Here is a 144,179-nt window from a genome sequence, read left to right on the forward strand (position 1 = left end):
AATGACAAAATCGCTACATACAAGTCTGTGATCGGCTATGCTAATCGCTGCAAACTTTCATGCCATTTAAATATAATGCCATAAAATCAGGCTAGGAAAAATGCCTTTTATTTCTAAATTATGACAATTTCGAATCAAAAATCATACTAACATTAAGTGCACCAAAAGAAACATTATGAAACAATAAACCAAAGCAGTTCATGACCCCATTAATGGTGTTTATTCTAGTTTGTGTGTTGATGGGGGTTAACCAACATCCATTTGATACATATTAGAACCTCTTTGTGTAAGCAACATGGGGGCAACAGAGTCTGACGGGAGACAAACCAGCTGTTGGAATCCGTTTCCCCACTCCCATTTTGAGAGGTGTTGATGTAGTGGCTAAAAAAAAGGTAGATGTAGTGGCTTCTATTTCGGATTCTACTGACTGCCAGAGGCAGTACTTTCCACTGAATATAATCTCTCTTCCTCATGCACAGGTCGAGTCTAATAACAACAAAGTCATCACATGACCAGGTACGTCATGGGGATACCCTCTATTTAACCTCGTGACATCCTGCAAATTGTCCCTATAATCTTCTCGCAAATATGCAAAGATTGCAGGTCGAAGGCCTCGACCCACTGCCCCCTGTGGTTCTCCTGGACAGAGAAGTCCAGCCCGTTGGGTCAGGATGCGCTAGCACATGCCTGGCCAGATCTTCTACTCTATGTCTTTCCCCTGAACCCCTTAATTCTGCCAAATCCCCACAGAATTCTTCAAGGGCACCACAGGATGCTCCTAGTGGCACGAACTGGCCCGGCAGACCTTGGTTCCCAATGTTATGCAGGCTTTTCAATGGGGAGCCCTGGAGCCTACCCAGGAGACAGGATCTGCTCCTTCAGTTGCAGGGGCAGATTTGGCTCCCAAGCCCAGATTGGCTACGGCTCTTATTCTGGCTCCTCAGTGGCCAGACACACTGTTGAAGTCTTGTGATGTTAAGGTGCAAAACACAATACTGAATTCTCGAGCACCTTCCCCCAGGAATATCTATGCTTGTTGGTGGAAGCTTTTCACTGATTGGTGTACACTGCCCAGTGCCAATGGTGTTATGTTTTCTGCAGTCCTTGCTAGACAATAACAGGGCTCCCACTACCCTAAAGGTATATGTGGCCACAATTTCTGCCCAGCATGTAAAGGTAAATGATCAATCCACATATTCACATATTCTAATCACCCGCTTTCTGAAAGGTGCTCAGTGATTGCACCCTGCTCCAACTGTTAGTGTGCCCTCATGAGACCTCAGTCTGGTTTTAAGAACACGTACACAACACCCCTTTGAGCCAATGGAGCATTGTGATCTGAAGTGGCTTTTTAATAAAGTCTGCATTCCTTTTGGCAATAACCTCAGCCAAACGTGTTGGTGAGCTCCACGCATTGTCAAACAATACATCCTGTATGCGTTTGAATGCGGATGTAACAATGGTGACATTGTGGCCTACCCCCTCATTCCTACCCAAAAGGCTCTCAACATCATTTAGGAATTGAGTTGGTACCACTTAATTGTTCTGTGTCTGACACACAAGATGGCAATCCAACAATTATGCCAAGTGCGAGCCCTTCGGGACTACCTGAGTGCCACAGAAAACCTGTGACAGTCAGAGCAACTCTTTCTCTGTTACGGCGGGCCAAGAAAAGGACACACGTACATTGCCATTGACACGGGCACCTTAACCGACACGGACACGCTGACATGGACACGGGCATGGGCTCAGACACCGGCACGGACACCATCATGAACACGGACACTGGCACGAGCACCGACACGGACACACCGACACTGGAATGGATACCGTCATAGACACGGACACTGGCATGGACACGTACTATGACGCTGGCATTGATTCCGGCAAATCTTATTGACGCCAAAGCTTTGAACGGTGGTGTAGATCTAATACCCGCACAGACACACCGGCACGGATACCGTCATTGACACGATCACTGGCACGGACTCCGGCACGGACACCGACATGGACACTGATGCTGGCACGTTCTCCGACAAATCTTATTGACCCCAAACTTTTGAACGATGGTGTAAATCTAATACCGGCACGGACACAGGCACACAGGCATGGATACCGTCACGTACTCCGACAAATCTTTTTGACCACAAACCTTTGACCACTGAACCCCAAGTACCGACACGGGCACGGATATCGACACTGATTCCGGTACGGACACCAGCACAGGCACAAGGGCACACGGACACGCTGTCACGGACACCGACATGGACTCAGACACTGACACGGGCTCGGGCATGGACATATCGACACGGCACATATTTTTTTAGGAAAATTACAATTCACGATCTTTTCACGATTCTATTTGTTGGTTTTACCATTTTGCAAGTGACTCAGTATTACAGCCAAACGAATGTCCCTATTTTAAAAACAAAGCATTACAAGGTAAAAAAATATAAAATAAAAAAGAATGGCAGACATTCCAAAGTGGCGAAGGTAAAAATCTTTGTCATTATTTTCTTCAAAGAAACACATTACATATACACAACATACATACCGTTAAAAAAAGGAAATAAACAGTGCTTTATTTTTTCAGCTAAAGTACAGGTGTATTGAACAGAAGCATTCAAGAAAGAAATTAAATGAAAGAATATGAAAATAAAACACTATATAGACTTCAGTGTATAATTAACACATTGATACTTATAAAAGCTTTATAAAAGCTACGATTAATGTTCTCAGAGCGGTTAGTGATTTTCTCTTTGTTTTTTGTTGTTTTATTTCAGTTTTTGTGAATTGCTAAAACACATTTCTTAAAACCATCACTCATTTTCTCAAAACCTAAAACACAAAAACAATTTTCAAACTAAATTCACAAAACACTTGACTCTTTTGGCAAAATCAAACAATTGCTTCAAAACCATTTCACCTGAATTCAAAATCAAACAATGCTTTCAGATCATAGACACATCAGTCAGTTATATACGCACTACAGATCATTCATTAAACACTACAGAGAAAAATGGAGAACAAAGTGGCCAGGGCATGTAGTTACAAAAAAAAATATGTAAATAAAGAAGAAGAAAAAACACAAACAATACTAAAGAAATCACACCTATGATGAATACTGAAAATCATGGTGCTATCAAAAAAGAAAGAAAATAAAAATCAAGATGTTTGATGTTTGACAAAAGACACAACCAATGGATACATTGGCACATATTTTTATCCCTTGATGTACTGTGCAGTACAATACACCAAAAAAAAAAAAACTCTGCCCCAGCATCCTGTCTTTGGTCTGGGAAAGGCCCGAGAATCTTGTCAGCATCGCTGGCTATAATGGCCCTAGCCAGGCAGCGGGGTTAAAATCCGCTTGCATGCCTGTTCCCTGCTGGCATGCATCAACTGAAATATTTGACAGGCTTCTTCCATTTCATCGTCTCTCTGTCCTAGAAAAATAGAAGTACTGATTACTGTAACTATAACACATTCTTTTTACAAAATGAAAGCATTCAGAAAACTCTATCTGTATGTGAGGCAATTTGATGCATTTCTTTTTATTACAGTAGCAGTATACAGTATACATGTGTTGTACCATCACAGTGTACTGCACTCAAAAGTTACAGTAGTGAGGAGTCTGAAGTACATCTACTGTACCTGTTTTTCTCCATAAAGGTTCTTATGATCAAGGCGACGGTGAAGCGACTCAAGTTTGGCTGTACTTGTTGCGCATCCTCCCTCATAGTCATACCATGGACAAACACTTGGGCAACTAGAGTGGCAATGCTTGTCTCTTTGTCTCACGTAATCGTGCTGCTCGTATGAGGAGGTTTGCAAGGTACCAGCTGAAGTGCAGCAAGGACTTTGCAGCTTTGATTACGGACTACAGTTCCCGTACATCACGCGTCCTGTTCCGTGCTCCAGCACGGTTAGCGCTCACACTGCATGCGAACCGCGCCCGAGTCCAACTGAACCGTGCTCTGGCCCACCTCTTCCAAGCGGGCCAGGGCCGGCCAATCGAGCCGCGCCCGGGCACGGTCCGGAGCACTCACACTAGTCAAACTAACCGCGCTTTGGTGGTCAAACGCACTCGGGCACGGTTCAAACTGGCTAGTGTGAGTACACCCTTAGTGTTTGTACTTGGGTAATTGTGTGCTAACTGAGCTAAAGCTGTGGTGACTTGAGTGAACAATATTGAATGCTCGTGCTTTCTAAATGACAACATGGTGTAGGCAAGGAGAAATTAAGAGATTTGTGTGTAGAGTTTTGCAGTGACAGTTCAACAAATCTGACTTATGTGTCAAAACAGGGGAATCGTGTTTATAGTTTTGGGAAATGGGTGTGCTTTTTTATAAATGGCATTATGGTTTTGAAATTTTAGTTGAAAAGCCTGGTAATAGTGTTTAAGCAATAAAAATAAACTGCAGTCTACGTTGCAAGCAATGTTTTCCCTTGTCAGGCAACGGGCAAAAAAACCTCTGGTGTGGCGGATCCAGCTTTGACAAGACTGCTCGTCTATGTCACCACAGGCCAGATCCATTGTATATTTTCCCTTGTATATCGGTTTCGGTCATAGACTTTCCACTGCCATGCAGAGAAAAAGTCTTCAGTTAGTTTGAGGAAAGGGCTGTATGGTGGAAGGAACACATTTATGAATTGCTGATTGTTGGTGAACCATTCAGGTATTCGGACACTACGGTGAAAGCTGACATTGTCACGGTTCATAGATTCACTGTCTCTCTCATCCACGTGCTGTTGTTAATTGTTGTCTGTGGGCGTGGTCTCTAATCACCGCTGATTACAGCAACAGCTGTCACTACTTGTTTGTCCCTATATATTGTGCAGTAATCAGTATCTCTTTTGTCAGATCGTTGTGGTTCTCCCCGTGTGTGTTCCTGTGCCGTGCCTGCAATTCCTGGACTGTGGATTTGTTTCGTTCATCGTCGTTTGTTCTCCGTTGTGGAGACCTGCACTATCATCAGTTTCACCATGCACTGAGGATTCACGGGATCACCGAGCACCACCACCTTGTTGCCTACCTGAGTCCCTGCGTCACATTCTAGCGAGTTTGTGTCCGTCTGACCTACACCTGTTATCTTGCCTTTCTAATAATTGAGTTAACTTGCTTTTGCATCCTGCTTCATTACTGTTACAGACATTGTCCCAAACCACGACATAGACCGGGTGCAGTGCCTGCTGTTGAGCCTGCTGCTCTCGCTCAAACAAAACATTTCTTAGACCATCCAGAAATGTGAGAAAATGTTCAGTATTGTATGGCCCCAGGCTTGCATTTGCATGGAGAACCCCATGATTACCAATGGCTGCACAAAGGGTGACATTGCCTCCACGCTGGCCAGGGACTTCCACTATTGCATGTTGGCCAATAATGTTTCTGCCTCTCCTTCTCTTTGCTAGATTGAACGCTGCATCATCTACAAAAATCCATGCATGGGGCCTTTCCATGGATTCCAATTCAAACACTCTCTGTAAATAAAAATAAAGTCATTTACTGTACTTAGTGATACTGAAAAACAGACTTTTACAATAGTGTCTTTGTATATACTCCTGATTTACATACACTGCAACATAACGCACTTTACAGTGACTGTAGGCTAGAAGCTCAGAATTGTACTGTAAGCATCAGCGCTGAAAATCTCTGAGTGTTTCTTACTTGCACATACTGATGTCGATGATCTTTGACCCTTTCAGAGTTGCGCTCAAAGGCTTACACTGTTGATTCCTTCAAAATTTAAATTGTCCTCAATAACTCTTTGCCGAATTTCACGGAGTCGGATGGCATTGTTTTGATGGACCATATCAACAATAAGAACCTCTTGCTGTCGGGAGAACATAGCTGTTCTTCCACTTACTTACAGTAAAATACATTAAATGTTGTATGTTAGGAAAGCTTTTTTTATTTCCCCAGTCCACTTTACAGTATATTGACATGGCAAATTACTCATTGAAATGGTGAAAAGACAGTGTAAAAAAAAAAAAAACAATTTTGGTGGCCACAGAGAATCCGCTCAAATTACGTAGGTTGAACTCTTTGTCCTGCCTCCCTCATTGTCATTCCATGGACAAGAACATGGTCTATCACAATAGCTCTAATTTCATCTGGAATTACTATTCTTGGCCTTGCTCTTCCCCTTCCTCATCCTCTTCGTCCACCACCTCGTATACGCACTCTTCCTCTACCTCTCATATTGTTATCCATTGTTGATGGATGCACCCATGCCATTTGTTCACCTTGAACTGGCTTATATTTTTTCCCTTCTGATCACATAATTAGAAAAAAGTGTGAACAATTTTTAATTGTTGTGTGTAAACGATGACAGCTGTGTTTCAGTTGAGCTTAACTTTTGCTTTCCTGTGTTTAGTGTTTTGCTAAACAAGTTCATCACACTTTCATTTGTGTTTTAGTGAGTGAGAATGTGTTGTGTTTAGAGTTTTGCAAAAAGAGTGCATGAGATTTGCAAATAGTGTCTAACTGCCTGATCTTGTTAAGGTTTTGCAGAAAGAGTGATTTATTCGACAGATTGGTTTAGGCTATTGAGAATTTGGTTCAGAGAATGGGGTTTAGTGTTTTAGCAATTAAGAAAAACTGTAACTTTAAATGGATAGTTCCCACAAAAATGAAAATTGAAATTTTGAATCATTTACTCCCTCATGTTGTTTAAAACCCAAATAAGTTTCTTTCATCTGTTGAAAATAAAAGTTATTTTTAAGAATGTTTCCATATGTGTTAACCTTATTTTTCTATTAGGCTACTGTCATTGTAAGATTGTCACACATCTAATATACACGCATATGACACGCACCAGATTTACTCAAATGTTTGCTTTCGCTTTAGACATAACCACCTGTGTTTATGTACACATTGTGTGTATTTGCCAGTATTAACTCAATAAGTCTCGAAAGATAACTTAGACCAGTAACCAGGCGCTGTTTGACAGTCTTTAAAGGGATGTGCATGTGTGCTTCGGGTGTATGAAAAGCATATGTTAGTGTAACCCCCCACCCAGGTCCTAGAGCGCCTATTGAGATCAGAGGAGTGAGGTTTACTCGCACAGCGACTACTAACTGGCCTCCGTTACATTAGAACAGCGCATCAACACGCGAATAAAATGTTTAACAGGCAAAGCTTTAAAGCACATATAAATAATGAACTTTTGTGAATTGCAGTATCCCGTGAGTGTAACTCGACCGCTGCGTTAACATGTGATGTGAATGTACATCGCATTGTACAGTATGTTGGGACAGAGGCACCAGAACTGCAACTGATGGAATGCACTCTGCCGTGCAAAGGCAAAAGACCGTAACTTCGTTTTAGGTCGAAAATGAGTTATTGATATTTTTGGCAAATTCAAGACCCCCTTTATCATGTGGATAAGTATCTTGCGTCAATTCTGTTGTTTTTTCTAAAAATGATGGGTTGTCTTAACAGTGTGGCAGTTTGCTCTCTTAAGCGCAATACCATACCAATTATGGCACCAAATAGACTACGCCACCCCGGAACATGGGCCGGGGACCCGCTTGTACTTCAAGTGCAAAGCACACAGATACGTGGTGACAGGGTCAGATAACAGACAACCAGGAAACGTTTCCAATCATTTATTAAATACAAATAAGACAAATACCAAAAGGCAGAATACAAACACACACTAGAATAGATATGTCAACCATAACACTTGTCCATTTCAGAATTGGGGATTCAGTTCACCTGCCCGGTAAACACTGCAACTAGTGCTCTCACCACATAGCACCCAATCACCCTCTGTGAACACAGCAAGCGAAAAGCACACCACCACACCAGAGGACGTGGGCGTTGAGCTGGCACCCCAACTCTGGGTAATAGAAAAGAGGACAAATTGGGACATAAGCAACCATATACACACACACACGCACTCCACGTAATAGTCTTTTGGTTGAACACTTATCACATGTGGACAATTGGAATCAGTTGTTTACACAAAAAAATAAAAGCAACCACTCACTGGCCAACGCTCATTACTAGCTTTCCAACGCTGCGTCGCCTGATGATTACAGTATTTTAAAAGTACACCCTTCTCAGGTCGGATTTAGAAATACATGTCAGACATTCAAAAACAGACAATAACAATTTTACAAACGTCAATACTTTAAATGACAATGTTTCTGCTAAAAGAGCAAAATAGAGATGACAACCCAGTTATTCGCCGCTGTACGCCAGCCCAAAGATCAGCACTGAATTTGCTAGGTTTGGAAAGCGCCACTACGGCCGACAATGCGCTATTTTTCCGGCCGTCTCAAGACGGATGGGAGATAAGAGAAAGTATTAGTCAGACGATCACAACAAATGCGCTGTTCCAGTAAGAGTTACTGAGAAATGGTCGAGGATTTTCTGGCAAGGGGAAACACAATCCAATCGGTCGTCACTAAGCCCAGCTACTCCCGCCAAGCCTGCTGTAACACCACCCCTGTATTACTAAAAAAAATATATATAACACACGGTAATTGTAATTTACACATTTATTATCTCATGAACTTAACATTGACCCGAGTATGACTTACCGGTAAATAGTGAATAACACCGCTCAGTGCACTCAATAGGGTGGGAATTATAGGATCAGTCACTAAAAACAATATATCACATCGTTTATAATTTGTGAATTCTAGGTCGTGTGAACCTGATATTAAAATGAGTATGACTTACCGGTAAATGATGAATCACATCGCTCAATGTACTCAATAGGGTGCAAATTACGGGCTTGCCATAACGGATATGTTATCAATGAGTTTACAATCCTCCTCCGTCGCACTGTGAATTGAACGAGTCTTAAATTATCTTTTCTAACGCACGTTCAAAATTAAGCAGCCACCAACATTTCTTACCTCCCAAACGTAAACACTGTGTGCCAGGATGACGTCACTTCCAGAACGAGAATGACGCGCTCGCTTAGGCGTCACTCCTGTCCCCTTTTTTATATCTGCCGCGCATACCCGGTCCGCCCCTAATCATTGTCATGGAGCGCATCACCACAACAGTAACTTCCAAAAAGCAAAGGAGAAACCAAGGCAGAAGACCGTAACACCAGTTACCGCTGTTTGGCTTTGTTTTGGAATGCTCAAATTGAGTTACGGCACTCTGCCTTTGTATCGCCGCGCGTCAATATGAAGTTACTGTGCCGGCCAGGAGTTACGGTATTCTGCCTTTGTTTTACTGTCCATTAAAGTTTGCCGCGTTTAAGTTACGGTGTAGCCTGTGTTACTGTCATACTGTCATTGAAGCACTTCTGACACACACAATACCTGAATAAAAGAGTAGGTAAAACAATATTGTTGAGTGGTTGTTTTATTATAGCGTAAGGATGGCCCATTACTCTCGAGGGAATATGGTTGAGATGGCTTTGAAACGCAGACATCATTGTGAAGGTAAGAAATTGTGAAACACAAAATGTGCATTAGACAAACTTAAGATCGCGATTTACTTAATTTAACTAGCTAACAGCAGCCTAGCATAAGGCTAAAGTTAGTCAGTTATGAATAGGCTACCAAACTGCTCCATATAAGCACTGTAAACAAGCAGAGACTAAATAACTTACCAGCAATAAGTAATTTAAGCGTATATAATCTCAAATAAATGTTTTTTTTTCATAATGGTAATTCACTCAGAGCCAGCTAGCCTGTCAGTGACACGTACTGTCACGTTAGACAACAGACTAGTTGCACGACACGAGTGCGAGTCGAATGCAGTTAACGTTAGTGTATGATCACACATAAAAACAGTATAGAAACAGCTCGCAAATCCATATCCTACCTTTTCTTGTAACATGATAAAATCCATGGCAATGAACGTCATCAAAGATGTTCCACAAGCATTCTGAGCATTATTCCATAGCTGGCGTTCACATCAATCCACAAGTCAGGCGATTAACATTCAATTAGATGTAAAGGCAATTCCTTTTACGTTGCAATAAATAATAATTGGTTGCAAAACTGTATCCACCCGCATGTACGGGCTATAGCTTTTTTGTCTGGTAGTCAGTTACGTCAGAAAAACAATATTCAAATCACTCCACGCATTTGAGATTAATCCACCAGTCAGCGAGCCAAACTTAACCCTTGATTAACCAGTTGCACTAACTTGTAGGCCTATGCCTGATACTTTGTTAAAGTAGACATTGATTAATCAAATAGCCTATTGGTAAAAACAAATGTTTGCTGGACCTACGTGTATTGAATATAAAATATTATTTCCTATTCAAATTTCCCTCCATGCCTTATTATTATTTAATTATTATCATTATTGTTATTATTATTTTTTTAGTATTATTAAATTTGCTCTATTCCTTTCAGTTCCTTGTGGTGATATTCCTTGTGGTCCGGATGCACCACAAACAAAAAAAATGATCGTTCTGGACAGTGGTAGGCATTTTCATAACATTGACATTAATTAATCAAATATTCTTCAAATATTTCATGTTCATGTTCCATATTTTTCCATGCATGTCTCCATTGTAAATTTGTTCTGTTCATTTCAGTTACTTATGGCGATATTGATTGTGATCCAGCACCCAAATCAAAAACATGGACAGTTCTTGATAGTTGTTTGGATATTAGTTTCCCAGAGTTTGGTTCTGATGAGCTGTTCTGCAGCACACCTGACACCACGCTTGATGCTCTTATGGAGTTTCCCCTAGCTCCAGCCACAGCTTTACTGCCAGAGCCGACCCTCGCTCCACTGCCAGCACCAGAGCCCACCCTAGCTCCAGCCACAGCTCTACTGCCAGAGCCGACCCTCGCTCCACTGCCAGCATCAGAGCCCACCCTAGCTCCAGCCACAGCTCTACTGCCAGAGCCGACCCTCGCTCCACTGCCAGCACCAGAGCCCACCCTAGCTCCAGCCACAGCTCTACTGCCAGAGCCGACCCTCGCTCCACTGCCAGCACCAGAGCCCACCCTAGCTCCAGCCACAGCTCTACTGCCAGAGCCGACCCTCGCTCCACTGCCAGCACCAGAGCCCACCCTAGCTCCAGCCACAGCTCTACTGCCAGAGCCCACACTCGCTCCACTGCCAGCACCAGAGCCCACCCTAGCTCCAGCCACAGCTCTACTGCCAGAGCCCACACTCGCTCCACTGCCAGAACCAGAGCCCACCCTCGCTCCAGCCAAAGCCCCACCAATGGGAGATCCGTGTAAATGCAGAAGAAAATGCACAGACAAATTTAGTGAGGAGAGGCGTAAGGTAGAGGTCTGCACTCCCGCGGGAGTCCCACGGGACCCGCGGGTCCCGACGCAAAACAGTGCGGCGCGGGACAAATTTTTAAAGGTCATTGCGGGAGCGGGCGGGATGATGAGGTGCACTTGCGGGTGCGGGCGGGAGGGATGATACGCTGCACTCCCGCAAATTAAATATGAGTATAAAGTAAAATATATAAATGATTAAAGTAGCGTACATAATTTGTAGTTGTGAGGGAGATTCTGATTGGCAGCAATAAAAACGTTTTAAGCAGCCTAAACTTGTGAATGTTGTCGGGTAGGGCGGGGCCTAATCTCACGCACACTTGTTTAGAGACAATTCCTTTCCCGCTGCTCCGAGTTCGAATTCGAAAGCTAGTTCAAGTTCAAAATAGACAGCATGGACGAGGAACAGAGCGCCTCTAGTGCTTCAGATAAAGTACTGTTGTGAATATTATGCTGTTCGTAATATGGGACCAATAAATATGTTACCAAGTATTGGTAAGGAATTTTGTGTGCACGCATTTTTTCCCCAAGACCTTTCGTCAGACAGAAAGTGCGGGCGGGAGCGGGACATTATATCACAGATGCGGGCGGGAGCGGTACTAAAAATGACAAATCTTTGCGGGAGCAGGCGGGAGCGGGACTGAACACTGCGGGAGCGGGCAGGAGCGGGTCTGAAAATTGTGTCCCGGCGCAGACCTCTAGCGTAAGGAGATCTGGAAGAAGTACTGGGACATCAACTACACAGACAGACGTGCATTCATGTTCCACAGTGTCAGCCAGCTACCAACAGCAGCAGTTTGTGTGGATGGAAAAACAAGTCGACGGTGCAGGTCCTTTGTTTACGGGCTAAATAATGCAGATCAGGTCCCACAGCAGGTCTGTAAAACTTTTTTCTTGGCCACTTTGGGGTACCACCCAGCGAATGACAGCCTGGTCCTCTCTGTGATGGGGAATGGGAATGAGGTGATCACACGAGACCAAAGAGGAAGACATACCCCATCCAACAAGCTGGACATGCAGCCTTTTTACGACCACATTGAATCATTCCACCCATCAGTGAGCCACTACCGAAGAGAGCATGCCCCACATCGTCGCTATCTCCCTAGCGACGTTAACATCAAGCTCATGTATGCTGATTATTTGGAAAAAGGCAACAGCTGCTCCTATGAAAGCTACCGCAAAGCTGTAAAACATAAGAAGATCAGCTTTGCAAAGCTTGGAGAGGAGGAATGTGAGGAGTGCGTACTGCAGGATCAGCACATGAAAACTGACCATGATTGGGATGGCCATGATATGGACTGCTTGCAGTGCCAGAGGTGGCTTGGACATAAAGAGTCTGCCGTGCAGAGCAGAATAATGTACCAGGCTGATGCAGAGAAGGACTGGCCAGAGGACACATTGGTGAAGAGTGTGGACCTTCAAAAAGTCATCATGTTGCCTCGTATGCCTGGTTTAAAAACATCAATCTTCACAAAACGCATCGTGGCATTCCATGAGACCTTTGCCTCTGTAGGCAAGAAAAAAGACCAAAAAAACACCATCTCTGTGGTCTGGCATGAGGGCACGGCAGGGCGAAGAGCAGCAGAGATCACCTCGGCCTATGTGACTGCACTAAAAAAAGAAAGGGACATAGGCCACTGCATCTTTTGGGTGGACAACTGTTCAGCCCAAAATAAGAATTGGTGCTTGCTATCCTCCCTAGTCTGCCTTGTAAATGGTGATACCACCTCCATGGAGGATATAACTCTGAAATACTTCGAAAAGGGACACACATTCATGAGTGCTGACAGTTTTCATCATGGTGTCCAGCTGGAGATGAAAAAGCGACCTGGAGGTGTGCTGTATGACTTTGAGGATTTTGTGAATGTTGAGACAACCTCAAACTCCAGGAAGGTGGAAGTGGTTGAAATGAGGAATGAAGATGTGCTGAATTGGAAGGATGGGCACTCCTGTGTTAAGACCAAGAAGGCATCAAAGTTGGGCGAGATGTCAGTGATCCAGCTGCGACGTGGTTCAAGGAGCTTGTTCTTCAAACTAAACCATGTAGATGCTGACTTTACCGAGTTGGACTTCCTCCGGGCTAAGTTCGAGCTGAAGGTTCCCTCTCTCCTGAGACCACATGACCGGGGGATTGAAGAGGCTAAAAAGAATGACATAATCGGAAAATTATGTCCTTTTATGCCCCAAAACAGGAGGGCTTTCTGGTGTTCACTGCCTGTAAGCGAAGTTGTGGAGGATGAGGAGTGAGAACACCCTGAAACAACATTAAATGGATGCAGGATTCCAAGTTCACTTACTTGTAAATGATTTACTCTTATTCCCTTATTCCCATTCCATGTGTTTTAAATTTGTACATGATCCGTTGTTCTATCTGCTCTATCTTTGTTTTATATCTTGTTATATCTTTGCATTTTTCAATTATTAATTAAATGAATATGTTTACTTATTACAAATATGCTTATTTTGTATGTATTCATATAATTCAGTGTCACCTATCTGCAGTCAACCTGTTAGTTTTACTGCCCACAAGATACTCTTTACTGATATGGAGATATTGTGTCATGTCTAATTAATTAATAATGCCATCAGGATGCAACCAAATCAGATGATAGCAATAATGGCTAAGAGTAATTGTAAATCATCCAAAATTATCAATCAATCAATCGTTTTATTTCTAAAGCACATTTTAAAACAAAAAAAGTTGATCAAAGTGCTTTACAGAACCAACCTTACACAACATATACACAAACAAACCATAAAACACAATACTGGTGTTACTATAAAGATTTTGTTAATGGTGATCAGCAACCAAATATTGATAATGTGTAAGTTACTGCCCTTTGCCTTGGCATGACTTCTCACGTTTTGCAGACAATACAAAGGCAGAGTACAGTAACTTCAAAATTGGTGTCAAAGGTCAAGTTTGAGATCAATATTTTTTTATGTAGATAATTTTCATTACTAAAACATTAAATTGCCAGATTTTCAGATTCCTACCAATTCATTTGGCTGGACAACTAAAAAACTTTAAAGTCATTTTTCTCAGTTCCACACTCTAGCGACTTAAGGTCTTTTGCCTTTGTAGGGCAGCACTGTAGCACGACACTATATTTCTTCATAATAAAATTGTGGAGACATTTTTATTGTCCACGATCAAAAGTCGTTATATCACACACCCCTAGCTTGACTGCTCCTGACTAGCTGCTAGTGGGTCATAGATCTTAAGACACTGTCTTAACATAATGGATATGTTTATGCAACCGGCCTCTGGTTTCACAGACAGGGCTTAGACTAACCCAGGGTTAGGGTTAGGGTTAGCCCATTGGGACATTAAAGTAACTCTTATAAATGTGCCTTAGAAAAAAACATTACTGATGTGCATATTTTAAGATATGTCAGTGCAAGTTACTTTAAAACAGATGCATTTTAGTCTGGAACTATGCTTAATCCTTGTTTTTGAAACCGGGGGACAAAGCATTTAGACATGACAGGTGATCCTCTATGTAGCACACAGAAATCTAACAGGAAATATCTTGATTATTTTTTTCAAACACAACCTATCAAAATGCCACACTAATTCATCAGTGCAACACACAAACTCCTCACATGTGCAAACACTCATTGCTTTACTTAACACCAACCAATCATAGCTTTCAAATAGGCCTATAAATAGGCCAAAGGTCAAGTTATAGGTTTTTCGGATTATGTAATACTGTATTCACAACCACAAACGCTTACAGTAAACAAATTAATAGTTTGGTTTCAATCTTGCTTTCGTGTTTACCGTGAATGTTTTAACATTTCTCTGCCAATTACTTTCAATCTTGTACAGAAATGTTCATAAAAGCTTGTTAAACAAGAGCTTTAGGTTTTGAATAACTGTGTATGATATATCCAAAATATAATATTTTGTCAAAGGTGTTTGCAACGTAAGACAAGTGTTTGCTTTTGAGGTGTGTTTGTGCTATTTTGAATGCAGTGCTTCATTTTGCAAGAGATGTGAGGCAATTTGCATTTTGTGTGTGCAATTCTTGGATTTGTGCATAAAGTTTTAAAAACTGCAATGGTTTTTACCATTTGGTAGGCTTCCATTCGAATAACATTCTTATACGTTACTTTTTCAAGAACACTGTGAATCCTGTGATGGAGCAGGATTGAGAACTGAGAAAATCTCTCTGACTTGACTTTCTGTCAACGTATACCCGAGAATGAACAATTATAATGTTAACAAACCAGACTTACATTAACCTGACATGATTAGCCCTGGTTAAAAAGTATTTGCCAGTGGTTTAAATGGGAGTTTATGTTGATTCTGAAACAGTGAATTTGAGTTGAGGGTGTAAGGTGTTCTAAATAGTTCCGTACAACATGAGATATCGGTAATAATGCCGGTTCATCCACTCAACATAAAAAAGTAATAATACAGAAAAAAATAAATCCCTCGAGGCAGATATTTTGGACTGTATAGTGTCATACCTGCTGTTAAGTCTAGTGGAAAAAGCTTAACTTTTGGAACTTTTGAGAAGCTCAATGAAAGATTAATGTTGTACTTAATTAATGCCAAGCAGGGAACAGTGAAAATATTTTTGTCAACCCCAAAACAAAGAAGCATTAGCTGTCATTGATGTTAACCTTTAGCAGGCAGTTTGACAGGACTCTGAAAAAATTAAATTGTAAGAAACCAGACAGTATTGCTTCTTTGTGCTCTTAGTATTGAAACTGTTATGAATGTTAGTATATCGTTACATATAGACTCATTTGTTGGATGATACACTTTAAGGAACATAAATCAGACACCTTTTTTTAAACGGATGCAGTGTGCAATATTATGTCGAATGCAGTGTTATTTACTCTTCATTCAGAATTTGTAATTAATTCCAAACAACACTTACAGATCTTGGTTACTCTGTAAATAAACTTGTTAAGTAAAAGGGATGATGGCATTTGCAAAATGTAACAATAAATAAATAAATAAATAAATAAATAAAACGTAAAGAGAAGCAAAAAACACACTATTATACAATGTGAAATAAATCACTTGAAATTAAATATTTGTGTTAAAAGACCTTATAGGCTTTCAAAATGCTATAATACAAAACATAGTTCTGCTAAAACATTTTCTTTCTACAGTGTGCAGCAGTAGAGAGTGGGTGTAGACCATGTACCAGCATGAGGGTCCATCAGGCAGAAATTGTATCATGCTGGGTGTGGATGTAGATTTGGCCCAAAGCAGGATAAGAACAAATGACCCCTAAAGCGCTTTACTGACCACTGAACAGCTGGAGGCCCTGAGACTTATTAACAACTGTTTAAAAGTTTAGGGTCTTAGGGGTTTCTCCTGAGCGAGCTTGTTTAATAACTGAGTAACTTCTGATGTTAATGATCTATGACAAATTTATTTCTAAGCGCCTCCTCCGGCACAACTTTAATATGAATCTTTCTGCTCATTACTATTTCAGCATCAGTTATACTCGTCTCATGCAAATATAGTTTTAGGCCAAATTTGAAAGTTTCAAAACAAGATATCATGTAGATAAATCACATTGGGTATAATATAATAAAAGTGAACCACTTTGATTATGATAACAGTATTAATTAGAGACAGATTTAACTTTAAAAACAACTTGGGTTACGACTGTAACCCTTGTTCCCTGAGAAGGGAATGAGACACTCCGTCGATACGACACTTTGGGGAACGCCCTTAGCGTAATGCATCTGAAGTATGAATGAAACTAATCCAATTCTGATTGGTGCTGCATCATGGCGTAACATGTGATGGCATACACGGAAGCTACAAAGGGACGCGGGCACACAACAGAGTTAGCTTCTGAGATGAAGCAAGTCGCTCCCAGACAGGGGAAGGCGTGGGGAGGGACGCAGTGTCTCGTTCCCTTCTCAGGGAACAAGGGTTACAGTTGAAACACGAGACGTTCCATTTTGAGGGAACTCGAACTGCGTCAATACAACATTTTGGGAAACGAGTACCGACTACCCACAACGAGCCCTGCCTGTGAGGCGGTGAGACGCTGTAGTCGCAGGACAAAACACAGCTCTTCCGTTCCGATTACAACATCAAACAGATTCTCCCCACTCAGTGAAACACCCACTGAGAATCCTATTGAATGTGCCCTAGTTATTGGTGATTCTATTACACGGAATGTGAAAATAGCGACACAAGCCACCATAGTCAAATGTTTGCCGGGAGCCAGAGCGCCTGACATCAAAGCAAATTTAAAAGTGCTGGCTAATGCTAATCGTAAATTTTCTAAGATTATTATTCACGTCGGCACTAATGATGTTCGACTTCGCCAGTCGGAGATCACTAAAATTAATGTTAAAGAGGTGTGTGAACTCGCAAGTACGATGTCAGGCACTGTAATTTGCTCTGGCCCCCTTCCTGTTTGCAGAAGTGATGAGATAGTTAGCAGATTGTCATCACTCAATGGCTGGTTGTCTAAGTGGTGTCCACAAAATAATATAGAATTCATAGACAATTGGAAAAGTTTTTGGGGCAGACCTGACCTGTTGAAAAGAGATGCTATTCATTCCTCCTGGGATGGTGCTGCTCTTCTCTCTAGTAATATGGCACATAGTCTTAGAGCTCAAACATGACAATCTGGGGCTCGGGTCAGGAATCAGACAGACTGGCTAAACCGACCGTCTGCCAGCTGTCTCATGTCACCAAGGTCAGATAAATCCCATCACATAGAGGCTCTTTCACCTAGATATCAACATATAGAGACTATGTCTGTTTCCCAAATTAGGAAATACAATAAACTTCCAAACCCATCTAAGGGTAAAAATGTAATTGATTTTCAACAAATAAAAAACAGAAATAATACAAATGAACAAATGATAAAGCTTGGGTTGCTGAATATTCGATCCTTTACTTCAAAAGCACTTATTGTTAATGATATGATTACAGACTATAACCTAGATGTGCTGTCTATGACAGAAATCTGGCTAAAACCAAACGATTACATTACTTTAAATGAGTGCACACCGCAAGATTACTGTTATAAACATGAACCTCGTCTGAAAGACAAAAGGGGGAGGTGTTACTGTAATTTATAGTAATATTTTCAAAATTACTAAGAAGTCTAGTTTCAAATATAATTATTTTGAAGTGCTGGTGCTTAATGTAACAATATATAGTGCAAATGATAAATCACGTTTAAAATTTGTGCTGGCTACTGTATACAGGCCACCAGGGCACCATATAGACTTTATCAAAGAATTTGCTGACTTTCTATCAGAGTTAGTACTGGCTGCAGATAAAGTCCTAATTGTTGGTGATTTTAATATACATGTAGATAATGAAAAAGATGCATTGGGATTGGCATTTAAAGACATTCTTAACTCTATTGGAGTTAGACAACACGGGTCAGGACCTACTCATTGTCGTAATCATACTCTAGATCTAATATTATCACATGGAATCAATGTTGATGCTGTTGAAATTCTGCAGCAGAGCGATGACATCTCAGATCATTATCTAGTCTCGTGTAAACTTCATTTAGCCAAGGCTGCAAAGCCAACTCTGTGTTACAAATATGTTAGACCTATCACCTATGCCACTAAAAATTACTTCATTAATAATCTTTCTGGTCAGTTTCATCATCTCAGCATCCCAGATAGCTTAGAAGAACTCGATATTGTGACAGAAAATTTTAACTCTCTCTTTTCCAGCACTTTAGACACAGTTGTTCCGTTGCGCTTAAAGAAGATCAAAGAAAATAGTCCAATGCCGTGGTACAACGAGCACACTCAGGCCCTTAAGAGAGCAGCCAGAAAAATGGAGTGAAACTGGAAGAAAACAAAACTAGAAGTATTTCGCATTTCATGGAAGGAGAGCTCGATTGCATACAGAGAGGCCTTAAAAACTGCTAGATCTGCCTATTTTTCAACCCTCTTAGAAGAATATAAACAAAACCCTAGTTATTTATTTGAAACAGTTGCTAAACTGAAGAAAAATAAAGTTCCAAGCCCAGAAGTTTGCAAGCAGCACAGCAGTAATGACTTTATGACCTTCTTCACTTATACGATTGATAATATCAGGGAGAAAATTATAACTATGCAACCTTCTACTACAGTATCGCATCAGACAGTGCATTGTAGTCTCACTGACGAAAATTTGATTCATTCATTGCTATAGGAGAGGAAGAATTTTCTTAATTCGTTAAATCATCTAAATCGACAACATGTATGTTAGACCCTATACCGACTAAACTATTGAAAGATATGCTTCCATTAGTGGAATTGCATTAGCATGGTTTAAATCATACTTATCTGACCATTATCAGTTTGTAGCAGTAAATGAAGAGATGTCTTATCGATCAAAAGCTCAGTATGGCGTACCACAAGGCCCAGTACTAGGACCATTGCTGTTCACTCTGTACATGCTACCCTTAGGAGATATTATTAGGAAGCATGGCATTAGCATTAGTTTTCACTGTTATGCTGATGATACCCAGCTCTATATTTCTTCACGCCCTGACGAAACTTACCAATTCACCAAATTAACGGAATGCATAGCTGATATAAAAAATTGGATGACTAGTAATTTCCTACTACTAAATTTTAAAAATAACAGAGATTCTAATTATTGGACAAAAAACTTCCTCACGTAATAACCAAGAATACTGTCTAACATGTGATGGCTGCTCTCGGGAAGGAACTTGGGTGTGCTCTTTAATAGCAATCTTTGATTTGAAAATCACGTGAATAGTATCTGTAAAACAGCATTTTTCCAAATAAAAAATATATCTAAATTACGTCATATGCTCTCGATGACAAATGCAGAACAATTAGTTAATGCGTTTATGACATCAAGGCTGGATTATTGTAATGCTCTTATGGCTGGTTGCCCTGCACGCTTAATAAACAAACTACAGTTGGTCAAAAATGCTGCCGCTAGAGTTCTTACCAGAACCAGGAAGTATGACCATATTACCCCTGTTCTGTCAATACTGCATTGGCTCCCTATTAAACATTGTATAAATTTTAAAATATTGGTGATTACTTACAAAGCACTAAATGGTTTAGCTCCCCAGTACTTGAGTGAGCTCTTAATGCATTATAGTCCTTCACGTCTATTGCGATCTTTGAAACAGTCCATATTGTTAAATGCGCTATATAAATGAAGGTGACTTGACTTGACTTGACCTGTCCAAGTGTGAAGCTGCGCACAGGCACACTTAGGACGAGAGCCTGATGTAGAATGAATGTACAGGCTAAAATAATCTGATAAAGGTATGAGGGGTGGGCCATAGATATTGCCTGAACGATCCAGTTGCTGATGCTCTGTTTAGATGCGGGAAGCCCCTTCTTGGGCAGCCCGAAACACTCTGACTTCTGCCATGAAGAGGACCTTTGAATATATATCTTGAGAGCTCTGACAGGGCAGAGCAAATGAAGTCTCTCTTCATCTGCCGTCACATGAGGTGGGGGATGAAAAGCCTGCAGAACCGTAGGCCATGCCACATTAGAAGGCACTTTAGGCACATAGTCTGGCCTGGGATGCAAGATAGCCTTAATGTCGCCTGGAGCAAACTCCAGGCACCCATGAGATATCGAGAGGGCCTCAACCAGCCCTTCGAGAACCACTACCCGGTCCTATGTGGTAACCCTGGTACGAGCAGCAGATCTCATCCTCCAAGCCCCACAGAGGAAACGTACGACCAGCTGATGTCTCCACAGAGGCCCATCACCCAGAGGAGCGTGTAAAGCCGCAATGGCAGCCACGTACACCTTGAGTGTGGACAGGGTAAGACAAGCCGAGAAGCGATCTTGGAGGAACTCCAGCACTAAAGCCACCAGGCAGCTAACATGGTTCACATCACGCTCTCTACACTAAGTGGAAACACATTCCACTTTAGGCTGTACAATCTCCTCGTGGAAGGAGCTCTGGAACTAAGTATGGTCTCAACCACTTCAGCCGACAGGCCAACCTCTAGGTACTGAGTGAGCCCCCTCAGGGGCCAGGCCCAAAGTTTCCACAGGTCTGGTTGAGGGTGAATATTGTGCCGGCCGGTACAGGGACTACTAGAAGTAGGCTGATCCCGTCTCCACGGACCCTCTCCAGAACTCCCGGGAGCAGAGCGATCGGGGGAAAGGCATACAGGCTTAGACTTGGACATTTCTGTACCATGGCATCCAACCCCAATGGGGCTGGATGGGTGAGAGATAATCCAAAGTGGACAGTGGGACGTCCCTCGAGACACGAACAAATCCACTTCCACCGGGCCAAACCTCTAGCCTCGGTGTGAAGTCTCCATTTCCCAGGCCTCAGCCCCTGTCTCGACAGGATGCCTGCTCTCTGATTCTGGTTGCCAAGGACATGCATTGCTCTGAGAGATAACAGTTTCCCCTGGGACCACAGGAGGATGTGCCAATCTGGATCGATCTCAGAACCCCCTGATGAATCAAGTTGGAGACCACCGACACATTGTCTGCGTGGTGACCCCTGAGGTCTGGGAGGAAGCTCCCCAGAGCCCTGCCATACATAACCGTGCCCCAGTCCGTGAGGGAGGCGACTGTCGAAACAGCTTTCCGGCGACATGATGCTCCCAGCACAGAAACCAAGCTTTTTTTCCACATAGATAGGGAACGAAGGTATCTGCGCGGTTTTCAACCACCACTGCTGGGCCCTCATGTGCAGCAGTCCGAATGGAATGACGTTAGATGCTGCTGCCATGAGCCCTAATACTCTCTGAAAATGTTATACAGTGATGGCTTGGCCTAGCTTTATCCTGGTCACCATGGCCAGGGTAGACTTGATCCGTGCAGGAGACAATTGTGCCTGTATTGTGACCGAGTCCCACACTATTCCCAGGAACGTGGTTCTCTGTGCTGTTGCCAACACTTTTTTGTGTGTGTGTTGAGTCTCAACCCCAGGCTCTGGATGATCTCGATGCAGAACTGCCAGCTCTTGTGACTGGGTCATAATAAGCCAGTCGTTGATATAATTTAGCACGCTGATACCCTGAAGCCTCAGCGGAGCTAAAGCTGCATCCATGCATTTGGTAAACGTGTGAGGGGAGAGAGCTAGGTTGAACAGAAGAACCCAATATTGGAATGCTTCACCCCCGAAAGCGAACCTCAGGAACTACCTGTGAGATGGAAGGATGGATATGTGGAAGTATACGTCCCTTAGATCTATCGTGACAAACCAATCCTCAGATTTTATCTGACTCACGAGGATGGGAATGGCGAGCATCTCTAACCTGAATCTCCTCAGAGACTGATTCAAGTGCCTAAATTTTAAATTGGCGCAACCCCCCATCCTTCTTGGGAACTATGGAGTAGTGGCTGTAGAACCCCGACTCCCTGTCCGCTGGAGGAACATGCTCTATGGCCTCCTTTACCAGCAGGGAGTTTACTTCCTGTTACAATACCCGACCCTGAACTGGGTCAACTGCAGTCCACACCACCCTGCTCTATTTCAGTGTGCGGAATCGAACTGCACCCTGTAAGCCTTCTCTATTGTGCGCAGGACCCAAGGAGAAATATTTGGCAGGTCTTGCCATGCTTTGAAATATTCTACTAAGGAAACCAGCCTCTCGAGACTGATTTCAGGTATTATTCAGTTTCGTCTCGACAGCCTGAAGCGGAGGACCGGCAGGGTCTTCTTAAAGTCAGACAATATTCCATCATTTTTTATTTCTTAGAATTAAATGCTGCCATAATCACCAGACAATACTGTTTTAATATTTATTTATATGGTCTTTTAATCTACACGATACCTCAGCAAACGCGAGATTTGAGCCATTACAATATATTTGGCTTTCATCCCTCAATAAGAAAGTCAACTGGTGCGAGGCTGAAACATCCGACAGCGCACGGATGTACGTGTCGAGATATTTCTCAATGAACACAGCCTGCACCCTCAGGAGCTGACTGTGCATGCCTCGCACCCAGACAGAATATTTATTGCAGAGTAGACCCGTAATCTACGGACTGCCTCGACAAACGCGAGATCCGAGCCACTATAGATTCTGTATTGCAATGCAGACCTTTAATCTACGCGCTGCCTCAGCAAACGCAAGATCCGAGCCACTAGATTATATATTGCAATGCAGACCTTTATTTAAAGTTTTTATGGGACATCACCAAATAGGACAGACAGTTTGACACAGAGTGCTTGCTGAAGAGCAAAAAGCTAACTCTGTTGTGTGCCGGTGTTGTGCCGAATTTCGACCCCCGCCAAATTATTACCCCCCTAACACTAGTAGGTTAAGGATTGGTTGTGGGGGAGGGGTTAGGATTAGGGGTGGTTTTAGGATTAGGCAATCAGGTACTGATTTTACTGGGGGTAATAATTTGGCAGGGGGTCGAAATTCGGCACAACACCTGCGTCCCTTTGTAGCTTCCGTGTATGCCGTCACATGTTACATCATGATGCCGCACCAATCAGGATTGGATTAGTTTCATTAGTACTTCAGATGCGTTACGCTAAGGGCATTCCCCAAATTGTTGTATCGATGCAGTTCGAGTTCCCTCGAAAGGGAACTTTGAAATGTGTGACACGATCATTCAAATATTGGGAAAATTTTGATTTAACTTGATTTTAAAAGACAGTAAAGAAATTTATAATGTTACAAAAGACTATATTACGAAGCACAACTGTTTTTAACATTGATAATATTCAGAAATGTTTCAAAACAGCAATTCAGCATATTAAAATGATTTCTGAAGGATCATGTGACACTGAAAATAAAGCTTTGCCATCACAGGAATAAATTACTTTTTAAAAATATATTAAAATAGAAAATAGTCATTTGTATTTTGAAATATTTCACATTTGTCACAGTCATCGTCTGCAACAGTCTGTCTTCGTCTGCACTACACTTCCCAGAATCTGTCTCCACACCTGAACTCACTCGCTCAATTGTGTTCATTCATCATCCGTGTCACCTGTGATCACCTTGTTATGTTTGATTTGTGCTTGTATTTAGTTTGCTTCAGTTCAGTCAGTCCTCCTCGGTTCTTGATAATGTGTCTTATGTGTGAGTTAACCTTCTGCCCGTCAACCCATCTTCCTGTCTGTACCTGTTTGGAAGAATATATTAGTAAATGTTTGAATTGGAGCCTTTTGACTCTGCCTCTTCTTCAACCCGTACCATACCCGTGACAACATTATTACTTTTTTTTTTTTTAACTGTATTATTGATCAAATAAATGCAGCATTGGTGAGCACAAGAGAGTTCTTTCAAATATATAAAAAAAAAAATTTACTGACCTCAAAGTTTGGAATGATAGTATCTTTACCTCTAAGTGCATGTAATGGTTGTTTAGACAAGATGCAGATGTAGACGAGCATATGAGTTCTATTTAGCTAAGCCTAGAAGAATGTAGCATATTTATGGAAAATCACAGAACAACTCATTCAAGTAATTTTAAAACCATTTTATGCAAACGCATATGAACAATATGTCTTGATTGTAGATCTAAAACTATAATTATAGATAATACTTGCTTTCATGTTTTCACTCCAAATCAGTTTACTCAACCCCTTCCTTATAGACTCAAAGACAAGCCCAGACATCTGCACCACTGATATTCTGTTTTGACCTCTGTTTGCCGACCTGAACTCGTCTGCCATAAAATTGCCTTGACATGTTTTTACAACAAGCTACCCTCTTCCGGATGGAAAGCATGTCCAATTAAAGACATAGTCCAGTAGTGAACTAAAATAGCAGTAATGAGAAACAACCGAGTGCATTTCGAGCAAAAAATAGACCCGATAAGCTCAGCAATTGTTGCAGTGGAAAGGCAGAATGACAACTGTGAGGCTAGACAGCTATGAACGTTGAATTCCAAATGGAAAATCAACAGCATCCAAGAGCACAGCATGTTTTCTGTGATGATTCATATGATGTCATAGCTATTCAAGTCTCCTGTGTAATTATAGGCTAATGATTTCAAATGTAAGACAAGAAGTTTCTGCTTTAATTCTTCAACATTTGATGCCAATACCCAGTTATGAATAATGCAAAGTAATGTTTGTGTGTCATAATTTGTGATAGAAGCCCACTAGGTTACATCAACAAGACAGAACCTGATACAGAAATATTATAGTATTTTCAAACATAAATGTCTTTACGCTCGCTTTTGATCAATTTAATGCATCATTGCTGAATAAAAAAATTTTTTTCATAAAGAAAACAAAAATTCTGAACCCAATCTTTTGAACATTATATTCTATGTGGCCAAAATGTAATGTGCGTTCTGAGTCAGATTGCAGTAAAATTGATCTAAACGCATGAAGTGACCATGTAAGTACACCCTCAGGGAACAAATTCCCTGACCAACATGTCAAGTCTGGGCACACAACCACGTGATGTTCTGGAAAAACTATGCATCAAAAAGAAGACGAACCGCTGTACTGTCTGGTTTCAAAAGTGCGTTTACTCATAATAGCAAGGAAGGATATTTGCTTAAATCAAGCCTAGAAGAGAACATACAATCCTAAATGGAAAGTCCCCTAGAGGAAGTGCTTTAGAAAATAAATGGATTTGAATTGAAACCCAGGTAATACTGGGTTTATACTCTATCAATAGAGATGTAGAGAGCTCATGCTGTAATTGTCGAGCAGGATCAGACTGGGGTAATGACAATAATCTGGGCTCATGCGAGAGGATGTAGGAGGTTTCAAAGTCTCTTACACGTTATTTTTATGTAACATGACTTTATAACCATGTAAAAGCTAAAGATTTAAAAGATTAAAACGGCATTTAATGAAAAATGATAAAATCTGTTTTAAATGCACATGAAAATATAGGCTGACTAACGCTCAAACTGCTGACTGTTTCACTGCTGCCTTTCATCTTTTGTGAACATCTGCAGCTTCCTACACATCCAAAAGACCAAAATAACCATTATGTTAAATACATGGCAGCAGCCAGAGAATGATAAACACTCATAGAGCTTTCACTTTGACCATTTCCCTGAAGTCAAGAGTTGGGAAAACCTTTTTCATTCTTCATGCAAGACTCATATGAGAAAACACTATGCCAGATTAAGTCTGGTAAAAGAATGCGTCACACAATTAAGACCCTTTAAGTTCTTCTGATTGTGCATTAGAAATAGAAAATTGCAAATAGCTAAAAAAATGGGAAATAGGTCCATAAATCAGCACTAGGCACCTCTAATCTGATCTGTCTGATTCACACTGGGGGTGTTGACAGGGCTGAATTCCTCTGTGATAATTTGAAGCCTTTCTGGAAACATCCAAACAGCAGGATGCCAGAATAGTTGGCTGTGTGATTTTGTGTGACTTTATGTGTAGATGGAGGTTTATTTGTGCATTATGGCAGGGATGTTTATAAATATAATTAATTAAAATTGGTTTCATGGTATCATTTATGCTGAATATGGATGATTTTGCATAAGTCCTGGTTGGATAAATTGTAAAAGTGTATATCATATAAAATGTATGTAGACATTTTATATAACCCTGTTTATGTCCGCTAAAGAAACCATCTTCACCCTTAAACAATACCTCATGTCTTTAGTGACGCGGGACGTCATTTACTAACCTCCTCCTCATTCATTTTTTTTAATGTTAGACATCAACCTTCTAACCATTCCTCAAACAATTCATTATGAGCAATATTACAAGAAAAAAATAATGAAAGAGAATGCATGTTTTCTCTTTAATTTTCTTTATAAATTGTTTAGTGTCAGTAGAGTTTTTCCTAATGACCCCAGGTGTGTAACAGTGTAAGTATATTTTTTCTGCACAACAATAATTTAATCTTTGATGCCAGAGTAAGTGCAATTCACTCTTTGTCCCACAAGGTGGCGATGTCTGATACACAATGATGAAGTGACATTTCACTTATAGTCACCACAGGCAGAAAACAAAAGAATATGAAATATCATCAGCAAGAAATGGCTGAGCGATTAACTGCAGAACAAGTACTGAACGAAATCAAAAGTTTTTTTATATTATATTATCGCGACAGGTAGTAATCCATCCATCCTTGTTAGATATCGAACCGAGTAGACCAGGATATGTAATAATGATTGGCGAAACATTCATGCATTTAGGGGTTGAATGTAAGCACTTCAAATGGTGAGTATGTCTTTATTATTTACCATGCAAGCATTACTGTATTAACTGTATTGCATTTATTGAATAAAATAAAATGCTATGACCTAAGACCACTGTTGAGTGTATTATGTTCTCTTCTCTTCCTCTCTCCCTAACACCTGCTCTGTTCTCTCACATCCTTTGGCAGCTGCACAGAAAGATGTGCACGCCTTATCAGTCAATAAAACCCATCGCATGTGTGAAATACAGCTACAGTCCCAAAAGGAAAATTTGACCTAAATAACTGACATGCCTGATTTAGAGTCTTATTTAGAGGGTATCATAGCTGGAATAGAACAATGCAATATTTGAATGACAGAATATATTCCTTAAATGTAAGAGACCCCATTCTTAAAATATAACAGCAGCTGAATATTTTAATAAATTCAGACCCATTTGTGAAGTGTGAGAAACGGCAAGCATTCTATAGTTTTGTAAAGAGGATATTTTAAAGTCAACATGTTGTTTTCAAGGTTACGGAATGGTAAAAATATTTCAGTTGGCCAAAATATATTGAAATAATATGTGGAAAATATTTATTTTGTATTAAATACATAGGGTGTCTTTTTTCTTTCTCATATTAGAGAAATGTTAGAATAAAACTCACCTCAACTGAATATATTGCAAAGAACAGAAAAATTGTTGCAATAAGTGTAGTGGTACTCAGCTCAAAAGATCTACTGCACAATTAAGTTCATGATTTTATTTTTCACCACCAGAGAGAGCTGACACAATGCACAGCAGATGTAATTCATGTTAGAGCATTATAGAAATGAAAAAATCTTTAAATCATCTTACATAATTTGTTTTATGCTTTCTGACTATTTTTCACTTTATTTGTCATAGCTGTCAAAGCAAACTGCAATGCCTCAAAATGAAGAACACCAGGTTTTTATCCATCTATCCCTTTCAATTGTTCCAGAATTAAAATGTTATGATAACACTAACTAAGGTCGCATTTAACATTAGTTAATGTATTAACTACCATGAATTAACAGTATGAAATATTTTTCTTAACATGCGTTAATCTTTGTTAGTGTTAGTTAATAAAAATTGTTGTTCATTGTTTTCTATGTTAGTTCAGTGCAAACTTATGTTAACAAATACAACTTTTGATTTTAATAATGTATTAATAAATGTTGAAATGAACATCAACTAAGATTAGTAAATGCATTTTAGTTCATGTTAACTAACGTAATATGAAACCTTATTGTAAAGTATTACCACTGTGATTTGGTCATAAGAATGTTATTGTTTAATGTCTGATTATTTCATAGAACCAAATAATAAATAATTTCAGAATTATGGAATACATCACCATTGATTGTCTGCACACTCTTATGATGGGAATTATTGGTTACCTGTTCCGTACAAATGGTGATGACTGTGCCAAATTCTGTCAAGAAGGCTACACTGTGGTAAGATGTGTTACTGTAGGCTATTGGTTGTTTTTTTTGTAGGAAAAAAAATTAGTCATGCATAAATAACATTTTAGATTACAATTATAGGCTATTACAATTAAAATAGCCTAAAGAAGAAGTTCAGAAGTGCTGGATTTCATGTCATTGTTATTTCATTTCAAAGCTTATAGTACTGGTTCAAAACTATACATTAAAAATCAGCTTATTATTAAACGCTGTTCGGACACGTTTTCATTTCGACAGGAGGTCGTGAATTAGAAAAGAAGAAAAAAACACCGTTTTTGCTCAAACTTTACACAGATGAAAAACTTAAAGTTGGCTACAATAATAATAGATAGTAGTTAGTTTAAAGGAAGGAATGCTAATATGGCTTGCCATAATACGCCACAACAAGTCATTCTTTCTGACTACATGCCGATCTGTCCCCGCTTGCCTTTGTGTGACAGTACGTGCGGCCAATCAGAGCTCTCCGAACGAATTCCGACGTAAAGTTCAGCCAATAGCGTGAGAGCGGGGAGTGGTTTCCCTCTTACGGCTACGCGAGGCATGAAGTTTATTCAGAGTGCGAGCTGTACAGGGAGAATGATGCACCTTTGCGCGGATGCGAATGGGATATTTTTCTGTTGTGCGCTTTAACTTTTCTCACTTTCTCATCTTGCCACAGATTGTGCCGAACGTGAATGAGTAATTCTGGCTCACATTACAAATGGCTTGGAGTATAACAGAGCAGCGGCAACGTAAAGCGTGTCATGTGCACTTGTTTATCTTTATATTGACTTTGATTCGCCATGCATCTACACAAGGATTTGGGAGTTTGGGATTAACCTACGGTTTAAGATCTGAACTTTCAGAGGATGCTATTCTTGTTGCCAATAATGGAATACGGGTTCCCTTCGGCAGATCTGTTTATATTGATCCAATCAATGATCTGGTTATCCAAGTTCAGCCCGGCGACAAGTGCACCATAACAGTTCTGGATAATGACCCACTGTCTCAGAGACCGGGACAGCTGTCCCCGAAAAAGTTTCCTTGTGAATTTGGTCCCAATGATGTAAAGTACTCGCATTTCGGATCCAGGAGCCCGTCAAAAGACAGAGTAAGACTTCAGCTCAGATATGATACTCAGACTGATACAGTCATCATTCCCTTTATGATGGAAGTGGAGGTGATTTTCACTCAGCTTGAGATTCTCACCAAACACATGCCTGTAGTTGTAGAGAAACTGCTTGGAATGAGTAATCCTATTGATAAGAAAATCCTGGAGTTTACTTATGATAGAAATGCTCATTTGTGTAAAGTTACATCTCTGGCCAGTGGCAGCTCATTACCCAGGTATGGAAAGCTGGTTGATAATGGAAAATTAGGCAAACCAGTGAACTGTGATGAATTTGTCAGAATGGACATTCGCTATCAGCACACTTTTGCACTTCGTTCTCCAAACCGAGATTATATTCCCATGTATTTAGAGTTACAAGACAAAGAAGTAAATGTACTTAAACAAGAGTTTTTCCAAATTGTGGTGCTTATAAAAGAGGGTGAGGAAAACACAGCTCCTAAACCGAGTTTTGTAGCAATGATGATGATGGAAGTCGACCAGTTCGTAATGACAGCTATAACCCACGACATGCTTGCCGCTGAGGATGTGGAATCTAATCCTGATGATTTAATCTTTAACATCACTTCTCCGCTGTCCTTTGAGGAGGGCTACATTGTAAGCACAGATGACAGGAATTTGCCCATCACGTCTTTTTATCAAGCAGACCTGAAAGATCTGAAAATCGCCTACAAGCCTCCCTCTGTTGATTCAGATGCAGAGAGAATTTTCCAAATTGAATTTGAAGTTGTAGACACTGAGGGGGCTATATCAGACCCTTTTGCGTTCATGATAGTAGTTAAGCCCATGAACACTCTAGCACCGGTTGTGACCCGTAACACTGGACAGCTGCTTTATGAGGGTCAGTCCAGGCCACTGTCCAGCTCACAAAACCTACAAATTAGCGATGAGGATAATTTAGACAACGTCCAAATCACAGTTATTAATGGGCTCAGCCATGGAGAGCTCACAGTTCTGGGGTCCAGGCGAAAATTTTTCACCCCAGCAGATCTTCATGTAGGTAGCGTTATCTACCAGCATGATGGCAGCGATACATACAGCGATAATATCATTTTCAGAATGACAGATGGCAAAAATGAAGTTGAGTTTCTATTTCCCATTACAGTGGTGCCAACTGATGATGAACCTCCCATAATCAATGCCAACACAGGTTTAGTTTTGTTTAAAAACCAAATGATGCCCATTTCTCCTTTAATGCTTAGTGCGGCAGATATAGACTCTGAGGATTCAACTATCAAATTCATCATTGTGCCTCCCTCCTCTAATATCGGAGAAGTGATACTTCGTCAATCAGATGCACCTGAGGATCCATCCACATGGAGGTTCAATGCTGAGGACGAGATGTATGAGAAAGTAGTGACCGAGTGGTTCCAGTATGACATCACAGAAGGAAAGCTGTTTTACAGGCATGTCGGACCACATAATACAAAAACCATCATGGACCAGTTTGTTTTCCGTGTGCAAGATGACAATGACCCACCGAACCAATCAGGTGAGAACTCTTTCATCATCAAAGTTCTCCCCATTGATGATATCCCCCCAGAGTTGTACCCCGGGACCACCCTGCAAGTGACCGTCCACGAGTACCAGCTCACCCATTTTCGAAAGAAATTCTTGCGCTACACAGACTTGGACTCGGAAGACAGGGACCTGAAGTACACAATAACCCAGCCACCCACTGACACAGATGAGAACAGCCCTGGCAATCTGGGAAGCATCGTTCTAACTGAGAGTCCAAACTCAGAGGTCACCGAGTTCACTCAGGCACAGATAAACCATCACAAGATAGCCTACAAGCCTCCTGATCTAGAGCTCGGAATAACTCCACATGTGGTGCAATTCCATTACAAAGTCGAGGACATGTCGGGAAACAGTGCCAACGGAATTTTCACTATATTTTTACAGCCTGTTGACAACAAGCCTCCCCAGATCACCAACACAGGATTTACCCTGCAAGAACGAGGGTTGCATGTCATCACACGTGCTGAGCTGGACACCACAGATGCAGACACGGACAGCTCACAGATTCTGTTTACAATCACCCAGCCTCCAAAGCATGGTCAGGTTAAGTACACATTCACTGATATGACTAAAGGGAATTCATTCAATTTGGACGATATATCTAATGGCAGAATATCTTACATACATAACGGTGATGAGTCAACCAGTGATTTCTTCCAGCTTGATGTCAGCGACGGTGTCCACGTTGTCACAATCACAGTCAGGATCAATGTGAAGCCTATTGATGACGAAGCACCAACTATCAGTCTTCCAGAGGGCACTATTGGTTCTTACATAGATGTTTTAGAGAACGGAGCGACTGAGATCACCACCAATGTCATTCAGGGTCGAGATGAGGACACTGATGACCTCAGGTTGACCTTTATCGTGGAGGAACCCCCAGTGTTTGGTGAAATATTAGTGAGTGGTGTGCCGTCCAATAGGTTCACTCAAGCAGACATCATTAGTGGATTGGTAATGTATACACATAGTACTGGAGAAATTGGCTTGACAACAAAACTCGACTTCTTTAATTTGACACTCACTGATATGTCTGATGAATGGACAGTTGGGGGAAATAAAATCAAAGGGGTTCGTGTCCAGGTCACCATTCTGCCGTTGGATAGTCAGGCCCCTGAGGTTTTTGTGGGCCCCCGATTCATTGTCGTGGAGGGTGAGAAAAACGTTATCGAAATTTTGCATATTAGTGCTAATGACATTGACACCCCTAATGATGACCTCCTTTGCACAATTATTGTGCAGCCCACCTCAGGATACGTAGAAAACATCTCCCCTGCACCAGGCTCTGAGAAATCCAGATCAGGGATTGCAATTAGTGCTTTCACCATCAAAGACATTCGGGAAAAGCACATTTATTATGTGCAAAGTATTCATAAAGGTGTAGAGCCAGTTGAGGACAGGTTTACTTTCAGGTGTTCAGATGGGATAAATTTTTCAGAAAGACACTTTTTTCCAATCGTGATAATCCCATCCAATGACGAAAAGCCAGAGATCCATATGAGAGAGTTTGTTGTGATGGAAGGCATGAACATTGTGATTGACACTCCAATATTAAATGGTGCTGATGCTGATGCTCCACCGGGTGAGCTCACGTTTATTATTTCAAAACCTCCGAAACATGGATATATCCTCAATCAATTAACCTCAGGCACTATTCCTGTCACAAATTTCACTCTTGATCAGATACGAGAGGCTTCAAGTATTGTCTATGAGCATGATGATTCAGAAAACACAGAGGATAGTTTTGAAGTTCTTCTTACTGATGGCAAATTCACAGTGGAGAAAACCATCATGATTATGGTCATTTTGGTTGACGATGAAACGCCAAGGATGGCGATTAATGATGGCCTTGAAATAGAGATAGGAGAGGTGAAAATAATCAACAATAAAGTTTTAAAAGCAACTGATCTGGATACCGAAGACAGCATTCTGACCTACATCATCCGTTATGGTCCAAATCAAGGGTTTTTACAAAAGCGAACACCATTTGGAACACTTGAAAACATCACCGTTGGAATGAATTTCACACAAAACGATGTTGACCAAGATATGATCATGTACATTCACAACGGACAAGAGGGAGTTCGTGACCTCATCAAATTTGATGTTACTGATGGCATTAACCCCTTGATTGACAGGTACTTCTATGTAACTGTGGGTGGAATAGACATGGTGTTCCCTGATGTGATCAGCAAAGGTGTTTCTCTGAAAGAAGGAGGAAGGGTGACTCTAACCACAGACCTGCTCAGCACCAGTGATCATAACAGCCCTGATGAGCATTTGGTGTTCACCATCACTCGTGCCCCTATACGAGGACACTTAGAGTGCACTGATGTACCAGGGATGCCCATTAGTTTGTTCACTCAGCTTCAACTAGCTGGGAATAAAATATACTACATCCACACTGCCGATGACGAGGTGAAGATGGACAGCTTTGAGTTTGAGGTGACTGATGGTTACAACCCTGTGTTCCGCACCTTTCGTGTGTCCATTACGGATGTTGACAACAAAAAGCCTGTGGTCACCATTCACGGACTGGTTGTTAATGAAGGTGAAAATAAGTTAATCACTCCTTTTGAGCTGACGGTGGAGGACCGTGATACACCCGACCATCTTTTAAAGTTCACAATCACCCAGGTGCCTGTTCATGGCAAGCTGCTGTTTAACAACACCCGACCTGTCACTTTCTTCACCAAGCAGGACCTAAATGAAAACATGATCCGCTACAAACACGATGGAACTGAGTCTTCTTCTGACAGCTTCTCATTTACGGTCACCGACGGAACTCACACAGACTTTTACGTGTTCCCTGACACTGTTTATGCAACTCGCAAACCTCAGATGATGAAAATCACAATTTTTTCGGTGGACAACGGAGTTCCACAGGTTGTGACTAATAAGGGTGGTACAACAATAAGAATTCTCCCTACTGGTCACCTTGGGTTCTTAATCACTAGTAAAACATTAAAGGCAGAGGATAGAGACAGCCCTCAAGGAGCAGTGACTTTTAAAATAACTGTGGGTGCTGAACATGGCTATCTCATTAACTTGGGAAAAGGCAATGCAACTATCATCACATTTTCCCAAGGTAAGTTTTGTGATGTTAATTTAATGCAATAGGTTATATTAATTTAAAACATTTCAATTTATTAATTTGAATGGTAGACAATATATATATATATATATATATATATATATATATATATATATATATATATATATATATATTCTTAAACCAGCCAAAGTTGTTTTGCCAGCTTGTCTCCCTGCTTGACTAGAAGAAAAATGCCCACAACCCCTCTAAAACCAACAGACCAGCATCCCTGGAAGACTGGCAAATCAGCCCAGGTTTTGTTTTTAGTTACAAAGTTACAAAAAGGCACAAAACAATTATCATAAAAATAGTAGAAGCAGACTTAAATTGAATCAGTTTGTCTCTCAAAAATAAAACCTCACTTTGTGAGTAAGTCTATATGGATGAGAAAAATGGTGCATCAGCACTGCTTTGGATTGTCTCATAACCAAACAACATTGACGTCAATGGTTTGAGTTTGATTTGAGAGCTACTGCATATTGCAAAGGACTTTTAGTGAAAAAGTCTGTTCATCACTATGAAACACAGTATAGTTTCACAGTATAGATCCCTTTTATGGTGTTATTTCAATTGTGGAGCTTGACAGCCTCAAGTTTCTTTCATTTGTATTATTTGGAGAAGAGCAGCCTGGATAGGAGGGTTAATAAATGATGACAATTATTCTTTTTGGGTGAACTGTATACTGTCTTACAATGTTCTGAACTGTGTTATGAGGGATGATTGTCCTGAAAAACCTATCTGGAAAAGTGCCCACATTAAAGAATGAATCAGAAGAATGGCATCTATTGTAACATGTGTTTGACATCAATTAAGACCAATAATTGACAAGTCTTTTTTCACTAATAGATAGTAAAAAGCAAACAGTTATACAGCCGTGTTACACAAGTCAAAGAGTTACAATAAAGGGCTTTCTGAGCTTTCAAGCGTATCAGGAAAGCCTTAGTATAGTTGTACAAAGTTGTAAATGTCAAAACTAGCAGGGGACATGCTCAACTTGCCACTGTGCTTCCCCGTTCTAAATAAGCTCCTTTTTGAGGATTCTCTTTGAATATTTCAAGGGAATTTAGCACAGTTGGGGGTGGGGGGTGTTGGTGTGGGCTACTGACAGTAAATAAAGTTGCTGCTCCTTTGTGGGCATTTGAAAATGATGGGTTTACATTTATATGAGCTGACCGCTTTGAAGAGAAATGTTTTGACATCAAATATTGAAGATAGGCTAGTGCTGTGGATGTAACACCCTCTCAGAGAAAACAAATACATGAAATGCACTCTAAAGTTTGAGTACAAGAGAGGGTGATGGAGAAATTAATAGATGGGTGCCAGCTGGAAACCTGCTGCTCTGTGGCTCCTTTCACTCAGAAGGGAATTGATGTACCATGGCTTTTGTGCCATATATACTTTTTCACTTTAAATTAAAAACTGCCAGCTGACGAAGCTCAGACATAATGCAGTCTGGTGCCTGCAACCCTCTGTGCAGGAGCAGATGGACAATATGCCCTTATTTGAAAGCGTTTTTCAACCTGGTTCATAGACCCTGTCCTAAATGGAACCCTGCGCCCTCATGGTCCTTTTCACCTTTTCAAAGTCTATACTTTGACACAAAGTATAGGTTATAGTTCCTGTGGAGTTCACATCATGTGGGACATTTGGGATGGCTATACTTGTAGGAAAAATGTGCAAAGATTGTACATTTAGGAGTTCTTCTTTGTGCCTTTTCTACCCCTAAAGTGTGTGCAGTGTATTAGTACATATTATTACATTGAGACATAAGTAAATGGCAACATATATGGCAATTATTTAGTTTTTAATAACACACATTACTAATATCAGTCTTAAAATATATATATATATATATAGCTGCCTTTATATTTTGGGGATTTCTATATACTTGGGGGTCCTTGGCATTAAAAATGTTGAAAATTCCTGCCTCCTGTACTAATATGTATTTTTTAGGTATAGAAATGATACTTCATGTACAGCTGAAGATATAATTTATATAAAAAAAATTTTCCTTGCAATATAATATAATTTCCTATGCAATATAATACAATTTCTGTATATCATTCTGTATATAGAAATGTTTGCATCTGAGTATGTGATTATTATAAAAATATATTGCTGGAATAGATTCTGAAAAATGTTTGAAATGCATAATACAATGGATCTTAATCTATTTAGTATCTATATAAAGCAATAAAGTGCATCACAACTTAGTTTATTAATATAGTTTAAAAAAAAGTTACTTATCTGTTTGAATGTTTTCTCCTTCAGCTGAGATTGATGACATGCATATATGCTACGTGCTTCGAGACGGAGAAAATGCCACAAGCGACGCATTCCACTTTTCCATTGAAGACAATGGTAAGCCATTTCAACTTGTATTTATTATTTTAAGCCTCAGGATGTTTAAAATATGACTAGTTGAATTAAAGAAGTGCGCATTCCTATCTGCATCCTCCTTCATTGCTTTGTGTGCTCACAAAGTGCTTGTGAAGGTGTGACTGCAATAGCAATAACTAGAATCTGTATGATGCAGTTCTGTCTGGAATGTCTTTTGATTGACACATTGGCATATTGGGCTGGAAAACTTTGGTTGGGTTTTAATAATTTTATTGAAAAACATTTTTCAGTCTCAGACTCTCACTCATGGGTTGAATGAAACTGTCCAATTATAAGCCCACCAAGTGCACTTAGTACCCATTGAGGTAGAAGTCCCAGAATGCAATTAAGGACTTATTGCTTGACTGCCAAATAAAATTAGAGCTCATATGTTAGAAACAAGTGATCCACTTTGAAGATCACTTGTGCGATGAAAGCTTTCGTCTAAATTTAGCCACCATAATATCATTTGAGAAGGATGACTGTCTGTCTTAATGACTGCCATTGTCGGGCTAATTAGGTAATGCTGAGTAAGTAGTATGAAAGTTTTGTTTGAAACTCTGATACATTTTTACAAAGGTAATCCATGCCTTCATTATTCGATTTTCTTGTAAATGTATGGTCCTACCTGTCTTCCCTAATTCGTTTTTGTACACACAGCCCACTTGAAAACATTAAAGGCTTCCACTTTTACATACAAATGCTGATTGTTTGTTTAAGTGTGCTTTTGAGGACGCTTTACATTTCGAGACCCTCCTGACAGCCTGTTCATTGTTCTCCTTCACCATGGCTATAAAGAAACATGCTGTATTATGATGGTGCAATTTCTCTTTTTCCCCATGAATTTGAAGAAATGCTCTCACCTTCAACTCCCAATCTTCTCTAGCCACAGTGGAATCATCTGGTGAAAACCAGCGTCATTTTGCATGGTTCTGTATGGGAAATGTAGATATATGAATATTTAAAGAGGTTGGGAGAAGACTACATTTTCGCATGGTTTACTTCGGATCTACAGAATGAGTTTGAACTCTTCCTGAGTAGGTTAATTTGTTAATCATTTGCTTTGTATCATAAAAGCAAAAAGCATAAAAGATGAAGACTGACTTATTTTTTTATGAATTTGACATTCTCTGCTGCTGTTCTGTGGGCATGCTAATTAGATTACTAATTTGCTGAGTCAATTGACTGGCACAATTAACTGGCACAAAGAGCCTTTGTCTATCAGAAGTTGGCACGAGGTGTGTGTGTCTTCTGAAGTTTGGCAATTGTACAATGGGATTCTGCTGAATGTTGTCATACACTCCTTTCAGAAAGGGCTCAAGATGCCCTCATTTTGTCTTATGGCTGTTTGTTTTCTAAATGAAGAATTCTCCTTTCATTTTACTGCTTGTCAAAAGATTGAGGAATTTTGTGCTTCTTCAGTTATAAGTGCTGAGTTTACAGTATAGGTTTACTATATAAACTCTAAAACATAATTTAATCTCAACAGTGTCTATTCACAAATTGCAGGAGAATTTTGTAACTTTCTGAAACATCACGGTCATTTCCACTGCATCACAACTATGTTTAATTATGTATTTTGTTTAAGTTCCATTCTGTAGTGGAAATGATGTTGATGGAAATTACTCCATTGTCTCCCTGAGGTTAAAGGAGGGGTAGGCAATTTCGGAGTGGCTAGCAATAGCAAGCTATAGGCCTACCTTTGAAAGCATTAGATAACACCCTTCCATCAGAGAGCTCTCTCCAAAGCCATGCCTCCTCCAAAACACATGAACTCTCACAGCCAGAGCAGAGTCTGCAAAGCATCACGAGACATGGCGTTAAATTACCTCAAGTCTTAAATCACATAACATTCCAATAATAGTGGCTGCTGTTTGTTTGCTGCACTCGGTGACTGTCTGTCTACAACTCTGCATAGCCTTACGGGCCACGCTAATAACGTGTGATTTCTGTGCGAGCAGGTGTGCGGAGGTATGGAAATACATTCGCTGACAGGCTGGTAGGACATCCTATCATTGCATTCGGACTGAATGCAATAATTGGACGAACATTTTAAGATTCAAAAGTTTAAGTTAAGATTAGTAAGATTTTTATGAAAGTCTCTTATGCTCATAAAGCCTGCATCTTTTTTTAAAATACAGTAAAAACAGTAATAATTTGAAAATATTGTTGCAATTTAAAATGACCGTTTTCTGTTTCAACATATTTAAAAGTAATGTATGCCTGTTATGGCAAAGCTGAATTTTCAGCATCATTTCTCCAGTCTTCAGTGTCACATAATCCTTCAGCATTCACTCTAATATGCTGATTTGCTGCTCAAGAAACATTTATTATTATTTTAATTAATGTTAAAAATGGTTGTGCTGCTTATTTTTGTGTTAAAACTAATTCATTCATTTCTGGATTATTTGTTAAATAGAAAGTTTAAATGAACAGCATTTATTTGAAATGGATATTATATTTTTTTATATAAATGTATTGAATGTATTAAAAATGTATTAAAGTCACTTTTGATCAATTTAATCCATATGTGCTGTGAGCACCTATAATGGTATACGTAGACCTCCTTAAATGGACAGAATTTGTCTTCACCTTCATGAAACGTCTGGGAAATGGACTTGATAAGATCTAGAGCAGGGATGGGCAACTTCGGTCCTCGATGGCCACTGTCCTGCAGAGTTTAGCTCCAACCCTGACAAAAAATATTTTTTAGTAATCCTGAAAACGTTGATTAGCTTGTTCAGGTGTGTTTAATTAGGGTTGGAGCTAAACTCTGCAGGACAGTGGCCCTCGAGGACCGGAGTTGCCCATCCCTGATCTAGAAGCTCCCCTAAACCCTTGTGCAGTTCAAGTATGCATTAACATTTGCTTATTGGTGAGTTACTTATGTTCCTCCCCTTGAAAGAGAGTGCCTTACATGTTTAAAATTGTACCCAGCAGGTGAACCGATGAGCATAAAGACATGTTGAGGGCTTCAAATCTCCAAACCAGCACAGGGCTTTGCTTCAGTGTGGTCACCTTTTCTCGCCTATGAAATTGCTACCTTAATCATATTGGACTGCTTTCATTAACCATTCATTAGTATTAGTCATTGGATGCATCCCAATTCCCTACTTATTTTACTTATTTTGAGGCCTTTATCATACTGAGTAGCAGTGAAAGTACACATATGCAGATGCAGGGTCAGTTTTGAGAATTTAATTTGCGAATTGTGTGTTTATGACACTCTAATACTGGATCATTGATAGCAAGTCCTCCAGGCTGCTGATGTTATTTGTAGGCATGACAGCCACTGTGGCAGCCAAACTAAATTCCCCAGGTACCCCCTGCGGCTGTTTCACAGGCAGTGTATCAGGCAACCACACTGGATTGTGAGTGCTCAGATACAGCTGTATCCTGTCATGTTCCAGCAGCCAAAATCACTCTGCAGGTTGTGCTTGTATAGTTAGAGGGGGGAAAATGGAGATGAATCCACAATAATGTTTATTCTTTATCTTAATGCAACAGAAGGTGAGTGAGCTGCAGTAAAGCTCATACAGGTTGTAAAACAGGGCATTTTTGTTGCTTGTAGAGATTGCGTTGGGTTTATTTAGGGTTTATTTAGGCTAAGCTGAATAAAGTCGAGAAAATGCTACTAGATGTGTGGTCAGATTTAGCCGTTTGTTTTATGAGGCATTGCTGTGTTTAAAAGTGTATCTGTCTTCTCAGATAAAAATATTTTAATCATAGGCTTGAGCTATTAGGAAATTAAGCCAGTCGTAGTGGGAAAAAAACATCAGTATTCTCAGTCAACTCGTCTGAGGGCTTGCTTTCAGAATCATAATCAGATTTCATGTCTATTAGCCAAATAAGTTGGACATTTGGGAATTTGGCTCAAAAGAACACAGTAAAACATGCCATATCAAGTACTCATAACATGCCATTACATATAGATGTATATACAATACATATGGGGTGTATAAGTGATAAATGCATTATAATGCAATGCATTATACAGCAGATGCATGCAGCTAAGTCTGTTATTCATTGAGTGAACTGAATCAAATGTCTTATATATTAATAATTTTATTTTAATTGTTGTTCAAATGTTTTTGTTGCCAATAACCTATGCTCTTGTCCTATTGTAATGGAGGCCAAATTACATCTATTACAAGTAATTAATTAACATCATTTTATGAGAGGAGTTGACATTGCCCTTCAAAATGATGCTGTTATTTGCCGGCAGATTCTTCAGTTTAGTTGTCCCTCTGGCTCATGTTCCCAATTATTAATATAATTGGTCTTCCAAAGGATGATTAAGTTTGCAAACTTTGACACAAATATCAGCAGGTGGTTACTTAAGGATCCAAAGATGGTTTTTGGATGATTCCAGATTTTAGTGGAAGTGGTTACATTGCCAAAAACATGCCAGATATTGTACGCTAGTAGATGAAGATGCTAGTGTCACAGTTGTGTTCTATTTAGTGTGGTTTCATTGGACTTGTCTGCCTATCTTCATGTCACGTGTCATCATCATTATCAGTTCATCTGTATCACTTAGTTAATCATCATCATCATCTGTTTCACCTGTGTTCTGTCAATCAATGTTCATCTGTGTTTGTATTTAGTTCCCTTCTGGTCAGTCAGTCTTGGTCTGTTCTCCGTTGTACTAAAGGCGGGCATACACTGGGCGATTTTCCGTTCGATTTTGAGCCGAATTCTGACTCGTGTGACTCTTTTTCTGGTCGGGACAATTTTGAGCTTTGCCGTGCGTCGTTTGTCGTGCAGTGTTTGTGCAGGGTACAGGGAGAAACGAGAGGCGATTAACCTCACCCGATCGGCAATCGGATGGTCGGATGAATGTCTGGTATTCCAGAAATTTTGGTCGCTCCTCGTGAATATATGGCCCAGTTGAAGCAGAGCTAAGAACCAATTGCCCTAAACTCAGTTTTTTCCCCCTCTCTGCGCCTGCGCGAAAACAGAATGTTAACCATTTCAATCTGCAGCAACAAAAAAAAAAAAAAAAAATGAAAAGTGGGAGTTTTTAAGTTCTGTAGTTCAAACTAGCTACAAATTACTGTTGCTTACCTCCAGTATGTCAGTTATTACCCATGTTTTCCAAGCCACCTGGGATGTAACACAGTCCCTCTTTTATTAATTTGTTAAACAATATTTTTGTTATAAACCTGAAATAAACCTGTTTTTAACAGTTCGGACATATTTTTATGTGTTCGGACATATTGTAGACTGTTAATATAATTATATGCCTTTAATTCATTCCAATCGACCTAAATGTTTTAGACAATTTTCAATGAGAAGGAGTAAGCTTCTATGTAATATTTTATTATCCTCACAGCGCATTGCGGTGATGTGCTGTGAAATTATTGCGTGGCAAATTAATTATAATCGCAGATCAATTTAATAATAAAATTAGCCTTCCCTAATAATGATAATACAATATATACTAATAATAATACTAATAATTTAGCACATTAATTGAAAATGCTAAATCATCTTGATATTGATAGCTGATGCTTGTTTTGACAATATCTCTGGATACATGATATCGTATGCGCAACCCAGGTTTATCGCACATATTTCACACGTATAGTGTGAGCAGTCAAGTCGCAGCTCGACGTTCGGACCGTATAGTGTGCGCACATAAATCCTGAGCTTTGGCTTTACATCGCATGTGATTTACTCATTCAGTGTGAGTAGGTACCTTGCTGAAATTAATCTCACAGACGTCGCACAGTGTATTTCCGCCTTAAGTGTGTGTGAACCTTCTGCCTGTCTGCACCTGTATATCATTGTACAGGTAAATGTTTGCATTGGAACTTTGGACTCCTCATCTTCTTCTGCCTTCACCACACCGTGACAGCTAGTAGATATTATGCTTTAGATGATGAAACAAGATAAACTGAAAAAAAAAGATTAATATAAAATACAGCAAAATATGATTTTATAGATGTTTTTATGTAATTCCGTCCTTACCACCAGTGGTGCATGGCGTTGGAATATTATAATATAAAAATACACATTTTATTTTATTTGATTTAGATTTGTTTAGATTTTTTTTCTATTTAATAAGTTTTATTCTATTACTTTTTATTGCTATTTAAGTTTAATAAAGCTTTGCGAGTATGAGACTAATACAAAGTTCATGTTCTTGCAATGTGGGAAGTAAATGTTCTTTGTAAAATGACAAAAACCTTTGTAGACAGACTGTCACCGAGCAACACAATCAAACAGCAGACGCCTTTTATAGTTCCTCCAGAACCAAAACAAAAGCTTATGGTGCGTTCATGGCATGTTGTTACCGTAATTACGAGATGGCAACCCGTGACGTTATACCCGGAGCTGTTTACGTCTTCGAACTCCGATGCCTTTCTATGTCAACAATGCTGACATGAGTTGCAGCAGTCAGGTGGTACAAGTAAGAGCTCTGTAAGTTTTTTACGTTCATTATTATTGTAATGTTATGTGCTTTGAGCAGTGGGGATTTCTTTAAGACTGCAAGGGAAGCTCGGCTTCCCCTATAATGTAAAAAAATGAATTGTCAAATATGTACTATTGTGTTAAAATTTTATTGACTAAAAATGCGTTAGAACACGTTCATCTCGAAGACGAGTTTGTCAGAATCAGCTGCATAATAGCAGGTAGTCTGACTCGATTTCCTTCTCATAGTGTACATTCCCGGAGCGTCACAGTGCATTTCCCTGTTGACTTCAATTGGGCTGCTTTGAACAGTTTTTGTTCAGTGCTTCGAAACTAGACGGTCATTGGATAAATCTGCGATTATGTCCCGCCTCTCTGGGGAGAATGGAGGAGTGGGCGGGGCTGGACTCTGGGCTTCTGCGTGATGATTGGAGGGTCTGACGAAAGACTGTATCTCCTTTTGATTGACAACGATTTTGTACTATAAAAAGTCGCTGACGCTGAAGGTATTCGAGCTCTGTCCTATCGTGGATTTTGCAAGTGTAGTCGAAAGACAAACTACTGCAACCTATTTCTTGGTATTTGGTTGGCGAAATTTCTAGGCAAGTTTCATCATACATTTTACACAATTATACACCACATTCCTTGTTTCAGTTTAACCTAATTCCCACATTTCCTCCGAGTTTATATATATTTATATATATAACCAGCAGCCACCACTGGCTTTGAGACATGAGGTAATTTAACTTTCATGACGCTTTGCAGACTCTGCTGTGTACTTTCATGTCTTTTAGAGAAGGCAGGGCTTTGGAGATGCTCTGAAGGGGTGGGATCTTACTCTTTCAAAGCTAGCTTGCTACTGCTAGCCTCTCCGAAATTGCTAACCCTGCCTTCAACTACAGAAATCTCACAGCCCTCAATGCGGAAAAAAATAGAAAGGTGGTTCTGATTTAATCAAAATTACTTCACTTAAAAAGAGAAGCACTGTTCTACCTTGTTCAATTACCTCTGTGTGTATACAGTACTGAACACTGCTCAACAAGAAATAGATGAACATTAGGCTGATATAACAGTTACCTGAAGGCACCTCTTGAAAATCCTCAGCAATGTTTTTTTTTTAATTAAAAAAAATTAAGTCCTCCACTTCACAAACACAATCTAGAGGTTCGTTTTATCTTCTTGAGGTAGACTGCAAAAGCCTAGTTTCCTCCTTTTTGAGAAATAATTCTCTCTTTATCAGATAGGCCTACGACATTCTTTACCACATTTTTTTTTTTTTTTGCATTAGTTTGAATAAAGGCAACTGCTAAGCTTGGAAAATGGTATTAAGGATGAATAAATAGGAGATGAAAGTGGCAATAATTGTTATTTGTGAGACCTGTCAGGTTGCTGAATGGAGATTAACCGAGAGTGGAAACTTGTGCTTTTCTTTGGCTGAACCCAGCAAATTCTCTCACCTTTCAACCTAAAGTTTCCCCTAGGCAGTGGTCAAGACTGTGTAGATGAAGAATGAAGATACATCGTCTGGTTTTTGTTTAGTAGATGACATGGAGCACATTTTGGCATGTTTGGTCACTTAATTGTTCTGTGTAGCCACCTTTACCCCTCCCTTTCATTTTCTCCTCTGCTTCTCCTCCTCTGCTCCTGGAAATTGAGCACACACAAGTTCTAGCACTGCCTGTGGGTTGTTTGTGGAGCTTTAGAGAAGCTGTCTGCCTCCAACCTCTAATCCACTCAGTCAGTCAGTGGAGGAGACGTCCCCACTGACAGATTCCCGCCTGCACCTTGCTCTTTGTTTTCAATTCCTGCCTTTTTTTTCTTTCTCTCTCTCTCTATGCTGTTTGTGTAAGAGGAATATGCCCATAAACTATGAATTAAGACTGCAACTTTGTTGTTTATTTGATTATAAGAGCTGCTGTGCATTGATTTGATTTTTTTTTTTTTTTTTGCCTGTTCTTAATGAAGTTGTATCTATCCGCTCACTAAATTCATGTTATTTTAAATGTGAGCAACCAGTGAAGATGTTTTAATCATTATCTTTCAAGAAAAAGAAGTATGGGTTACAATTCAACAATGCAATGTTTGCTTGGGTGCTTCCTCAATTATTTTATTACTTTACTTTTAACTTTTACAGCAGGAATGGGGAACATCTGGCTACACAAGGCCTTCAAAAAAAATATATATATATATAGGCTATATATATATATTTTTTTTTACAAATTGGCATGACTTTGTGTTCATTCATAATGATTGACATTGAGGGGGTCTCTTTCCAGCTCATCTCTGAAGTATCACCTCACTCTAATCTCAGGTTAGCAAAAGGATTATGTTTCACCACATGCCATGAAGTGCTACGAAGACAACAAGCTCATACATGCACCGGTCAGGTCAGAGAGTCTCTTACAGGCTTTATCCTTCATCTTCACAACGGATGTGCATAGATCAGCATATTTTTTCCACTCTCTCACCTGTTCACATTCCATTATTAATGAAAATACCACCTTTGGCTTTGCAGAATGGGGCTTTAGCAGTGGTACAGATCCTCCAGCGATTAGAGCAAAGTCGTTCATAATTACAGGATAAGCACAATCATAAATCGCTGCAGCCTATTTTGGGCCGTAGACAATAACATGTGCTATTCAGCACATTCGTTGGCGGCAGGTCGTGTAAGTAGTGATTTTGACATTATAGACACAGATTCACATAAACCATCTGGTTGTGGATTATAGACCATATACAGGTAACATCTGCTGCCCACAAGGGTGTCATTATTATATTCCTGGATCGGCACATCGGTGTTTCACAGGAAAATGTGAAGGGGTTTGATTTTAATATCCCTTTCATTTTCATGTCCACTCTTTGGAAATATAGGCTTATAGTTAGAAAGTAAAATAGTTACAGTAAAGAAGTAAAAGGCACTACACTTGTTGATGTAACAAGCGCTCCCTCATCCTCCTCTGCACACTTCTTCTGCACAGCAGTAACTTCAGTACTCTTGAGAGGGAGGTATGTTTCTTAGCAGTGGAGCTTGCTTACAAATTCATGATGTTAGAAGGTCATGAAAGTATTGCTTGAACTCCACTGCCATACTTATTTGTTTAATTTGCCTCTCTGTGAAGCAAAAGAAATCTCAAGTAGGAACCTTGACAAGTAGTGTAACTGTCAATGTAATGTTGATTGTGAATTAGTGCTGGGCGTTATGACCAAAAATCCATATCACGGTATTTTTCAAAATTATTTACGGTATTATACACATTCAAAAAAAAATTCAAGCTTTACTGGGTGTTAACCATATTTCCTACTGGTTGAGAGAGGAAACACTGTAATAGATTGACTTTTTATTTTATTTTATTTTACTATCATGAGTGAATATTGTAGAAAAAATCCACACTAGTATTAATACAGATTTGCAGTGCTTACAAAGAGGTGCCAGCAGGAGATGCTTTAGGAGAGGCAGAAATAGCGGTTTCCCCGGTAATGGCTGTAAATAAAGCAGCGCAGCGCTCATAAACGCTGCTTTATCAGGAAAGATAAAGAAAGATTCAATTGATATAACATTGAACTTTTCTAAAGACATGTCAGTTCACTTCAGATACATTCATATAAAAACACCCGCGCCGCGTTTTGAATTTGAAACGTGCAGTGCTCATGTTTATTCAACGATCTCAATGCCAACCACAAATAGATTTTCCAAAAGGCCGTGTTTATATTGTAAACCAATGTATGGGAAATACTGTAATATAATTTGACAGCTATCAATTATAGTTTAACCTATCCATATTCACCGTCATGCTTAGTACTAACACATACTTATTTATGTGTATCTTGACATTAAGCACTTTGGTCAACAGTGGTTGTTTTTAAATGTGCTATACAAATAAATTTGAACTTGAATTTGAACATACAGCTGTGCCCTCACCACATTGCAACAGGAAAGGGACCCTATCAAACAGTGTTGCGCTGCACTGCGTTCCGAACGTTGTTAAACCGGTATTGCGGTATATTAAAAATTCATATCATAACAAAAAAAACACCGGTATTTGGTATTAAACAGTATACAGCCCAGCACTATTGTGAGTTAGAGGTTTTGCTGCTGACAGCCCTGGTAATGTTAATGACGCAATATACTGGTACCATATCAGGCATTTGCAGTAATTAGAGGATTTTTTTTCTTTTTTGTTTCAAATTAGCAGTTATTGCTGTTATTGGAATACAAAGTTAGGTCATGAAACTCTGGATGGTGCAGGCTGATAGGTCCTTATCTCAATCTTCTTGCAATCACATACTTCTCTATAGGACACAGCTGATTGGTTCCTGCTGTATCAGTAGCCAACAAGCTCGCTGCTTAACGTTCAAAATACTGGACAGCATTTTCTGTAGCAGTTGCAGGGCGTTTTCAGACACCCTCCACCTCCCCCAGCTCCACCTGTATAAATCTGCTACAGGTAGTTCATGTATGGTATAATGTGCAGCAGCAGCATGTCTTACTAGCTCACAGCAGCGTGTCGTGTATGTATTGGCAGTAGCAAGGTTTCTGTCCGGGTTCACGTGCCCGACACATTCTCCCCATTCTGTCCAGGCTTGCCCCGCCGGATTATTTGAGTGGCGTCATTCCCTCCCTCAGGATGTTGCTCTTGCAGTAGAAGATTTGAAGACGAGTTTTTACCAGGCTGCACATTCCATTCCAAAAGTTTACTGAAAACCAGCTATTAAACTGGATCAGTTTTTCCATGCCAGTGCACCTCAAGACCTGTTCTGCCTCAGGAATTGGCTATTGAAGTATGGAGTAGGGCAGTGTTTAAAAAAAATTCAATATCTTTTTATTGTTTATGCACTCTAAAATGTGGTAACCTCTAACCTGCAATTGTTACCTTAAAGTGCAATTTCTACTTGATTCAACCCATAAAAAATTATTTATTATATATTTATATTTATTGCATATTTTTATACAAATATTATTACAATTTAAAATAACTGTTTTCTATTTTAATATTTATTGAAATGTAATTCATTCCTGTGATGCAAAGGTGAATTTTAAGCATCAGTACTCCAGTCTTCAGTGTCACATGATCTTTCAGAAATCATTCTAATATACTGATTTGGCGTTTAAAGGCACACTATGCAGAAATTCTGTTTTTGATAAAACAGCGACCCCTAGAGTCGCTGTGGAATACTTGCACTGTCGTAAATACCCCTACCCCACCCCCCACACTGGTACCTGTTCGGTAGGATAGAAGCGTCAGGCATGCAACAAGCACAGATAGACTCGGAACACACACAGGACAATGGAGGAAATCGAGTGTATACTGTTTTTGATCCTCGGGATGTGGCTATTTCTCACAGCAAGAAGACAGACGTTGTTTCAGGAGAGGATGAGGGCAGCAAAACGAAACACTGCTGAAAAAAATAGCTCCGCCTGGTGCATGCAATGATGACGCAGTGAATAGTGACGATTCTCTCTGACCAATCAGCAGTCTGCAGTGTTTTCATGTCACATTTTAGTATTGCCTCAGCTCGCTTCAGCCCGCTTAGAACCTCGCCGGAGGTGATACGAAAAAAAGTACCCGAAAGCAGGTACAGGTACAACTTTTACACAGTGGAAAACCAAACAAAGGCGAGTCGAGTCGAGTCGAGCTGGTACTGTGTAGTGGAAAAGTGCCATTAGTCTGCTATCAGTGGCTCAAACCTCCATTACTGACTCTAAAAGGACGTTTTGGAATTAGCAAAACTTGACAAACGTCTAGAAATACATCATCTGAACAATGTTTCGAGGTGTGGTAACTGTAGTATAAGTGGAATAATTGACTTGTGGTGGTTGAATTATTAGAAAAATAATGCACACCCGAGGTGTAACGGCCACTCCGCTTCGCGTCATGACCACATTACCACCTCAGGTGTGCATTATATTTCTAATAATTCAACGGCCTGTCGTCAATTATTCCTTACATAATTTAACGACCTGTCATCAATTATTCCAGACTTAATTCCCTGTTTTGGAACAAAACAAACTATCTATAGGTGTGAAAATGCCCTAAAAAAGAGCTTTTTGGCAGCAAACCCACCAGATGAGTTGTGTGCAAACAGGGATAAAAAGTATGCCATTCCCACGTTTAAATATACCACTGGATCTTTAATGCTGTGGGCCTATTTATTTGCTGGAGGTCCTGGACAACTTGTTCAGATACATGGTATTATGGATTCTAGCAAATACCAATAGATTAAAAATCAAAACCTGATGGCCTCTGCTAGAAATCTTATAATGATTGGATCTTCCATCAGGACAACGATCCAAAACAAATGTCAAAATCAACACAAATGTTTCACTGAGCCATCTTTGTTCATATTTACCATGGGTGCCAATAATTCTGACCACAACTTTAAATATATAGTTAAATATCCAAACATAATTGGTAACATTTCCAAACATTTTTAGGCTTTAAGCACTAAAATAAAAATCACAAAATGACAACTGTGACACAGTATATGATACATTGTCAAGTCAGTGATACAGTTTTCATGTTGGCAATGTAAGGATGAATGCTCTTCACGGTAAAGCCAATCTTTCTTCTTATTTTTTGTGGGCCTCAGTCATGGTTTTCAAAGGTAATATCCTGCAAACAAAGATACCTTTTTGTTCGCTGTTCTTTCGGATGCCCCAGTGTTGCAGACACGCTGTCACTCTGCATCTGTAAGCCTGGCACTACCACTCAATAGATCAGGCTGCATATTTCTTCCCTGGCCTTCGCTTTCTCACCGCCTCCTTCCTGCTTCTGTCTTTGAGGATCTGCTGACAGTGAGGGCCAAGCTGCAGCCTCGCAGTCCCTTCCCGCAGGGCCTGTGTGTCTTGACTTGAATCTGACAAGCTTTCCTCCTCCACCTCACGACACCCCACCCCCCGCCCATCTCTCCCTCTATCTTTATTTTTCTCTCTCTCACCCTCCTACTCACTGACACAGTCTGAAATTTGATAGCTCACCTCATCGTAGAGCTCCATCAGAAAAGTGTACCATCTTGAGAGCTTGGAGAGAAATGAGATCCCGTCCAAATTCTTGATATAAAGATTTTGGTATTTTGTGGTGCTGTCTAGTATGGAATAAAGTGTTTAAAATGTTGGTTTTTGACTGCACGATCTTTGACTGTGGTTTAATTTTTATATTATCATTTATTTATTTATTTTATTTTGAAACTCATGGATCCCACTAAAGCCCACACTAATGCATGCAAGCTGCCTTGTTTGTTCTGGCATTGTGCTGATAGTCAGATGCAAGTATCTCAGGGGAGGGAGGTGTGAGCAGCCGGTGCTGTTGAGCATCTCCTCCTGGGAGATAACCTGTGAAGCACTACCCACCTGCCCCCACCTGCACCTACCCTCGGGATAAGGGAATTTTTTAGATCTGTGTAATGACTGGGAGGAAGTGTAGGGGGAGATGAAAGATAGAGAAGTGGCTCAATCCCTTGGAGTGGTTATGAGCAACTTCCTAAAGCCCTGAGCCATGTCACGCCATTCTTTCATTCTGTTGCCTCAAATAAATTCTAATTTCTGACTTCTAGCTATTTACTGTTACGTGGCTCTTCTGAAAAAGTATTCAGTTGAAAAGAAAAGCACAGTTTAGTTTTGTTCTGAATTTTCTTAAAGGAATAGGAAAAAGGAAAAATTCTGTCATTTATTTGCCCTCATGTCGTTGCAAATCTGTATGACTTAATTTTTTTTCCTATTAAACATAATTTTAAAGAATTGTACTGGTTGTTTTTTTTTTAACAATAGTTAAAATAATTCAAATTACTTTATATTCAATGTCTTATGAAGAAACCATACAATACTTTTGTTTGGTCAAGAAACGTCTCAGATTACGCTTTGGGGAACGCCTCAGGCGTGACAGGTGTCTGAAATCACAATCAAATCACGGCAATCAGATTGACTGGCGACAGCCCATGAATCATTAGTGTGCGACCTGGAAGTATAAAAGGGCGACTTACAAACATGATAATTAACTTTTAAAATTGTCTGAAGGAACTGTTAGGCAGGCAGGCCCCAAGGCATGGCGAAAAGACGCAGTGTCTCGTTCCCTGTTCTCAGGGAACATAGGTTACAGTCATAATCTGAGACGTTTCCTTTCGAAAGGGAACTCGCACTGCGTCGAATGAGTGCATACCAAGTGGCAGTGACAACTGTCAGAACCAGCAAATTCAAATGTAACGCTAGAACCACTATCCCTCAGGTCACACTGGGCTGTGTGCATTCCCTACGGTCATAGCCCAAGCTATAAGTCTCACAGGAAAGCCTCCATAAACATAGTTTACCGAGAGGCCTACCTGGGCCTGCTCAAGGGCCTGGAACCACAGCTTCAAATTAGAAGGGGTCCTTTTTATGGAATGTGGCTAGATCACTATTCAGGGGAACATACTCACCCGAAATGCCACCAGGAAGGCCTGACCTGGTGTCACTTACATTGGATACCTCAGCCTGGCCAACTTCCTGTCTGTCTGACGACAGAGCCTCTGGATACTTGTCTTTAGATAAGGCATCCAACTCGAGGGACTGCAAAGCTGACAGTTAAAGGAACACCCCACCGTTTTTTGAAATAGGGGTTATTCACCGTCTTCCTTACATCTAGATAGGTGGGCAAACACATTTTTGTCTCAGTGCATACATTGTCTTAGTTTGGCAGCGTTGACGCTAGCTTAGCTTACCATAATGAATGGAATCCTTCATTGCCAGATAGCATGTCTTGAGTAAAAGTGATCCAAAAACAAAACCTAATTACTTCTTGTGGCCTGCGTATTCACATCGAGTACGAACAGAAATCCAGATTAAGACTAGGCGATTTCCTAGGCAGATATTGACTTGGGACTAATTGGGGTAAAGCACTGCTACTTAGGCACCGTGATATCTTACAACTGAATAAAGACACAGATTCATGTAAGGGAGAGTAATAAAAGACAACAGCACTTTTTTCTGCCTGTGCTTTGAAAATGGATGGGACGGCCGTATCCTTCAGATGTAGTACTGTCTTTCTGGTCCCATATTTCATTTTTTTAACATAGTCCTCCGGTGCAAACTGCTCTTTGCAAACACGATACTGGTTAATTTTGTAGAGAGGTGTTGAAGTTCAGATATCCAGAGCAGCTAGCCATTGATTTCTCTGTTACACATTCGATGGAATTCTGTGAAACATTACATTTGTGTATGTCCTTTGCTTGTTCTCACAACCTTTTGCTATGCAGGCAATTATCATGTTTGCTGTTACTGTAGCTGTAACTTCTCAAACTCAACACAATCCAAAAGCTAAGATACTCGGTGCAGGTCACACCGGTATGTTGACGGAAGTTGGGGGATTTCAGGTGTTGCGTGATATCTCTGCGCCCACGTAGCAGTGCTTCGCCTGTGCTTCCCCCCAATGTAATCCCAAGTCAATATCTACCTAGAAAATTACCTAGTCTTAATCTGCATTGCTATTTGTACAAGTTGTGAATACACAGGCCACAATAAGTAATTAGTTGTTTTTTTAATACTTTTACTCACGACATGCTATCTGGCAACAAAGGATTCCATTCATTGTGCTAAGCTAAGCTAGCGTCGGCGCTGCCAAGCTAAGACAATGCATGCACTGAGACAAGAATGTGTTTGCCCACCTATCTTAATGTAGGAGAGACGGGGAATAACCCCTATTTCAAAAAAACGGTGGCGTCTTTCTTTAACCACTCGGCCCAGATCTCAGAGACGGGGTATCCCGGAGGGCATGACTCAGCATTGCGCTTACAACCCTTGTCAGTGAGGGAAGTTTCTCTGCTTGATTCATGGATCTACCCAGCGTTTGTTTTTCAAAACACTGAGGAGACCTGGCAGGCCTAAGGGCTGATCTAACTGGGAGGCCTCACGAGAGGCCTACGACCATCTGACCAGACTCAGGAGTGTGCGTACTCATAGTGACCCTCAGGGAGGGGAGCACATGGTCCGCCTGGTAGGCAAACCAGGCCTTAGGCAGGATAAAAAGAGGTTCCGGGAGGGAACCAGTAGCAGAGAATGAATACTTTAATCAAGCCAGGGCGCAAACTCACCTTCAGAAGCTGCCTGCTAAGGCCAGCTGAAATGATAGCAAGCAGCCATTAGCTGCCCGAACCCAGCTTTGCTGGGAAATCGCTTACAGGGAGGCATAGTGAGGCCTTTCTATCTGACAACCACCACATGTGAAAACTTTGTCTTCAGGGAGGCCTGGAGAGGCCTACAACCTGGTAACCACCAAATGTGGAAACTCGCCTTCAGGGAGGCCTGGTGAGGCCTACTACCTGGTAACCACCAAATCTGAAAACTCGCCTTCCAGGAGGCCTGGTGAGGCCTAATACCTGATAGCTAGTCAGGCTAGCTGTCCAGTTGCCATCCAGTTGGGACTTAGCCCTCAGGGAGGCCTGGTGAGGCCTACTACCTGATAACCATCATATGTGGGAAATCACCTTCAGGGAGGCCTGGTGAGGCCTATTACCTGATAACCACCCTATGTGAAAACTCGCCTTCAGGGAGGCCTGAAGAGGCCTACTACCTGATAGCAAGCTAAACAACTGGTTGCTATGAATCCTGAATCCGGGTGTCAGTCCCAGGGCGGCTTGCTGAGGCTAGTCAGTCCTGGGGCTCAGTTTTGGAGCGGCCTGTTAAAGCTGGCCTCCTGAAAGTCTTCTTATGTAAGAAACTAACTGCCACGAACCAGAGAGATTGGGGACTACATGGTTGCCTGGTAAGGCCAACCGCCTGACAGTGGTCAAACCTTTTCAGCTGATCATAATCGGGGCTCGCCTCCAGAGAGGCCCACTGAGGCCAATTGTCTGATTGGCAAGTGAAATAACAGTCAAGCACCCCATGATGGGGCTCGGGGTCAGGAAGGTCTGCTAAGGTCAGACTAACTTAGAGGATTAAAGAGGCCTACTAGGTCTGAAGCAACTCAGTGCTGTCAGTTATCTTCAAACTGCTGGGGACTTGCCTATCAGGGAGGCCTGGTCGGGCCTACTAGCTGATAGCAAGTCTATTCTGCTACAAACATACACTATTGGGAACCATACTACACCAACATAAATATTGGGCCCACCCACAGGAGGCCTAATATGGCTAGTTACCTGGTCGCGGCTATAATGTATGTCCCACAATGTTGGGACTCACCTCCGAGGAGGCCTATTAAGGCCTACTACCCATCAGTGAGTCTACTGCCTGAACTAATGAGGCCAACCACCAGAGGTAAGCTGGCTTCAAGAGCACTCTTTGGGCTGCCTGGTCAAGGAGGCCTGCTGAGGCCTACCAGCTACCAGCCTTCGTTGGCAGATAAGCTGTTTATACATCGCCTACAGCATCCTGGTACCTAATCACATTGCCAAAGGCAGTGTACTCAGCCACAAAGCAACACCCTTTAAGCAAGGGACATACGCCACTCTGCCTCAATGGAGGCCCCAGAGTCAGGGGCCTACCATCTGTACGCATTTGCGTCCGTTCATGGCAATGCTCTGGCTTCACGGGAGGGTACTTCGAAACCCAAAAAAGGAAGTGAAGGTTAGAACTTCCCACTCGACCCGAGCCATAGTGGTATGAGGTAGAATAATACAGAACTGAGAGTGGGGTACTCACTACCTACACTGTATCAACAGGGGAGTACCACCACCTAACCCTGAGATATAACAGGGTTCGGGCATACCAGTGGCTCTAAATGTAACAGAACTTTTATCTGCGCCCAGCCTAGGAAAGTGGGGCTTGCCTCGAGCAGGTAGCTCAGCGAGCTGAGTGGAGCCTATTCTGGCGGTCTGGTTCCATATAGTAGTTCTGCACGGCAGGGTCGGGCAAACAACAAACCAGTCTCTTTGTGAGGCGAAAGGTGACCCTGCTCAAAAAAGACCTATTGTACCGGCCTTATTGAAGGCATAACCCTAGGTCTTTACTACTCATGCCTATGCACCAACCTGCATTACATTTCTCACCCCCCCATGCAGAGAATTCTCTTTCTCCCCGATGTCAGCCGGGTTTAACCACAGATGCCTCTCCGTGGCCACCATCACAGCCATCGACCGACCAATCGCGGTGGCAGTATGTTTAGTGGCCCAGAGAGCAAGATCTGTGGTGCGGCGCAGCTCAGCAACCGCCTCAGGGGACATCCCTGCCCCCTGGTCGAGATCACCCAGCAGGTCAGCCTGGTACGCCTGCAAAACCGCCATGGTGTGCAGGGCAGCACCGACCTGACCCGCTGCTGTTTATGCTCTGCCATTCAAACGTGCTGTAGCCTTCATCGGTTTGGATGGCAGGGTTGGAGCTCTCAGTGTCGATGCCCGCCCAGACACAAGATAGTTCGCAAACGTCTCGTCAATAGGCGGTATCGACAAATACCCATGCTCTCCGATCCCCTTAACATCAGCGAAACTAGCCTGCTGATGTAGGTGGATCTGGGCAGAGTATGGGTTCTTCCATGGCCTCTCGATCTCCGTGTGAAGATCAGAAAGGAATGGAAGGCACGTCTGAGCTGGTGGTCTATGGCCGGGGAGAAATCCATAGTCAAGCCTGTCGCGAGTGGTCTCTCCCCTAACGCGCCACCACGGCATCTGCAACTTAGCGATGGAGCGTTCCATAACATCCACCAGCTTAGTATACACGGAGCAGGGTGGCTGAGAGGGTTTAGGATCTACCTGATTATCTCATCATCCATCTCCTGCTCATCCTGAAGAGCACTTGCTGCAGGAACAGTAGGAGAATACTTTTCCCCACCTGCAACTCACCCTCGTCAGCCACTGAATCATCTGAGAGGTTTACACCCCTCTCAAGGCGATCGGCGAGGTCTTTCTGGGAACCCCATGATGCAAGTCGCCGCTCTGCCTCAGCACGAGCAGGACCTGAACCACGAGGTCCAGATGCGGAGCCCTCCTCACTCGAAAAGAGGGCTAGACGAGAGCAGAGTGTTCTCAAAGAAAAATGCTCACAGTTTGCACGGGCAGCTCCCTCGAGAACCGGCATCAAATATCTTGGGCACGGGTCAGCACACTTCTGAAGAGAATCAGCCTGCGTTACGTTTTTAAATTTCTCTTACCGTAATCCTTCAGCATTTACAAACAGAACAGTCCCTGAAGATGAAAAGATGATTAAAATGTTTGCAAGGCGCCCTTTTATACTTTCAGGTATCACCCTAATGATTCATGGGCTGTCGCCGTTCAATCTGATTGCTGTGATTTGATTTCAGACAAGCGTCATTTGACGCAGTGTAAGTTCCCTTTCGAAAGGGAACAGACCAAAATAAATAAATTAGAAATAATACAAAAAAGTAAATAATAATACAAAAGAAAATGTATTTACCTTAGCGCTCTTAACTGTGTGTTAGTAGAGATGTCTGACCCATTCTTTTGAATTGGATCTTTTCAATTAATCAGGTCATTCAATTCAGCAGGTCTGAATGATTTGTTCACGAATCAGATTAATTCTCAAGTTCATCTTTCTGACTCCGTGATCCATTTGGTGAGGCTAACAGCTCACTGCAGAGGAAGATGATCGAAAACTAACCAATATCTGAAAAAGTGTTTAAAAGCATAATTTCTAGTTTTCTAGATGACACAAGTACTCATAACATGAATGAGGAGCACTGTGACTGAACGGCTTTAGGGACCATGAGGGATAAAGCTAATGAAAGGACCAGTAAAGCAGTTTTGCACCAGTAAAGGGAAGCCCCCTTTTTCCTTCATTCAGTCAATTAATTTATTCATTTATTCATGATTAGTCAATAGATGTCACTGCATGCACACTGCATGTCTTTAACACTTTTCTAATCTTCATTCGACGCCTTTGCCCAAGATGTAGCACTTTTCACCGCTGTCCTTGTAACCTTGAGATTTACAAGCAACTAAAGGGGATTTAGCGCATGTTGCAGACTGTGAAAGAGCCATCAACAAGTACAGCCCAATCCCAGGGGATGAAAGTCAATCTGTCCCGGCTGTGAGTGTAACCTTCGTCCTGTAAATCAATGACACGCATGCTGACCGCCTCTTCAAGCCTTAGGACAGCAGCATGAGCACCTTAGTCTGTAAAAGCTGCAATGCATTTCCTATTCACTGCTCTTCATCATAGCACTGTACTTATGCGCAAGCTTCAGCATGCCTTTTTTGCCCTAATAAATAAAGTAAATCAGTTGATTTATGTGTTTTTAGATGTCTTTGGGACTTTAGTCTGTTTGGGAACTCGTCCAGGGGCCTGAAAATGGCCAGCGTTTAGCAATGTATGTTAACAATAGCCATAAGATTTATTCACAATCAGATTCCAGCGACTTGGATTTTTGGTGCATTCAAGTCACCTCGTATAGATCGTAATTACGAGTTGAATGCACTTGAACACCACCACAATGTCGTAAATACCAGTGGGGAGCTCGGGATTTTCTTTAAGCCCCGATCTGTATGAGTTGGGGGCATGGTTTACATTTGCTTCATAAGTTAATTAAAAACATAAAAAGAAAAACACACCTTATGTGCATTCTTTGTTCTTCATTTTCTATAAGCAGAGTTAACAAACCTTGCTGTATTTTCATGTAATTAATTAAAAGAAGGTACACCGCAATCTTGCTCCGACGAAACTGACTTGAACGCTCTCACGTCGTAAACACGTCTTCCCACCTCGTACGTACAAACTTCCCGGGAGGACTTGAACGCACCATTTTCTTTACTCCAAAGCATTGAGTTGCAAATACAGTTGTAGGGAAATGTATGTGAACCCTTTGGTCTCATTAATTGTCATTTCTGTCAATCTGTGAGTGTTTTTATAGGTCAGAGCCAAACACCTCCCATCTTGTCTCATTGTTTGACCTGCTGGTTAACTGACCCCTGACTTTAGTAGCTTTTGCAGTCATTGGCTCAGAGATTTGTATACTTTTACATGGTGTGTTCATTGAAGACATGAAATTGTTTGTTATTTATTTGGAGCACACTGTTTTTGTCTGTTATAGTGACTAAGGAGGCACTGATATTACAATTTTTTTACCGTTATTAAAGCAGATAATTTTCATGTTGATGCGATGCATACATTTCCATATATGTGACCCTGGAACACAGAACGAGTCACAAGTAGCACGGGTATATTTTTGGTATAAGGGTATATACAAAAATACATTGTAGCTATGGGTCAAAGTAATACATTTTTCTTTTATGCCAAAAATCATTAGGATATTAAGTAAAGATCATGTTCCATGAAGATATTTTGTAAATTTCATACCGTAAATATATAAAACATTTATTTTTGTGAGTGAATGCAGCACAATCGCGAACACAAATGGACAACTTTAAAGGCGTTTTTCTCAATGTTTCAATTTTTTTGCATCCTCAGATTCCAGATTTTTAAATAGTTGTATCTCGGCCAAATATTCCTTCTTAGTCCTATCCTAACAAACCATACATCAATGGAAAGCTTATTTATTCAGCTTTCAGATTATGTATAAATCTCAATTTAAAAAAATTGACCCATATGACTGGTTTTGTGTATACAAAGTATATAAAATTTTAATTATTTATTAATTTTCATGGCTGATAACAATAAATTGTCTACATAAATCAAAAACAAAACACTGAAAACTAATTTCAGTTGTTTTTAATGCTGCATCACAATATTATAATTTACAGTGTGAGAAATGGATATTCATTGTAAGATTTGCTAGATTACTTGTGTTACAGATTATATATTAGAACTTTTAAAGATTAACTTGTGTGTTAGGTGAGAGTTTGGTTATGGCAAATGTAATCTAAATGTAAAAATAGCCTAGGTACTATGACATCTCTAATATAGGCTCATATTTATTTTGTGTCTCTAATTGGGATTTATTTGAATTTCATGGTTGATTTATCCATGTAAATCAACTTTTTCCTGTATCTGATTCTGAAGTGTCTTCCTCTTATTCGCAGCACATTTGATTGTCAGTTCTTCCTTTCAGCTGTGTTGTTATTCTGCTTTGCACTGCCTCTTAAGAGAAGATCTCTTAGAAATGGCACTCTAAATACCACTTTCAGTGAAAAGGTCACTGACTGTCGAGAATACATTAGCACGCCACTCCAGAACATGGTAGTGGCCTTTCATGCTTGTGCACTGAAAAAGTTAAGGGCAATGTTCATTTTTAGGCACTCATCGGGTCTGTGTATGTCACATCTGTCAGACTACTCAGGTATGATGCTCACTATGTCATATTTTGTTACTTCAAACCAGTGTTCAATTTTATAATAATTGTCATTGCTGATTTGATAGTTTTCTACCTGTCTCTATATTTATTGTATTTATTTATTTATTTATTTATTTTTGCTTCTTTTTTTATTATGAACCATAATGAAACTCCTACACATCCAGGGATGTTATCTTATACTTTTTTTTAATTGTATAGCCACTAGGCTTTTAGACTTCAGTCTAGTCTAGAAACAAAAGTCGTTGGACATCAGACATGAATGGGGTAGAGTTTCAGGGCAGACAGGGAACTAGGGTTATACTGGATTAACTCGGACTTTGTCAGACCTATTAAAAAGTTTTTCTTAGCCTCTGGAGTAAGACTGAAAAGGACATGTTGGGCATTTGGGAACCGTGATTAGAGCACTTAGTTTAGAGGTTTTTGTGGTGTGCTTGAACACCAAACAGGCTCATTTAAAGTAAAGCCTCTGTTTGCTGCTCACTACTCAAAATTCATGTCTTTGCTGATAAGCAGTGATACGCAATGGTTGCATTTAATTAACTGTGATGAAAGAACAGTGTATAAAAGCATAAATATGTGTTGAAATAATGTTTTAACTGCAAAAATAACGTTTTGACTGCAGACTGCATTAACAGATTAGTGCTAGTCAATAACACTAATGAAACATTGCATTGCATATACCAATTGACTGTTATAAATAAAGCAGTGTTGACCAAAGGAACATGTCTGTATACATTACGTTTTAAGCTAATAATTTTTATATGACTCTCATGCAATGCTGATTGCTTTAATAATGCCCGATAAGCACGTCTTCCCTTAAAATCTCATAGAAAATTAAGCATCACGGTTTATGTGTGTACAAGTAAAATAAATATATATAGTGTATAAATAAAAATATTTTTATATCATTTTTTTATATCATTTTTTAATATAAATATGGATTAATCTATGTGTCCATGGCAATACCGTCCAGATGTGTTGGCTATGTTAGAGCTTGGTACGTTTTTGAAGGTTTCTATTGCTGCATTTATTTGATCAAAAATACAGTAAAACAGTAATATTGTGAAATATTATTACAATTTAAAATAACTGTTTTCTATATATTCTAAAATGCCAAAGCTGAATTTTCAGCATCATTACTCCAGTCTTCAGTGACAAATGATACTTCAGAAATCTTTCTAATATACTGATTTGCTGATCAAGACACATTTATTATCAATATTGAAAAAAATAATTTCATCTTGCTTAATTTTTTTGGGCATTTATTAGAAAATGGAAATGTAATAGAAATTGTAACATGTCTTTACTCTCCCTTTTGATCAATTTAATGCATCCGTGCTGAATTCAAGATTCTTAAAAATAAAAAAATCGTATTGATTTGGAACATTAACGTTTTATTGTTCAAACAACCTTTTAAACAATAGTGTGCATTATCTTGTGCTCATGTTTCCCCACTTGTGAAAAGCACTATTCCACCACCCAGTTGATTTAAGGCAGAACCTCTTACCAGCTATGCACCCTTATTTTTCATCTTTTTCATCTCCTACATGTTATGCAAAGGAATCTTGAATCAAATGTTTCTCCTTTTAATCACTCCCACAACATAGAATCTCCCTTTACAGAGAACTTCAAAATATTTGGGTTTTTGAAGTTTTCTGTGTTTTTATCTTCCCTAAATGTATTCTTATCATATGCTGCTTTTCAGTAGCTATAAGTTTCGAAACATCACCATTTTACACTAACTCCCCATGTTACCTTTTTGACAGTTCGAAAGCAATTGTTTCAGGCAGTGTAAATTGCCATTCTCTCTCTGCTTGAATTTGCAGAAGAGATCCCTATTTTTGAGAAAAGATGTGGCAAGCCACTCAAAAAAAAGTTACTAGTGACTAATACTGTTCAAACATGTCCTTCCAAAAGAGGCAGCTCAGTTGGAAACTCTCCCAGAGGGGAGAATAGGCTCGCCACAAACAACCTGAGAGCTATTAGCATGAAGCTCGACAGTCAGGGGGCCCAGCTTTTACTCACCGTGTCCTTGCGCTGAAGCCATTCAGCAAACAAGCTGCCATTATTCAGCCTGATGAGCCAGCAAACACTGGGGATTGAGGGGTCAAGAAAAACCACAGTCCCTCTCTCATTGTCACGTCCCTCTCGTCCTGAATCATTATATGCCTGTGTTGTTTTTTTCCTTTCTGCTTCCAGTGTTTTCACTCTGGCCCTTTCCCAGCCTCCTCTTCAAGTCATTGAGGTTTTCACTGGTCCAACAGTAAGGAGAAACGCACTACTGCTTTTCGAAGTTTGGTATATAATGCTCCTTTCACCCAGTTGACATGTTAGTCTAGACTTTGCCAAACTTGTCCACTTGAAATCACATGCTACCATGCATGACTTAAGTAATAACAAATCTTTTACTTTAGGGGAAAGTTGTCAGTGGCATTGCAACTATTTAAATTGGGGTAGCAAACAAGATGCTAAATACCAATTCAGATTTAAAGGAATATAAGTAACAATTAATTGAAATTTAAAGAAAATCATATAACTGTGATTTCTGAAGAAGAAAAACATGTTTAAATGTTTATTTGTCTTACAGGCAGATATATACAGATATTGATTTTCTTAAATTACCACGGTGCTTCTCAATATCCCTCCTCGTCTCCTCGTTCCTCTGTCCTCCATCCTATGACCCGGAAACCGATCGAGCTCAGCCATCTTGAAGGACATCTCAATTCTCTAATTGCACCGCGAGGATCGAGGAGTGAGGAGGCTTCCAGAGGAGTCATGAGCGAGGATACTCTGGGTGCTTATCATTTTTTATTTGTGGATCCTCGTTTCCTTTCCTCGCGTCTCAGCTCCACCCCCTGTAGGATACGAGGGAAGGCTGCAAGGAAAGAAAACGATGACGGAGGAATCAAATGAAAGTTTGTTTATACATTGGAATACTTGATCACTCGAGCGTCACTTCACTGCGTCATGAGCAGCGCTCAAAGGATCTGCCCTTGTTGTTGAAGTTTGTTTATTTAAGAATTTCATAAGAAATAACAATAAAGCAAGATACCTTGTTGAAATATTTGAGATATGTAGTTTATATAAACTGCAAAGGTAAAGAATAAATTAAAATGATTGTGATCCATGTGAAGGTGGAGGAGAATTGACACGTGCGTCACGTTTAGTCGATGAAACTCTTCCGCATAGGATACACCTGTGTATCCTCGCTCATGACTCCTCAGAAAGCCTCCTCACTCCTCGACTCCTCGCGGTGCAATTAGAGAATTGAGATGTCCTTCAAGATGGCTGCGCTCGAATCGGTTTCCGGGTCATAGGATGGAGGACAGAGGAACGAGGAGACGAGGAGGGATATTGAGAAGCACCCACAGGTGTATCCTATGCGGAAGAGTTTTATCGACTAAACGTGACGGGCGTATACATTCTCCTCCCCCTTCACATCGATCACAATCTGTTTTAATTTGTTGTCAAATTAACTGCACTTTACCTTTGCAGTTTATATAAACCACACATTACACATATTTCAACAGGGTATCTTGCTTTATTATTATTTATTATGAATTTCTTAAATAAACAAACTTCAACAACAAGGGCAGATGCTTTGAGCGCTGCTGATGACGCTATGAAGTGACGCTGGAGTGATCAAGTATTCCAATGTATAAAAAAAGCTTTCATTCGATTCCTCCGTCCTCATTTTCTTTCCTTGCGTCCTTCCCTCAAAACCTACAGGGGGTGGAGCTGAGACGCTAGGAAAGGAAACGAGGATGCACAAATAAGAAATGAGAAGCACCCCTGGTAAATTACCATTGCTTAGTTACCAATGATTGCGCGCGCGCACTCGACAGTCGACTACTGTAGACTGAAATCAGGAAGTAAATACAGGTATGTGAGCTGGCTGAATTAACATCACTTTTATTCATATCTTTCACATCTACTGCAGTCAGATTCACGGTGTTCACTCTGAATAAAATCACTCTCATGGCTGCATGTGCACTTGTAATGAAACATCAAGGATGTTAAGAGGCTAAAAGCAGGTTTAAAACTTGCCCCATTTAAGTCAACAGGGTGCAAATTTTAAAAAGAGGATAACACGTTGTAGGCAACACCGATTTTTGTTGTTATTCTCTGTACTGACAGCACTCCAAATTTACAAAAAAAAACAGCTCAATGTTAATCTTGACCGGAGTTCTCCTTTAATTTTCTTCTGATTCCTCATCTGATTCCTCATCTGATTCCGGCTCAAACATATAGGGTTGTATCATTGCAAGAGCCATCGCCTCGCACGCAGCAATCGGCAGCACCCGCTACTAATGTAAACAATTCCGCAGAATCCGCACATGTTCTGTGTCTAGGGGGCATTAATAATTTATGTATAAGCACTGACGTTAGCCAATCATAACAGTGGGCGTTAACACTGAACTCTTAAAGGGGAAACACCCCCAAAACAGACTATGAATCAGAGGATGAGAAACAGGGTGGGAAAAGGTCATAAATCACTCAATTTTAAAAGGTTTTTGTCCAAAAAACTATATTAATACTATAATTGCACCCAAGGGAACATAATAAAACAAAAACCTTGTCATGACCCCTTTAAAATTACTTTTATATTTGAATATATTTTAAAATGTAATTTATTCCTGTGATGGCAAAGCAGAAATCATTCTAAAATGCTGATTTGAAACGTTTATCATTATTATCAATATTGAAAATAGTTGTGTTGCTTAATTCATTTTTTTTTTTAAACCGTGATGCATTATTTTTTTCAGGATAATTTTTTCTTTGATAAATTGACCCCAAACAATATAATATAATATAATATATAATATAATATAAAATAATAATTTAATTACAATTATAATTATAATTATTTTTAATAAATAACTTTTGTACTTAATAACTTTAATAAAAAAAACATTTCCCAAAATGCTTTGTGTTGAATTTTGTATTCCAAGAGGATTACAATTCCTCTTCAGGTCAATGAGAGTTTTTCTTCAAAGAGATTGCATCTATTTTTGTGGTATTACATATCTCATATAAACTCACTATTAAATATGCACGTGAAAAAAAAACAAAAAACAACTGTGGCCTCTCAGTCAGACACTCTCCTCCTTAATCGACTAGAAGGCAATCACAACCTGCTAAAATGTCCATGATAAACAAGTGCATTTGGCATGCCAGCATCAGCTCACACAGTATTTCTGAAACGTTTAATTAATCCCACCTCAGTAGAGATGTCCTTTTTGAGTGCTTAGTGGCTGTGCATAATTGCTACTTCAATATTTAATCGTCAGTGACCTTTATGTGTGCACAGTAGAGATTTTGCCATGCTAAAAGACTTTGTTGTTGCTTCCAGTGCCACCATCAATTCCTGATTTTAACATCACAACAACGGTGGTAATTAAACAACTCAGTGGGTGGAGAGGACTTTCCTATGGATATAATAGCTGACAAGGACATAAATTAGCAAGTCTCTCATCATAAACGCCTTTACTGACTGCTTGATAATTCCCTTGTTCTATTTCTGCTGCAGTTTTCCATTAGCCAATCAGTGGATCCACAGTGGCATTACAGCGACTTATGAATACAATTATGTTCACTTTTCAAAGTCGCTGGGATTGGGAATGTATTTGTGAGATTAATTGCTATTTCTTTCCTTGCCATAGAAAAGGAAAAGGGTTGGATTATCCTGGAGAGGTTATGTTATCTATCCTGAAACTGAAGAAAGCAGGGACTCTCACATTGACTCCATGTAGTTGATTTTTTTTTAGGGGGAGGAGAGTTTACATTAGAACAGGCTCAATATTGTGGATTACATCTACTATCGCTTACTTGTATTCAAACACTTGCTTGATCCTCAAGAAACTGTTTCAGAGAGGCCATTCAATCAAAAAGCAGTGAAAGAAAGCACTGTTAAATAATCTTGTGTCCATCCAAGTCTGCGCTCTAATCCTCTTTTTTTTTAATGAGCAGCGGTCAAGGATAAGACCTGACCTTGGTGCTTTGGAATGACATTCTGCCTTTCTCTGCCTTTAAAGGAGATCACAGAGAAGGGAGTGAGAACGTTTCTTCCACTTAGATTATAGTTTTGTATGAGGAGAACCTTTAAATAGCTTTTAATTTTGTTACATTTGAAATGGTGCGTCAGCTACATGTTTTGAAGGAATAGTTCACTTCAAAATGAAAATTACTGAAGAATGTTGTAACAAAACAGTTGATGGACCCCATTGACGTCCATGGTATTTTTTTTCCTACTATGGAAGTCAATGGGGTACATCAACTGTCTGGTTACCCACATTCTTTAAAGTATCTTCCTTTGTGTTCAGCAGAAGAAAGAATTTAATACAGGTTTGAAACAACTTGAGGGCGAGTTAATGATGACACAATTTTCATTTAGAAGTGACTTAATGTTTAATTAATAAAGCTCGGTCTCATAGATATGCATGCTACCATTCAACAGTTTAAAGTCGGTAAGATGCTTGGTGAGTAATAAAAGAAGTCTCTTCTTTTTCACCAAGGCTGGATTTATTTAATTAAAAATACAGTAAAACAGTAAAATTCTGAAATATTCAGATATCTATTCAAATGTATTTTATTCCTGTGATGGCAAATCCATTACTCCAGTCTTCAGTGTCACATGATCCTTCAGAAATCATTCTAATATGCTGATTTGCTGCTCAGACATTTCTTCATGTTGTTGATGTTCTTCTTCTTATTATTTCAAAATAACTTTTTGAAATTATAATATTGAAATCTAGTTTTGCATATAAATACCTGAGATAGGCACTGGTTTGTACTTTTGGTTCAGAGTTTAGCATTAACTTGTGTGAATGAACTAGTGCTAATAGGATTAGACTCCAAATTACAGGATTTAGTTTCTGTATGCCAGTGTTTTCCAGGCATATAGAGTGACCTTCATAAAATCCCTCTGCCCAGTGTGATAGCAGAGTGCTTGCGCAGCGAGGACCACAATACGAATGCGGTGTGCTGAATGAAAGAAATGCCTATTACACTTGTTCAAAGACATGTTCAAAGAATGTAAAAAAACAAACAAAAAAAAAACCTTGCACAACCAACATCTGCGGAAAGCGGAGAGGTGAGAGAGAACTGCAGAAAGCTTTATGGGTGAGAAGCTTTTACTGACAGGTTTGGTGGAAGGCCATATCATTTTATTGACAACGTGAAGTCCCCGTCATCCTGGACTGTCACAGGATTTGGTGCTCTTAGAAGCTTCTACATCCTCTTAGCTTGTGCTTTTTCCATTTGGAAAAGTGCATAGTGAAAGGCATTTTGCAATAAAAAGACAAGCAATGTATTTTCTGACACTTCTCAGAGTCCTCTGTCGGTATGTGTGTATGGGGGGTTGGGTTGGCAGGGGTCTTAAGCCAGTGTGTGAGGGAACTGACCTCAGCAGTGATTGCAAGTGAAGTCACTAGAGCATGGTGCAACTCCCAAGGTTCAGTTTGACCTTTAGGCGTTAACACACTTTATTTCTCACTCCCAGTCTCCTTGAGACACACGTAAATGAACTGCGCTGACTTCAGTGAATTCCAGGGAGCTCCTCCTCTCAAGAGTGCGTGGGAATCCTGCTTTTGTGACCCAGGAAGTGAGCTTCAGAATGGTTTCAACAAAAACTCTGTGGAATCAAAAAGAAAAAACAATGTTTTCTTTATGCATTTGTAAAAATTGCAAATTAGATCTATTTAATGTCTCATTTGTTTCTCCTACACTGGAATGGGTGTCCTTGAAACATTTGTCTTGTTGGGGTTTTTTCCCCCCTTTGGAGAAAAGTATTTTTTTATTAATACTTTAAGTCATCTTAGATTGATTACATTGATTAATTGGGACAGTATGTAAGTAATGCTGTTCTTTTGAACCATCTCAATTTACAATAACATAATAAGCAGCACAACTGTTTTTAACATTGATAATAATAACAACAGCTTCATGAGCATCAAATCATCATATAATAATTTCTGAAGGATCATGTGACACTGAAGACAGCAGTAATGATGCTGAAAATTCAGCTTTGCATCACAGGAATAAATCACATTTGAAAACATATTCAATCAGAAAATTGTTATTTTAAATTAAAATATAATTAGGCTAAATATAATTATAACAGATTACAAATCTGATTAAATCTTCTTTAAAAACTAAATGTTTTTGTAATCACCTGATAATAGTGAAGAAAGCTTAATTAGTAAAAGTAGTGAAAAAAAACATTAACCCCATGTTTGTAAAAACAAAACAAAAAACCTTGAATATTGGGTCCTTATTTTTTATATCCAATAACTATAGATGCAGACTTTCCATTTTGCTCCAAGCTGGTCTTTATTTAGTCACTGAGAAGTCAGTGTTTAGCAGTGATGCCTAACAGGCGGGTTTGTCTGATGGAGGGAGAATGATGATGGGCACCGTGGGCCCCTCGATCGCTCTCTCAGTGACCAAATATGGGTAGTCTGCAGACTCAGTGCTTATGGAGGAGACATGGGGCACGGAGTTGGCACAGCTCAGGCTAAGCGGAGCCTCCGGTCTCATTCATAACAAATCTGTCCATCAAAAGCCGATGTCATGCTTATTATCTTGTGGTGAGAGACAGGACATGCTATGTTAGGACTGTAGTGACAACTAAATCTATATTAGCTCTGACCAGAGCATTAATCAGTGACATCATCATTTCTGTAATGTATAAAATGATGGGCTGGTTCGTGAAATGGAAATTCACCCTATGCGTCTTATTGATCTTCCATACATAAGTTTCTTTTTTTTTTCTTACATTAAGACTAGTAATTTTTAAATAAAATATTGTAACTCAATCTTCCAGTGAAACAACAGACTTCTGGTGACTTCTCCAATAACTGTGTCCAGTCACATTCAGATCTGCTCACATTCCAATTAACAACCGATAGATGAACCAAGTCTCCTACATTTTTTTTTTCGATAATCCATTTCACTTGCATGTACATCACAATATGAAAGAATCCACTATAATCAGGTTGATTTTTGACTTGAATAAAACCATTAGATAATTGGTTTTATTTTATTCCCCAAAACATGCTGAATAACAGGTAAAAAGATTCAATGGCAGCATGTATTGCCCATGTGTTTTTTAAGAGGTGATGTAGAATGTGCTTGCTTACAAAATTATTTTTTACTATACGAATAATTAATTACATCAATGGTTTGGTTTTCGTAACATATTGCTTGCAGCAAGCAGCATATCATCAAAGAAATGAGAAAATTTCATTTTTGAAGTTGTTTTTCAAAGCATTGTCTTTTCAAAGGGGGTTTTGAAAATGCACTAAACCGTGACCTAAAGCGGGACCTTGAGAAAACATCAGTGTTAACGAAACCGCTGCTCAGCAATCTTAACCTACTGTTATAGATTAACTGTGAAGGTTTCCTTGAACTCTTTGAAGTCGGTTTATTCAGCTGAAACGCAACCTCACCTCTAATACCTGAACTGTGGGCCAGATCTAGAACAATGCTAGGCCTATCATGTGTTAGTTAAACATGACTTATCATATTACATTTAAAATAATGTGCATATATGTGAATTAAAATCAAAGCTTGATGTGGTCTTTCTGTGGGAAACGTGGAAGGATGTTGTAAGGGTTGCCTCTGAAAAATGCTCTTTGAAGGGTTCTTGCAGATAAGGTCAAGTGAATGAACTTGTTGAATTTTCTTCTTTTATCAGAAACTATTGAATGTTTAACTGAATAAACATCCTATAGCATATGAACTTGCTTTTTGATCTCACCCACACACAAAATAAACTCTTATACAGAGGTCATTTTGTGCAATCTACAATTAGAATCGTTTGGAGTTGTTACTTTGACATAGTTACTGTATGTTGTTTTTAGGGCCAAATCTCTAGAAACAGAATGAAATTTCACCTCACATCTTTCCTCAAAAGTAAAGTGGATCATGTTTATTCGCTGTCACAGAGAGCAGGCTTTGTTGAATTCCAAAAATCTTTGTATTCTGCAAATCTCGAATTCTCTTTCATCAAAAGCGGGTTGACAGCCAATTATTCTGCAAAATGTCGGACTTTGAAGATGAGGCAGGTACTTCAGCTCAGATCTGAATCTTCTGTCATTGTTGGTTAATTTCTTCACTCTGACATGGCTTCATCTTGCAGTGTGAAGACGCTTTCTTCGCTTGTTACGTTTCATAAAAGCAGCTCTCACAAATCCTTCAAATGAAACCGAATCATTGGTAGAGTAGTTGTTGATCCATATTTGTCAAGGTTAGTATTTGAATAATCAGAGGTCACACATATAGGTGTGTGTCTGTGCTGTAGTGGTTTAACATTGTGAATCTTCCTCAGTGACCATGCTAGATTTGGATTGATGGGATTTTTTTGAGAATTGTAGGTGTAAAAATACATGTAAAGCTCTTAGAAGGTGCTACTAGCAAGCTTTACACACATGCACATTTACGTAAACTATAAAACATCCAGACTTGTGCGTCTCGCCCTTTGCATGAAAGGGAAACAGAGATAGTTGGATGTGACGGGTTTGCAGAGCGTGACAACTGGACAGAGGAGGAAGGAGAGGAGGAGTGTGCAGGGTGGGTACAGCCTGTGTAGTGTTGCCAAAAGCAAACAAACCACAGTCCACTGATAGCTCAGTACAAAGAAGCCAGAACAGAACAGACCTATGGATTGAAGTCTCTCTCTCTCTCCCTTGCTCACTTCCTCTCTATCTCTTATTCTCTCTTAACATGCCAGCTGGACTGGACTGGACAAAGAATCCCAAATGCTGATTGGATGGGTCTGTCAGACAGATCAATCTTTCTCTTTGTTATACGAAGATTTTTTGTGTGTGTGTGCAGCGTGTGTGTAAGACTCACAATTTTCCATTTCCTGTTGAAACAGGACATTAGGTGGTACTTATCAGGGTTTGTCCTTTTATTAAATAACTTTTGGCACATTTCACAATTATGGTAACTTTGGTCCATCTACGGTGTTTTTCTTATGAGGTCTCTCATATATGTTAGACTAAAATTAAAGTAGTATTAAAAATGTCTAGTTTTAAATGCATCAAATCTAACCCCCCCTTTAAAATAGTAATTTTGGCCAGAATCTGTTGATTTTACATTAAATCTATTTGATCTAATTGATAATTATTATCAGGTTTAATTTGTAATGTAAACAATATTTGATCACTGTTTTAAAACATTTATGTAAAATATTTATGCAATTTTTATGTAAAAATGTATAATAAAAAATATTTATGTTATTTTCTATAATAGCTGTGTCCCAAATTTTAGGCACAAAATGGTTATGAAAACGTTAAGAACAAAAAGAACAAAAAACTCAAAATTCAATTTTTACATTTTATTAAACCATATTGTTTAATTTTGACAATTTTGACAAAAAAATTACATAATTCTATCTGAAGTATGAATATTTAATTTAACATAGATACTGTATATATGTGTGTGTGTGTGTGTGTGTGTGTGTGTGTGTGTGTGTGTGTGTGTGTGTGTGTGTGTGTGTGTGTGTGTGTGTGTGTGTGTGTGTGTGTGTGTGTGTGTGTGTGTGTGTGTGTGGTCATTTTCTATAATATTTGTGTCCTACATTTTGTGCACAAAATGGTAACCAAAGCTTACAGACAAGGTAAAAAAAAAAACCCAAAAATCTATTTTTTATCAAACCATATATAATGTATTCACATAATTGTATTATGAATTATGTATATTTAAATGAATATAGATATACATTTTTCCATTATTTGCATTCCTACATTTGTGTGTGTTTGATGTCTGTGTGTGTGGCTGTCTTTGTGTGCAGATTGTAACTGGTAGGGATGGCCTCCAGGAGCGAGCCCTCACTTTGAATCGCATTTCAAACGCTGACGATAAAACAGCCTAACACAGATAGAAAACAGACAAACCTTTTTTATTTTAATTAGAAACGAAGCAATAAAATCTGGACTTTCCCTCACCGCTGTATCAGAGATTTTGACTGATTTCACACTGTTCTTGTTGAGATGAATAAGGTACCCTTTATGAATTCGAGAATTCAGCTGCATTAAACCTCAGTGGGCCATATTAAAGCTATTACTTCATAGAGAAAGCCTTTGCATGCTTCTAACAAAAATGTATGGATTTAACTTTTGTACGTTTGTACATGGATTGATACAATCAGTGCACAGCAAACAATTCATATACTGTAAGATTGATCCTTTCCAAATCATTACTACACCTTTGATACTAATCTTTAGCTGATTGTATGTTCAATTCTTCTTTTTTTTCTGTAGGGGGCAACACGCTGAAGAACCAACATTTCCGGCTAAACTGGGCATGGATATCCTTGGAGAAAGAGTACTACCAGGTTGATGAAGAGGCTAAGTTTCTGGAGGTGGTCTTGAGACGTAGAGGTTACCTTGGCGAGACCTCATTTGTTAGTAAGTGATGTTAAGAGAGTACTTAATTTCCCATCATGCACTACTGATAATATTTTATGAAGAAAAAAGCCTTTTTGTTGTGTGAAATAACCGTGACCTCTAATTTGCTGATAAGAGTCTCTTTATAACATCACTATTTTGGTTTCTTTGAACCTCTCTAGATGTTGCTCCTTGTGTCCTCAGATTTGGTTACTTGATTTGCATCAAGGCATAGTTACGCTTCCGCCCACATACACAATGATAATACTAGTTTTTCTGACATGGTTTTAAATCAGAAACCCTCACACAGATTCTTCATTGCTGGTCCCCTAAGGGCAAAGTTGAGTTTCTGTAATCAGCAGGAAAAAAAATATTAAATCCCTATAAACAGGAACCTCACATGGTAAAGGTCAAAGATCAGTGTTTAGTTATTGGATTACCATAACTGCAAAAAACAGTTAATTAATGGGAGGAGACCACATAGAGATGCATTTTTGCTGTATTGGTTCGGATATTCTCAATTGATATTAACATTTGCTATGTTATGCAGAAAATAATGGACTACAGCTTTACATTACTGCCGACATTGAACCAAGTATTGGTCATGATAACTTTTGGATTAGGGTTTATTTTATATTAATTTACCAGCTGACTATACAGTCAGTACTAGTGGTCGCCAAGGCCGATATATCTGCCAATATTTGGCATTTTTTAATAAAGTTTTTCTGTTTGGCAGATGTACCTTAATTTCACTAACCATGCAGACTTACTGTAGTCAAATCAGCGGTAAGATCTTCTGATGTGTGTATTTGTAGACTGCAAACATGTTACTCTGTGCCAGACGGTCCGTCCAATGCGAAATGCAGACAGGAGATTTCAGCTGTCATTGAGACACCCAATCGACAAACTTTAAACCCTATAGATTTCAAACTATGCTGCGGTAATTTTCTAATCATTACTATTCAGTACTGTTAAAAAATTTGGGGTCAGTAAGATTTTACTTTTTTTGAAAGAAGATTCACCAAGGACACATTAAATTGATCAAAACATTCAACATTGATAATAATAAGTAATGTATTTTGAGCACCAAATCAGCATATTTGAATGATTTCTGAAGGATCATGTGACACTGAAGAGTGGAGTAATGAAGCTGAAAATTTAGCTTTGCCATTACAGGAATAAATTATGTTTTAAAATATATTCAATTGGAAAATAGTTATTTTAAATTAGTTATATTTTAAAGTATATACAGTTTTTACTATTTTGTTTTTTTGGGTAAAATAAATGCAGCCTTGGTGAACATAAGTGACTACTTTCAAAAGCACTCAAAAAATCTTATTTACCCAAACCTTTGAACAATAATAAGGTTGTCAGATATATGGATCTCAAATTTAAGAATTTTTGAAGAACAGCAAAATTTCATGAATTTGTGAAAGATTGAGCTTGTGTGGGAATCAGGGAAAGAAATGAGCCAAAATGCCGTAGAAACATGACAGCAAAAATGTCCCATAGTATTATATTTCCCCAGGTATTTTTTTTTTGTTATCTTTGATATATTTCATAATATTTAATTCTAATAACTTTAATTCTAAGTCTGAATTATTTGGACAAACGTTTTATATGCTTTGGACAAATCGTTCTTATTAATGTAAAAAAAAAAACAACCTGAAAGTCAGTTCCAAAGGACAAATGTTACTCCTTAACAGAAAATATCAGATTCTGGAATGAATCTTTATCAGATTTTAATCTAAATCTGTTACTGTAGCCCACTGGAAGAGCATGGCGCTAGCAACACCAAGGTCATGGGTCAAGGTCACAATACAGATTGTTTCAAATCAGATTTACAATGATAAACGGGTAAATAATGATCAGTGATGCAAACATAATTCAATTCTGCTGTAAAGCAGCTCTAAAATGAAAAAAGTGTCATTGTTCAGCTGGTCAGTTCAGTGTTGATTCAGTTTTGTTCAATAACTGTGTTAAGTTAATTTCAAGTTCAACTCCGCTATAAAGCAGCTCTGCAGACAACAGTGATGTCATCATCCAGCTCAGTTCAGTTCTCATCCCAACAGTCAGTGTCGGTGCAGTCAAATATATTATATAAACAAACAGTCAATAATACTGCTGAATATTAAGAGTCCCCAACTATGAAGGTCAGAAGTGGCGGCGGCAAGGAACCCAAACTCCATCAGTTGACAGAAATGTTCACCTCTGGCCAAAACAAAACTGGCATGAAAAGACTGTAAAAACAAAGGTTAGACCTCTGCATGAGACTTGCAGGATCACACTGACAGACCTCCACAAGTTCTTATCACACAGATGAATAATCCATCCACCATTCCAAAACTCACCTTGGTTCCGGTCCAGGGTCTATCGGTGAGACGGGCTGCTGTCCTGCTGTTCGTCTGCCACTCACTGGGCCTGGATCACAGACCTTCCTGTACTGAAGCGAGGAGACGAGGAAGTCTTTGAAATCATGATTTTTATTCAAATATTATTTTGATTTTTCACTCCCTCCCTCAGTTTCTCTTCAAGGGCTGATGTTCTATGAATAATTGCATTTTATGCTGGCATGCACAGGCAGGACATGACAGGACCCCTCCTTTTTATGTGATGTACCTTAATATCAAAGCGCTTCTTTCTAAGTTTGCTTCAAAGTAGTCTTTCTTCTTTCGGCAGCTCAATTTCTCCTCCTTTGCCAAAGCTCATCATTATGCGTCCATCATAACCATTCTAGTCTGGCCTTTCCCCTGGCAGTTTTCCCCAGAAATTCTTCTTCTTTCTCTGTTGATTTATTTATTTATTTGTGGGTTGTATTAATATCTTATTTTGTTGGTGACCTTTGAGATTTCTGTGTTGGAAAGTTAGTGTTCTCCTTGCCTTACAGTTGCTCACTAGCTGACAATGCCAATCTTGCACACCTGCCGTGAAGCTCCTGGCATTGTAAAACCCTTTTCAACCCAATTGGACAGAAATCCACCAGTGGGACTATGAGTATCTGATCTTCTGAGGGATGTTGATGGACTTGCCTTCTGAGTCTTAATCTTATTCTCTTTTTATAGAACGACACACTGCTCTCTTTGAAGCTTTTTATTACCGAATGGTTGCGTCACACATGCTGCAACTTCTCTACATTGGGCTATTAACAAAGCTCTGCTGTGATTTATAGAAACACAGAAGATGTGATATAAATAGGAGATTTTGCCAATCCCTTGCAGCAGTCTGTCAAAATGACACTAACACCGTTTTTGTCAAAAGTACATACGTAAAACATTATGTTCTTAGTACTCCAAAGGAAAAGATTGTATTCATTTGTTTGTTTTGTATAGTTCCAGAAAGAATATCTCAGCAAAATTACAGAAACAAAAAAATAATAAATAATAATAATAAATGATTGTACATCAAAGTCTTAAAAAGACTTATTAAAAAAATAAAGATTGTTGCAGAAATCAAATAATACATTATTATCAATGAATTAGTATATAAAATAATGAATGAATAAAAATAAAATTAATAAAAATCCTGAACATACTATTTACATTTACATTTATTCATTTAGCAGACGCTTTTATCCAAATCAGTTAAACTAACAGTCAGACAACAATATGCAAGTGCTATGTCCCTTCTCAGTTTAATCTAACGCAGTATATGTATTTTTTTTTATAATAAAAAATAGAATAGAAGAGAAAGTGTTAGTATTACTGGATCAAGTGCTGCCGAAAAAGATGCGTCTTCAGCTTGAAAGTTTCTTTCTTGAAAGTGGCTACGGATTCAGCAGCTCTGGTTGAGGTTGGCAGGTCATTCCACCAGCAGGGAACAGTCATGGTAAAGGTCAGAGAGAGATATTTTGCGCCTCTTTGAGATGGCACCACAAGACGACGTTCACTTGCAGAGCGCACGTTTCTTTATGGCACATAAGTCTGAAGTAATGAGTCTAGGTAAAAGAGAGCAGAGCCATTGGTTGTTCGGTAGGCAAACGTCAGTGTCTTGAATTTAATGCGAGCGGCAACTGGCAACCAGTGCAATTTTGTGAGTAGAGGAGGGATGTGTCCTCTCTTTGTCTCGTTAAAGACCACTATTACAGTAAACATTTTCTAACTCTGTTTACCTTAAATCTAGCGCTTAATCTACCATTTGATCTACTAACGTTATAAAATAATAAATGCTTTAAATGCTTGATTTAAAGTTGATTTACTCTTACATTCTTAAGGTATCGGCACCAAAGATGGTACGGCTGAAAAGGACAAAGATTTTCGAGGAAAGGCCCAGAAACAAGTCCAGTTTAACCCAGGTCAGACCACTGCTACTTGGAAGGTGCGCATCTTGTCGGACAGCCTGTACGAGCAGTCCGAGAACTTCCAGATTGTCCTGTCAGAGCCTGTCATGGGAGCACTAGAGTTCCCAGAGGCAGCAACGGTGGAAATCGTTGACCCCAGAGATGGTGAGCTCACAAAAAAAAACATGGGTTCCAGGTGCTGAGAATGGTTTAAGGTATAGCAGCAAAGATTAGTATGGGTGTTCAAATGCCAGACTTTTTTAAACAAATTTCAACTTTAAACAAACTATCTCAAATACTTCAGCCAGTCATTAGAAATGTTGATTTAACATGAACTATGTTTGGCCTTAAATAGGTGATGTGTTTAGTCTGTTACTCAGTCTTAGGTTTCTAAGGACAAAATAAATAAATAAATCTAAGGACATTTCAACTGTTCAAAAGTTTGGGAATGGTAATGGTTTCTTATGCTTACCAAGGCTGTGTGTATATATATATATATATATATATATATATATATATATATATATATATATATATTTCATCAAAAATACTGCTGTAAAAAACATTAACCTTGTAAAAAATTGGGTATTGTCTGCCCTCAGTGTCACATGATCCTTGCTAAATCATTCTAATACATTGAATTGATGCTCAAGAAACATTTCTTATTATTATTCATGATGAAAACATTTGTGCTGCTTTATATGTTTTGGTTTAAAGTGTGATATTTTTTTCTGGATTCTTTGATAAATAGAAAGTTCTAAAGGACAGCATTTAAAAAAAATATATATTTAGTAGTGTATATATATATATATATATATATATATATATATATATATATATATATATATATATATATATATATATATATATATATTCTTATATCAGGCAAATATCTGAACTGGCAAATCAAATGACAACATTAAAGTCAACACAAAATGTAATTTGCAACCTATTTTACTCTTGTAAGATTAATTATTGCTGAGTGAAATTCAAATCAAAATGTTGGCCAGGACTGATTTTATCAATTAGAAATTAATTGGATTTTTTAAAATGGTCTGAGGGGATGGGTTGAAAAAATAAGGGATTGCCGAAAAAAAGGGAAATAATGTCAGCCAAAAAAAAAAAAAACGAAGATCATTTATTTTTTTGGGTGGAATCACCCTCAACAATGAAATACTCATAATGTGTATTAAGACAGTAAACAGGGTCAGTTTATAAAACTTTAATAGTATATTAAATTAATGAAATGAGAAATTTTACATTTTATATTTAATTTACTGAGTGAGTGTTACCTGAAGGCAATACAATAATTTGTGTATAAGACAAACAATCCAACCAAGCAAATTTGGAGGAGTATCGGTGGGGGCAGACATCACAGTGGTCACCCTTCTGTGCATTGTAATCATAGCATAATGTCTCCAGAACATCTGAATAACATCCTGGTTCCTCCTCTTCAAAACAGAGCAGCTAAGCCTCTGCTGGCAGGATCTACGGCTGATTTAGCAGGAGCAAGTCCCTTTGTTCTCTTATCTGACTGAATGAGCTTTCTCTATAGATCTTACACTTACACTGCTGTTTTTAAGATGGTGAATTTCACACCTGATGTCCCTAAAATATCTTGTGCTCTTTACTGCTATTACACTTACAAAATAACCATAGTATTATGTTTTCTTTTTTTCTTTTATTCTTTTGACACAATGTTACCATGGTTGTTGTGGACATTGTATCATACTGCATAGTTTGATGGTAGGAGTAAAAGTCGTAGAGAATCGGATTTTAACAGTATTTATGTATTTTACTCGTACTGAATTTAGGCTCAAGGATACGCAAGTAATCAAAAGTTAAGAGGCATGCTAGTGAAAAACAAGAAACAGATGATTTGTGAGGAGAGCAAACGTATTTTCTAAAGTCAAAATAAAATGGAACACCTCAATTTTGCAATAAATCAAGGTCGACACAACAGCCTCAAGTGCTAAAAAATCCTTCAAAAAGGTATTTTCAATGTAAACAGATAAATAAAATAATGTTAAGTAAAATTAAATGGTCAAAGCCTCATCACCGGCTGCGGCCACGTCCTCATCTCATATTTGAAACACCTGAGATTCACAATTACCTGCTAATGCACTCACATTCATGTAATGTAGCCTTTTTTACAATTTTGGGTGAGTAAGGGCAAAAAACACAATATATATATATATATATATATATATATATATATAACCTTCATTTCCCTGTAGATGGCAATACTGTTTCTTTTGTAGTAGGAATAAACTGCTGCAGAAAAAGTTATGTGCCATGCAAAATGTTACGAAGAATTGCATCACTCATTACAAATGTATTTATATATATATATATATATATATATATATATATATATATATATATAGAAACTTTGCACCAGCAAACACTCTTTTTTAAGTCACATTCATCAAAGATCAAGATTCCGGTCTTTTCAATTTTTAGTTCAGTGTTTAATTGAGAGATTAACATTACATAGTCAAGTTGAGCTGGAATGGAGAGATTGATGGAGCAGGATACATAACGCTCATTTGACATTTATAAATTACAGTGATAAGCCTATGTTATTACCTTGCACAAGGACATAAAAGCAACTTTATCCCACAGTTTGAAAGGTCAAATCTCATTTAATTATCTTCTGCCTCTAAGTGCAAAGAAAGCTTCAGATTTGAACAAAGTATATAATCAAGTTTTTAATGTCGTTTTCTGAAAGAAAACCCAGTTAGTGTCCTTAGAGAGCTGTTCAACCATATATTGTCCCAATACTCACTCAAAGTCAAGTCTTATACGGATAAAGGGGTTTAATTTAACTGAAATGACGACCGTGAAGTTGCCAAAGGTTTTTAACCCATGAATACATGGAGCTTAACACACAATAGTATTAACTTTCATGCTATCTTCTGTGTTTTCTTCACTGCTACCCCTATTCCTGTTATTTTTGTATCCATTCCCAACTCTTCTGATAAGAGTTATTTGTATCTCTCCGACTACAATTACTTATCATGAATCTTGGGTTTGTTAAATTATTAAGAAATTCTCAACCTTTTGACGGCAGTTGTGAGAGATCAATCCCACAATAAAAATACAGAAACAGAAACTTAAGTTACACATGCATTTTTAAAAGGTTAGAAACTTTGTTGTTTGCTTGAAGACATAAATTCTAAGCTTTGACAGAACTTTAGGTCTGAAACACAACCGAATCCATCTGAACCGATGAAGCTCCTCACAGAATGATGATTTCAGTAACTCTTTTCTTTCTTTGTCTATAAAGTTGTGTTATTTTATGTGCATTTATACTAAATGTGATAGTTGCTTTTTGCCCCTAGAATGCACAGTGTTCATCCCCTTGGCTACATACTCGATTGAGGAAGATATCGGAGAACTTCTGATTCCTGTGCGAAGATCTGGAGATGTCAGTCAAGAGCTCATGGTGGTCTGCTTCACACAACAAGGTGAATTATGATTGGAAAATAATGAAACTTTACTTAAAGATATTTCCATTCTTCACTAACCAAATCAAACTTTGTGAACTTTTAAACTTATCAGACTTCTTTAAAGTGGTGTTTGTCCCTGACTAAACCTGTGAGATCAAATTTGAATGCTTAAAACATCCTCTAGTCTTCCCTTTATCCTCTTCTGTGCAGGTACAGCCAAGGGCACGGTTCCCACCACAGTGCTTTCCTACTCTGACTACATTTCCCGACCCGAGGAACACCACAGTGTGCTGCGTTTCGATAAGGGCGAGACAGAGAGGCACTGCCGTGTGGTCGTCATCGATGACTCCCTCTACGAGGCAGAGGAAAGCTTTAATGTCACCCTAAGCATGCCCATGGGTGGCCGTCTGGGTCAGGAGTTCCCCACCACTAGAGTGACCATCCTGCCCGATGCAGATGATGGTGAGAATCTTCACTGTGTTGGATGAATTTGATTTGTTTGGCATGCTTGCTGTTTATATTTCAGTTTCGTAATATTGTTTCACCAAGAGAGCGTAGTTTGAGGTTGATGATCAGAGGCATTAAAAAAAATAAAAATTATCCTGTGGGATTAAGTTCTGCAGTACATACAGTATAATCGAAAGAGTTTGTAACAGTTGCAGGACCTTTTGAGTGGGATGTCATGTAATCAGTAGTGTTTTGCACTGCTTAAGCAATGCACACAAAGACTGGAGAATTCTTAGTGTTAAAATATTTATGAGCGCTCTGAGTTTTTAGCCAGGGCATCTTATAAAACAAACTATTCTTTTAAATCTTTGGGGCACTTGCAAACTCAGACGTTTGAAAAAAAAATTCTTCACAGGTGTTTCCATATGAAGCAGCAGTCTGGGAAGCTGTCGGAGACTTTGTTGTAACACAGTCCCGTAGCGATCTAGCACAGAAATCTGAAGGCAAGATCACACTGAATGTTTAATCTAAATTCATAGGATTTATTGAACACCACAGCAAACCTTGAAACGATTTTCCAGCCATAATTCCTGAAGTATGAAAACATAGAAGGGTGCAGCCTCACCTTAAAGTGGGGAGAATGGATTATTTTGTCTGTAGAGAGATCGTTATTATTCCAATATGGTGTTTTGGATTTCTTTCTTTCTTTCTTTTTGGTGCTTCAAAGAGCAACCTGTCTGAACCTTTCAGAGTGAAACTGTGCTTGTAAAAAAAAGATTTTTGAAATGAAATTTTTATTTAATTATAAATAATTTTCATTTAATATAGTTTAATTCATAATAAAATGAAAATTCTGTTATCATTTACTCATTCATGTTGCTCAAAACATTTTTTTTTCCATACAATGCATTTATCATTGAATGATTCGACTTTTATAATAAATACTAAAACCATTCTAAAGCTATGTGTGAAGAACTGACATTGGGTGAGCAACATGATTGGGTGGGCAACAGATCCTGTCGTCTATATTTTATCTTTTAAATTCAATTTGATTTAAAATTACATTATGGGACAGATTTGCTAAACAGGGCAAATAAGCGTGAGAGTGCAATTCCAAAAAAGTGCCGACTGGAGTGGAAAGTTATGTGCATGATCTACTAACGACACTAAATCCTGACAGTAGTTTTGTAACACCAAAAGAGGGTTGGCACTGGCGCAAAATGTTAGTAAATCTGGCCCTAAATGTGCACCAAAAACAAGACTATCCAATATAAAATAGAAAGCAGTGTTCAGTCATGTGCAAACGTGCGTCTGTGCCCCAGAAAGCACCTTATCGCTCATCTCCAGGCGTAGTTACAGGTGCTGTTCTCTATCATATCTCCCCACGGTGCCTCTTTGTTCAGCAACACCTCCGGGCCTCCCCTCCCTTTACAGCTGCCCGGCTATCTCCTGAGACTGATGCTTATCCTACACAGACAGGGTACACTGGAAGTAAAAGATCCAACAAAAACCGCTGATTTTTAATTTCTACCAACGTGAAACTTGGATTCTGTTGGGAAAAAAGGAGCCCTCAAGTTTGTGGGAGGTCTGAAATCTATTTGCATTTATACACACACTCATGCCAGAAGATAAAACTTCGGCAAATTAAATTTATTCAGTTTGTGTTTGATGTATAACACCATTTTAAGTAATTTGGTTCATACAAGCAAATCTTTCATTAAAAAATCTCATGGAAAACAAAACAGCAGGGAAATCAGACGATAGACAGCCTACCTTTGCCAAAGCTCCCCTATCTCGGTGCAATTGAATCGTGGATAAGACTGATTTTATTACTATTTATGGCAACATTTTATGGTGTTTAAAGTGTCCTTATTTTAAGAGGACAGAGGTTACATGCCTAAAATTCCCAACAGTTGGTCGTTGTGATGTAATTTAAACCGCTGCGTGTCGAAACGCCTTGTTTGAGACTCCAGGGTCAGCTCTGGAGGCGTCAGCACTACTGCGGTGCCATGTTGATGTCTCTGTCAGGATTTTTATGAGGGTCGACTTCAGAGAATATTTTTCAATCTGTAACTCTGTCCAGAATGTCACCAAGCCATTCCAACTGTAAGGAAAGTGAAACATTGACAGGAAGCATTTGGAGTAGTGTGGGAGATCAAGTGACTGAAATGGTGACCGTTTCATTGCGGCTGCTTTGCTGACTTTTAGGTCATAGTTGACTGTGTTTGCAGATAGATAGATAGATAGATAGATAGATAGATAGATAGATAGATAGATAGATAGATAGATAGATAGATAGATAGATAGATAGGAGTTTAGAGGATGTACAAATCTGGATGTCACAAAAAGTTTGTTAATGATCATTAAGTCATATCTCAAGCATCTCAAGCCAAAACTCTTGTTAAAAACTTAGTCGTTTGGCTTGACAGGGAGTTGAAACTTGACAAACAAGTGAACTCAGTGGTTAGATCTTGTTTCTTTAATCTCTGCCTTCTTTCCAAAATTAAGCCTTTTCTCTGTTTTCAAGACTTTGACAGAGTAATTCATAGTTTTATATCATCACGTTTAGACTACTGTAACTCATTGTATTGTGGAATGAATGCTTCTACCTTGGCCCGTCTCCAGTTGGTCCAAAATGCGTCAGCAAGTCTTTTATTGGGCCTCTGTAAATTCACTCACAAATTCACATTACTCTTGTGTTAGGATAATTGCATTGGCTTCCTGTGCGGTGTAGAGTTTAAAACCCTAGTTTTTGTTTATAAGTCCATAAACAATTTAGCCCCCTCATATCTATCTGAACTTATACCTCTACATAACCCTTCTTGAGCTCTTCACTCCAGTAGTCATAGATTGCTCACTATTTCCTGAGCCAGATTAAAACAAAGATGAGAATGTGGATTTGCTGTTGCGGGCACTAAACTCTGAAACAGGTTAGCAGTTAGTTTGTTCCCTATCAGTCACTCACGTTCGATGTTACGTCGACGTGACAACGTAATTGGGATCACTTCAGGGAGCCCCATCATCTTCGAGTGTCTACAGAACAAGCCAATGAACATTGGTGTGCGTGAATCGCGTCACGCTCCCCGCCCTGCAGCGCGGGTATAAACAGGAAGTGGGCGCACACACACATTGTCTTTCACTTCGGAGCCGAGAGGTTATTTGACTTCACGAGTGCTGCAAGAAGAGATTCTACAAGTTGGAAAAATCTTCTAACTCTGTTCCAGCGTTGGTGTGATGGCGCGATCAGTGGTGGCCGCGAGCTTACAGCTCACAACTGCAGTTTTAACAGCATTTACACTGTGTGTGTCAGTATCGGTGGGCGTTCCCTGAGTTATACCCACTACAGCCGTGGCTACCCCTGGGTGCCTCAGCACGGAAAGAGTTTTATTTTCTCTTTTTTGTTTTCAACTGAAAAAGCAACACAAGCGTGACCCTTCATCCTTTTCAGGATGTCATACCACTTGTGAGTTTCTGGGTGCGGTTGTTCCCTGGCCCCAATAGTTGCTTGTTTGGGCATTCAGCACGCTGAGGCAGCTTTTGTGAATAGTTCATGTTCCCATTGCGGGAATATGACTATAGCAGCGTTAAGATCAAGACTCGCTTACCTCAAGGCATGTGCAGCCTATGCCCTGATCAAATGCCTATTCTGGACCTCAGAATTGGCCTACTTCGGCGCTTAGCCAGGGTGATCTGAGGATTACCGTCAGGGGTTCCCCCCCGAGGCAATCTCCGTGGGACCCTCACGCTTCAGTCCTCTGGAGATGAGGATTCGGCTGAGTTGCCCCCTTCGGGGAGTGTAGCGTTACCCGAGTCCGATCCAGAATGGGTGGCTATTTCTTTCCCAGGCCGCCGAGAAGGTCTGGCTTGCGTGGAACCCTCCACCACGTCCCGAACCTTCTCGGTCGGATGAATCGGTTTCACGGTTTTCCCGGTGCCTTTCTTCCCGGAGGTGCATGAGGAGCTTGCACATCACGATGCATTTGAGGGTAAGTTGCTGGGACAGCACGACCTGATCGTCAGGTTCCTGAGGGAGGGGAGGAGACAAAATCCGCCTCGCCCGTTCTCTATACCCTCTTGGGATTTGCCTCTGGTCCTTTCGCCTCTTCAGAGCCAACCCTTTGAGCCTTTGCAGTCAGCGGAGTTATAAATTCTGTCCTCTAAAACATTACTCCTGGTTGCTTTGGCCTCCATTAAGAGGGTAGGGGACCTGCATGCATTTTCGGTCGACGAATCGTGCCTAGAATTCGGCCCAGATAACTCTCACGTGATCCTGAGACCCCGGCCTGGATACGTACCACTCCCTTCCGGGACCAGGTGGTGAACCTGCAAGCACTGCCTTCGGAGGAGGCAGACCCAGCCCTGGCTTTTCTCTGTCCTGTTCGCGCTCTGCGTCTTTATGTGGACAGAATGCAAAGCCTCAGGACCTCAGATCAGCTCTGCATCTGTTACGGAGGCCAGCAGAAGGGAAGGCTATCTCCAAGCAGAGGACGGCCCACTGCATAGTGAATGCCGTCGCCTTGGCCCACTCCACTAGGAGTGTCGCTTCTTCCTGGGCGCTGGCACACGGCACCTCGCTGACAGATATCTGTAGAGCTGCAGGCTGGGCGACACCTAACATGTTCGCTGCCGTCATTGAATGGTGTAGCCTACCCCTTCTCAGGCTGGAGCCACCCCAGTGACATTCCATATGTTGCACTGCCCCTAACCAACCAGTCCATATGTGTGTTCTCCACGTTACCTCCCTTTGGGCAGGATGTGGCTTCCGCAGCGTCCCTTTCCCCAGGAAAGGCACGCTTTACCAGTGTTATCCAAGAGTTCCATTGTGTGGGGTATAATGGAACAGCAGTTTGAACTCCCTCTAGGCAGGCCTTCTGCTCCAGTCAGTTAGGGGTCTGAGAGCTCTGCGTAGGGCGCTGGAGGTGGCAGCAACTGTCACGCTTTCCATAGGGATCCCAATTAGGTCGTCACATCAACGTAACTTCAAACGTGAGTGACTGATAGGGAACTTCTCGGTTACAAATGTAACCCTCATTCCCTGAAGGAGGGAACGGGAGACGTTTCGTCCTTTCGCCACTATTGCTATTGTGAAATTTTTCTACTACTTTTGCTTGTATTTATTTTATCCGATGCTGTAAAGCGCATTGGTCAGCTGCTGCTGTTTTAATGGTCCTATATAAATAAACCAAACTTTAAACTTGATAGATAGACAGAAAGATAGATTACTAAAGATATTTTGTTTAGCACTTTTTCAGTTTTAACTCAGCTCTTGATTTTCAAGGTGACGTAAATGACAATTGGAAGTCTCTTACATATATCAGTTTGCAGGTTGATCATGTTTCTTATGGGTGATTTGTCAAGTATAAATACACAAAGTGGAGGACAAAACTGCCTTTTAGAAAGTGGCTTTGTCTGCATCTTCATTGTTATTTTGTTTTCAAGTCCAGGCTGATGTCAAGAATTTCTGCGGAAAAAAAGAAAGAAAGAGCAAATATCGCCTGGAGCTACTGTCTGACAGCAGTGCTCGTTCGCCTTTGCAAATGACGCATACACCTGAAACCTGATCGACTGTTTTTAGAAAAGACAGCACAATGTCAACTTATTGAGTGCCATCGAGTTAGAGTACTCAAAGCACACACAGACAGCAGCAGCAACGGGTAAAAATAGTCTGCTTACACTGGACTTTTTTTTCTTTGGTAGTTTGTTTATTTTTAAAAAAGTGATGGATGGATAGATGATGGATAGACAGATATAATGGCAGACAAAAAGATAGACAGACAGACCTCACTTACAGGCTTTACCTCTAGTACAACTACTCTATTCAGTCTGTACTGAGTTTCTCACACACGTTTGTTTTACTCTCCAGGTTGGGACTTTTTATTGATTTCTGTTGTTTTAGCTTATAGCTAGCTTATAGCTTTAGCTCATCAGTATTTTCTTTTTTCTACCTTTACCTCTGAACCTAAAGGCCCATTCACACCAAGGAAGATAACTATAATGCTGCGTTCACACCAAACGCGAATAGAGCGTATGGCACGAGTGATTCCCATGTCAAGTCAATGTAAAGACGCGTTTATGCGCATCTGGAGTTCCTGCGGCGCGAATGAGGCGTTTAGCGCAGCGCGGTGGACGCAAATTTGCCTCATTCGTTCGTCCAGTTCGCGCGAATTGAGCGTCTGGCGCAACGCGCACATAACGCGCGTGCAAGTGATTTTATTTGGTGCTTTTTGTGCATTCACGCATTTGACGCGTACTTTAGTGCAAGAACCTAGTTCTAAAAAAAAAAGATATCACAGGACAGGTTAATCACTTTTGGAGGCTGGCTCCATTTATCATTAAAACAAAAATAAATGACAGATTAGGTGGGTGAGGGCGAGGGTGATCCTCGCTTCGATGCGGGAGAACAGGTCATCAAACTGGGCTCAGGACAGGCAGAAGTACCGCTGAAAGCGGTCGTCATCCAGGCGCAGCTCCTGGAGAAAATGGTGAAACTCGCCAAACTGGGAACACCCCCGGAGGGTCTGGTGGACCCAAGTAAGGCAACGGTGACCCCTACACCGCTGTTCTGCTCTCCAGAGCAAATACAGAGCAATGACTCTCGATCAATGCTCGATCAACATCAGCTATCTTGAAAACAGACAAACGCCTAGCACTTGCCCCTCCCAGAAAAAAAGCGGATTTCGCCTAAGACGCGCGTCAATTTCGCTTCAAATTTTTGCTTTTTACGAGTGTCCTATTTGCTCTGGACGCGCGAATGGATTCAAAATGTTCAAGTGTCCAACTAGTCACGATGGACGCGCATTTGATGCTCTATTCGCGTTTGGGGTGAACGCATCATTAATTGAATTTGAATTGAATTCTTTATTGTCATTGTACAAGGTACAACAAATTTAGATGACATTCCTCCCAGTGCTTTACAATAAATAGAAATAAAAACAATGAATATATATCAATATGGTGTCCAACCATTCTATTAACCCCAACCCCCCACCCCCCATCACCCTCCCACATACCCTACCACAATCTCCAGTGCATACTTAAAAACAGTAAAATACTATAGATGGTAAGCAGGTGCTTATAGTGCATACATTTCGACACTCAGAAGGGCTAGTCCCTAAAGTCCTGGAGTGGTGGTGCCAGTTGTTGCGGATGGTATGTGAAGGTGACTAGTAGTGTTCATTGTCCGTATGGTAGTGGGGTAAAAACAGTTTTTGAGTCTATTTGTTCGGGATTTGATTGACCTAAAGCGTTTGCCAGAAGGCAACCATGCAAACAAATAGAATATTGGCAGATCTGGTCAGGCAGCGAGAACTGAAGATGTCCTGCAAGGAGCACAGAGTGCAACCGATAATCTTTTGCGCTGTGTTAATGACCTTCTGGAGGGCCCTCCTATCCGCTGCTGAACAGCTGGCATACCACGTAGATATACAGTAGGCCAGCACGCTTTCAATGGAGCAGCGGTAGAAGGACACCAGCAGCTTCTCCTCCAGACGGTTTCTTCTGAGGATTCTTAGGAAGTGGAGTCGCTGATGGGCCTTCTTGACCATGTGATGGGTATTGGTGGTGCTCCATGTAAAATCCTCTGTGATGTGTGTGCCTAGGAACTTAAAGACAGGAACCCTTTCTACACATTCCCCATTAATGTGGATTTGTTCCATGTCTGCCTTTTTCCTACGAAAGTCAATGGTTAATTCCTTTGACCTCCTCCCGATAGGCTGACTCGTCTCCCCCTGAGATGAGACCAACCACAGTTGTGTCGTCTGCATACTTAATTATGGTGTTGGTAGAATGGATTGTGGTACAATCGTATGTGTAAAGAGAGTAAAGCAAAGGACTCAACACACAGCCCTGGGGAGAGCCGGTGCTGAGTGTGAGTTGGGTGAAGATGTGTGGGCCATTAAGATAATGATAAAGTTCTCCATCATATAAATGATATCGTTCGAATATATAAAAGAATTGCAGAGTTCACACCACATCTATTAGGATAACGGCAAAGAGTAACAATAAAGTTGAAATCACTTTCAGAACGATTTTATCCAGCTTAAGAACGATAAAAAACAATGACAGCCAATCAGAATCCATCCTGTTGTAACAAGCTTGAGCATTTAGAGTGACAGACAAGCACGTTTAGAAGCTTAGAATAAATAGAATGATATTGTCCGCTTGTGTAAAGTGTGGCCGCTAATATAGGTATCTTTATAGATATTGTTCTTGGTATGAACGGGCCTTTATACAAACCTTTTCAGGTTTTACTGTTCTTGTATTTAGTCCTCACAAGCCTTCTGTAATTATATTGGTAACAGAAATCAGCTGGCAACATCACATGTAGAAAATCTGTTTGTTGATAATGAGTGTGTTGGGGACGTGTTCTCGCACGCTGCAGTAACTGCCAAAACTGGATACGCCAAAACTGGATACGGCAAAAATCACCCTCGTAAGTTTAGAGAAAGAACTGCGCGTGAGTTGTTGTAACTGTGAAACAAGAGGATACTTGTACCTAAGAAATCAGGTTCACTAATATGCTGCTTGATGTCAGGCAGTGAATGTGTGTTGGGCTAATAAAGCTATGATTATGAACCACTTGGAGAGAGAGATTGGAAGGGAGTATCCGGAGGGAGCAAAATGAGTGTAGGTGGCTGTCTTTCTGGAGCCTATTATTAAGATTCAGTCTTCCGATTCTGGGTCAGCCTGGAGGAGATGAGGCAGATGTCCTGTGGTTAAGTCTTGTCGTAAAACTGTTTGTTTATTCCTGGTTGTACATTATTTAAAGGTGGGGTATGTGTATTTCTTTTTTGACCATTTTTTCAAAATTACTTGAAATCCTATTCCTGACCCACTTGCTGGCTGTAAATTAGAAGCACTGAAATGAAAATTAAGCAATTTAATCATCTGTGGAACGGGCAGGACTCAAAAAACTCCAGCCAATCATTTTCAAGACCGTCTAGAATCATTGGACAGAGAATGCGTCACTCAAACGGTCTTACCATGCCCCCCTCCCCCCACCCCCCTCGCGCGCGTGTCCCGTTCGTGCGCATACTCAAAGCTCGTGACCCAGTCACAGGAAGTGCAAGTCGCCCCGGTACAGAGAGAGAAGGAGAAGGTATAGTTGCTTCCGTTTGGAGAATGTCAGACAAGACACCATCACAGGAAAGGAAATCTATTTTCGAGAGAGTAATTGCGAACAAAACGGCCGAAAGAGAAAGGTCTAAAACAAGGGTCATTCTAGGTGATGCTTTTCAACGTTGGCGGCAACTGAAGGACCAGGAAGGACTACCAACAGATGCGGCTGTGGCATTTTTTCTGCTTGACAGGTGAGAAGCCGATTATCTTGTAGTATTTACTACTAATCAGGGAACTGTCTTTACTCACGATATGCGCACGAGAATTGTAGCTGTTCTAACGTTATAGCCCAGCCATATGTAGAACTAGCTAGCTAAACAACCTGTTTGGGGAGGAAGCTAATGTGAGCGATTGTATCTATGTATGGGTATCTGAGTTTTCGCTCATGCTTGATTGCGCGTCCATGTTTTTCGAATGGGTGGAGTCAGAGCCAGAGTTGCAGGAGAAGTAGGTAGGACCTTATGAGTTGTGTATTTTCAAAATCTGCCGGCCGTTTTGCAAATCACATACCCCACCTTTAAAGAACAATTTATCAACACTAACAACATTTAAAGATTCATGGCACATTTTAAATAATTAAAAATGTTAAATAACATTCATTAGATGTTTAAATTTAAAAATATTTAAATCTAAATCTCATATTCATTACGTAATCATCAGTGTTTGGACTTTTGAGCATATAGAACTTGCAATTGTGACTGAAGTCTTTCATTTGGTCTCCACATTACATGCAGGTCATTTTGTAAACAGTTAAGCAATGTTAACATAAATGGCTTTTGCTTTTTTTGCAGTTGAAATAAATGTGACCTGCTTTTTTGCATAAAAATTACCTGTCCTGGTGCTTTTTTTCAAGAAAAGTACCTTAAATCAATTCAGACTCATTTGAGAGCTCCTGTGGAAAGGTGTACAATGTGTTCTCTCTGAAAAACACTTAGCGCTGTGCTAATGTGTTCAGCCATTTTCTTCCACCCAGAGGTCTTTGCTTTTTATAAATGCTGTCGCTCTGTGGGAATGCTAAGGAAAGTTCAAGTGCACAAACATGTCTGTGGATAGATGTGTGAACCGCACACCAGACTCCCAGGGTACATTCTACCTCTCTCCCCAGGTTAAAGGGCTGGTTTACTGCTTTTTTTCTTTGCATGATTGTGTTTATGGGGTGCAATATAACATGTCTAAGTGTGTGTTTTTTTTTTTAAAAAGCTTTATTTTTCATAAATTTCACCTTTATTGTAAGCCGCTTTCTCCTCTGTCATTTGAACGACCGGTTGACTTCCTGATTCTATGAAACCACTCCCTCAGAAACAGGCAATGGGCTCAGATTGGTTAGTTGGGCCGGTGTGTTGTAATTGTCTAAACTGCGTAGTGCACGTAGTCTGAAAACTTCACACCCATTACCTTTACAGGCGAAAGCTGCATGTGCTCCGGTCAAATGTCAATAGCCTACTGCCGTATTAGTTTGAGCCAGAATCAGACCCAGAAAGAGGCAATGAAGAGAGTCAAGCAGAACCTCCCCACGGCTCTTACAAAACGTTTCTGAATGGTACATTTTATTATTATTATTATTATTATTCTATTCTATTCTGTATTATATAAAAATTTCGATACGCTGTTACTTGAAAATGCTACTGCTGCTTATAGCTTTTGAGATACGGTTTTCTCCTGATTAAACATTTAATATAACTGAATAAATGACAGAGTAATACCGTTTTTTAAAGTAATTGTTTGATCGATATAATTAACAACCGTTTATCTATTCACCAAAGTTAGTTTACTCAGTGTATCGTTTTCTTTAGGTACACGTTTGTCTTACACACACAAAATAGCATCGAACTAACTGGCTACTATAAACAAACAGCGTTGGCATTGGTTTACGTTCTTGATCAAATCGAAAAATTACGTCATAAAGTATACATGGAAAATACATTTACAAAATTAGTACATAATTACAAATTCAGGTCCAAAATGTTTGTACGCATTTGTCATAGACACACGAAATAGCATAACTAAGTGGCTACTAAAACAGCGCTGGCAAAACTAAAACATTACGTCTGAAATTATACATGCAAATACATTTAAAATTATTAAGTCTTACTTACAGGTTGTGGCCCAACAACTGCTACCTCTGGTTTTAAAGTTGGAACTGCTTCATGTTTTAGTAACAGTTGAATCCGGCATTGAATTCGTGGAGATTCTGGAAGCTGTCTTCCGTAAAATGCGCAGCACGGAGAGCTAAATTACGATTGTAATTTTCAGGAACATAATCAAACATAAATTGTAGCCATTGTTGACGAACTACAGCGTCCGTAGGAAGCCCGAACACAGAAGACCTGAAAGCTGGGTGAAAATAACACACTTTCGACGGCATGGCTACTGCTCTCCACTATAACTCTTCTTCTTCGACAAAGCAGCAGAAATATGGACACGCCCCCTTTTTTGAATATTCCGGAGGGAGGGTTGGTTATGGGTTAGTTACGTATAAAACCCGGGAGTATTTCGTTGTAGTCCCATTCGAGTCGTTTTTGTAGGCATTAAACTTCCTGATTTTTAAAAGACGATATCTCTGCTTACATTGAACTTTCAGTGCAGCAACTTTGCAGATACTGTTCATGCACCAACAGCAACATTACACACTATTTAAAATGAAAAAAGTGAAATCGCAATTAACCACCCCTTTAACGGCAAGTGTTTAAATCAGATGTAAACTGTGCTTTATATATATATATATATATATATATATATATATATATATATATATATATATATATATACGTGTGTGTGTGTGTAAAATGTATTACAATTTTAAAATTTAGTAATACATACATAAAGATGCTAGCGTCGGCCATGTCACACTAAAATAAAAAATATTTTAGAAATAGGAAGAAATATTTTATGTTTCAGAAATCATAGTTTTTTAAATTATTGCATTTTCCTGCTTTGTTTCGGCTTTTTCCACCGGGAGGTTTAATTACAGAGAGTTGATATGAGGCATGAAGGAGCTGTGCATTAATGTCTTCTGGTTCTGTCCTTGTGAAAAGGTTTTTGGCTGGAGTTACTTTAAAGAGCAGCTTTTGACCAAAGCGGTCAAATGTGCAGTGAAGTGAAATGCCAGTTAAGAGTGATTGTTAGACTGCACTATAGGCTACAGGCCAGATAATTCAAGTTTTGAAAAGATAATGCATTAGTACCTAACTGCAGAACCTTTAAAGAAAAGAAAACTCTCAGTTGTCCAAATTTAGCCCACTAGCACCATGGCAGACTGCCACATGGGTAACCTGATCCACCCTGTGAAGCGCCTGAGTTTGGGTTTGGGTCGTGTAGGAGCCAATGGCTTGCCTTTCAGTTAATGGACTGTGGTGCTTTGAAGCTCACTGTTTGTACCTTTTACAAAATGAACCTTTTCTGATTGTGGGAGCAGTGAGACACACACCAAAACGCACCCACACAACAAGCAAAACCAAAGCACTCATTTTATATTACCTTCCGATCGCCCACAGTACTTTATGTCTCTGCAGGGACAGGATCTGGCAGTGCCAAGGCACATCATGCAATTATATTTAATGTGTCTCCAAGACCTAGATAAAGCTGGAGATAACTGCCGCTCTGTTTTTCTGAACTCTACATTTTATAATGGGATTTTCACATCATGAACAATTTTCACCCTTGGACACAAAACTCTAGGCAGTGCCTAAAGACATATTAGCCCCCTGTGAGCTTTTACGCAACTTCACACGATTGTTATGCGCATTTTATTGCAGGTGAAGCATCTCAACTTTTTTGTTAGTTTAAGTTTAGCCTTTGATCATTAATGCAAGTAGTTAATTTAGTAGTTTCAGCACATTAAAAAAGGAAATATGAAACACAAAATTATTACTATTGCTCATACTTAAGCAATAGTAATCAGCTGTATTGCGACGGCATGTTTGGAATAGAAAAGCACCACTTAAACTACATGTACCATAGAAAAGTTTTCAGGGTCATTGTGATTTTTTTTAATGTTTATAAAAAGACTCTTATGCTTACCAAGGCTGCATTTATTTGGTTAAAAATACAGGAAAAATAGAAATAATGTGAAATATAATTACAATTCAAAATAGCTGTTTTCTATTTGAATATATTTTAAAATGTAAATTATTTCTGTGATGGCAAAGCTGAATTTTCGATAGCCATTAGTCTTCAGTGTCACATAATCCTTCAGAATTCATTCTGAGTATTTAATCATTATTGAGGTCACATTATGTCACATTAACTTGCCTTAATGTTATACCAAACCTGTATGTTTTTCTTCATTCTGAAGGAGAAGTCCCCTCAGTATTACCTCATAATGTAAGAGTTGGAGCTTGAATAACTCTGTAACCGGAAAAATCATTCTATGATGGGCCCTAAAAAAAGCTCAAATGCTGAAGTGATTATATTTTAAGCTTTTTAATGGAAAAAACCCATCTCCAAACACCCCGCATGACCTCATCATTTTATTCCATCCTAATGCGTCAACAGTTCATTGTTGGTTTAGGGGTAAAAATGAACCTGCTGGGATTTTTTTTATCACATCGCCTGTGAGTCCTCCATGCCACAGAAGACTTAAATGAGAGGAAAAGATCTCGTCACACATGCTGTTTATTTTACTTGGGCTTAGATGTGCTTCCTACCGTGGACATATAGCAGCTTGAACTCCTTCAACACCCTCAATGTATACCCTCAATCAGATTCAGTACTTGACACAGTGACTTACAAGAAAACACATTTGGAAGCTGAGTGTGACATAGACCTTTGCCCAGCAGATAGGGTGCTTGTGAGCTATGAACAAGGATTTGGCACTGAATTCTAAAATGGGTGAAGTGTTAATTGCAGACAGACAGGTCCATGCTAGCCCGTCTGTCTCCATATCCCCGTACCTTTTGTTAAAGCTGCCTCAGACAGTTCCTCATTCTTAAAGGGATAGTTATCCCCCCCCCCCCCCCCCCCCCCCCAAAACTGTCAGGTTGAGGAAAGGGAGCGAGGACTCAATTGCAGGAGAAATAAAGGACTTCATTAATAAAATTGAAAACACAAACAAAAACTACCCCTTGGGTACAGGACAGCATGACTTGACTAGAGTAGGTAAACACGGTAACATTAGTGATGATCACACAAGGAGACACAAGGAGAATAAATAGGGAGAGCAAACAAAGCAGGTAACGACAGGGATCCAGTGTTGTTTGGACCCCATTGACTTTCATAAAATGAATGTCTCGGTTACGTATGGTAACCCACGTTCCCTGAAAGACGGAACGGAGATGTTCGCCGGATCGATCCGACAGAAATGGGATCTTCGCGGAGAGACCAATCTACTTCGAGATAAACTAAACGAGCCAATGCACATTGGCATGCGATAACAGACGAAGAGCTGGTCTGAGGTCCTAAAGCTTTGCGTTCTGTCCACGTATAACCGCAAGGACGGACGGGACAGAGAAAAGCCAGGGCTGGGTCTGCCTCCTCTGAGGGCAGCGATTGGAGGTTCACTACCTGGTTTCTAAAGGGCATGGTAGGAACCTTGGGCAAAAATCCAGGCCGGGTTCTCAGGACAATGTGAGAGTCAGCCGGTCCGAATTCTAGGACCGATTCGTTGACCGAAAACGCTTGCAGGTCCCCTACCCTCTTGATATAAGTCAGCGCCTTCAGGAGCACTGTCTTTAGTGACAGGATCTTTAGCTCTGCTGACTGCAGCGGTTCGAAGGGAGGTCTCTGCAGTACGCTGAGCACCAGAGACAGGCGGATTTAGTCTCCCTTCCTCCCTCAGGAACCTGACGATTAGGTCATGCTTTCCCAATGACTTACCTTCAACTGCATCATGATGTGAGGCAATAGCGGTGACATAAACTTTGAGGGTGGAGGGAGACAGCCTTCTCTCCAACCCATCTTGCAGGAAGGAAAGCAAAACTCTATCCAGGCACCTTCGGGGGTTTTCACGTCGGGAAGAACACCACTCAACAGATAGGTTCCACTTCAATGCATAGAGGAACTTCATAGAGGGGGCTCTAGCAGAAGTGATGGTGTCTACCACCACCTGGGGTAGGTCACCTAGAACCTCCGCGTTCTGTCCAGGGAACAGGCATGGAGTTTCCAGAGGTATGGACGCGGATGCCATAGGGTGCCCCTTCTCTGAGAAAGCAGGTCCTTCCTCAGAGGAATGGGCCAGGGAGGGACTGTCGCAAGGAGTACTAGTTCTGGAAACCAGGTCCGGTTGAGCCAATAGGGGGCATCTAACAGGATCTGCTCCTCTTCCTCCCTGACTTTGCACAAGGTCTGTGCAAGAAGGCTCACTGGGGGAAACGCTTACTTGCATAGGTCCCGGGGCCAGCTATGTGCCAGTGCATCTGTGTCGAGGGTTCTGTCGGTCAGGGAGAAGAACAACTGGCATTGTGACGTGTCCGGGGAAGCAAACAGATCTACCTGTGAAAGTGGCCGTCAAACTCGACGGCACATGGTGCGCTGAACGCTCATGCCCTTACGAGAAAGGCAAGACGACCAATGCACCGACATGACCATGTTCTCTCAGGAGAACCCACTCAACATGCTTGTGATGCGCTAGAGGAGTGATTGGCCCGAAGAGGTGGTCTCGTCGGGGAACGCTCAGTGTAATCCTCAGATCACAGTGCTATTAGCAAAAGTAGCCCTTTTCTGGTGGTCCCCAGAGGAGGAACTAGAGCAGGAAATAGGCAAAGGGACTCCACCTCGTGTGCTCGAGTCTCAACTGTGCATCTAGAGCACCGCACGACGTGCTGGGTTGCCGTGACAACCCGAGCACCAGCAGCTTGACGGCACACGGCGCGATGAACGCTCAAGCCCTTGCGAGAAAGGGAAGACAAACAACGTCCCGACGTGGTCATGTTCTCCTGAGAGAATATGAACCACCCACAAACGCAGTTTCAGCATGCTTAAGCCCAGGCATGTGAGACAGTGATCGTGGCCGTCACATGAGGACAGGGAACGACCGCATCCAGAAACGCACGAGTGGAATGTCACACGAGTGTAAGCTCTTTTAGGAAAATCTGTTCTCTCTAGTGCTGAAGCGTACAGGGGTATGTCCGTAGCCAACAGCGGGAAATTGTGCTATTCGTTGAGGCACTCAACCGAACCGCCACGCTGAGAGTTGTGAAAACAGTCGTTTTTTTTCTGAGGTGATCCTGGTTTCTTCCAAAAAGAACACTCAAAAAGTTGTCTCTTCTTTAAAAGTAAGACTGCTGGAACAGAACATGAATCAGCTCGGCTCCAAAGCTAAATGCAAAGATGCGTTGCACCTGCTCATTATATACCCGCACTGCGTGATAGAAGCAGGTGGCGCAATTATCGCAATGCCAATGTGCATTGGCTATTTTAGTTTCTCTCAAAGTAGATTGGTCTCTCTACAAGGATCCCATTTCTGTCAGATCCCTCCGACGAACGTTGGAGTTACTGACATAAAAGGGAACAATAACAGTTCTAAATATTTTATTTTATGTTCCGACATTACTCATGTAGGGATCATGCTTGTATCTACATTGTTCCTTCCATTAAACATCTCTTTTTATTTTCTAACAGCACCAGTATTTTATTTCGGAGAGATGGAGTACCACGTAGATGAGAGTGACGGTTATGTCGAAGTCAGGGTTTGGAGAACAGGAAGTGATATTTCCAAAACTGGAACGGTCACAGTGCGGTCTCGAAAGACTGACCCTGTTTCAGCCGAAGGTATGTATCAGACAGACCTGTCCATATGGCAGTTCTTTGTGCAGAAGCTTTTATATATACTTACTGTCAAAATGCTTGGTTAATATAATACATTGTCAAGCTTGTATCTTGAGAAATTCACACGATGAGACAATAATACGGTATGCTGTTACAAGCCCCACAGGCTAAAGCAACACTCACAAAAATAGACAGTGCCAGAAGACGAGAGCCGTACTCACTCTTACTGACAAGGTTTTCAGTGTTGCTATCTACCATGATCTAGAAATATTACTTCCATCTTCCTAGTGTTATTCCCGCTCATTTGCAGGGTCTGCTTGACACACACACACATTTGATTTGGCACAGGTTTTCCACCGGATGCCCTTTCTGACACTACCGAGTACTGAGGCACATTCACACTCACACACACTCCTACAACAATTTGGCATATAAAATTCACATAACTTTCATGTCTTTGGACTGTGGGGGAAACCAGAGCACCCGGAGGAAACCCATACTGACACTGGGAAAACATGCAAATTTCACACAGATTGGACTGCTGGCACAGCCGGGGCTCAAACCGAGGACCTTCTTTTCAAGGGAAAAGTAATTCAATTTCAGTTAATAGATTATTTAGTAAATAATTACACCCAACACTGCTAACCACAAATGTATTCTTTTACCAGTCTAATATCAGTATACTTTATTTATTTTGCTTTATTCTGGACAAAAAGGTTGGCCATTCCTGCAGGCCTGTGACAATGAGAGAGGCATTTATTTTCCCACTGTTAATTTACCTGTGAGAGGAAATTGTTCTTTTGTCATTGAACTTTCTTAATTTGTTTCTCCGTTTACCCACTAACTTTCTTCAAACATTTAACACAGCTGGTGTGGACTATGTTGGGATTAGTAAGAACCTGGACTTTTCCCCCGGCGTCAACATGCAGACGTTCAAGGTTACGATCCTGGATGACCTGGGACAGCCGGTGCTAGAGGGGCCAGAGAAGTTTGAGCTGGTTCTCCGTATGCCCATGAACGGCATATTGGGAGAACCAGGAAAAGCTACAATCTACATTAACGACTCCATCTCAGATTGTGAGCGGTCTTATATTAAACCTTAAAAAGGCAAAATAAAGTATACAAAAACAAGACCAAAACAATTATGATAAACATGATTTGGGTTTAAATATGAGACTTTTGTGTTTTAGTGCCCAAGGTGGAATTCCGAGATCCTACGTACACGGGTAATGAGGATGATGGACAGATTTCTGTTATTGTGTACCGGAGCGGAGATCTGAGCTACAAGTCAAGCGTGCGATGCTACAGCCGTCAAGGCACAGCGCAAGTCATGATGGATTTCAATGAGAGGCCAAACACAGACGTCTCTACCATTGTCTTTTTACCAGGTAGTATTAAGTGTGTTTAAGCTATAATAATGACTTATTCTGAAAGAAAATCCATTGATTTATCCTATATAATTATTTTGCTGTTTGATGTACTGACATATTTTATGCATACTTAACAACAACTCTCTCTTGAAATGATTACTTGTGTAGGTGAGGTGGAGAAGCCTTGTGTCCTCATCCTCGTGGATGGCACTGAACATGAGGAAGATGAGGAGCTGAGATTGGTGCTGGGAAGCCCCAAGAGTGAGTCTCCATTTGGGGCCTCCATAGGGGCTCAGAATGAGACACTCATCAAGATAAAGGATGATGCTGACAGTAAGACTTTTATCTCTTACTTTCCCACATTTCTGTACCCACTTATGTTCACTTGCAATTGCTGTAATCTCTGTCCTAGAAAGTACTTAATTGGCCTAAGAGCAGAGAATGTACTCTGAATCAAATTCAGAAATGTAGATCTTAAAGATGTATAGGAGATGTGGAAAGAGGAAAACCCAACAAGTCGTTAGTATAATAGCATGCATTATTTCACAATAAATATTTCAAACAGGATAAAAGAGAAAGAATGTAGAATTTAAATGCACTTATCTGCTAGATTAATTTAAAGATAAATGTATGATTTTGTCAACATTAATAAGTTCACTTGCAAATAGATTGCTTAAAGGGATACTTCAGCCAAAAATGTTAATTCTGTCATCATTTACTCACCCTAAAGTTGTTCCAAACCTGTATGTATTTATTTTTTTCTGCTGAACACAAAAGAATATACAGTGCTTAGCATAAATGAACACACCCATGCTAAAGTTGACAAAAAAGAGGAATAAAAAAATCATATTTGGGAAATTGATCTTAATGCCTTAATTAAAGAAAATGAGGAAAATCCAACCTTTAAGAACACCTGTTTTCTTTGTGAATGAAAAATGTATCGTAAATAAATAAATGTTCTTCCTTAGAATACAGGTTGCATAAGTCAGGACACCCCTATATCAAATTCCCATAGAGGCAGGCAGGTTTTTATTTTTAAAGCCCAGTTGTTTCATGGATCCAAAGAAAATTATTGTCCTTAAAGGTTGTATTTTTCCTAATTTTTTTAATTAAGGCATTAAGATCAATTTCCAAAAGATGATTTTTTTATTCCTCTTTTTAATCAACTTTAGCATGGGTGTGTTCACTTATGCTAAGTACTGTATTTTGAAGAATATGGGCAACTTAACAGTTGATGGGCCCCACTGACTTCCTTGGGGAAAAAATACTATGGAAGTCAATGGGGTCCATCAAATGTTTGGCTACCGAGATTCTTCAAAATATTTTCTTTTGTGTTACAGCAGAATAAAGAAATTCATATAGGTTTAGAATAAATTGAGGGTAAGTAATGATGACTGAATTTCAATTTTTGGGTGAACTATTCCTTTAAATCTTTAAAGATCTTTAATCATCAGTCTGGTTAAGCTGATTGGTTGATATTAGTGTTGACTGAAGTGATAATGCAGTGCTGACATACATCTTAACTTTCTCGCAATCCTTCTTCCCCAGAGGCCATTATCAGGTTCGGAGCAACCAAGTTCAGTGTCAGTGAACCCAGTGAGTCAGGGCAAATATCAGTGGTGAGGATCCCGGTCCATAGGACAGGAGACACATCCAAAGTGTCAGTGGTTCGGGTCCATACAAAGGACGGCTCAGCTTCCTCTGGAGAAGATTACCATCCCATCTCTGAAGGTGGGTTCAAACACAACATCATAGCACAGTTTTGTTAGAGAGACCTCACAGGGGAATTTCACAAGAACATGTTTTACCCCAAACTCATAATTTTAACTTTCAAATGATTCTGATCAAAGAATATTATGCATTGTCATGACAATAAAAACATTGCCAACCCACATACACAATAACCTTATACAAAAGAATAAATTGAGTAAGATAGAATAAAAAAATACATTTTTATTCATCATAGTAGTATGTTTTATTTACCTAATTTATTCTGATTTAAAACAAATATTACTATGAAAACAACAGTTTTTTCTTTTAAATAAATTATGTAAGGGATGATGTACATCCAGCCGATTGTTCTCTCAGAATAACCCCTGACAGGGTGATGAGGACCCCGACGCAAAGCATAATCTGAGAACAACTGGCTGGATGAACATTATCCCGCTAATTACACCGCTACTTGCCACATAAGTAAATAATTAGACGCGAAATATTGGTCTGAATTGAAATATTTTATTATTTAAATGCAAAGCTTCGCAGAGAGAGCAGTTGCTAGCACGGCAAGTTCAAGCTAGACGGACATTTAAGAGATACGGTATACAGTCATACCACATAATACACATAATTTCGCAACATAAATAATTATGGGGATAAGATATATTGATTTCAGATTAAACCGTTTTAAAATCGTACCTGTTTTTATCTCATAATTCAACAGAACAATACAATAGTCACAACATGGCAGCATCTGTGTTTGTATGAAACAAGAGAGTCCACGGTACTGGATGGCATAATTAAATAACTGTAACAAAATATTGATTCGACTGTGTTTTAATATTTTATTAGCTCAGCAAACGCGAACATCCACAAAGAAAAACTGTTCCTAGCGCTGCTGACCTCAGTAACCCGGATGAGCCTGCATTATCTGTTTTGAGCAGTTGTTATCTGGCAATAACATACCACTGGGTGGCACTATTGACCAATCAGAATTAAGTATTCCACAGAGCCGTGTAATAAGTAAATATAACAAATACTACTATATGAATACAATTATTTTTCAGTTTACCTATTTTATGCTGATTTAAATAGAAAAACAATTGTATTCCTAATAGTATTTGTTATATTAACATAATTTATGTTGATTTAAATATAATAAATACTACCAAGTATATAATTGTTAATATGACAATTTCCCAACTGTAGATGTGGAGTTTAAAGAGGGAGAGACAGAGCACATTTTAGAGGTGGAAATCCTGTATGATGGTGTGCGAGAGATGAGAGAGGCCTTCACGGTCCACCTCAAACCTGATGAGAACATGGTAGCAGAAATTCAGGTACTCCAAAATATGCTTGCCCTGGAATATGGAAACAAAGTATATAATCTTACTGTCTATTAGACCCACACTGTACATTACAGCTTCTCTTCCAAACCTTCAGGTCACCAAAGCCATCATCTACATTGAGGAGGCGAACAGTATGGCTGACGTGACCTTCCCCTCTGTGCCAGTGGTGGTTTCTCTGTTGCAGTACGATGATACAAGCAGGACGAGAGATACTCAGCCAGTCGCAGGATATCCCGTACTCTGTGTCACGGTATGTTCACTACATAGGGAAACAATGAACATAAAAGATATCTATCTATCTATCTATCTATCTATCTATCTATCTATCTATCTATCTATCTATCTATCTATCTATCTATCTATCTATCTATCTCTCTATCTATCTATCTGTCTGTCTGTCTACATCCATCTGTCTCCATCATATATATACAGGATATACAGTATGTTAATTTATTTCTATATGTATTATAGTCATGCAACTCCAAGTATCCTGACTTTGACCGGACGGGCTCCATCTGTGTTTCGGAGCACATCAATAACACCCTGACCAGGTACCGCTGGCTGGTCAGTGCCCCTACAGGACCTGACGGTGTGACCAGCCCCATGAAGGAGGTGGATTTTGACACCTTCTTCACCTCCTCCAAAACAATCACATTAGACTCAGTGTATTTCCAAGCAGGCTCGCGTGTGCAGTGTGCAGCCCGGGCTGTCAACTCAAATGGGGATGAAGGCCTGGAGCTCACCAGCCCCATAGTTTCCATCAGCCAGGAAGACGGTGAGTTTAGTGCATTACAGAATTAGCACCAGTTTTAGACCATTTCTAGGCCAAAAAAATTAAAATAATAAGATGAAAAAACAAAAGTGGCTGTCTGATTTTATTATCTGATACTTTTTTTTCTAGAGCTCTGCATCATTTGATCTCGATAAAATTGTAGCTTTTAAAGCATTTTTGACAGTAATCTCTATGATAATATGTAAAAGTTTATTTCCATTAATTTTTTTCCATAAAGTCCATAATGTTAGCCAATGTTAGTCTTGTACCAAAACATTTTACATGGGAAAAATGTAGTTTCCCATGACCATTTTAAAACCTATGGAAGCTTGTTTTCGCCACTGAATAAAAAAAAAAGGTAATTATGACTTTTTATCTCACAACTCTGACTTTCTTTTTGCAGAATTGCATGATATAAAGTCACAATTGTGTGATATAAACGTGCAATTGTGAGAAAAAATGTCAGAATTGTTCGAAAAAAGTCTGAATTCCGAGATATAAACTCACAAGTCTTTTTTCCCTTGCTATTGCCAGATATATAGTTAGAATTGTGAGATATAAATTTGCAATTCCAAGAAAAAAAAGTCAGAATTGCGAGAAAAAACGCCAGAATTGTGAGTTTATATCTCATATACCTTTATAACTTTATAACTGGCAATTCTGACATTAATACTTGCAATTGCGAGTTTATATCTTGCAAATTAAAGTCAGAATTACACTTTGCTGGGTAGCGTTTAACTCCACTTTTAGACATAGACTCGCAAACTTACCTAAGCACTTTTCCTTGGGGGAATCACCTCCGCCATTTTGAAGTGCATGCAACTTCAAAGGATTAAAGAATGTAGCTTAAAACAAATTCCTATGTGAACTGAAAACCTTTAAACAATAAAGTATAACCATTGCAGATTCTAAGTGATCAAGGGCTTAGGGCGTTCCACCAGTAGTGGGCACTCGTGCAACGTAAGCAATGACATACATCCAAGTGATAGAGACGGAGGGAAGTTTGCATAAAAGGGCATACAAAATTTACTTATTTGCAGTCCTTGTCTTAATGTGCATAATTCACACACACTTAATGTGATCCATACGGTTTCCAGTAGAAAACATTAAGTCCCGTCTTACAAATTTTCTCATTGAATATCTTATTTCACTCAGAAATATATGGAAGTAAAATGGGTTGCAAACATTTTTTCATGCCTCTTTAATCTGCTGCTGTTTAATTTTTCTTCTTTTTGGCATCAGGTATGTGCCAGCCTCGGGTTCCTGGCACAGTTGGAGCTGAACCTTTCTCTGCCAGACTGCGCTACACTGGAACAGAAGATCCAGACCATCCAAACCTCATTAAACTGACTGTTACCATGCCCCATATTGATGGTCAGTACACCCAGGGCCGTCCATAAGGGGGGATAAAGGGGAACGTTTTCTGGTGCCCAGCCGCTAGGGGGGGCCCATGCAGTCCAGCAATAATTATGTTCATTCTAAATATAAACAGGTTACCATATTTTATTTTGAACCAAAAAAGCACCATTGACACCAGCAAACTGGCTGAAACAAAAAAAAAAAGAATTTTTTTTTTTTTTTAAAGAGGAGATTAATGTCATTTTAGATGAGGTGGAGCTATACAACATATTTTATTCAGCAGGTTTAAGGGCAGTCATACAAATAAAACAAAAACAAAAAATCTGCGAGATTATTGCTACAAAACCGACTGCAACTAGGGGCATTAAAAGTCCAGGGAAGGAGGTCAGGAAGAAGTGGCAGGACTTTGCCAGCCTTGCTAAAAGGAAAAGGGCACTGCAGAGGACAACATTTAATAAAACAGGTGGTGGGACCAATGAATCCCCCTTCTCACAGCAGAGGAAGAAAAGGCCTTGTCAATACTTGGCACAAGGGCTTCAGGTGGCATTTGTGGTGGTATTGACATTCATGGAGGAGTAGGAGTAACTCAACCTTAGCCTGGTCAGGTCCTCCATGCTCAGAGGAACCATCAGTTTCATCTGCCATCTCCATCTTCTGTTGTCCAGACTGTAGCCACAAAATCTCAGCAGTTTGAGAATGTTGAGAACATGATCATTTGAGAATGTTTGTTGTTGTAGCCAGGATATATGAGAGTGTCCTTAACAGGGAGGAGGATGAAGAGGTGGAGAAGGACAAAGATGGCATGGGACCACATGGCATGGGGCCAACCAAGAAACAGGCTACATGGCTGGTTTTCGTGCATGTCAGCAAGTCATTCGCATATTTTTTTAGTTCATCCTATTTCCCCAGTCTTTGAAGCATATTACACCTTTTATTTATTTTTTGTTCATTCATTTAATTTAGATTAAAATTATTAGATTAAATTATTTATTTTGTTGTTGTTATTTTCTGCCCTTTTTTATTATTTTATTTATAAATTCATTTAAACAAAAAACGAGTAATAAAGTGTACAATAAAGTACAATCAAAACCTTATAGCCTATTATAATCACATTGCACTTGGATAAAGTTAAATGTGTAATGTGCCGGTTGTCCTGCAGGTGACCTTATAACTCTGTCTTCGTACGATGCACTTGGGGATTTACGATTACTCCAGAGCACTCGTAGATCTACGATGATTTTCAAGTGCTACTTAAGTTACGATGCTTTTGTGAAACAGACCGTAATATTAAGATCATTCGTACGATCGTTTTTACGATCTTCTTAGGCTGACGATGCTTTTGGGAAACGCAGCCCTGTTCAGTTCCTCACAGACTGAATCGTCTGAAGCGCTTTCAATTCACATTCGACTCGAAGTTGTCTAACAGGAAGATTTAAGAACATCACAAGCGTTGGATGAATCGGCCGTGGACTACAGTACAGTCAAGTGAGAGCAAATCTTCAAATGCATCATATTGTTTGCCAGCGTCAGCGATGAAGATCTTTATTAGTTGAACATCTTCTTATGCTGTCTGTGACTTAATGATTCCACAGGACGATACAATCGATTTCATTTCATTCAGGTAATACATTTTACTACCAAACAGATTATTACGCCACGATAGCACTACTACAAAGTATGACATCACCTGTTTTTTGGACATATTAAATGTATTAATTAGTGTACTAATAAATCTTAATTGTTCTTACCTTGAAATGTTTAAGTACAAAATACAATTTGCCAGTTCTGCTTACTTAAACTTTGAATTTCATAACTTGAGGCAATCGATTGGTAAAACACCTTGTTTCGAAGGCTTGATTGTGTTTGTGGGGTGCACTGTAACGTGTTCATGCTACATTTGTAACTTTACAGATGTTGTTTATGCTCAAACAGCAACATGACACACTAACTAAAGTTAGAAAAGTGAAATCATATTCAACCACCCCTTTAAATGTTTTGAGTTTTGCCAACTTGTCCGGGTTTACAGTGCAGATCGTTTGTTAACCTTGGCGTGTGTGTGTACCAATGTAGCCCCCATCACTGAGTATCTCTCAGTTAAATGTATATTAATGAGAGAGAGAGAGAGAGAGAGAGAGAGAGAGAGAGAGAGAGAGAGAGAGAGAGAGAGAGAGAGCACAGGCATGATATGAGTAGCCAAGCAGATTTGGGGCGGCCCATTCACTGGACCTTTTCAGAGACCCAGTCATTTTTGTGTGGCGGGCCTGAGTACACCTACCGTAGTGTAAACAGATTTTGCTTATCCGCCTGTCCAGCATATAGGGAATAATATACATTGATAAATCACAATGACTTTTCATTAAAATTTTATATTAATTTTCTTTTTTTTGCACACTTGTGGTGTGACATTTTTGAAAAGCACAAATACTCTGTGTAGTCTCACAATTAATATATAAAATATGTATATATAATACATATACACACAGTATATATATTTAAATACTGTTTATAAGAGTTTGATACATTTCTGTCATATCAGTGTTATTTTAGTATTATTTATGTACTTTTATAGTTATGATTAATATTGTGAATTAGCTTTTATTTTTAGATTTTCCATTTTCATTGTAATTTTAGTTTAGGTTTTAAAACTTTTTGTTGTTTTTTCATTTTTATTAATTTTTGAGTTTTTTATATTTCTTTTTAGCTTAAATTGATTTTTGTTTTAGTACTTCAACTTACATTTATTTATTTATTTATTTATTTATGCGTGCATACTTTATTCCAATGACAAAAAATAATATTTTCAATATTTTTTGTTTGAGTTTTAGTTAACAATAACAACAGATACATCCATATTACATCATCTGCCTCATTCCCTTGTTAGGTATGTTACCTGTCGTCTCCACTCGGCCGCTCTCCAACTTTGAACTGACCCTGAGTCCAGACGGCACGCGTGTTGGGAACCATCGCTGCTCAAACCTGCTGGACTTCACAGAGGTGCGGACCCGCTACGGTTTCATCTCCGACGCCACCCGCAATCCAGATGCCATTGGCGGGACGGCGCCCTACCAGTATAGCACGACCCTCAGGGGACAAAATACCCTACGATTCTACCGAAACCTGCATCTGGAGGCATGCTTGTGGGAGTTTGTCAGCTACTATGACATGTCTGAACTGCTCAACGATTGTGGAGGGAACATCGGGACTGATGGACAGGTGAGGAAAGACAAGAAAACTATTTAATTACATTTCATCGTGCCTTTAGCATCAGGCAAATAAAAATTCAAATACACTACCGTTCAAAAGTGTTTTTTTCTAAGAAATTATTTTATTTAGCAAGGATGCATTAAATTGATCAAATTGACAGTAAAGACAAAAATTTCTATAAATAAATAATCTTCTTTTAAACTTTCTATTAATCAAATAATTCTGAAACAAAATATGGTTTCCACAAAAATATTAAGCTGCACAACTGTTTTTTAACATTGATAACAGTGAGAAATGTTTCTTGAGCAGCAAATCAGAATATTAGAATGATTTCTGAAAGATCATGTGACACTGAAGACGATGTCTTGAAGAATGATGCTGAAAATTCAGTTTTGCGTCACAAGAATAAATTACATAAAATAGAAAACAGTTATTTCAAATTGTAATAATATTTTACAATATTACTGTTTTTACTGTAAGTTTTATGCAATAACTGCAGCCTTTGATTAGAAAAAGAGACTTCCTTTGAACGGTAGTGTAAGAATGTATTTTGTGCCCTTAAAAGCAGCTAACATGTCTCTATCGGTTTTGTTTTGTTTCAGTGTCAATTCAGGATTGTATTTTTTTTTTTCAAGGTTTAGACTCCTGCAATTGATATATGGATTTCCAGTCTATGCCAAACATATTAAACTTATTTCACAGTTGTGAGATCACATCAAACCATTATGCTGTGGCTATCTGTTTTAGCTTATTGGCAAAGGCATTTGCTTTATGTACCTGAAGTTTAAGCAGCCCACTATTTGTCTTTCACCAACAGTGAGTCAAAACTGACCTTTAGATCATAAAAATCTTCTCTTTTTTTCTGTTCTTCCCTTTTAACTGCTAGCTTGGAAAGGGTAGACCTTAAAACAAGCTTGGAAGACTGTTTACATGCCTGTTTGAGCCAGTCATTCATCTTCACCATGGACACAGGCTCTATTAATTTACTCTGCAGTTAATTAAAGTGGACTAGTGTCATCAAACAGGGATGGACGGCTGTACAGGCCACATTCAAGTTCAGTGAAGTCGATCTGTGAAATTATTCAAAAATACTTTCTTAAAGAGTTAGCAGTTAGTGAACTATGCGCTTCATAGCTAAAGTACTTTTAATTTGAGTTTACTGCAAATATTTTAGGATACATTTTTCTATTAGAAATGTGTGATTCTGACTGTTAATGTAATTTAAATAAAAGAGTTACATTTTTTATTTCAATTAATTTATAATTTCTTTTCAGGGTAAACCTGAAATCAGTTTACTAACTGATGAGGCTTGCAGAGTTAACGTAAAGCAAGAGCAACAGCACCATCTGCTGGTGGCACATATGTACTTTGCTTCTCTTAAAGGATTAGTTCACCTCAAAATGAAAATTTCCTAATAATTGACTCACCCCAATGCCATCCAAGATATCCATGTCTTTCTTTCCTCAGTGAAAGAGAAATTAATTTTTTGGAGGAAAACATTTCTGGATTTTTCTTCGAATAATGGACTTCAATGACAACCAGCGTTTTGAAGTCCAAATCAATGCAGTTTCAAAGGTCTTTGAAGTGCTTCAACGGACTGTGCACGATCGCAGCTGAGGAGGAGGGTCTTATCTCGCGAAACGATAGGTCATTTAAAAAAAAAAAAAAAAAATATATATCTCTCTTAGGTTTTATTTTTATAACCATAAATTGACCTTCCCAGAACATTGCAGGAAGTTTTTTTTTTTTTTTTGGACAACATATAAACAAATCTTCCCATAATATTGCAGGCAGGTATTTTTTGGTGACAACCTAAAGAGAACCTTTATGGATCTTTAACTAAAAGGGATTTTTATTTCATAAATTAACCAAATCTAAAACTTCTCCAAACCTAAAGGGAACATTCTATTTACGTAAAGAAAGCATTCCTGACTAATTAACAGAGAACATTAGTATGTTCATTCTGGGTAGGTTCCCAAAACTGTTATCTGGGTAGTTATTATAGTATTGACCTTTCTGTCCTGTGTAGGTGCTGAACCTGGTGCAGTCTTATGTGACCCTACGTGTCCCCCTGCACGTGTCATACGTGTTCCATTCACCCGTTGGCGCTGGTGGTTGGCAGCACTTTGACCTGCAGTCGGAGCTGCGTCTCACTTTTGTTTATGATACTGCCATCTTGTGGAGAGATGGCATTGGTAGTCCACCAGAGGCTGAATTACAAGGCAAGACAGCACAATTTTCAATTTGAATATATTTTAAAATGTAATTTATTCCTGTTAGCATCATTACTCTAGTCTTCAGTGTCACATGATCCTTCAGAAATCATTCTATGCTGATTTGGTGCTCAAGAAACATTTATTTATGTTGAAAACATTTGTGTTTTTCATGTTTGTTTGTTTTTTGTCGTGGAAATTGTGATACATTTTGTTTCAGGATTCTTTGATGAATAGAAAAAAAGAAAAAAATATTACTGATCCAAAACTTTTGAACAGTGGTTTATATGGATTTTTTCATTGTGTGAAATTTATTTTTTAGGGGCCCTCTATCCTACAAGCATGCGCATAAACGAACAAGGTCGCTTGGTTGTCAACTTCCGTACAGAAGCACGTTTTCGGGGGCTCTTTGTTACTGCACATTCAGGTGTGTTATAGCTTATTAAGCATAAAGTCAAAAGTCACCTGTAAATGATTTAATCTGGTTCTATTTTTTCATTTTTTTTGCTCATAGCTTCATTAAAGCTATTATACAACTGGATGAAACTGTTAAGATAAATCCTAGTCATAAGTCACACACAATTATATTTTGAATATAGAAAAAGAAGCTTATTTTTGGAAACAGCTCTTGTTATAACTCTATTCTTATAACTGTAATTCAATTAAAATAATTGTAAAGTACCTTTGTAAATAACAGTTGATGCCAAATGTAATGTTTGAGAATTTTCAAATTATTATAAATTAATGTATAAAAAATGATTTGGGGGTGAATTAAGAGACATTTCTTGTGAAATTTGTTCATTTAATGGGTCAATTAATGGAAACTTGTAACGATGAGGCAGTGTCATGTGATCTTGTGTTCAATCAGAATAATAACATTTCTGTCAACACAGCCTCCCTTATGACTTCCATGGTCATGTGTGCGGACCACCCTGGGCTGACCTTTAACCTTAGCTTGGTGAGAAGTGAGCCAACATACAACCAGCCAATGCAGCAATGGACCTTCATCTCTGATTTTGCTGTAAGTCTTTAGGGTGTCTGAATTTTCTGCATTCAAAGCAAAATCTGCTCTTGATACTATGGGCCCTATTCTAACGATCTAAGCGCATGGTCTATAGCGCAGGTGCAGTTAGGTAGCTGCCCTTCTACGTACTTCCGCTCAATTTTCATTTTCCTTCAGTACTACGCATAGACAGTAAAAGAAATGGACACAGCGACCCCCTTGATTTCAACGGAGAAAAGTGAAGCCCATTATAAGCACTCACTTCCTGATGGATGAGCGTACTGCGCAGGCTCAAACTGAGCTTGATGACGCAGATGTGACGTGAGCAACCTGTCTGACAGTTGTAAATCTTATAATAGCTGTGCAAAGACAAATTTGAATCACCTAATTATTTCCAATTCCTCAAAAACGTTGTTGAAATATTTTGTCCCATTGCTTTTATGGACTCTATCTATGGGCTTCTCCCTTGACTTTATGCCTCCATGTCTCCCCGATTGCCTCATAGACAGTAAAAGATTGCCTGCGAGCTTGTCCTCGTCTAAACGGTAATTTATCTACTGTGCGACAGAGAGTCGCGTGGTTATGACGCAATCGTTAGCCTATTCTTACAAAAACGGCTTCTACTGGGCCATAACGTAAGATACAAAGTAAAGGAGCATTGTATACATTGTCGTGTTTCTTTAGAAATAAATAATGGACAAATGAAGTCTTTGGACGCCTCAGATATCAGCCTAAGTTATTCGCTGTCAAAGTGACGCCAAAATGAATGGGAGTCAATGGAATGCTAACAGCAGGTGATGGTCTGCTACAATGGCGGCCCCCAGGGAGGCTTCAGTTTCCGGCTGATGGATTACCCCCTTGATACTACGTCTGGGATTGTGCTGTAGTCTTTGGTTTTCTCCTGTCAATTTTTTACAGGGCCAATCAGCGAACAGAGGGAGTGGCTGAGAACGATGACGTTGATGTCTTGCGTTATTTTGAGCTGTAGTTCAGTAATGGCAGCGGAGAAAGATGCGAGCGAAGCCATTCGGTCCGTTGTGGCAAAGCTGCCGAACATCAAGAAGTTAAAGCCAGAGCAGGAACAGTCTTTGCTTAGTTTTGTTGGTGGCCATGATGTTGTGGCCCTCCTTCTCACGGGGTTTCGACATGACATACGTCATGACCAAACGTTAGCGATTGGTTATGGCAGATCCAGAGTGTCTCTGGGCAGATACAATAGTTTTAGACTTCAATAGAGTAACTGCCTACAAGGAAGTTAACGCTTGTCAATGGAGCACTGCCAGACTCTATGTACAAATTAAATTTACGAGACCAGGTTAGCAGTTAGGGCGTGTCCGAATCCACTTTTGCTAGTTTTGCTAGTAAAAATTGTCTCATCTCCCATTCCCTTTAAATACTAGCTGCGCTAGCGCCATGGCGGATTCGCTATTTACATGACGGAATTTGATAGTGTAACGACCGAACGCGTCTCCAGAGTGCAAGCAGACCATCTACGGGACAAGACAGATTACACCATATCATTATGTACACGATAATAATCTTTTACATTGTAATCCTTTCATTTTTAATATTTGGCATGGCTGCGCGTCCGTGTGTTAAATAAGCAGAGTGTACGCGCGTTGTGGACCCGCCTGTAGGCGCACATTACTAACGCGCTCTTAAAAAAAATATTGCGCCTTTGACTTTAGACCAGCTTTCAGTTTGTGAATGGCGCAGTCTATTTCAGTTGCCTAAAAATAGCAATGTGCCATCAATGCGCCTGAACACACCTCTTTTTGACTACCAGCACGCCATGTGGGCGCAAATGCATTTGCTATTTAAACAATGTGGTGCAGTATGTGAAAATGATAACTGCACAAGGCTGAAACTAGCAAAAAAACACTTGCGTCGGGCCTGGCACTGGATTGCGCGAGGTGTATGATAGGGCCCATAATGTTCATGATTGTATTTGTCATTATTGTCCTTTACTGTCTTTCCTGAAAAGTGTTAAATACTTTCCTCCAGGTGAGGGATTACTCAGGAACTTACACAGTGAAACTGGTTCCCTGCACGGCTCCTCCCAGTGTCGAGTATAGCTTCCGTCCTGTGTGCCATCCAAGGGAGCCAATTACCTTTGATCTGGACATACGCTTCCAACAGGTCAGTACTGAATCATCAAAGGGTTCACGTTAGCGGCTGTGTATATCTGACAGGTTTACAAAACAAATTCTGAAAAGCAGAACTTAGCGCAGTCAAAACTGATTAATTGTTGATTCAAACCTTTTTCAGCAGCTGTCGGGGATGAGTAGAGTGCAGTCTCGACAGTTTTAAAATTGCGGATGTCCTGGTCAGGCCAGTGTGCACATGACGATGGACAAAAGTTGTCCCATAATCGATTTCAATTAAGTCATTCAACTGTGCTCTCACAGTTAGTAATATTTATAAAGAGCCTTTGAGTCATCTCCCACCACAGGTATAATCCACATTTTGAGAGCTGGTTTACTTTCCCACTCTCTACTGTAGCTACAACTTACTGTATATTTATTCCACTTTGGCATAGGTATCACTTGAATATCCAGCTACAAATACTGCGCTAAAAACCCGTTACTCATGAATGATCATGTCTGCCTGCTGATAGCTGATTGGCTAAAATTGTTTGCTCGTTGGCGACGTCAATACCAGCCGACTCTGCTGTGGGCCTGTGTGTTTAGTAAAGTCATGATTGAGTTTTGTTATTAACCAAGTAGACTATAACATTTAGAAGTTTGAAAACCGCCGAGCTGACCCTAAACCAGCTCAAATTTTGTCCACCCGCCCAAACCAAATTTTACACGCACAATCAAATTCAAAACCGCCTAATCTGGCAATACTGCCAACAAGATCAAGTCATAAGAATCCCCATCTACTGAATTGGCTTTGTCTCTCTTTCTCCTCTCCACCTATAGCTGGTGTGTGGTGAGCGCACTGGCACCGTTGTACTGTGGCTGCCATCGTATCACCCAAGTGGATGCTGCAAGTGGTGTTGGTTGAGGGGAGACCCTTGTGATGATTGTAAAGTGCTTTGGGTGTACAGCAATACACAGTCAAAGTGCTATGTGTATGCCTCCATTCATTTATTCATTCATTCATTCATAAGTGAAACTTAAAGGGTTAGTTCACCCAAAAATGAAAATTCTGTCAATAATTACTCACCCTCATGTTGTTTCAACCCCGTAAGACTTTCGTTCATCTTCGGAAACACAAATTAAGATATTTTTGATGAAATCTGAGAGCTGGCTCACTCCATAGGCTGCAAGGTAATTGATATCTGCCAGCCCAGAAAAGTTAGTAAAGACATTGTTAAAAAAAGTCCAAGCGACTACAATGGCTCAACCTTAAGTTTATCAAGCGACGAGATTACTTTTTGTGCGCAAATGAAATTACCTTGCAGCCTATGAAGGAGTGAGCCAGCTCTCAGATTTAATCAAAAATATCTTAATTTGTGTTCCGAAGATGAACGAAAGTCTTACGGGGTTGGAACAACATGAGGATGAGTAATTACTGACAGAATTTTCATTTTTGGGTGAACTAACCCTTTAAGTCATATTTGCAACTTGTTCAATTAATTGTCTTTTTGGACTTAGTATTTACAGTAATTTTCCATAGTAAATCAAACTCTATTTCAAAATCTAGTAAAAATCTAATTATATAATATATAATGATACTATAATTTTGTGTAATATAAAGTTTAGTTAAAAGTAATGTGCATGTTATTCCCTTTAGGTGAGTGATCCAGTGCCAGCAGAGTTCAGTCTTAACACACAGATGCTCCTACTTTCAAAGAGGACTCTCTGGTTGTCAGACGGCTCCATGGGCTTTGGTCAGGAGAGCGACACTGCTTTCTCAGAGGGTAAAATGCTAAAAACACCATTTTATTCATTTGTGTGATTTGATCCTGTGACCAAAGTAAAGATCATGAGAACTGAAGTATGACACCTCTCACTAATTCAGGACTGTTGCATTTCACTAGGAGATGTCATCTATGGCCGTGTAATGGTAGATCCTGTTCAGAATCTTGGAGACTCGTTCATCTGTAACATCGAGAAGGTGTTCCTTTGCACAGGGGCGGATGGATACATCCCAAAGTACAATCCTGACAACTTTGAGTACGGCTGCTTAGCTGATTCACCATCTCTTTTGTACCGATTCAAGATCATTGTAAGTATAGACACACACGTTGCATAAACAGTTGGATTTTTTATTTTAATATTGACTTTTAAAGTCTAAATCAATTGTAAAAAATATTCATTAATATAAATGAATATTTACTTTTTAGTAGGTTTTTGAGAAAAACAAAAACTAAAAAAATGCAGTTGCATTAAAGAAAAACACACAAACAGCTAATTGTAGTTACAGTTAATCATATTTAGAAAACAGACATAGAATACAATTAAACATAATGACATCATGAATTAGGTTATATTTTAATTCCATAATTTTTTCAGGTTTAAGTTGTGGTAATTTGGTTGGTTTTATTAAAAAAACTAAAAAATTCAAATGTGTCTAGTATTTAGTTTTTTCTTCATTTTTATTTCAGTATTAGTTTAGTTATTTTTATTTTTAGTAATTTTATTACTTCCGCTTAAACTAAATGAAAATTAGATATGATGCCTTGGCAATGAACTGAAATTAATATATATATATATATATATATATATATATATATATATATATATATATATATATATATATATATATATTTCAATTAACATAAATGTTGTTAACTCTTTCTTCGCCAGCTTTTTAAAAAACGTTTCCAGCCAGCACCTGCATTTTTTTTATCATTTCACAAAACTTTCATGGCCCCCAGAATCATGCATTCTTTTTTTTAATCAACACTTGAATGTGGGCAAGTTTCATAAAAAAGCAACATTTTGAACAAAAAGCTGAGAAAATCATGTTTTCATCAAAGACTACATCCAGATCGACGATCAAAACATAGATCGAGTCCATCAACACCTATACCTTCAAGTCCTATACCTTTTCCTGGGTCGACATCTCATTCGGTAATGTTAGGCGGATATGATTTTTATGCTGTTTAACGTTTGATGATAGCGTTAGATTACATGCTTCTACGCTTGTTTTGGGATCTGGAGCTTCCGTACTCTTATAGAAGATATGTAATTGCGCCCCCTACCATATAACACTGAAAACATGGATATCCAGAAAACTGCCAATGGTGGGGAAAGAGTTAATAGTTTAATTAGCTATACCACTGTTCAGGACTGATAATTGTTATTGAAAGCATGAAGAACAACCTTGGCTTTGCGTTAATTTCAGGATCATTTGACAGTATAGCTTTTAAGTTTGAACTTATTCTATTTCACAGGACAAAGCTCAGCCAGAGACTCAGGCGAGAACATTTGGTAGCATTAATTTCAATGCTTACCTCGCTGTAGACGATCCTCAAGCTCTGGTGCTGGTAAGGCAGCCAGGCTCGGATGGCTTTAGGATGGATTCCACATCTTTGTTTCAGGTAAGATGCACACAACAGCAGGCACATTAAGAAACGTTGCGATCATGTTCTGATGCTAACACTGTAACACTCCTCTCAGGTGTCGGTAGGCAGGGAGTGGTACATTCACACCATCTACACTGTCCGGTCCAGAGACAACGCAAACCGGGGTATTGGGAAAAGGAGCCTTGACTATCATTCTGTGACACATTCAATTTCCAAAAGGTCAGCCAGCAGCGTTCCAGATTTGGCTCAGGATATTGGTGCAGAAAATAATCGTGGCACAAACATCTTGCATATAGCGCTGGACCGCAGCACTCAAAAACAACCCAACCTTCACAAGGAATCCCAAGCGGAGGGTGTTGTTCCCAGGGAACTGAATCACAGGGACTCTAGTGACGACCAGCTTGTCTTGATCATAGGAATCTTGGTAGGTCTTCTCTTCACCATCCTCCTTGTCGTTCTCGTCATTCTGGTGGTGCGATCTAGGCGGGATAAGAACGTCACGGAGTCCCCCAAAAGCTCCAACAGCACTGAGCCCATGATGACGCAAGTCCTCGATAGCAACAACAGTTCAGAGGTTTGATTTCCAAACAGTGGACCCCTCTATTCAAATCACTTTTTGTTTGCAAGTGCCTCTTGATTATTTGCTTGGGCACGCAAAGACACATAGTGAGACTTGGAGTGGTTGCTCTCTACCTCTACCGGGATTTTGACAGTCCGAAAGTGTACTTGAATTTCAGAAGCACTTCTGTTGTCACTGCTTTAATAATTGTTTGAAGTCTGAATCTTTTGCCGATAGAGTCTTGTATACTACTGCTTGTGTTACTACTGCTTGATGACATTGATATTCATCCAAATGAAAGTTTTACTTTTATATCCAAAGGTGCTAGATGAAAGAACGGTATTATGTAAAAGGATGATATTGTATAAATACAGGTTGTTTTAAGTCACTAATCATTTTTATTGGCTTGTTATTATAATAGGGATGAATGAATTGTACTATATACTGGATGGGAGATCCATCCATGACATAATTTTTTTAATTACATTTATGTGTGTTGTTTTCCCACTGCTATTATTTCTACTTTGCAAAATAAATATACTGTACTGCAATGACTTCAGTAACATCAAACTAGCTTTCAAACTAACTTTTGCTATGATCAAGAATGAGATTGTTTTATTTTTGGCAAAACAACAGCACATTAGTAGTCTATTCCTTTTCTGTATTTTACATATTTATGGTCAATAAGTTTGCATGGTTTTATTTTTTATCTACACTTACTGTGGAAATATGTATCATAGTGTATTATAAGTCAGATAAAATGTTGGGGGAAATGATCAAATGATTTTGCCTTGTTGTGTTTCTTTGACGTTACTCAATAGACCTTATTCACAGCAGTGCCATCTTTGGTTTTTAACGGGAATGAAAGCGAGGCTGTGAGGGATAGATATACTTCTCTTCAGTGGGTTGTACTGTTATTTAAAGTTTTTGCAATGTTCTCTAAACATATTTTTCCACAAAAAAAATTAAGTAGACAAACTCCAGACATCATGAGGTGTGGAAAATTATAAGTGATCTTGGAGTTTTTTTTTTATTTTTTAGTTTTTTTTTTACAGTGGATGCCATTGAAAACATGGTAAGTCTATCCTTTGCAGCCTCGCTTTCATATCTGTCATGGAACTGCTCTGAATAGGGTCTATCAGCCATTACTCTGGTGACCACCTGGTTATTGCTCTCTTGCAGGACAATAGATGTGATTTTGAGTGAATGCGGGACACGTGTGTGAGAGAAAAAGTTCACTGCTATTTTACCATATATACTGATATTTTTTACATCAGTTGGAAAGCCTTTTTGTCATCACTTTAGATAATAACGTTTTAAATCGCCAAATAAACTTGACTGGCACTCAATTTGCCCAGGTTCGAGTGATACGATGTAATTTAGTCTATGGGACCTATTCAGTCTACACTAGTTCTGAATATAATTAACTGAATAGACTGTAAAAATAGCTTTTTATTCTAAAATAAATTCCCTTAAAGGGATGGTTCGGAGTAATTTCAACCTAGGGACCTTTGCGCCATGACCTCGAGCCAAACATCCCCCACAGATGTTTTTTTTTCCCCCTTGGTCGAACATCATTAAAGTTAGAGCTTATTTAGAGATATCAGCCCCATGGCTTAGTGCAGGTGCTAATGGATCCAACGTTGTATCTCATAAATTACCCCACTAATAATGCCCGGAATGGTCAAACTTCTACAGTAGTACAAATAGGTTCTGAACTCATAAAACGAGGCATTGGAAAGTTTGTAAGTACATCAGGAGTTTATTTAAATAGCACTTGCCTGATGGCTTATGCTACCGCTAACCTTAAGCACCGATTTCAAAAAATGTATTTGACTTTTTACTGTATAGTCAAGTCACCTTCATTTATATAGCGCTTTTAACAATATGGACTGTTTCGAAGCAGCTTTACAGCGATAATAGGAAATTAAAGAAAGGCTAAATGAGATTGTTTTGGCTTTACAGCAGCTCTAGAATAAAGTTATTATCAGGCTAAAATTAGTTTTAAAGTGTCAACTAGTCTCTCCCCTGTGAAGGCCACCTTCTCCTTCCCTTTACCTCAGTACAGATAAAATGTTGTCAAAATAGTTCCGGTTCACATGGCTACTCGGAAGCGATAAATAATTCTGTATTATACATTTTATATATATATATATATATATATATATATATATATATATATATATATATATATATATATATATATATTTATTTATCTCTTTGCAAGCTTTAAAAACACAAACCTGTGAAAACGCTGATGGCGTGCACATGCATATTACGTGTTTAGTCTATAGGTATGCGCGTTTGAATATGTGCGCAGTCGTGTAGTCTTTCTCTACAAATTGACCTAATCAAATGACTTGTCTGGCCTTTAAAATGTATAATACAGAATTATTTATCGCTTCCGAGTAGCCATGTGAACCGGAACTATTTTGACAACATTTTATCTGTACTGAGGTAAAGGGAAGGAGAAGGGGGCCTTCACAGGGGAGAGACTAGTTGACAAGGACTGCGTTGACGTCATGTCCAGGTGCAGGTCCTTCATCAGATCTGGATACGGCCTGGATCCAGATCTAAAACCTTGGAATAAACAGAGAGACTAATATTAGCGTAGACGCCATTCGTCTTATGATGAGTACTTCAGGATTTATGGGGAGTGTTACCGTTTCCGGCTGACCTAATCTATGTAGCCTAACATTGAATTATAGAACTTTATAATGTGTTATGTGTATGCTAGGTCAAAGAGATGTGCTTTTAGTCTAGATTTCAACTGACAGAGTGTGTCTGCTTACCGGACAATGTTAGGAAGACTATTCCAGAGTTTTGGTGCTAAATAGGAAAAGGATCTACCACCAGCAGTCGATTTTGTAATTCTAGATATTATCAACTGGCCGGAATTTTGAGATCGCAATAGATGTGAAGGACTATAATGCGTTAAGAACTCACTTAAGTACTGGGGAGCTAAACCATTTAGTGCAATATTTACTGGTTCTAGTAAGAACTCTTGGAGCATTTTGGACCAGCTGTAGTTTATATCTTAAGCATGCAGGGCCACCACCCATTAGAGCATTACAATAATCTAGCCTTGATGTCATGAACGCATGAACTAATTGTTCCGCATTTGTCATTTAGAGCAGTGCTTTAAGTGGGCCGGTACGCGCCAGTACTCTGTACCGCCACTTTCAAATATAGCTCTTGAAAGTACCGCCACCTCTCCGTGCGCCCAGAACGTGCTTTTAGCGTACCGGTACGCTCATTTGCACATCTGTTTTAATCCTTTGGCTGCGCTGTCGCTTTTCAGAGCGCCCTTCACAATGCACGCTTCCTAATTCGTCCCACCGAGAGCAGAGACTACATTACCCATACACCCTTGAGTTTTACAAGTGAAAAGAGCATGCTTCGCTTTTGCCAGTAGCTACGTTTACATGGACAAAATCGGAATGAAATCAATACGATTGATGAATCTGAACAAGGTGTTTACATGAATGATAAATAAAGTAATCGGGTTGATGTGCACGCTTATATGTCACAAGTTTCAAATCGGATCTGATTTTTTGACATGCACAAACTGTCACGGTCTTTAAATTCATTGTGTCCTTCTTGTCTCGTGTCATTGTTGTTGTGCGTGTGAGTATGGGCATGGTCTCCTATTACTACCGCTGATCAGTGGCGCCAGCTGTATTCTATCTCAGCACCAGCTGAATCTGATCAGCGATGCCTATTTATACTCACTGTTTTCGTCTTGTCTTTGTCAGATCGTTGTGATGTGTTCCCGGTGTTCGTTCCTGTTCCTGTCTGGCTGTTATCTGTACCTGCATTCCTGTCCTGGATATCTTCGTGTTCTTCGTCACTGATTTCTACAGCACTCTCTGGACTGGCTACCATCGCTTCACCCATCTCACCTCACTCTACCGGCATCCATCGAGGTCCCTGCATCGCTTGCCCGTCCTTGTGTGTCGGACGCTGTGACTTTGTTCTTCTCGGTTCACTATTTCACTGTAAATAAACATCACTTACCTGGTTGTGCCTCCACTCTCGTCCTTTCCCATGACAGAATGATCTGACCACGGCATGGAGGCAGCAGGGAGATCGGAGATCACTTTTAATGAGTTTGTCTCCCGCACAGTCAATCGGATGGATTCTCAGGAGGAGTGCATCGCGAACACAGGGCGGGCAGTTCAAGCTTTAGTGATGCAGGTGTCTGAGCTCACCCAACAGCTTCAACTCCTAAGGAGTCCCGCTGCGCCGCCCACACCATTGGTTCAACCCACACCACCTGAGCCGTCCTTCCAGTCGGAACCTCGTCTCCCTGTTCCGGAGGCTTACGGAGGGGAACCTAATTTCTGCAGGGCGTTTCTTACCAGGTGCTCAATGCATTTTTTGCTTCAACCCCGCACCTTCAACAGCGAGAAATCCAGAGTAGCCTTCGTGCTGACGCTGCTGACTGGGAGGGCGCCGTTATGGGGAACTGCGGTGTGGGAGAACCAAGACCCATGCTGCGCCTCGTTCTAGGCACTCGCCGAAGAAATGAAGAGGGTGTTTGACCGGTCGGTTGCGGGACGAGAGGCAGCCAGAGTCCTCGCCGACCTACATCAGGGGGACCGACCGGTCTCTGACTATACCATTGAGTTCCGCACGCTGGCGGCCGAGTGCCAGTGGAACGAGGAGACGCAGTGGGACATGTTCCTGCGTGGGCTGGCTGACCGTGTTCAAGGGAGATTTACACGCTGGACCTACCCACAAGTTTGAACGGCCTCATGGATTTGGCTCTCAAAGTGGATGCTAGACTAGCCAGGATGGAACGTCGTGCTCCCCCTGTCCGTTTTTCTGGAGTCACAGAATCCCCACGAGTCAGCGGCAGAGACACGGTCAGCCCTGTCGTCGATCACGAGCCCATGCAGGTGGGTAGAGCTCGACTTTCCCGGGAGGAGAAGGAGAGGCGGAGGTCCCTCAGACTCTGCCTTTACTGCGGGGAGGCAGGCCACTTCGTACATGATTGCCCGTTAAAAGGCCAAGCCCGGTAGTAAACTTGAGGCTACTATCGGGTGGGATCTCCGCCGAGAAGACCTCACCACCATCACCCACGCTCCTCCCGGTAAGACTGAGATGGATGACCGGTACTCACGACTTTCAAGCACTTCTGGACTCAGGGGCAGAGGGGAATTTTATGGACCGTGAGTTGGCACAGAAACTATTCATTCCTGTCACTTCTCTTGATCACAGCATATCCGTCAACGCCCTCAATGGTCAAAAACTTTCCAACATTGCTCACACCACCAGACCCATAACACTCACTATATCTGGTAATCACACTGAGACAATGTCATTTCTCATCTTGGACTCACCCCTGACACCCGTAGTCCTTGGTCATCCCTGGCTCACATTACACAACCCCCGAATAGACTGGCGCCAACACTCCATCTCCGAATGGAGCACTCAATGTTATAAGTCTTGTCTTACGTCTGCCTGTCCGTCTGTACCTGTTTCTGTGTTTCAGGAGGAAGCAGTGGATTTATCTAATGTGCCCGTTGAGTACCTGAACCTGAAGGAAGTGTTCAGTAAGTCCCGTGCTGCTTCTCTCCCTCCACACCGTCCCTATGACTGTGCCATAGATTTAATGCCAGGTAAGTCTCCGCCTAAAGGCAAGTTATATTCACTTTCTGTACCAGAAAGGGAGGCTATGGAGAAATATATTTCTGATTCTCTAGCTTCTAAGTTCATCCGGCCTTCCTCTTCACCGGCGGGGGCGGGGTTCTTTTTTGTGGGGAAGAAGGATGGTTCTCTGCAACCTTTTATTGATTACCGGGGTTTGAACAACATCACGATAAAGAATACTTATCCTTTGCCATTGATGTCTTCAGCCTCGAGAGGTTGCAGGGAGCATCGATCTTCACTAAATTGGACTTGCGTAATGCCTATCATTTGGTTCGCATCAGGGAGGGGGATGAATGGAAAACCGCTTTTAATACCACCAGGGGACATTTTGAATACTTGGTTGTGCCGTTTGGGCTGTCCAACTCCCCAGCGGTTTTCCAGGCACTCGTCAACGACGTGCTGCGAGATATGGTTGATCAGTTCATATATGTCTACCTGGACGACATATTGATTTTTTCATCTTCTCTCCAGGAACACGTGCAGCACGTCCAACGAGTACTTCATAGACTGCTAGAGAATGGGCTTTTTGTCAAGGCGGAGAAATGCGATTTTCATGCACAGTCTGTTTCTTTTCTAGGGCTTAGAAGAACTTGATTTTGCAACAGAAACTTTAACTCTCTCCTTTCCAGCACTTTAGATACAGTTGCTCCGTTGCGCTTAAAGAAGATTAAAGAAAATAGTCTAACACCGTGGTACAACGAGTACACCCGGGCCCTTAAGAGAGCAGCCAGAAAAATGGAGCGCAACTGGAAGAAAACAAAACTAGAGGTATTTCGGATTTCATGGAAGGAGAGCTCGATTGCTTACAGAGAGGCTTTAAAAGCTGCTAGATCTGCTTATTTTTCAACCCTATTAGAAGAAAATAAACATAATCCAAGGTATTTATTTGAAAAAGTGGCTACACTAACGAAAAAGAAAGCTTCAAGCCCAGAAGTTTCCAAGAAACACAGCAGTAATGACTTTATGAACTTCTTCACTTATAAGATTGATAATATTAGGGACAAAATTATAACTATGCAACCGTCTACTACAGCATCGCATCAGGGAGTGCATTATAGTCTCCCCGAGGTAAAATTTGATTCATTTGTTGCCATAGGAGAGGAAGAATTTTGCAAACTCGTTAATTCATCTAAATCGACAACATGTATGTTAGACCCTATACCAACTAAACTACTGAAAGAGATGCTTCCAGAAGTCATAGATCCTCTTCTTAACATCATTAATTCATCTTTGTCTCTAGGATACGTACCAAAAACCTTTAAGCTAGCTATGATTAAACCGCTTGTTAAAAAAACGCAACTCGATCCTACAGAATTAGTCAATTACAGGCCGATCTCAAATCTACCTTTTCTGTCAAAGATACTAGAAAAGGCAGTATCCTCACAACTGTGTTCCTTTCTTAAAAGAAATGGTATCTGCGAGGATTTCCAGTCAGGATTTAGACCGCACCATAGCACTGAGACAGCTCTCATTAAAGTCACAAATGATTTGCTCTTATCATCCGATCGTGGTTTTATCTCTCTATTAGTGTTACTTGATCTTAGTGCTGCATTTGACACCATTGACCACAACATTCTCTTAAATAGACTAGAAAACTATGTTGGCATTAGTGGAATTGCACTAGCATGGTTTAAATCATATTTATCTGACCGCTATCAGTTTGTAGCAGTAAATGAAGAGATGTCTTATCGATCACAAGTTCAGTATGGCGTACCACAAGGCTCAGTACTAGGACCGTTGCTGTTCACTCTCTACATGCTACCTTTAGGAGATATCATTAGGAAACATGGAATTAGCTTTCACTGTTTTGCTGATGATACTCAGCTCTATATTTCTTCCAAACCTAACGAAACTCACCAATTCACAAAATTATCCGAATGCATAGTTGATATTAAAAATTGGATGACTAGTAATTTCCTACTACTAAATTCTAAAAAAAACAGAGATTCTAATTATTGGACAAAAAACTTCCACACGTAATAACCTAGAATACCGTCTAACACTTGATGGCTGCTCTGTTAAGTCTTCGCCGTCAGTTAGGAACCTGGGTGTGCTCTTTGATACCAATCTTTCATTTGAAAGTCATGTGTCTAGTGTCTGTAAAACCGCATTTTTCCATCTTAAAAATATATCTAAATTACGTCATATGCTCTCATTGACAAATGCGGAACAACTAGTTCATGCGTTCATGACATCAAGGCTAGATTATTGTAATGCTCTACTGGGTGGTTGCCCTGCACGCTTAATAAACAAACTACAGCTAGTCCAAAACGCAGCCGCTAGAGTTCTTACCAGAACCAGGAAGTACGACCATATTAGCCCGGTTCTGTCAACACTGCATTGGCTCCCTATTAAACATCGTATAAATTTTAAAATATTGCTGATTACTTACAAAGCACTAAATGGTTTAGCTCCCCAGTACTTGAGCGAGCTCTTAACGCATTATAGTCCTTCGCGTCTATTGCGATCTCAAAACTCCGGCCAGTTGATAATACCTAGAATATATAAATCGACTGCTGGCGGTAGATCCTTTTCCTATTTAGCACCAAAACTTAGGAACAATCTTCCTAACATTGTCCGGGAAGCAGACACAGTCTGTCAGTTCAAAGCTAGACTAAAAACACATCTCTTTGACCTAGCATTCACATAACACTCTATAGACTTCTATAATTTAATATTAGGCTGCTTAGATTAGGTCAGCCGGAACTGGGAACACTTCCCTCAAATCCTGATGTACTCGTTACATCATAAGAAGAATGGCATCTACGCTAATTTTAGTGTCTTTGTTTATCCCGAGGTTTTCCCGCAGCCTGCCGGATCCAGGCCGTTTCCAGATCTGACGAAGGACTTTCGCCTGGACCCGATGACAATGCAGTGCTGAAGTGCCAACTAGCCTCTCCCTATGGAGGATCCCTATACCACTCTACAGATAAAGCGTTGTGGAATTTTTCGGTTCGCGTACCTACCCAAAGTGATAAGATAAAATAAAAATTCTGCATCAAAAATTATAGACAAGTAGTTTGTTTAGGCATGGTTTGTAAGGAATTATAAACCTGCGCACATATATTCAAACGCACATAACTATAGAATCAATTCTTAATGCGCATGTGAACGCCATCAGCGTCTATCACAGGTTCACGTGTAAAGTCTGTTTAGAGAGAACGGCGTCGTCTTAGCGGCCCCTAATTTAATAACAAACGATCATTTAGACGGAAGTGAATCAATCAAAACTAACTTTAGCTGGAAAAAACATTTTTCAAGAGCCACTATAAAACCAAACCAATCTCTGTTACCTTAAATTATATCTTTATCTCTGTAAAGCTGCTTTGAAACAATCTACATTGTTAAAAGCGCTATATAAATGAGGATGACTTGACTTGACTAGGGTACATCGTGTCATCTGAGGGAATGCGCATGGATCCTGATAAGGTTAAGGCTGTGGTAGAATGGCCAAGCCCAGACTCCCGTAAGGCCCTACAGAGGTTTCTGGGGTTCGCCAATTTCTATAGGCGTTTCATTCACAATTTCAGCCAACTAGCCGCGCCTCTGACTGCCTTGACCTCCCCCAGAACTACGTTCAGGTGGTCCGATACAGCTGAGGCTGTATTCGCCAAATTAAAAGGCCACTTCGTTTCGGCTCCCATCTTGATAGCCCCTGATCCCTCACGTCAGTTCGTGGTGGAGGTCCACGCGTCAGAGGTGGGGGTAGGCGCAGTTCTTTCCCAGCGTTCTTCCGCAGACGACAAGATGCATCCGTGCGCGTTTTTTTCCCACCGTTTATCACCTGCTGAACCTAACTATGACATTGGCAACAGGGAGTTGTTGGCGGTCAAGCTAGCGTTAGAGGAATGGCGTCATTGGTTAGAGGGATCGGGGGTACCTTTTATCGTCTGGACTAGGGGTGGCACGATCCACCTTTTTTGCCTCCGATACCGATTCCGATACCTCGGACTCAGTATTGGCTGATACCGATCCGATCCAATACTAAAATAATAATTAAAAAAACAGTGCCAAATTACCTAATAAACTGTATCTGTATGCCTCACTGTGGGGAAGAGACTGTGATTATTCTTTTGTTAAAGGCATCAAAGCTTGACTTAAACATTGTTTTTCCTAGAAAATATGTACTATATAATTAAAAGACATTTATTTTTAAATTTAAAGCGCAACTTTTTAATGAAGCAGCAACATATGATAGATTGGACAGAACAACTAAGGCTATCAATAAACTGCCATTCCGCAAAAATATTGTAATATGAAAGGCTGCGATTCAGAGCGGCACGAAACACTTATGCGCATCCTGTGCGCAGAATGATGCACTCGAAGCAACAAGGAGTCACGGCGCGCAGCGCTTCGCATTGAAAAGTTCAAAGCACAAAAGTAAGATATAACGTTACATATGTTTCTTTATTTATTCATTAGTTTGAGCCTTTTAACAGTTTTAAATTTCAGTTAATGTGCGCGTGAAGAGCAATTATATCGCTCTCTACTCCAGTGTTGTGATCACTGATCAGTTGTGTTGTGATCTAACAGACACCCGGTAGAAAGAAACATGTGAAACTCCAGCACGTTAAAGTCCTTTTATGCAAACCATAGACCTTTATGTACAGATCTACAGTATAATAATAGGAACATTGACTCATCTTGGAGAGAGTTTCATCGTGTTGACTGTTTTACCCGAACGCGACGCGCTTTTTGAGTGCTGAGAATGACTGACAGCCGCAGCGGAGGGAAGCACTTAGGTGAAGATTAATTTAACGATTTAAATCTGTACCTCACATTAAACTATATGTAATGGCTTCAGAAAACTTGGAATATAGTACAGGGAAACATTATAGTGCTTTATAATGTTTTTGTGCCTTTTGTGTTGTATAACAATAACATTCGTAGGCTACAATATCGGATCGGATTTGGATGGTCTCGTCTGGCGATACCCGATCCGGCATATATTGCTAGTATTGGAGCAATACCGATACTGAGTATCGGATCGGCGCACCCCTAGTCTGGACTGATCATAAGAACTTAGAATATATCAGCACTGCCAAAAGACTCAACTCCAGGTAGGCTCGGTGGGCTCTTTTTTTCGGTCGTTTTGATTTTTCTATATCGTACCGCCCGGGTTACAAGAACATCAAACCCGACTCTTTATCTCGTATTTTTGACCATTCCAAACGCCCGCTTACTCCTGAGTGCATTTTACCTGAGACCCTATTTGTCTCCACACTCACATGGGAGATCGAGTCGAAGGTCAAGACGGCCTTAGAAGGGGTAACGCCCCGCCCGGTGGCCCACCGAATCGATTATTTGTGCCGGAGGGGTTACGGTCCGACGTCATCAAATGGGGGCATTGTTCTAACGTGGCTTGTCATCCAGGGGTTAAACGCACCAGTTTTTTGGTTAAGCAACGATTCTGGTGGCCATTAATGGCTCGCGACATTCGCAGTTTCGTCTTGGCTTGCTCGGTTTGTGCCACTGGTAAGACTTCCAATCGACCCCCGGATGGGCTACTCCAACCGCTGTCTGTCCCTTCGAGACCCTGGTCCCACATTGCCCTAGATTTTATCACTGCCCTCCCGCCCTCCCAGGGCAAGACGGTCGTTTTGACCGTAGTGGACCGGTTCTCGAAGGCGGCTCATTTCATCCCCTTGCCCAAATTACCCTCTGCCAAGGAGACAGCGGTTACTGTGGTTGACCACGTTTTTCGCTTACATGGCCTCCTTGATTGACGTGGTTTCCGACAGGGGTCCCCAGTTTGTGTCCAAATTCTGGCGTGAGTTTTGTAAGTTACTGGGAGCGACTGTCAGTCTGTCCTCAGGGTTTCATCCCCAGAGCAATGGCCCAACCGAGAGAGCCAACCAGGATCTGGAAAGAGTGTTGCGATGTTTGGTCTCCAAGAACCCTTCCTCCTGGAGTCAACAGCTTTCCATGGTTGAGTACGCTCATAACTCGTTGCCAGTGTCATCCACGGGCCTATCTCCGTTTGAGTGTAGTCTAGGGTACCAGCCACCAATTTTTCCTAGTCTGGAATTCGAAGTCGCGGTCCCCTCCGCTCACGCCTTCGTCCAGAGGTGCCACCGCACATGGACCAGAGCCCGTGAGACTCTGCTCCAGGTGGGGGCGCGCACCAAGGCTAAGGCCGATCGCCACCGGTCGAAGCCTCCCGTTTACGTCGTTGGTCAAAAGGTGTGGCTTTCCACCAAGAACATTCCTCTCCACTCCGTTTCCAATAAATTAGCTCCTAAATTTATCGGCCCGTTTCCTGTCACCAAAATCCTTAGTCCGGTGGCAGTCCGAATCAAACTTCCTCCGGCGTACAGGAGAATTCACCCCCGTCTTCCATGTTTCCAAATTAAAGCCCGTGTTTCATTTACACTTTAATCCGCTTATACTCACTGTTTTCGTCTTGTCTTTGTCAGATCGTTGTGATGTGTTCCCGGTGTCCGTTCCTGTTCCTGTCTGGCTGTTATCTGTACCTGCATTCCTGTCCTGGATATCTTCGTGTTCTTCGTCACTGATTTCTACAGCACTCTCTGGACTGGCTACCATCGCTTAACCCATCTCACATCACTCTACCGGCATCCATCGAGGTCCCTGCATCGCTTGCCCGTCCTTGTGTGTCGGACGCTGTGACTTTGTTCTTCTCGGTTCACTATTTCACTTTAAATAAACATCACTTACCTGGTTTTGCCTCCACTCTCGTCCTTTCCCATGACACAAACTGCACGAATATACAGAGTTTCCCGCTGTTCGCGCATAAATATTCTCCTCTATTGGTTCTTTATTTGTTTTAAACAGCAGATGTAATATTAATTCGTCTCTGGTCATAATTTAGAGCATATTAACCGTTTTGCCGTGTTGATCACGAAGTAAAAATGCCCCTCCCCGCGGCCAAAACCAGGCGTCTGTGGATGAGAATCCACAACAAGGACTGGTGGGACGTTGTCCTGCTTCACTTCACATATGCGCGAGTAAAATGAGAATTTTAGAATGACGGGAAGCTTATTAATATGACACTTTATTCAACAGGAAAACAGCTCGTTCTGCGCGTTATACTCATTATGTTTATTTACCGTCATTGCACATGTGCAGTCCTTTCAGTTTCGGTTTTCAATCAAGTGTTTACATGTTCTCTCAATCGGATTACATAAGGGATAAACCACCCCTTTCAATCCGATCGAAATGTCATTCGGATCGAGTTCAATCGAATCGATTAAGGTGTTTACATGAGGGTTTTTTAGTCCGATCGAGCCGTCAATCCGATTATAAGTGTCCATGTGTCAATCATGGTATCAACTCAACGTGGTCCGGAGAGGGTGTGTGAAACGGGTAAAGAAATGAATGAACCATAGCAGGACTCATGTTTATGTTCTACTGTTCTATGGTTATTATGTTATCATGTTTTATAATTTATTTTATGTAGCCTACATTTTGTTCGAAATGTTTTCAATACCCTTTTGTACATTTTATTTATGTTCAGTAGCTCTTTCTAGCTCAAGCAAATCCACAATTAAATTATTTTTTATAAGGTCGTCTGTTGACTGTAAATATATATATATATATATATATATATATATATATATATATATATATATAAAACCCCTTCAATATAGTTGTTGTTACCTCAGGGGAGGAGGGGAGTCAGCAAAAAATATGTAATAATAATAATAATAGAGCCGGCACCTCTTTTGGGAAAGCACTGATTTAGAGCATATTACTTAAAGCACTGATTTAGAGCATATTACGTAATTTACATATATTTTTAAGATGGAAGAATGCGGTTTACAGGTACAACTCTGTACTAGTGATGTGTCGTTCATGAACTATTCGTTCATTTTGAACGAATCTTTAATATGACTCAGGACTACCGAGTTGTCTCAGACAGTGATTCGTTCATTTTGTGTTGACCGCGCATGCGCATTGCGCAACATATGGGTTCTGAATCTGTACTGGAAACAGAAATGATTAGTTCATCTCTCCGAGCCTTCGGGTTCGGGACCGGTCCGAGTCTTTCGTTCTTCCTGCCAGTCCCATATAGGCTATGCTGTCAGTACCAGAAAGAGAAATGATTAGTTCATTTTTTTCGAGTCTTCGTGTTTGAGTCCTTCTTTCTTTTGTCACGTGACTTGTCACCGTATTGAATAGCCTACTAATTCACAACCTTTTTACAAACACGAACGTAGTTAATGTATAATATAATAGTAGTTCATTAATGTATAATATATAATAAAACACACCACAGATGCACAAGAAACATTTAGAAAAGAGACGGACAGGGACAAATAGGCTAATAAGATGGAACTTTTATTTTTCAGATAATGTTTATTGCACATATTTTGTATTTTAATTCTTAAATATAAAACAATATACATTCAGACGCAGTCAATAACACAAATCTAATGTTGTATTTGATGCGAGATACCAGCGGTCACGTGACAAAAGCACGAAGGATTTAAAACCCGAACTCGAGACTCGAAGAAAATGAACTAATAATTTTTCTTTCCGGTACTGACAGCATAGCCTTTATGGGACTGACAGGATGAACGAAAGACTCGGACCAGTCCGAACCCGAACCAGATGAACTAATCATTTCTCTTTCCGGTACTGACAGCATAGCCTATATGGGACTGACAGGAAGAACGAAAGACTCGGACCCGTCCGAATCCCGAACTCGAGACTCGAAAGATCATAGTCATTCCTCTTTCCGGCCCTGCTGCATTACACATGGCACGGTCGGCCCAGCAGTCAGACACTGGCGAGTCGACAACTAACGGCTCGAGACACGAGAGGAGAACTAACCTGATAAATATGAAGTTGCAAGGGAAAGAACGTCTCGGATCAGGAGGTGAGGTGAACCAACACAATCACACTGCAATGGCCTGAACTTAAGACCCAACAACTAATCAATTAATAAAACATTTAGGGTTCTTATAATTTGGCTTTGGCTGCATTACCCTATAGTTTATTTTTATTCTTTTTACAAATGTAATCAACATTTTCGTAAGTAAGTTGGGATATTTATAATGCCATTTTAATTTCAATTATGCTGAAATGAACGAAATGACTCGAAAAAAGATTCGTTCATTTTGCTGAACGAGACTCAAAGATTCGAGTCAGTAAAATGATCCGAACTTCCCACTACTACTCTGTACCAGTGTTTAACTGGCTTTTCCTGCTGTTCACACTAGTGTATATCTAATAAATTCACCTTACTGCATTGTGTGTGTGTGCGTTTGCACAGGGTGTGTGTGATGCGTCATGTGCAGTAGGGCGTAGAAGTACTTGTAGTTAGTGCATGTTGCATGTTATGTGCTGCATGTTGCTCCTGCTTGTTACTCTCTGCTTTCAGCTACTGCCACCGGCTAGCCCCCTTAGTGGAGGTGAAAAGAGGAGCCGAGTGCGTAAGTCTTCTCCTGCCAGTACACAGCCTCTCCACCACCAAGACTCCTGCAGTGCCTCCACGTGGCCACACACGGATACTGGGATCCGCGAGGTCCCAGGCTAAACTGCAGGGGATCTCGGAGCAGCAGTGGGCCCCAGAGGCACGACGTGCAGGCCCACCGGCGTGTGGACACGCCCTGACGCCTGCCAACCACTGTCCCAGCTAGGGGTCAAATAGCATGGGTAGATGGGGCTCATAGCCTTGGATGGCAACCTGTCTAAGAGAAGGTTACTCTGAAATTAAATCGGGACTGTGAGGAGTTGCACCCCACAGTCCGCTATAAGCATAGTAAAGCCAACCATGGAGCACAAAGACATCCCAAATCCTATACTTCCAACGGCGGGAGTCCGTAGGAACATCGCAGCGGATGGTGGTGCTGGTCCTCCTCCGGGGGGACACCATGACAACGGGACCTTAAACCCTGGGATTGTCCCAGGGAGGGTCCTGTCCGACTACATCACCCCGTCCAATGCACTCATGCGCTGTCGGAGACCAGTTGTTATGGGAACCTTCAACGCATGTACAGCGAGAGAAGAAGCGAGGTTGATAGAACTTGCACATTGCGCAGAGGAACGGGGAGTGGAGATCCTGGGGGTCCAAGAACATAGGAGAGTGCACACTGAAGACCCGATACTGTACCACAGAGTGGAGAGATGCACGTTCATTTCCGCATCAGCGTGGAAGAACGATGCGCAAGCCGCAACAGGAGGTGTAGGGTTAATGCTGGGCCCACGGGCACGTAAGGCTCTACATCGGGTTTACCACCATACCGACAGGATTATGTGCGCAGAGTTCTCGGGCAACCCAGTAACAACAGTCATAGTCGTGTACTCACCTACCAACGTGGCACCATCTGACGAGGTGGAGAAGTTCTTTGAGGACCTTGTAAGAGCGGTCCGCGGCGTCCCAACGCACAACTTCCTGGCAATCCTTGGGGACTTCAATGCGAGGCTTGGACCAGAGGACGTACCCTTCCCTTATCACGACTCTACCAACCGCAACGGCACCTACCTCACTGCCTTCCTCACGGAGCACGAGTTACTGGTGGCAAATACCATCTTCCGGAAGAGAACAGGAAAGAGGTGGACCTTCCGGGACCGAGCCTCAGGAATGCTACGGCAGCTAGATTACATCTTAGTGAGGAAGAAGTGGAGGAACTCCATCATGAATGCTGAGCCATACAGCACTTTTAGTTCTGTGGGCTCAGATCACCGCGTGGTCTCAATGAGGGTTCGTTTGAGCCTCAGGGCCCCCAAACCAAGTCCCAAAATCCGATATAACTGGAAAGCTTTCTCAAGTGACCCTGGCCTTCTAACCAGATACACAGAGGAGGTGAGGAGACGATTCCAGCAGCTGGATTGGGAAGCGGAGGCAAGCAGCGAATACAGGAGATTCGTCACAGTGAACGAGGAGGCAACCAGACTGTGCGTGCCTAAGATGGAGAAAGTCAGAACCTCCCTGCGATCAAAACATCCAGAGGTCATAGCAGCACGTGGGATGGTGGAGGAAGGCCGCCTCAACTTTGAGCGGGAACCAACTGAGGAGAGGCGCAGTGAGCTGTACGAAGCCAAACAGTTTCTTTTCAGAACCTATGATACCATCAAAGGGGAAGAACTGATGGAAAGAGTGCGGAGGGTGCAGGCGGCGCATGGGGAACAGCAGTATGGGGAAGCATGGAGGGTCATCAATGAAATAACGGGGCGGAAGAGGACCAAGGAGGGACAGGTGAAGGGACATAGCCCGGAAGAGAGGGTGGCGACCTGGTCAAGCCACTTCAAAAGGCTGCTGGGAGAAACAGCAGACGCAGCTGAGGAAGAGGAAATACCATCAGACCTCCCAAACCTGAACGTCAACGATGGTCCCTTCGCACTCGGTGAGCTCGTCAGGGCAAAAGCCACAGTAAGAGTGGGAAAAAGCGCTGGTCCGGATGGAATACCCCCAGAGGTGCTGAAGAACTGTGATCTTGATGACATCATTCTAGAGTTCTGCAACCTTGCTCTGCTTCACAATCGGCAGCCTGATATGTGGTCTCTATCAAACATCGTGCCAGTGCCCAAATCCGGAGACCTCTCGAAGCCGGACAACTACCGAGGTATCAGCCTGACCTGTATCACTGCGAAAATCTACAATCGCATGATTCTAAACAGGGTCCGGCAGGCAATCGACCCTCACCTGAGAGTAAATCAGAATGGATTTCGAGTAGGGCGAACTGCTACATCCCAGATCTTGGCACTCAGGAGATTGATAGAGGAGGTGAGGAAGGACAACCTGACTGCAGTCTTAGGTTTCATAGACTTCAAAAAGGCATTTGACTCGATTCATCGAGGCATGATGGTGAAGATCCTGAAGGCATACGGAATTCCTCCGAACCTACCCCGGGCAATAGAGTCAATGTACTCAGGAACAAGGGCCAGGGTGGTGACTCCAGATGGCAACAGCGAGGAGTTTGACATCCTGGCTGGAGTTATGCAAGGGGATACATTAGCCCCCTTCCTCTTTATCATAGTCCTTGATTATGCACTCAAGAAGGCAATCAGTGGGCGAGAGCAGGAACTTGGCTTCACGTTGACACCAAGGAAGTCAAGTCGGCACCCGGCAGTAGTCTTGACAGACCTTGACTATGCGGATGACATTAGTTTGCTCTCCAATAACATGGAACAAGCTCAGAAACTACTACACAGGGTGGAGCGAGAGTGCACTAAGGTTGGCCTTAGGGTAAATGCAAAGAAAACTGAGGTCATGACCTACAACGTACCACCGGAACATCAACCTCTGATAACAGTAGGAGGCACTGTGCTGAAAGAAGTTGAGGACTTTAAGTACCTGGGCGCATGGGTCAACTCAACTGAGCAAGATCTAAAAGTAAGGAAGGCACTTGCATGGAGGGCCCTGAACGGCATGAACAGTGTTTGGAACTCCAACCTCTCCCGCCAAATCAAACTCAGCTTCTTCTACGCGACAGTAGAGTCTGTTCTCCTCTATGGCAGTGAATGCTGGACCCTGAATCCAACCCTAGAGAAGTCCCTGGACGGGTGCTACACCAGGATGCTGCGTGCAGTGCTTAATATCAGTAGGAGTGTGCATGTAACCAACAAAATCCTGTATGAGGGAGTATCAAGAGTGAGCAACAAGATTGCTGTGAGGAGAAAGAGACTTGCAGGACATTGCCGAAGGCATCGCGAGCTGCCAGCCAGCAAGCTGGTGCTATGGGAACCAACACATGGCCATCGGTCAAGAGGACGTCCCACGCTAACATACGTGGACATACTCAAGAGGGATACAGGAGCCCAGAGCACCAACGAACTGGCCGGATGCATGGAGAATCGGGATGCCTGGAGGCAACGATGGAAGGCTCGTCTGAGGACGACTTAGAGAGAGATTGCCGATTGCATCTGTCTCATTCATCCCTGACAGAAACATTTGACCACATCATTAGATGCACCGAATGCAACAGAGTTGAACAAATACCAGTCTCGTAGCAGTTCTCGTATGGATCGACAAGAATAGGAAATGAGAGCTACAGGTCGTGCGGTGCAGGCTCTGGTAGCACAAGTGTCTGATCTGACAGTTCAATTACAACACCTGAGAACTGGAGCGACAGCTTCTTCTACTGCATCGACCTCACCACCAAATCCTCCTGCCTCTCTGATGACAGCTTCGACGGAGCCTCGATTACTGCCACCTTCTCCGTACTCCGGTGAGCCATATCTTGGTAGAGCGTTCATAACTAAATGCTCCTTATTATTTTCACCTCAGCCTCAGACATTTGCCACAGAACAGTCTAGAGTGGCCCTTGTGTTGACTTTGCTGTCGGAGAAGGCGGCGCTCTGAGGAACGTCGGTATGGGAGAACAAGAATCCCTGCTGCGCTTCATTCCAAACGCTAGTGGACGAGATGAGACAGGTGTTTGACCGTTCCATCGCAGATAATGAAGCGGCGCGGGTGCTTGCCGACTTACGTCAAGGTAATCGTCCGGTCTCAGACTATTCTATAGAATTCCGCACCCTGGCAGCGGAGTGTAAATGGAATGAGGAAGCACAAACGGACATGTTTTTGCAAGGATTAGAGGACCGCATTGTGCATCGATCCGATCTCGATGGTCTAATCGAACTAGCTATACGGGTGGATGCAAGCCTGCGACAACGAGATCAACGGGCTTTACTAACCTCTGCTCCCGACACTTTTGAGTTTGCAGTCACCAGCGCCAACGATACCGTTGGTCCCGCCTTCGATCACGAGCAACCAACTGCCCGGTAAAAGGGGAAGCCCGACAGTAGACTTCAGGTTACTGTCGGGTGGGATAACCATGGGCAAATCCTCTGCTTCGACCCCCCTCCTGGTGAGACTGCAACGAGCATCTAACATGCATGCATTTCAAGCGCTTGTGGACTATGGAGCTGAAGGTAATTTAATTACTCTCAGTTGGCCCAATCCCTCCAACTTCCTGTCTTTTCTCTTAAGCAGGAGAAAACAGTCAAGGCCTTAAATGGGCAGAACCTCCCTGCCATTAGCCATACCACAGGTACTCTCATCACCTCGGTTAACCACACTGAGGAGATATGTTTTCTGCTCACCAACTCTCCCCAAGCCCCTATTGTTCCGGGGCACCCCTGGGTGGGGGGTAGGCTCGGTTCTTTCCCAGCGCTCTTCCGTGGATGACAAAACGCATCCTTGTGCATTTTTTTCCTCATCGTTTGACATCCGTCGAACACAATTACGACATAGACAACAAGGAGCTGTTGGCTGTCTAGTTAGCGTTACAAGAATGGCGCCATTGGTTAGAAGGTTTGGGGGTACCTTTTAAGTCAAGTCAAAGTCAAAGTTTATTTATAAAGCAGCAAGTGTTTATCAAAGTGCTGTACACACATATCCCATATCAATGGTACAAACAGTCAACAGCAAACAACAAGGCAACTCTCACATAGCATCAAATGCCAAACTATAAAAATACGTTTTTAAGGTAGATTTAAAAACAGCAAGTGTTTGAGCTTGTCTAATGTACAGGGGCAAACTATTCCAGAGCTTGGGTGCCGCCACAGCAAGTGCTCTGTAACCCCTGCTCTTCAACTTTACCCGTGGGACAACTAAAAACGAACCTAAGTGCTCTTGGCAGAGCATGCAGCTTGATCAGGTCAGAAAGATATTTAGGTGCAAGCTCATTAAGAGATTTAAAAACAAACACCAAAATCTTAAAATGTATCCTGAAATGGACAGGTAACCAGTGAAGAGAAGCGAGAACAGGGGTAATGTGTTCCCGCTTTTGTGCACCCGTCAACAGGCGAGCTGCCGCATTCTGGACCATCTGCAGTCTGGAGAGAGAGGCCTGACTAATGCCTATATAAAGGCCATTACAGTAATCCAGAGGAGGTGAGATGAAAATATAAACAAATCTTTGAAAGTCTTTAAAAGACAGGAAAGTTGTCTTGGTGAGTTGTCTCAATTGAAAGAAACTAGCTTTAACTACCGAGTTAATCTGTGTGTCCAATTTAAAATCACCATCCATGATAACACCTATTTTTTTTACATAAGGCTTCACAAGTGGATTCAATTCACCAAGGTCCAATTGTATTGACTCATAAGTGCTTCCCGGCGTAAACAGCATAACTTCAGTTGTATTTTCGTTAAAACTAAGGACATTTTGTGCCATCCAGGCCTTAATTTACATTTACATTAAGTCATTTAGCAGACACTTTTATCCAAAGCGACTTACAACTGAGGACTTACAATTTCCTCAAGACACTGTAATAGAGGCGCTAATGTGTGAGTATCTTTTAGCTTCAAAGGCAGATAAATTTGCGTATCATTTGCATAACAGTGAAAAGAAATACCAAATTTCCTAATAATACGACCTAAGGGGAGCATATACATGGAGAACACAATAGGCCCCAAAATGGAGCCTTGGGGGACACCACACGTAAAAGAAGCCATTGAGGAAATAAAGTCTCCAAAGCGAACTGAAAAAGTTCTATCAGACAAGTAGGATCTAAACCATGCCAGCGCAGTATCCTTAATACCAACATAATGTTCTAAGTGTGTGATCAAAATCTCATGGTCCACAGTATCGAATGCTCCCGAAAGGTCTAGTAAGATTAAAATAGCACAGTTCCCAGAGTCAGTAGTAAGTAACAAGTCATTAAAAACCTTCAACAGTGCAGTTTCTGTACTATGTAGGGATTTTAAACCAGACTGAAACACTTCATGAATACCATGTAGATCTAGAAATGAATTTAATTGTCCAAATACGACCTTCTCCAGTAGTTTAGACAGAAACGGAAGTTTCGAGATTTCGAGACTAAAACTAGCAAAGACTGATGAATCCAGATTAGATTTCTTAATTACTGGTTCCACTGCTGCATGTTTAAAAGACTTATGTACAAATCCCGAGGTCGGCTACTATTAATAATTGCAAGAACTATAGGACCAATAGTTTCAAATTAATCTTTTAGAAGACGTGGAGGAACAACGTCCATCCCACATGAGGATGATTTCATTTCAACAATGATCTCCCTCAATGAGACAAGAGACACCGGCTCAAACTGGTTGAAAACAGTGGAGGACTCGGTAAAAAAATAGATAAAACAGTCACAGGGAGAGAAATACTGTATTAGCTCTAACAGCGTCAATCTTATTGATAAAAAAAGTGTAAAACAATTCTCACACATTTCGGCCGAAGGCTCTAACCAAGTAGCTTGGGAAGTGTTCAAGACAGCATTAACAGTACTGAACAACACAGCTGGCTTCTGAGAGTTGTTACAGATAATATTAGAGAGATACTTTGATTTCTTAGATCAAACTGTTTTTTTATATTTAGACAAATATCAAATGAGATCTGTAATTTATCCTTCTTCCAGCGGCGTTCCGCCCTTCTACATTCAAGCCTTATAGACCGAGTAGTAGCATTCAGCCACGGTTGAGCTCTAGTTTTTTCTCGGACCGTCCTAAAAGGGGCCACTATATCCAAAATACTTTGACAGGTTAGAGAGAATAATGAGGTTAAGTGGTCAGTGTTAAGACCATATGAGGACATTGAATAATCAACCTCAATGCCATTAAAAGCCTCAGAAAACAATTGAGCAGTTGAAGGCTTAATCGTCCGACAGCGACGGTTTGGAACAGTCACTTTAGAATCACATGAAATACATATCTCAAATAAAACAGGTAAATGATCAGAGAAAGTGGCATCACAGACTTCAATATTACCAATATGCAGGCCATGTGTTAAAACCAAGTCTAGAGTATGTCCACATATATGTGTGGGATTAGCGAGACACTGAGTTAAATTGAAAGACTCCACAAGATTTAAAAAAGCTTTAGCCAAAGGCTTGGCGGGACAACACACATGGATATTAAGATCCCCCACAATTAATACCAAATCATATTTAATCATATTACCCAATCATCTTGCTCGCTGTTCCGCTGCTTGACTCAGCTGTTCACGACAAAGAAGGCAACGGCTTGTAGTCGAGCAGTTCTGCGAGGTGCGTAGATCGTCGCTGAAGGAGATAAATCTGAATCTATGGCGAAATCGAGCGTCTTATATAGACGGATACCCCGCCCATTCTTGCACCGATTGGTTTGCGCAGTTACGCTGCTCATAGGTTCGCGCAGTTACCACTGACAAAGCCAATAGCGTGCGAGTAGTCTCTGCACTATTATGGCTGTGCAGTAGCACTGCGTTATTATACAAAAGGCTTCAGTATTCAGAGAAAAAGGAGTTTTACATATAAATATAGCTACGCAATACGACTGACCATTCGAAAGGGAACTGATCTAAATGCAGTATCAAGGTTTATTATCACAAAACACTCTCGATTAAGAAACACGAACAAAACAACAGGGTATAGTACAACGATAATGGACAACCAAACTGAGCAAAGCACTGGGCTTAAATACACAGAGAAATTAAGAAAATGAACATCAGGTGCATACGATAATCAAATCAGTGAAAAACCATGGAAACAAACTGAAAGCAAGGAAACAGAACTAAAATATGTGACAAACCCAAAACAGAAAAGAAAGTCAAATAATTACTCAATTTTGTTGTTTAGGATTTAGCTATTCTATTTGAATAATTCCAAATGAAGAGAATATTGAATGAATCCAATGTGATGCAAATGAGCTGTTTTCAATTCCTGTTAAAACGATCGTGATCACGAGGCACGTATGCACTGGAGTTTCCCTGCTCCAGATATTTCATTTCTGATTGCGAACTTTTTTCAATTAGCTTTTTTCAATTTGTTTATTTCTATCTTATTTCTATCAAAAGGACACAGATTAATGTCAAAAGGGCAGCTGTAAAATGATTCACCTCTGCAGTTGAATAGTTTATGCTCATCATGAGGCCTGTACTGGAGTTTCCCGCTAAAAACCTGGAGGCAAAGCTCTTCGGCGCTCTTTTTCACTTAATTTCTGATGAAGGTAAGGAAGTTTCATTTATTTATGAAAATAACTGTTGTAAATTGTTCAAGTTGTCTAATTAATGTAATATGAACATCATTAAAAATTAGTTTTTTTGATGTTGGCGTTAATAGTGCTCTTGAAAAATAAGGAAAACTAATCCATTCATGTAGCCAATATGTTTAAAGATTTTAAACTGTAATGGGGAACCAGCTAATTATGTTTAGTAATGGCCGTATCGCATTTGCACAAAGCACAGCACATGATATGAGGGTGAGGAGGATTCTTAATTTGTGTCATCCTATATTGACATGCCGTGTTGGCTCCGTACATTTGAACTTGGATGTTGCTCATAAAGTATGGGAAATTGTGTTTTACACCGATTAATGGGTGAAGTGGATAATTGTAAAACTATATTTAGTGCTGACATTGAACAGTGTGCATTCCGTTTCCAGCACTCGCTTGCAGTTCTCCATTTTTCAATCCCTTACGTTGACGTAATACGAATAATAATCCCAGAACATTTATGCCTTTTGTTGCACAGCCTAGTTATGTATTAACTTCAAAAATGATTCAATACTTTAAACTGGTAGTGAAAATAAGCTTGATAAAACGATTACAATGCTTGCATGTATGCATCTATGTATGTGTGTATATACACACTTACACACACTACTGTGCAAAAGTCTTAGGCATGTTAGTATCCAGTATTTTACATTTTCTCTTTTGATCAATATTTCTTAGGTTTTGAATCTCACTGCTGTTTAATGTTGCAGGACAACGAAGAACAGACAAGAATTGAACGGCTTATGAGGGCAGTAATTGTGACCAGGACAGGAGCTTCAACAACAAAGGAGTTTATACAAGCCCATTGGACACTGGAATCGAAATGTCAAGCGGATGAGAGATCTTAAAAGGCCTTGATAGTGTTCCTGTGTCCTCTTTGGTTTGACCTACTGTATACACTGAATCTCATTGTCCCGTCCTGCAAAGTATACCTTTGAGGTATTCAAAAAAAAAAATCTTGGACCTTGATGCTTCAAAACTGTCAAATGGAGTCCAGTTGCACTAGTCTACACTGCTGTTTTAATATGAGATTGTTAGATTGGAACCAAGTCCAGTTGTTCAAATCTGGAAACCTTGTTTTGTTGTATCTATTTTATTTAAACAACGTAACTGCATTGTGTATGTTGAACAATTTGTGCCTAGAAAAAGAAACACAAAAAGAGACATGTTCTGCAAACTTCCACTGTTCTCATCCTGTGTGAATTGATATGCCTTTTAAAGGTAAGGTAAAAGGTAAAGAGTAGTGAATGTTCTCTATGAGAATACTAATAGATGCTATTTTTGTGACTGTTGTTGGCAATAATAATGGAGTTTATAATTAATCTTTGATGTCTATGTCTGTTATTCATAGTTGAAATGAGATTTAATTCAATTATTTTAATAATCCACTCATTAAAAATAATAATACCAACTTATTTTTTTTTTAATCAAAACAATTCAATTCAGTAGCTTTCATTATCATAGCGTTTTATTTTGTCCAAGGAAACGTCTCAGGTTACGTATGTAACCCGGGTTCCCTGGGAACGAGACACTGCGTCGAGACGCTGTGGGAACGCCTTTGCGTAGTTGCGTCACGAAGCATGTGTATAATCAGTACTATGGTGTGACGAGACGTCATACGTGGGTGACGTCATAGACCAGGAAACTATAAAGCACACCTGAAAACAGACCGCGCTAGCTTCTGATAGGCCGAAGCAAGTTGATCACAGGCATGCAGGGAGTATGGCAGGGTGACGCAGCGTCTCGTTCCCTCTTCAGGGAACCAGGGTTACATACGTAACCTGAGACTAGTGTTGTTTTTGGCGGCCTGTTTTAATTTTAGTTTTAATCTAGTCTTTGTGTCAAGCTGTCATTTTAGTTTTTATTAGTTTTAGTCACATTCATTCTCTATTAAGTCTAGTCAAGGTTCAGTCGAGTAAATGTCTGAGCATTTTACTCTTATTTTAGTCAGAATTATTACTATGAAACGAGACGAGACGAAATGTTATAATGTTATTTCGTCTCATCTCGTTTTGGTCAACGAAAATGAAGAGACACTTTAGCATAGTTTTTATTTTGTAAACCACATTTAGTCTCGTTTTTATTCGTCAATAATATAGCATTATACATTTAATTATAGTCATCATCACATGACTAGCATTTACGTTGCGTCTCGTCTCGTTTTCGTCACGTGATAAAGCTTCGTTGACGACGATATTTAGTCATAATTTTTGTTGAAGAAAGCAACAGTACCTGAGACGTTCCCTTTCAAGGGAACTCGAGCTGTGTCAAGACGCTGTGGGAACACTATACCATTGCCATAATAGCAAATACCTGTTCTGTGTGAAATCATTGCGAACACTAAGAAGCAAGCACCATAGACCCTGGAATGGAGCCTAGATCCAAGTTGTAAAATCTAACAAATGTATGCGGTGAGGACCAGCCTGCCGCATCACAGATGTCATGAAGGGAAACCCCCGATAATAAAGCCTTTGAGGCAGCCTTACTCCTGGTAGAATGGGCCCGGACAGCCAAAGGTGAAGGCCAACCAGCCGCTTCATAAACAAGTGAGATAGCCTCGACTTCCCACTTGCTCATCCTCTGCTTGGATGGAGGGTAACCTTTTCTTGGTGACCCGAAACAGATGAAAAAAGTTGATCCGATTTGCACCACAGGGCAGTTCTGTGTACGTAAGCATCCAAAGCCCACACAGGGCACAGCAGATTAGGTTTTCTCCCGATTCCCTTAGTAGGGACCTTAGGAATATAACCCGGCCTCGGGTGAAGAAAGGCTTTCACCATACCAGGTGCAAATTCTAGGCACGAAGGAGCAACCGACAAGGTTTGCAAATCTCCAATTTTCTTGATAGAAGAAATAGCAAGGAGAAATAAAGTGTTTAGTGTAAGGAACTTTTCTCAAACCTCTTCAATTGGCTCGAAGGGAGCCAAAGCCAGGCCTTCCAAAACAGCCAAATCCCAAGCTAGTACTCTAGTGCACAGTGCATGCCTCAGGGTGCCACGAAGAAAACTAATAATAAGAGGATCTCTCCCCAATGATGCACCAACCAGAGGAGTAAATTTTTTAATCATGATTAATATTGCATTGTATATAATGTGTGCTGGTCAATAGTCTAAAATTAAGAAACCCCTAGAAAACAGTAAATAAAAAAACCACTAACATCGGAACGTTGTACATGTAAAATAGGCTACATAATTTATTATTCCAATATCCAAATATGATACTAAATCTCACAGAACTTTATTCAGCTAACACGCATTAGCTGAATAAACGTTAGCCAATACAAACATATTTATAGAAAATAGTTGACAATGAATAGACAGGAGTCCAATAATAGCAAAACGAACCACTTATTAAGAGAATATCAAGTAGCCTATAACTGTTACTACTGTACTGTCCTCGCTTATGAACTCAGTCAGACGGCGGAAGAGGGATCGAGCGGGATTCTTTATTGCTGTCGATTTTCATTCTCTTTTTAATGATAGGTCTTACGCATCTGTCAATCTTCCTCCCTTGCTATTTGGGGAATGAACTCCGCGCTATGATTGGTCGAACTCTTCTTCTTTTGCTGCTGCTTGATTCGAGGACTGCTCGTGAACAGAGGCGCGTCACCAGGTTTTTGCGTAGTTTAAAGTAGTGGTCGACCGATATGGGTTTTTTGATGGCCGATGCCGATGCCGATATCTATATTTATATATCAAACATATATATATATATATATATATATATATACACACACACACTTTTTATTTATATAAATCAATAATAAATTAGATAAATTTTTATAAATATTTAAAAATATTTAAAATAAACATGCTTAGGCCCTATTTGGCAACTTCTTGAATCTGCAATCCTATTACAGTATTTTTCACAAATAAAGTTATTGTTTAAAAATATATGAATATGTGAATAAAAAGGAAGTAAACACTGTAACAGGGCACTCAGTAATCTGGTAATTGCATGCGCTCTGATAATCATATTTGTTTTACTTTGACTTTTGACAAGGTAACGCTAATTTTACATACAGCACACAGTGAAAACGACATGAATATGACACAGTGGGCAACTGGATATAGCACAGCATATTTTAAATTGAAGGATTTAAAGTTTTTGGATCGCGTCTCCTGTGAAGCTGATCTTCTGTTCACATTCACTCACTTCGCACCCGACTCTCACTCGCAGGAACACGTTTATATAGGCTACAAATGCACACTTCACAAGATATCACAGCTGGATTCGATTAAATCTGCAAGGTTTGTGAAATTAAATGTTTATTAGATATTCAGAGATTTGTTTAAATGATGTAGATGCGCATTTGCTGAATGTTGACGGTAAATGAGAAAGTATTTTAGCCTGATTATTTGCCTTTTTGGTTACAAATAATATAAAAGCAAACGCATTACTTTTTCGCATACCATTTACTTTCTTTGATTATTAGTTCTGTAGCCACCGGTTCTGTCTAACAAAGTATTAGATATGACTGACAGAGAGACGGAGAATGTGAGTGAGCGCTGTGTGATCATCAGGTGCTGCCGTTCTCTTCTCAGGTGCTGTTGTTCTCAGCGCCGCCCGTCAAAATAAAAGAAATCAGAAAAACTTATCGGCCGATGCCGATATTAAAAAAAAAGCCAAATATCTACTAGTCACTAGTTTAGAGTGACAAATCGTACCAGCGTACTTTGAGGTCAAAACGCGTATCCCCTACGCAAAATGCGTACAGGTTGGTAGGTCTGACCTCGGCGCTCTGAAGCGGCGAACCGGCAGGGAAAAGCCGAACTG

The 144,179-nt window shown here is 40.3% G+C and overlaps 1 protein-coding gene and 1 long non-coding RNA gene across 2 annotated transcripts; one reads left to right on the forward strand and one right to left on the reverse strand.

Annotated features, from left to right (window-relative positions):
* Positions 1-7,850: 7,850 nt before the first annotated feature.
* Positions 7,851-8,937, reverse strand: LOC143715608 (uncharacterized). Its single transcript, XR_013195833.1, has 3 exons — positions 8,872-8,937; positions 8,693-8,797; positions 7,851-8,612 (listed from the first exon to the last, which is right to left on the reverse strand). It is a non-coding gene; the product is annotated as an uncharacterized LOC143715608 (long non-coding RNA).
* A 20,362-nt stretch (positions 8,938-29,299) lies between these two features.
* frem2b (FRAS1 related extracellular matrix 2b) lies at positions 29,300-116,627 on the forward strand. The gene is made up of 24 exons (XM_077208076.1): positions 29,300-34,463; positions 36,741-36,830; positions 71,701-71,847; positions 76,037-76,267; positions 79,447-79,572; positions 79,765-80,016; positions 96,676-96,825; positions 97,690-97,899; positions 98,013-98,210; positions 98,361-98,525; positions 99,741-99,923; positions 101,118-101,248; positions 101,352-101,507; positions 101,729-102,032; positions 103,272-103,403; positions 106,270-106,601; positions 108,622-108,814; positions 109,128-109,232; positions 109,699-109,826; positions 111,813-111,947; positions 113,550-113,676; positions 113,797-113,984; positions 115,156-115,302; positions 115,382-116,627. The coding sequence occupies exons 1-24, from the start codon at positions 29,447-29,449 to the stop codon at positions 115,865-115,867; spliced, it is 9,333 nt and encodes a 3,110-aa protein (XP_077064191.1). The 5' UTR covers positions 29,300-29,446; the 3' UTR covers positions 115,868-116,627.
* Positions 116,628-144,179: the final 27,552 nt, after the last annotated feature.

This window comes from Siphateles boraxobius, unplaced genomic scaffold, assembly GCF_051911475.1.
Source record: "Siphateles boraxobius isolate OS27281-9 unplaced genomic scaffold, OSU_SipBor_1 6, whole genome shotgun sequence".
Lineage (NCBI taxonomy): Eukaryota > Metazoa > Chordata > Actinopteri > Cypriniformes > Leuciscidae > Siphateles > Siphateles boraxobius.

Excerpts from the sequence above, each read along its gene's own strand:
- frem2b (XM_077208076.1), top strand. The coding sequence starts at position 29,447 with ATGGCTTGGAGTATAACAGAGCAGCGGCAACGTAAAGCGTGTCATGTG. Across the intron at positions 98,526-99,740 it reads GATAAAGGATGATGCTGACA|AGGCCATTATCAGGTTCGGA; the intron begins GTAAGACTTTTA and ends CTTCTTCCCCAG. Across the intron at positions 115,303-115,381 it reads ATTCCACATCTTTGTTTCAG|GTGTCGGTAGGCAGGGAGTG; the intron begins GTAAGATGCACA and ends CACTCCTCTCAG.